The 128209-nt window shown below is 45.7% G+C and overlaps 3 protein-coding genes across 4 annotated transcripts; 2 read left to right on the plus strand and 1 right to left on the minus strand.

Moving 5' to 3' along the window:
• Positions 1–26762: 26762 nt before the first annotated feature.
• On the plus strand, positions 26763–60577 carry HNF4A (hepatocyte nuclear factor 4 alpha). Its single transcript, XM_024206961.1, has 10 exons — positions 26763–26965; positions 35662–35836; positions 38999–39093; positions 42787–42893; positions 47067–47222; positions 51347–51434; positions 52434–52589; positions 54831–55067; positions 56190–56312; positions 58299–60577. The coding sequence occupies exons 1-10, from the start codon at positions 26845–26847 to the stop codon at positions 58439–58441; spliced, it is 1401 nt and encodes a 466-aa protein (XP_024062729.1). The 5' UTR covers positions 26763–26844; the 3' UTR covers positions 58442–60577.
• A 19596-nt stretch (positions 60578–80173) lies between these two features.
• TTPAL (alpha tocopherol transfer protein like) lies at positions 80174–87430 on the plus strand. 2 transcript variants are annotated; one of them, XM_026652856.2, is made up of 5 exons: positions 80174–80637; positions 81864–82317; positions 83022–83215; positions 85927–86037; positions 86981–87430. In XM_026652856.2, exons 2-5 carry the CDS (start codon positions 81879–81881, stop codon positions 87254–87256), a joined length of 1020 nt encoding a protein of 339 aa, XP_026508641.1. In that variant the 5' UTR covers positions 80174–80637; positions 81864–81878; the 3' UTR covers positions 87257–87430. The 2 variants fall into 2 exon arrangements, with proteins under 2 accessions (XP_026508641.1, XP_026508640.1); XM_026652855.2 differs by lacking the exon at positions 80174–80637 and having other exon boundaries at positions 81020–82317.
• Positions 87431–92689: 5259 nt separating this feature from the next.
• Positions 92690–103588, minus strand: SERINC3 (serine incorporator 3). Its single transcript, XM_024215079.2, has 10 exons — positions 103503–103588; positions 101470–101631; positions 100291–100484; positions 99450–99529; positions 98484–98621; positions 97629–97798; positions 96260–96350; positions 95478–95655; positions 94517–94741; positions 92690–93500 (listed from the first exon to the last, which is right to left on the minus strand). The coding sequence occupies exons 1-10, from the start codon at positions 103539–103541 to the stop codon at positions 93362–93364; spliced, it is 1416 nt and encodes a 471-aa protein (XP_024070847.1). The 5' UTR covers positions 103542–103588; the 3' UTR covers positions 92690–93361.
• Between the last annotated feature and the right edge of the window lie 24621 nt (positions 103589–128209).

A 128209-nucleotide genomic window follows, 5' to 3' on the forward strand; every position in this document is an offset into this window, starting at 1 on the left:
ATTCACGTAGCTGAAGTTGCGTACCTTAGATCGAATTGGGGTGTTAGTGTAGACCAGGCCCCAGAGAGACAGGGAGGAGAGGCTCCATTCTGATACACACAATCCCCCCCATCCACAGCAGCCAGACCTCCCAGCAGGACCCACTGTTCTCTCGGGGTGGTTATGAACAGCATCTCCTCCCAGCATCACAACGGGATGGGGATTAGAAATGTCCTTCTCCCCTCCCACCTGAGCACTGTGTAAGTGAGGTTCTCCTGTGGCAGCTGTAAATAATGTTACATAGTGCCTGCTTCAGGTTAATCCATAAATACATACACAAATGGCACAGGAAGGACTTAGACTTTATTGCGCTTGGTAATCCAGTGAGCCTAACACAGTGTCAACAGCAGTGCAAAGGAGAAGGAGGTGACTCTCTTCTAGGGGGGAGGAAAATAACCAAGAGGCCGGTGAGGCCCAAATGTTCAGAATCTTGCACATGCAGGGGCGCACCTGACACGTCTGTGCAAATACCCTGACGGCGTGAGCAGCTACACTAAATCCTCACCCCAAAGGCTAGCTACCCAGCCCATCAGCTTGGGTAGTGTCTACACTGAAGTGCTACAGCAGCGCAGCTGTGCCTCTGTAGCGGTTGAAGTGTAGATATACCATAACTATCAGAGGGTGAGGTTTGCTACGAGTTGTGGGGGCAAACAACTTAATTAGATTTCAGAGACAGCTGGACAAATCTATGAGTGCGATTGCATGACGAGGTTGCTTGGGATGGGAAAGGGACAGGAAAGGGCAGGGCTCAGCGGCCCTGGGGCTCACTTCCAGTTTATGTCTTATGTTCCTAAAAGCTCATGCGTCAGGGTTTCAGCTGGCTACCTACAAGGGTCAGGAATTGATTCCCCTCCCCCCAGTGTATTTTGGGAAGGTGTTTTTTTTTAATCTCCTTCCTCTGGTCCTGGAACAATTTTGATAGTAGGGGGTGCTGAAAGCCATTGAACCAAACTGTAAACCCTGTATATTATGGAAACCACTTTAAGCCAGGGGGTGCTACCCCCAGCACCCCTAGTTCCAGCACCTCTGATCAGGGATGGCCACGGCTGGAGATGGGACATTGGCCAGGTGGGCCAGGGCTCTGAGGTGGCACCAAGCATTTCCTGTCTGCAGTGCTTGGCTGGCTGGTTCGTGCTCACATGCTGAGGGTGAGGTCTAACTGATCACTGTATAAGGGAAGGAATTTTCCCCCAGGTCAGATGGGCAGTGACCTTAGGGGTTTTCACCTTCCTCTGCAGTGTGCGGGTGCAGGTCACTTGCCAGGATTATCTGGGTGGATCTTTTCATTTCCCTGCCATTGTGAGGGCCTTGGACACTGGGGCACCTCAGCCCCACCTATTCTCTGCCTGTGGCACAGAACAGTCGGTTTCCTGAGGGCTGTAATGCTTTGGTCTCATTTCCGTTGTTGGAGTATGTGTGAGGGTGCTGAGTGTTGGTACTGGCTTGTGATATTGAGGAGACTAGACTAGACTAGACAGATCTGCTGGTCCCTTCTAGCCTTAACTCTCTGACACTGCATGCTTGCAGGTGGCCGGTACCTTTCACCTGCCTTCTGCACAGAAAATCTCCTGTGGCTGAAAATGGGCGTGTCACAGATTTTATAGCCTCCAGGCAAGGGGGAGGTGTTGGGAGAGCCATACATTCAGCTTCCTGGCATGGCATTGACACTCTGCTCAGCAGAGCCAGTGTCAACAGAAGGCCTGGAGGAAGAAGGCAAAAACCAAACACATGGGCACTTCTCAGAACAAGAGCTGTAAAACCTGTGCAAACCTGAACAAGTGGCACGACACCCTTTTATATGTTCAGAATCAATAGTCGGGCCCACTAAGAGTGTTTGCCGACACATAAACTACATCCACCGCACAGGGTTTCCCGAGGTTTATGACTCAAGGCCTGGAGTCTTTAATGGAGTTTGCAGAGCCCAGGTACCCACCTCCACATCTTGCTTTACTGCGGCTCTCAAATCACCAGTCTGCAGCCTCTCCACCATATGCTCTTAAAAGCTTTTTTAAAGGGTGTTTGTCCCACTGATAAGCAGCCTGGGCTGCCCCCCACTCCCACCCCCAGTCATGGGAGGTGTGGTCAGAGCATGGCACATGAAATTGGTGTTGTATCCACCAAGCAAGGTATTAACAAACTTCATCAGAACTTTATTTACAGTGGAAATCTCTTTACCAAGCTGTAGCTGCACACTCTGTAACTCTCACCCAGTCTCCTCAACTCCTCCCCACTCCTTCCTGTTTCCTGTCCTTTCAGACTCCCAACAGCCAGTGCTCCCAGTTCTAATAATCACATGCAGCATCTAAACACCACATTCCCTCCTCTCTTAAGAAACTTTCCAAATTAAAATAAACATTGTTGTTCTAACCACAGGAACAAATATGAAACAAGACACTATACTGTTGGCAGGAATATTACACTGAAAACACTGTAGATACTACATAACATAGTCTTTAGTCCAGGCAGGTGGTCGTCTGAGTCTGACAGGCCGTCTCTCAAGCCCTAGTTCCAGTGCAATGTCTTGTTGTGTTGGTTCTACGGTGACGTCATCCAATGCAGACTGGGTGTTGGCATAATCTCCTCTTGGTGCATAGGCAGGTGCAAGATAAGAAGCATTCCATACCCGCCCATCAGAAAGTTGATAGGTGTAAGGTCCCTTCTTCTCTATGATTTTAAGAGGAGCTGTGAATTTATGGTCCCCTTTACGTAAGATTCCAGGTTTTCGTATTCTAACAAAGGAACCACACTCAAACTTTGGTTCCTTAGCTCCCCGCCATTTGTCTGTGAAAGCCTTAGACTTTGCTTGGTTCTGTTCAACTGTCTTTCTCACATCATCCTTGTTTGGGGCATCAGGTCATGCCTTTAACAATCCAGCAATGTTCAGTTTAGTATTCATCTGTTTCCCATGCAGTAACTCTGCGGGTGATCTTTGCGTTGTGGCATGTCGTGTAGCCCGGTATGCTTGCAAGAAATCAGTAGTGAAGGGTATCCACAATCGCCCTTCCAGTTTAGCTGTTTGCAAACTCTCTTTCAAACTTCTGTTAAACCGTTCGATTTCCCCATTGGCTTGAGGGTAAATAGGGATGACCTCCTGTGTAAGATGTTCCTCTGTGCTAGAAAAGTTTCAAACTCCAGGGAAGTAAATTGACTACCATTATCTGAAACCAATTCTTTGGGGTTACCTTCCCAGCTAAAAACTGAAGAGAGGAACTTAATTACTGTAGCAGAAGAAATTTGTGATGTAAACGCTACCTCAGGCCATTTGCTGAAATAGTCTATTAAAGTGATGGCATAACGACAGTCAATTGGAGCAGTATCAGAGGGTCCAACAATGTCAATCGCCACTCTGGTGATACACAGACTTCTGCCCTGCATGAAATCAGTGGGACTAATCACAGTTTGTAAAATGAAGCATGTGTAGAAATCTTTGCAGGATCAAGGCTTTATTTGGGATTCCATGTCCATGGTTAATTAAACAGAATGAATCTATATTTACGAATAAGTGATATGTTTTGGCTGTTACACCATTTTCAGAAGATTTCTTATGGATGAGTGTTAAAGAATATGCTCACAATATTCTGGGAAACTGTTGTATCCACCAGGAAAGGTATTAACAAACTTCAACAGAACTTTATTTACAGTGGAAATCTCTTTACCAAGCTGTAGCTGCACACTCTGTAACTCTCACCTAGGGTGACCAGACGTCCCGATTTTATCGGGACTGTCCCGATATTTCCTTGTTTGTCCCGCGTCCCGACCAATGTTAGGTCGGGACACTGGACAAACAAGCAAATACTCGGGAGCCCGGAAGTGCTCGCGCCCCCTCCCCCCCGCCCCAACTCCGCCTCCTCCTTCCCCCATTGGCTCCCTCCCCGAATCCCCGCCTCTTCCCCAGGCTCGCCATTCCTCCTCCCTCCGGCGCTTGTGGAGGGAGGCCCGGGAGACGCAGGGGAAGCGGTGAGTGAGAGTCCGGCCTGGCCCCGAGCGCAGGCAGGACTCAGTTGGGCAGTACCTGGAAGGAGAGTAGGGGGGCGGCCCGCGGGGCCAGGCGGAGGCTGTTCTCCCCCCCGGGCAGCGGGACTCGGGAGCAGCCGCTGCTGCAGCTCCCACTGCCGCGGGGGGAGGAAGCGGCCGATGGCCAAGCTTGCCGGCTGTGGCTGTGGCGCCCCCGAACCCAGGTCTGTTGCGGGGACCCAGCAGCGCGCATGCTGCGCCCAGCCCCTGGCCAGTCGCATCTGGGCTGCTGCCCAGCTGATGCTATCCCGCGGCGGCCCCGGGGCGGAGGCATCGGCAGCCCAGCCCCGTTCGTTCCCCTGCGGGACCCGAGCGGGACGGGGGGGCTGGGGCCTGCTGCCCCCACTCCGGGGCCGCCGCGGGATAGCACCAGCTGGGCAGCAGCCCAGACGCTGAGTGAGTTCTGCCCCAAATAAGTAACATCCCTGGGGATGCATCCCAGCCACCTCCTGAAATAAACGCCCCAGCCCAGGAAGTGGATTCCATTCAGGTTAACTTCACTTACCCACACTCAGCTGGTGGGGGCAGGGAGTGTTAATACTGGAGATCTGGGTCAGCTGCTGGCAACAGTCACCACTCAGATAGGCTGTGAACACTGAAAAAGCAGTGCTGATGGGGGACAGGAGCAAACCCACCAGCGGGGCCCTGGGTCTCGGGGTTCTATGCAGAAAAGCCACGAGAGCAGTAGAAAGGCCACCCCCAGGAGATGCTCCAAGTCTCTCCGCCACAGGCAAGGGATTGTGGAGGAGGCCTGAGCTGAGCTGTCTGTGATGGTTGGGTAGCAACAACAGGGAGCAGCCTGAGATCAGTGGCATAGTGAGAGCAAGGAGGGGAGCGGTGGGTGCTGGAGACAGAGGCAGTGTCAGGGTAGGAGTGGAAGATGACGCTGGGAGAGGGAGTGACAGCATGAACCCCGGGCACAGATCCTCTGCAACACACACTGAATGATGGGGCTCTAATTCCTCTCTGGATGGTGCCTCAAGCTCCACTCTCGTCGTTTCTGAGGTCACTGTAAGCTCTCGTGGAATTACAGCCCCATAACTCCCAGCTGCCTGCTCTGTGCTGTCTGTGCACCTGGGAGCAGTTCCACTGGCTCGGGACCTGCCTGTGGGTGTGCAGCATTTGAGCCTGTCTGGAGAACTCTCTGTTGATCTAGGTGGCAAGGCACTACATTTCAGTGCAGAACACAAGGGGGAAGTCGCTTTCACAAAGTTAAGTTGAGTTCACATCTGGGCCCCTCCTCCGTGCCGTACAGGAATGCTGATGCATTCGTCCATCCCACCCCACCAGGACAAGGGAGTGTAACAGAGTGCGGTGTGGCATGATCAGTCCCAGAGCCGAGCAGGGCTCCTGCATATCCAGGCCCCCTCAGAGTACACAGCACAGAGCTGGGCTCACAGGCTCGGGTGAAGATAGGGGGGTGCGGGAGAGAACAGTTCTGGGGACTGACCGCAGGGCTGGGCTGGGATGTATCATTGCTCCTTGCTGTTTATCCCAAAGTGCTGCTAGACATTGCAGAACTGGACAAAGCCTGCCCCAAGGAGCTTCCGGTCCCACCAGAGAGACAAGATGAGGGAACACAAAACAGAGGCAGGAGCTAGGGGAGATGGTAGACAAACGCAGGAGCTGGCCTGGGTGCTCCAGGACCGCTCTACCGTCTGCTTCTCCTCTCCTTTGCGCAGGTCATGATCTGGGGCGAGGAGGGGAGTAAAGCAGGAATGCAATGTGCTCCAGGGATCCTAGGGGGCAGACTGGCTCCTAGGGGACTGTTCTAGCTGCTTTAAAGTAGAGAATCTTTACTGCTGCTCTGACGGGCTCCAAGATCCACCTCTGTTCCCCCCCACCCCCCACCCCCAGCTATGCTGAGCTTGAGGACGCAGCACATTCTATAGGCACACGAGCAAAATATTTTGTTCAGCCCCAACTCCCCAGACACATTAGCCCCTATACCATTCCCCTGACATTGCCTCTCTTTCTGGATCACAACATCTGTATTTATCACAGAACCTAGGGAGCTCCTTGGCCTGGCCTAGCCCCATGGGGCCCTCCATCAGGAGATGACCCCCATGTCTTTTACACATCACCCCTGCCAAAGGTCATTGCATTCGCCCTGTGGGAATGAGCAGGGCACTCCTGTGAGGCATTTAAAGACTTGCAAAGGAAGGACCAGCTTATATTGCTGCAGGAGGCAATAGCAATGGGCTGTGCTCCAGGAACAGTGATGCAGGAGCCATAGAAGCCAGCACGTCTCTGCTCAGCTTTAATTAGGCTGAGTCATAGGGGTGAGGTCGCTCCGGGTCCTGTTCTGGTCCTGGTACAGGTGTCAGGAGCAGAGTAGGTCTTTCACTCCCCAGAGGTTGGTGTGACGAGCGTATCCTTTGGCTTCTGTCCCGATGGGTACAATTGGCCCCTCCTTGCCCTGTGTTTCTTGTACCTTCCAGATCTCAAAGCCAAACTCAAAACTGATCTGGTTTCACACTGATACTGTGGATTCTGTCTGATCAGGGCACAGAACTGTCGAACAGCCCCAGGTCTGTGAATCTCAGGGATCCTCTTTGGGAAGCTGCTCTTAGTTTGGTGTTTGTGATGAAATCCAGGGAAGCAGGCGAGATTCCCGTGGGGTGGGGGCTGAGTGGAGAAGGGAGAGGTTTGGAGCTCCTGAGCCTGCAGACTGGGTTTCAGTGGTTTCTAGTAACAGGGAAGCCTGTTTACCTGGGCTCTGAAATCCCCATGCACAAGGACGTGACCTCTCAGATTCAGTGACTGGCCACTAGGAGGAGATTAGCAGGCTCAGCAAGTGTAGAAGCGAGCACCCCTGGAGACCTCCTGAGAAGGAAGCATGGTCTAGGCTTGTCCTGGAGTGGGGCATTTCCAGCAGCCCCAGCCTGAATACAGGGACATTACAACAGCTTTCGGGTATGAGCATTAAATCCATTGCCCTGAAACACCTTCGCCCACCAGGGGTCTGGGTGACTTCACTGAAGAGCTGCCCTGCTGCCTCTCTCTCTTGCATCGTCTCTCCTTCCTCCAGGAGGGGGACAGGATCCCCCCACCACACAAACAGCTTAGGCGGTGACGTGTCAGAACTCAGCATTTTCTGCTCTGTCCCACTGCGCAAGGCCGCCAGCATGGAAAGGTCATAGCAGCACTGCCGCCAGACAGGAATAGAAAGATCAATAGAGGCCACAGCACCCCAGTTCCTGAGATAAGGCCAGCAATGGCTCTCTCAAGGTCTTGTTCTGCTTTGCCAGCCAGAAAATCCCCTTATTTGCTACCAGGCCTGACCATGCCTGTCCCTCCTGCACGCCACACCACAAAGAGCCCCCAGGGCAGGAACAGCCTGTGATCACCCCAGCTGAAAGCTCTTGATCGTGTTGCATGTTGAAGGACCCGAATTTCAGTTCCACCATCACCTCTGATAGATTCACTGGGGAAGGGGCTGGCGGTTAAACCAATGCACGGAACTTGCTGATAAATGTCAACCCGATAAGCGTCCCAGCCCACAATAAATACACCCCGACAGCCAGCAACCTGGGTAAATAAAGGAGCCTTATTCTGTGCACCTGGCAGGTTCTGCTGAAGCAAAGGGCTAATTCCAGAACAAAAGGCGACCTCCCCCCGCCCCCCGAGGATCTCCTCCCACCATGATGTTTGTATGCAGGGATTCTTAGCCTAGGTGCCCCTGCTGATTTTACCTGTTACAATAGTGCAGGTAGCCACAGCCACGTATGGCTTTGTAGGTCAAGATGATGCGCCTTGTATGACACTTGGGAGTGAACAAGAGGAAACCGTTCAGTGAAACTTTCCCCATCTGGCCAGCAGCACTGAGCTGCAGCGTGTGTAGCTTTCAGTAGTAGTCCCATATAGAGAGCACTGCCACTATAAGGAGACCAGGACTGTATAGCCCATAGGAGGTCCCAAAGGTGAGCTTATTCCCGGGGGTACATCTAAAGATGAAAAGCTACATATCAAGCATGCTCTAATGCACTGACAGTAATAGTGCTGCCCATATAAAGAGCACTCTGCAGCCCAATGCATCCGATTATTACATCACTCCCTATCCTTTTGTAATGGGGTCTGTGGAACTTGTGCCCCTCTGTGTAGCACAGGAGACTCAAGCACAGGTTGTTGTATCAAGGTATTTTATTATGGATGTTTGTACAGACACATTTTCTAATAAAGGCCTTTCGCTTCCCCCTTACCTTGCAGAGACAGACTCACACCGAGTCATTTTGCTAAACGCAGTGTGGCATGTTTTCATAAGCAGCCTCTGCATTTGCACACACGGTTGTACACCCCCAGAAGCTGCAGCTGTGTGTGTGCAGATACGTGGGTGCCAGATCAGAGGCCAGGGTTAGGAGACTTTGAAAAGGTGGCCCAGAAGCACAGGGCACACCTAGGGGCATGGTCGCAGAGTGCAGAGCTTGGGCCACCTTATATTCATGTTCGAGCATTTGTCAGAACTCTTTAAAAGCTGTAACTCCATTGCATGAACTCCTGCTTCCAATCAAATCTCATTGTGACCAGCATTAAGAGATTAGCTTATCCCTGCAGCCCACACTCCGGCTGGCCTCCCGGTTACTTGCGCTGAACATGGCTCCTTGTTCACAGCCCTTGTGGTGCTTGCTGGGTAGAAATCCCTGCCTGGGGGTGAGACTGCTCTAGCTTCTTCCTGGGGCCCAACGGATCCTCTGGAAAATGAATGGCAGCAGATATAACTTGCTCCAGGAGACGCCAGGTACTGGTACTAGGTCTTTAACTTTACAGTCAGCCGAGTGGGGAAAGAATGGTATTTTCATAGCAGGTGTTGTGAAAGTTCATCCAGATGAATTCAGCAGAGCTGTGCTAATGACCCTCCCCCCCACCTGCTGTCCACATGCCGGACTGCTCTGAAACCCCCACCAGAGAGAACAGGAGAGCACCGAGAAAACTCCTGGGCAGTGGCTTTGGGAAAACATCCCTCGGGGTCAGCGCAGTAAGGGATCCTTCAGGGCTAGGCAGGGGGGTTCTGCCTCTCAGGTACCTCGTGTGTAACTATCATGGCACTGTTCTGGTTTAAGAATCTCCCAATCCAACATTTCTCCTCAGCCCACATCTGCCCATTATATTTTGCCAGCTGTTTATGGGTGACCAGAACTGCTGCAGCCAGCAGGGCCGGCGCAAACCATTAGGCGACGTAAGCGGTCGCCTAGGGCGCTAACATTTGGGGGGCGGCGACCGCAGCGGCCGGATCTTCGGCCACCCCGGTTGTCGGCGATATTTCAGGGGCGGGACCTTCCGCTGCCTCTGTTGGGGGTGGCATTTTGGGGGCGGGACCTTCTGCCGCCTCTGTCGGCGGCGGCATTTCGGGGGCAGGACTTTCCGCCGCCTGGGGCGGCAAAAAAGCTGGCGGCGCTCCTGGCAGCCAGCACTGAATTCTCTGTTACCCTGAAGTCCCTGGAGCAGGGCCTGAATCTAGTGCCACAGCCCTGTTATCCCAGTCACTAGGCTACTGCTTGGAACCTGTATTGAATTGTCGGTCCCCCTGCCACTGGCCAGAAGTAGCCTGCATTTCCTACTCATCCGGAGTACCTGGGACTAAGGCATTCTCCCTTATGTAAAGTGACTGAAAAATAGGTTTAGGACCTCAAAGGATTCACCCCCATGTTACTGATCCTATTTCAGGCCTGCAAGGGTCTGTCTACACTGCAGCTGGGCGCGAGCCTGCCAGCCCATGTAGACAGACTCATGCTAGCACGGTTCAAGCTAGCATGCTAAGAATAGCCGTGTGGCCGTTACCACTCTGGCAGTGACTCAGGCTACCCACCCGACCCCCTAGGCTAGAGCTCTGGTCTCTAGCCCAAGTCTCTGCCGCACACAGCTATTTTTAGCCTGCTATCTCAAGCCCCACTAGTGCAAGTCTGTCTGGCCAGGCTTGGCGATTCACTGGCAGCTGCAGTGTAGGCAAAGACGTCCCTGATTACTCTGTGATGCATTTTGCCTCTTGAGGGTGAACTGTGCAGTGAGATCATGGCCTACATTGTGGGGTCCGTGATGTCTCTGCTGCTCGGGAACGGAGGGACTGCTAGGAATAGCAATACAAAGGTATCAAACCACCAGGGACCCTGGTCAGCCAAGCAGGGACTTGTTAGGATTCCATTTCTGCATAGCAGAAATCGGGGACTCTACTTGGACATCACAAGTCCTGCCAAGTGGGTCTCCCATTTCAGGTGAACATGTATCGTTTCAAGGTGACATGCCATGATGCGTGTAGTCACAGCATCTCCTCACATAAGGTGGCGTTTTGTTAGGAGAATGTGTTTGAGTAACAAGGGGCCTCTTCTCCCCTGGGTGCACGGAAAAACATCCTCACACCAACCCGAGGGGCACAGAAGTTGTAGGAACACAGTGTAAACTGGAAGCTGCTCGCTTTTCAGCCGACCCAAGGCTGCAGAATTCAACCCCAGCTGACTGTGTGGAAAATGCACCTGCGAGGTGGGACTTTCTCTTTTTCACAGGTGCGGCTGGTCCACAGCATGCCTTGTTGGGCCAGGCCTGGTACTGCAGACTCTCCCTGCCTTACCCCACAAGTTGTGGCTGCCTGCTCGGAGCAGGGCAGCCTGGGCCGTAAATTCAGTGTCAGGCCCTACGCAGTTACAAACACAGAATTTGGCTGCCTGTATGTTCAACAAACAAACATCAAAGGCATATGCTTGGTTGCCGTGCTTGAAAGCAAGGACCTGACCTGGCCCTGGCATTCTGGGTTAGCAGTGAGCGCTCCGCCTCTGTCCCAGTCTTACCCCACGCTTGTCCTGAGAGGCAGCAGGCAAGCCTTCTTAACTGGCCTGCTGGCTCCTGATTGGTCAGCGTCTCCTCCTGGCCCTTCTAGGCCACTAGATGACTAAGTTTTGTTGGTAGCCCAGTCTGAGTCAGTGGGTTCATCTTGAGCAGAGTGTTGTTAGGGTGCGAACATCTCCAGCAGGGGGTGGAGAACGCCTGAGAGACTCCGTCACACTCCCTCTATAATGCCCATGGGCTGGGATGTTTGCTGAAAGGGAAGAGGATGGGAACGTTGTTGAAGCGAAACTCACTTTTGAATTGAGACTTAGCAATCCTCCCGGTTGTTTGCTCAGCTCTCCTCACCTACACACCTCCTCTTGTCGCCAGAGCATTCTTCCTGTCTGCCGACGACTCGGGGTCAGGAACCTTGCCATTCAGGGTCCTGCGCTCAATCTGGGCCAAACCCTACACAGAACTCCAGGCCCAGAAGCTGGTGGGCAGAGGAAGGCAAACAACCCACAGGACTCTGGGGGAGGGTCAAATAAATGCAATCAAAGGGGTTACCTCTAGCCAGTCTCCCATGGTATGTGCACTGGGTGGAGAACCTTGTGCTAGCAGGGCTTGAGCTAGCTCACTAAAAATAGCTGTGTGGCTGTTGTGGCTTGGGCAGGAACGTGGGCTCCCAAGCCTAGGAGGTTGGGGAGGTTGAGAGCCCAAGCTGCAGCTTGAGCTGCAGCATCCACACTGCTAATTTTAGCATGCTGCCTCGAGCCACGCTAGCATGAGTCTGTCTACCCGGGCTGGGAGGCTCACTCCAAGCTACAACGTAGACGTACCCCTATAGGCCCAGGGTGGAAAGCAGAGGGCACCCAGTTCCAGCCAAGACAGAGGAGAACTCTAGAGCTCAGTCCTCATTTAGGGCCCAAACAAACTCCCACTGAAGCTACTGGGAAACTTGTTCTCCTGGCTGATGTACCTTTAATGAAGCCTGGCATCATGTGCTGAGAGACAAAGCTTCAACCCTTCGCCTGCAAGTCACTGGGTGGTGTCTAACTCTCTCTATACCCTGACATCGGTGTAAAGTGCTGCTCCATTCTCAGGGTCTCCCTGCTCTGCTGAGCCGTGCCACTACCACCACATGCACTAAAATCCCCTCTAGCTCTGTCCATATGGAGCAGAGACAGATGTTTTAGGAACCAAGTTGGACGCTCTTAGTCTTGGGAATATCAGACTCTCCAGATGCAAACTTCATAGGCTGAAACTGGCCAAATCCCTTTTGAAGTCAGAGACAAAGTAGGTGATGATGGGATTATTTTTATTAGCCCTTTACGCCCTATGCAAGCTGCACAGGGACAGCCCTACGGTCAGGAAGCCTGGTGAGTGTCACATACGCAAACTCCTAGCTAGCCAAGTCTGAACTAACTAGCTTGGGACTCCTTGTGATTTCACTTATAGCTCACTAGGGAAAAATTAGTTTTCCCCCAGACAGTGCTAGGTAAATCCCAGACCGGGGCTCTGCACTCCTCCCGCCTACAACACTTCCTAGCAACATCCCGGAACTTAATTCTGACATTTTGTAGACCGCAAGGCACATGAATCCAAGACTGACACTACGCCAACCAACGCACATGGTGTAAGTTCTTAGATTAGGATAGATAGATCGATCTCCACAACACCCCATAAAAGATATTGGTTCTGTAGTCACTGCCATCGAACAATTTTTGATGCCTTTTGTGAGATGGGTTGATAGTCTGCAGTGCAATTCCTGGTTTGTTGGCACCCTCAGAAGAGAGGCCAAGGATTGAATGGGGCACGGAGATTGAACTCCCCATTCTCCATAGAGGCAGTCTCTCAGGTCAGGGTTGCCTGCATTGCCCACACTGCAGCTGCAGCTCGTGTTCAGTTTTGTGCCTGTCCTTTGGCTAAAGGGTTCCAGTCTGCAGAGCTAGCAGTTTCCCCCTTTTCACTGGCACTAAAATCCATTTGAATCAAACAAGAGAGAAAGAAATTATGGAGGGATGTGTTTTTGTAAAACATTCCCATCTTGTTTCTTCTTCTGACACATGCCTCTGCTTCTGAGAAGCAGCCAGGTCTCTGCCCTGTCCGCCATCTCTCTAGATAAAGTCATCCTCTGCCAGCATGTTTTGATGAAACCTGCTTTGGGGGCACTTGTACTGGGAGTTATACCCAGTTAATCATTGCATTCTTTATCTGTTGATGATTGATTTAGAAAAGTTCATGGCTTCGGTGTTTGAAACATTTAGTTGACTCAATTTATGCAGTTTATGGTCATAATATATTTTAATGCTTTTATGACAGAAGAGGCCATTAGCCCAGGGTGCTGGGGGAACCAATTGTGATAAATAATAATGTTATTCTGCCTTTGAGTTCCGGGTTCAGCTTAAAGGGGAACTAATGATTTGTGGTGACGTGCGTTATCTTGGAAGTTAGCCAGATGGCGCTACAGCATCCACATCTGTTGTTAATGTGACTGAGTCTGTTTGGATTATAAACCTCTCGTGTTATGGAGTTATTGGTGACTCTTGTGCCCTAACATTACATAGATGACATCTTTCTTCAATGAGAGAATCAGAAATATTAGGAGCAGGAAATATGAGGTCATCCAGTGTATCTGCCTATGTGGAAGAGTGCCTGGGGTGTTGTCTATTTTTTACCAACTCCAGAAACCAGGATTATCCCAGAATCTCACTTTTGAGACTTTTTTTTAATGTCCAGCCTGATTTTCCCTTTTGCTCTAGTTCTGTCAATCTATTCCTCCACTTACACAATTCTGCTCCCTCCTTGATACTTCAAATATTTCTGAACAGTTCTCAGTTCCCATCAGACCCTTTCTTGCTCTTTTTTGGATCCTTTACAATTTCCCCATCATTGTATCTTGTATTGGGATGCCCCAAACTGCACATGAAATCTTCAGGTGTTTTTGGTGTCAAACTAATACAAAGAGGCTTTGAACAGCAAATAGCACAATGTCATTTCTGCTGGGAATGGTTGGAGAAGATGGATGTGGTGTTAAGAGATGAAATACTGTTCAGTATCATGGTGCTAGTGTAACCTAGGCTCACTCAGTGGGGGCTCTGTACACCTGTAGTCGTGGCTGGGCCACAGACAGAGTTTGACGAGCCTTCTACCATCTTGGATAATAGAAAGAGCGGTACAGAACGCCGTAGCACATCTTCTCTTAGGCCTGGGCTACACTAGCGGGGGGGTTCGAACTAAGATATGCAACTTCAGCTGAAGTCGAAGTATCTTAGTTCGACTTACCTGGCCGTCCTCACGGCGGCGAGTCGACTGCCGCGGCTCCCCCATCGACTCCGCTTACTCCTCCTGCCGAGGTGGAGTACGGGCGTTCATTCGGGGATCGATTTATCGCGTCCAGCTGAGACGCGATAAATCGATCCCCGATACATCGAACACTACCCGCCGATCCAGCGGGTAGTATAGACGTACCCATAGACACAGGCTACCATAGCATATGACCCTCCCTGTCCTCTGCTCCTTAAACTGGCTTCCCATAGAATACCACATCAAGTTCCAGGTCTTGGTCCCTATCTTCAAGGCGCTCCATGGCCTGGGCCCAGGATATCTAAAAGATTGTCTCACATAAACAAGTAGCAACATGAAAACAAACACGTGGCAGATGTTACCCAGTATTGGGAGGCCTTCAATAGACTAGAGCTGGGTCTTTTAGCTCAGGCAGAGAAGTTCATACTTATGACCCAGAAGTCACAGGTTTGATCCGCATTGCCAACAACCCACCCAGGGCATGGCATGGCATTACACTAGCAGGATAAATTATGGTACAAGGCAGAAACTGTAGTTAAGAAAGACGTTTGTGGTTGTGGCCCCATGGAGTCATGTGGTGGAATGTGTCAGATCAATCTGTCCTTCTGAGTGGCCCCATCCTTGCAGTACCTGAGTACCCCACACATTTTAAATGAAGTCTTACAGATGGGGAACTGAGGCACAGAGAGATTAAGTGACTTTCCCAAAGTTACACAGGGAGTCCATGTAGTGCCAGGAATTGAACCTAGCTCTCCTGAATCCCTGTCCAGAACGCCCACCACCACCACCATAAGACCAACCTTCCTCTCGCATGAGCAAAGAGGCTCTTCCAGCTGAGACTAGTTCATTACAGCTCCTTATTGGCTCAGACAGGGAGAGGCTGATGTTTAGTTCAACTGGGTGAGCTGCTACTGCGGCCGCTGTCTATGAACCATGGAGGTCTCATTTTTTAGTCTCAGTTGTGTGAAGATGTAGGATGCATCCAAAGCATTTCTGGGCCCCAGCTGAGGGACTCCACTAATGGATTAACTCCATTTGACAGGTCTAGAGTGAACGGCCCAATGCCCAGAAGAGGTCTGCCATGCTATCCTGTGCGGGACATCCATCAGGAAGGCTTTTGTTTCAGGAAGATGCTTTTTGTCCTTTGGGAAATCTACTATCTAAGCAGTGACTTTATCTACTCTTTCCTTGTCCATGCTAGGACTGAGATTCTCAGCAGAACATAGTGGTCAGTGGATCTCCTACTTTCCCACACAGCCCCAGCTCCTAATCCATTTGGGCTTCGGAGCAGTTTACCATCTCTTATGATCCCTTGCAATTAGCCCCATCGGTCCATTTCCCAGTCCTGGCAGTGGATGATGCAAATGGTACCAACAGTGACTCAGGTCCCTTTCCAGCAGGCAGGTCGTTCTGAGGAATTGTTTTGCAAAAAAAATTGCTTTGTAACCTTTGTTGATTTTGGCAATTCTCCTCCTCTGACAGCAGCGATTCTGGGTATCGCTCCACTGGCTGGAATTATCCAGGAGCTTTTTCATGTGTGTATAATGAACATGAAGTATAAGCAAATGAAACCTAAATGAACTGCAAATGGCCTGCAGGGACTAGTGGCAAGGCCCTCGCTGTGTCTGGTGAGCTGTATGCTAAGCAGGGATTCCCTGAGTCAGAATGGGTGGCATTTATCTCCCAACAGGAGTCCCACAGCTCACATAAGTGCTGCTCAGTGAAGGGTATTACTGCTAGGGTCATTTCAGACCTTGGAATCAGAGCTGTGCTCAACCGGGGGATGCTTTTTTGCTGAATTTTGCACATTAAGGACTAGATTTTTGTGCATTCAGCATTCTGTAGCTCCCATGGGGAGGAGAAAAGTGTGGGTTCTCCACTATTTCCTGCTGGGTGCAGAGCTCTTGGAAGAATCTGGCTCCAGACTTACACCACTTCATTCTGGCCCTTTCAACCAAACAAACAAATGGCAGTAACAATAACTACTTCCTGGGGGTGTTTAGAGGCTTTGTCGGCATTAATAAAGCCCTTTGAGATCCTGGGATGAAAGGCACTGTAAGGGTTAATCTTATAGTGGGATAAGTTTAAACGGTCTGTGTGTCTATCTAAGTGTTGACGGTTCTCTTTCCCTATCCGTTTTGCATGGCAGCTGTTTATTATGGTTCCTTTAATTAGCTCAGGCTCTCTGAGAATGTCCTTTGCAGCTTCCAGTTCAAATATGTGGATGGAGATTTAGTGGAATCTTTTCCCTACTCCCAAGCATGTCTTATTCCACATGTTCCAAGTGCTTTGGAATACTCGATACCCTAAACCATTCCCAGTGGATCCTTGGCAGCAGAGCACATTTTATGGGCAAGTCTGACTGATTTTTCCTGGGTTTAGACATTTTCAGAGAACTCCTCTTGTCTGCAGTGGTGAACTAGCACAAGGTTGATTAAAGCACCTTGCAGTGTGTTTAGTTTGTTGTGCCCTGATCAAGCCCCAAATTCCTGTTAGCAGGCAACATGTTACAAAATGCACAAGTAAAGGCATATCTGCCACAATGTGTGGGCCCCCATGGGGCCCAGCAACCAGTCTGACGTGGCTGCCTAAACGTGCAATATGCCATCCCCAGGCAATGCAGGCATGGCATCATCTCCTGTAAACACCAGCCCCCAGAAACAACTGGCCCAGGTGCCAAGACCAGATCTACAGATAATTCCTAGGAATTTAAATACTGGGGCTACTCTAGGAGTCGGAGTCTGTTGTTGTTCTTACTCGTCACTTTCACCACTTCACAGACTATGTAGCTTTCAGATTATGCCTTAGAGGTCAGTTTATCCTCCTCATGATGCCATATATATGTCCTAGTGTGAGTTATGTGTGGAGATCAAGGGGACAATAGACCTCTAATTAATTCTGCTGAACCTTACAGCTCCCTGGAGACTTCTCCCACCTGTCAAGAATATTTCCAGGAAATGTTACTGGGCCAGAGCCTCAGCTGCTGTATGTCAACTGATCTACATAGGGTGACCAGATGTTCCGATTTTATAGGGACGGTCCCGATTTTTGGAGCTTTTTCTTACATAGGCACATATTACCCACCACCCCCGTCCCGATGTTTCAAACTTGCTGTCTGGTCACCCTAGATCTACACCAGCTCTTTACCTGATGCTTGTTTCAATTGGCTAGAGAACTATAGCTCTCTGCGCCCCGGACTGACTCCAGACAAATTCCTCAGAGCTGCTTATTAACACACAGAAAACTCTGCTCTGTAATTGTTTATGGGACAAATTCCGACAAAAGGCAAATGGGATTTGACAATGTGGCCAAAATATCCCTGTTTACAAAAAGTATGACAAAATAGAAGCCCTTGGCTTTATCTTTCCCATTTGGAAACAGCCACAGAGCAAATATACTCAGGGCATGGAAGGGGGGGAAATTTATATTGACTTTAGAAAAACTGTTCTTTAAAAAAATAATCTCTCTAGATGCCCAGATTCAGTGCTGGACCCCAAAGTCTTGCATAAGGGTTTAAAGCCTGCCTGCTAGCTTGCAGGGTTTGTGTGTGAGCAAGTCATGCAGTAAACTATTCTCTGTTAATTTTTTAATGCAGAATAAACAGGCCGAGAAATGATTAGCATGCAAGTAAGTTCAGCCGAATTGGGGAAACGAGAGAGTGAGGAGGCTAGCTGGAGTTATCAGTTAACCACATGAAGTGCCTTTGCTTCCAAGAGCTAATTCTGCCTGTTGCTTTCTGTACCCTTTTAAATAGCCTTTTTTAAAATTTAAGTAATGACCTAAAATGGCTAGTATAAGCACAATGGGAGCCCTTGTTTTCTCTTCTCTTTTTCTGTTCATAATGGCTGCGCACAGGAATTGCAGGTGATAAGGGTCCTACCTGGTTTATTACAGATGATCAGCATCTTCTTCCCCATTCCCAACTTTGAAAGGAAGCTGTTAGATTAAGACGAAAATGTGGAAATCCACTTTGTATGTGCGCAACCGTTCTGGTGAGAGTTTCAGTACGATCCCAGCAGACTCAACGAGTGAACAGAAGAGACTGCGAGGCAGGGAAAAAGCATAACTAGGTAGTTGCTTGGAATGGAGTTTGGTCAGTGGTCGGAGATCTATATTCTCAGATAGACAGGACTTTGTCCACAAACTGGAATTTGAAATTTCAAAGGGAGAAAAGCAGAAGGGACCTTTCCGGGTGTGGAGATGACTATGTGACGTTATTTCCCCAGGACTTTTGTTCTTTAGCTTGTAACTCAGGCGGTTTGCGCTTCTCCCTCAGCTCATTTGGTGAATGAGAGACTGAAAGATCAGACAGAGAGAGAGAGAGATTTGTTGATGACATTCAATGTGGCAATAAACACACGTCCCAGCTTCACAGTACAAAACTTTCACAGTACAGATCCAGTACAGAACTTTTCCAAAATTTGGGGTGGGTTCAGACCCAGCATTTTGGGTTTGAACCCAGCTCTGGTTTACATACACTCATGACAAAGCCACTTTGGTCACAGTGGAGGCCTGGAGAATGTAGGCCGAAATGTTTAGAAATGGCCTCTACATTTGCACCAGCTATGAATTATTCAGGCAAATTGTAGCAACTAGATTTCTAGCTCTAGGCCTGAAGGTGTAATTCAGGATCTTAGATATCCAGTTAATGCCATTTGGGCTTGAAATTGTTGTGGGTACAACATTGTGCATGAAAAACTAGAGGCCAGGGGGAGGCCCAGCTGAAAAACAGATCTTGAAGGTGAAGCCTGGCTGATTACTGGAAACTTGTATGTGTTTGAGATGCAATGTTCCAGGTACTACTCACTCCAAACCATGTGGCTGCAGCCCTACCTGCTGCTTTGGCAAAACTTCACCAGGGATCTTAAGAATGTTTTTTCTAGGTCATCGGTTCCCAGACTGGGGGGTGCGCCCCCCTGAGGGGGCGTGAAGAAATTCCAAAGGGGGCGCGAGGCTGTGAAATTTTCATAAAGAAAATATTTTTTTATCAGCGTAAATTTTTTATTTATTTATTTATTTTACTTATTTATTTAATAGCCCAACAGACAATACATTATACATATTCTGTATACATAATAATAACTATTCATAAAATTGTCCAATTACAGGCCTATATTATTTAACTACAATAAAGTATTAACAATCTTCTCGTTTTTGATTATGAATATAAGTAGACAAGAATAAAGGTATAACATAAAGTACAATAATAATAAAAATACAACTATAAATAAAAGTATATAACTGCAATATTTTCAAATTTCATACCAGAAAATGCAAATATTTTTTATTTTTTTGCCTTTCGACATGTAGGAGTGCCGTTTCGGTTGGTGGGGAGGCCGAAGAATGATGTAGAAAGCAATGGAACTTTTTAAAACTTCTTAGCTTGCTAGCGAGAGTGTTCGAGACTGTTCTATCGTGGGAGTGGTTACCTCCACCACTCACCGTGCAAGACTGGCTACTTGCCGGACTGGTGGTGGGGTATATATAGGGCAGCACGCATCCGTACATAATAGTAGAAGTAAATAAACGTTCACGATAACTCAAATTAACTTGCGTCCGTTATTATTCACAAATCCAAAAAAATATTTTTATAGATTTTTTTTATTAGTATATTATGGCCGCGATTAAGAAAAGGAAGTACAATGAAGACTACATTAAGTACGGTTTCACCGTCATGGAAAAAAATGGGATCCATCATCCTCAATGCATAATATGACATGCAGTTCTCAGCAATGATGCCTTGAGTCCTAGTCGTCTTGAGCGACACTTGACAAAGAACCACAGTGTTTTGAAAGACAAACCAAGAGTTTTTTGCTGCTAAACTTCAAAATTTAAAATGCATGAAGCTGGACACTACTGGCGCTTTTCATCAAGCGTCGGCCAAAGTGGTAGAAGCATCTTAAGAACTGTCATTGCTCATCGCTAAAGCCAAGAAAACGCACATAATAGGAGAAACTCTTGTGAAGCCTTGCTTGTTGAAAGCAGCTGATATTATGCTTGGTGCCAAAAGCAAGAAAAAAATATCGGAAATTTCGCTTTCCGACAATTCCGTGAAACGTCGCATCGATGACATGGCGAAAGATCTAAAACTTCAAGTTGTGGAGGCAGTGAAAGCTTCTCCTTTTTTCGCAATTCAGTGTGATGATACCACTTATGTAGCACAATGCTATCAGTTGCTTGTCTATGTTCGATTCATTAACGATGGAACTGTGAAAGAAGAACTGCTTTTTTCGAAGGAATTGACGACCACATCAAAGGCTTCTGATGTTATGAAAATGGTTTCTGACTTTTTTGAAGAAAATGGACTTTCATGGGAAAAACTGGTTGGTGTATGCACAGACGGTGCACCAGCGATGTTTGGCTCTCGCTCTGGATTTGTGACATTGGAGAAAGAAAAAAAGTCCAGACATAACCACGACTCACTGCATCATACACAGACAAGCATTGGCTACTAAAACCCTTCCAGATGACCTACATGACTCATTGAATTTGGCCATCAAAGTTGTCAATTTTGTGAAGAACAGCGCTTTAAATACGAGACTTTTTGCAGCTCTTTGCGCAGATTTGGGAGCGGATCATAAAATTCTTTTGTTTCAGATGGAGGTACGATGGCTTTCCAAAGGGAACATGCTTTCGAGATTATTCGAACTGAAAGACGAAGTGGAAATTTTCCTCGAGCAACAGAAAAACGTTTCAACTTTCACTGGCATACCTCATGGACATTTTTGAATCTTTGAACAATCTCAGTTTGAAGCTGCAAAAAAACAACACTGCAAACATTATAGTGCGCCACGATGCCATCAAAGCATTTACGGGAAAAATCAAGCTTTGGAAACGTCAAACGCAAGCTCAGACACCTAACTTTTCGTCTTTTCCAACATTTTCATCACTCACTGAAAATGAAGGTTTCCAAGAACTTTGTAAAGAGGATGCGAAGAACAAAATTGTGTTTCATGTGGACTGCCTTGCTGACGAATTCATCCGCTATTTTCCAGACAACTTTTCTGGCAACCTTGTTCATAAATTAGCACGTAATCTGTTCAACATTGATGTTGATTCATTGCCAGAAGTATTGCAAGAACAAGCAGTCGAAATGAAATACGATTCAAGTGCAAAAGATATTTTCGAAAACTTAAGCCTGGAGGAATTTTGGATAAAATATTTCCCAATTTACCCGAAAGTTGGAGAAGAAGCACTACGTATTATTCTTCCGTTTTCGTCAACGTACCTCTGTGAATAAAGCTTTTCAAGTTTAGTCATAATAAAAACGAAACAAAGGAATCGACTGGATGTCGAAAACGATTTGCGTTGCGCACTTTCAACTTTCAAACCTAGAATTTCCCAACTCATGAAGAAAATACAGCATCATCCTTCACATTAAATTTGTTTTGTTTATGCTATATATTATTTTAAATTACATTTTTATTAAATGTTTGTGCCAAGAAAAACTATTTGTGCTTATTTTTCATTTTAAATAAAATATTTATACCAAGTTTTTGTGTTTATTTTTAATTTTAAATTATGAATTGAATTAGTTAAAAGGGGGGTTGGATGATGGTAAAGGAGAGGTGGGGGGCATGAGGGTTCCTCAAAAATTAAAAAGGGGGCATGATGCCAAAAAGTTTGGGAACCAATGTTCTAGGTCTTTCTGATCCAAGGTCTGCTTTAGGTACAAGCAATGCAACTGACCACTTGAGGACACACTTTTCTGTGGGCTCCCTGGTTCTATGCTGAGTGATTTCATGGACTCACCCATCTCCCTCTCCAATTGTGGGACTGGGGATGCAAACACTCATCATGCCATCTCCCACTCCTTCCAGCAGCCCAGAGCTGTAACTCTTGCCTCGGTCCTTTTCTGATGCCTCTTCACCTAGCTCTCCTGCAGCAGCAAAAAGCTTCACTTTTTCTGGTCTGCTAATCCGACTCTGCATGGAAACCTTGCAAATGAACAGGGTGCCTTGGGATTGCCATTGGGGTCTGTAGGGAGTGCAGGACAGAGTGTCTTCGGTTCCTGGGGAATTAAAGATCACCTTTGGAATCCTATTTTCAACAGATTATGGAGCCTCAATGCAGTGCTTTTGAGCCAATATTTCTCACAAAATTATTCTGCCATATCATTTTCTGCTTCCAATGGCTTCTGCTTACTACAGGCCTCAGGCTTCCTGGATGTGAGGAAGGCCGACTCCATGCTGAATGGAAAGAGAGGCCTGAAGAATTGCTTCCCCTGCATCCGTCGCTGTTACTGATAGCGCTTACCGGATAATAAAATGCCTTGCGTGTCTATCAGCTAATACCTTCAATCAGCCAATGGTCTCAAACACTTTACAAACATTAATTATTTCAGCCTTTGTCTGTTTTACAGATGATAAATCAAAGCACAGAGGCGAAGTGATTTGCTCAAAGTCACAGAGTAAGCCAGCAGAACGGGATCTTAACGCCCAGGCTGCTGCTCTCACCACTAGGCACACTGCTTCTCATGCCTCCCATCTGGCTATGGCTTCTGAATGGTGACAGATTGTGTTTTAAGAAGTCACTGGGGTTTTCCTTTCTCCCTAAAGAACAACAATGATTTTTCAATCCACTTTCAATAACTCCATTGACAGGACAAGGTATGGAAGTGCTGCCAAAGGTCATGTCCCTGAATATCTGCACAAAAGAAGTTCCACGTTAGTGATAGGGCAGTGGGGGTTATATGGCCGGGGCCATGTTCTCTGCTGGTATAACTCCATCAAATTCAATGGGGTGCAACTTCCACTGACTGTGAAGATAGTTCTGCATCCCTTTCCCTTCTTCCAAACTTATTCTTCCTTGCAATTTAGAAGGGGGTTGTTACATTTATTTGTACTAGAAGTAACAATCTAAAATTGTCAGTATATGCCTGTTATAGATTTTGGGCTCAGCCACGCCACACATATAAGCAGGCCAAGTGACCCAGTTACAATCTGCAGCGTGGACAAGCATCTGTGTTCAACTCTTGTCGTGTTCACAGTCTAAATTGTAACTGGATCAGAAGACAGCCATGTTATAACTTCAGTGGCTCTGTGCAAGTGGTACAGACAGACCGCTCGTGTGTCTCTCTCTGTCTCTATGCACATAGGATGATTATATCCTTCCCATGCCTGTTTATTAATTGCCCGGTATCATGCTCCTCATTTAATGAGGCGCGTATCTTATTTGCTGGGAATCCCCTTTCCTCTTAGTGAAATTGCCAAGCTTGTCAGTCTGTATATGGGGCAGGATTAGTCTCATGTCACCCTTGTATGAGGAAAAACACAGGAAAATTTACTGCTCTCTGATCAAATTGAATGATTGCCCCATGCGCAGGGTATTCCGGTTCCTGGAATTCTAACAGTTTCCTATTACAGCTGTCTCACATAGTATGAAGTGCTGAGAAGGCAGGTGGGGAGAAAGATTGATGGGGTGGTAGGAGGAAGTTTCCCTAACCAACTGGATTCTGTCTGGGGCTCTGCTCAGTGCATGTGGCGCTGCCATTCACCGGGACTCTCACCACCAGGACAGAACATGGAGAGACCCATTGTCCAGCCCAGATTCCACCCTTAAACCCTCCATAGCTTCTGCCTTCTTTCCTCCAGCTGCTGCTACTTGCTAAAACTGGGCCAAATTCTCCTCTCAGCTGCACTGGTGTCAAGGGGCCTGATCCTGGACCCATTGAAGTTGATGAGAATATTTCCTGTGACTTCAAAGGGCATTGTCTCTGCCCCAGTGTGGGGTTACTCCTCTGAAGTCAGTGGATTTGCTCTGGATTTTTACCAGTGAGATCAGAATTTGTCCCTCCCTCTGACTGGTACTAAAAGGGAAACATCTGCTAAGTGGGGCAGAAAAATTCAAATCAGCCTAAAAAGGAAGAGATTTGTCCATTAAATAATGTTTTAAGGAGTCCCCTCTCAGGCCACCCATTCAGTGGTCCTGGTCTATGTGCTTAGCCCAGGATGGGTCAGTGTGTCATTCAAAGATGCCATCACACAGGCACCAAGTTACCACTGGATTCATCAAGGGAATCTCTCCTAAATTCCCAGTAGAGAAGTTGTCAGTCTCTCAGGGAGAGGAGAATCTTCTCATACTAGATTGGAGCTTGGGTAACTTGACTAATGAGTAGGATGGTCTATTGTTGATGGGAGAAAAATCAAGCATTCCTGGTAGTGTACCCCATCTCTGCTTTGGTGTGACCATCCTCAAGAATGCAGGAAGTGTGTAGTCTCCTTGTCTTTGACCTCTCTGCTGAGATAAGGGTTTTGTGATATGGAAGTTAGGTGTCTTTGAGGATCTGGGCCTTGTACACGAGGAACTGAACTGAAAACACCAGTAATGGTGGATTGCAGTCACCACCAACCTAGAGGTGAAAGGCTCCTATGTCCTGTTGACAGTTCCCAGCCTCCTGTGCCATCTAATTTCCCTCAATCTCCCCCACTCACCTTTCGTATCCATCTCTTCATTTTCTATTCCTAGCATTCTGAATCCTCCCTGACATACGTCCTCCAGACCTAATGGGAGTGAGCAAGTATTTCAGTCTTATTTAGTCAGCAGCCTAGTTGAACAAAGACTTGTTTTGCTGAACTAAGCAAAATGGGCCATGCTTTTATGATATTTTACTAGACACTATGGCAAATCCTGCACATATTTGACTTAGTGTCTGCACCATTTATCTAATCAAAGGGATCACTCTGGCCAAGCCTGGATTGGGACTGAGATCCCAGGAATGAGGCTGTTAAGGGGCTGTATTCCACCCCCCCCCCCCACCTCACACACATTGTTTCAAACAAATGAATTCCTGGCTCAGAATCCTCCTTGCTGAAGGGGAAGTGATATACCAGCCATGTGAGTTCAGAGGGGGATCCTTTGTATCTTTAATGATCCTCCTGCTCCCACCCCAGGGAAGGAACACTAGACATCAATCCCAAGAAAGGAATGTGGGGCTTTCCCATACCTCCAGCAACCAAGTGGAAGCAAGGTAGCCTATGGAGCATACAGCAGTAGCCTCAGGGTATAGGTGGTGTCTGTGCCTTCAAATATAGACTGTCAGTGTCTTGGGGCACAGACTTTGCAAATCACCATGCTGAGGACATCACCATGATTTTCCGTGCATGTGTCGAATGTCACAGCCCAATGGCATGTACAATTTCAGAGTCTGAGACCCCAGGATTTCAGTGTTGAGCTGCCATAGGGAAGCCATTCATATCAGTCAAGTCTTTTTGACTCAACGTGACCCAGTCTGTCCTGTGTGCCTGTGAAGAGTGATCAAAACTAGTTCAGGGCCATTAACTCGCAGTGTGTAGACTAAATCGCCCTGCATTGATTGAGAAATAAACTGGGATGTTTTGATTACACAGAGAGCTGACACTAATCGTTAATTACTGGCCCTTCTATGCAATTCAGCTGATGCTGTTAAGTGATAAATTGATTTCCACTTGTTGATCTTGTGTTATTGTGCAATGGAAATTACAGTGGATTATACAAAATCTTCCCAGTGCAAACCACTGCCACATCCTGGATAAACTGGCATCTCATAAAGCCCTCACGCAGCAGATGAAGCCAGGAGCTCCGAAAAAGAAAAAGAAAAAGCTCTGTTTTCTGACATTTGTAATGTACATTCTTACTGTCCTGTATTATTTGAAGGTCTGATCCAAAGCCCATGGACGTTAATAGAAAATCTCCCATTGATTTCAATGGGCTTTGGATCAGGACTTAACTCTACAGCATGTGTTGCGTGCTATAGTATATAAGAAAGACACCCTGCAGAATAAAGTTCTGTTGCATTGTAAAATGCCTGGGGGGATTTTTAAAATACAAACACACAGGGCAGATTTTTCAGATTGGCCCTTGAAAATCAAATACAGGAAAATGAGCTGCTCTTCCGGGCTGAGATTTTTCAAAAATGTTAGGCACAAAAAAAAATGTCAGTGCAATTTTATGCCTGATCCACCATGCGCTCAAAATGCACCCAGAGTCACACTTGTGTTCACATTTGACATGTACCTTTGCATGCCTGGCTCTTCTGAAAATCTGTCCCTGAAAGTTGTTGGGAAAGGCTGTGGAGTGAGAGGTGTTTATAGTGAGCTCTGGCCCTGTAAAACTCGGTTTATAGGGAAGTAAAATGAAAGTCTCATGTTGTTACCATGTGTAAATGGCAATTCCGGTTAGAGTGACCTTCTGTGAAATGAAAGCGAGAGAGAGAAAAGGGTGTGGGGGACAAGAGGGAGAGAAAGCCGGAGGATATGGAAGGGGAGGGAACAGGGCAAGAACGTCGTTCTCCAGGAAGGGTTTTTCCAAGTTCTTACACTTCAGCTAAAATTAAGACCAATAATAACAATTAAGCATCAAGATCAATAGCCCAGCGAATGTACTTCACTCATGGAGAATGCTCCTCTCTCTGAGTGCTGCCACCCCGGCATGTGCCCAGAAGCTGAAATCAGCAAAGTGCATGTAGATTCAATAATAAACAGTCAACAAAATCACTGCTGCCCCACCAAAAAAAAAAAAACCAACCATCCAGCTTAGCGTTCACCAGTGGGTGAGATGATTAAAGATTAACCCCCCCCGCCTCTTGCCTCCACCCCTCTGGGGAGTATAGGCCTTGAAGCTCAGCAAATCCTTTCAGAGAAATATTTGAAATAAAAGACAACAGATAGGGGACGCAGTGAAGGCAGCCGGAGGCTGAGGGGCCAATAACCTCCGACGAGGGAATCGCTGCAATCTGGCCCGTGTTTGCTGATGATAATGCGTCTCTCCAAAGCCCTGATAGACATGGAGATGGCAGATTATAGCGCAGCTTTGGACCCAGCTTACACCACTTTGGAGTTTGAGAACATGCAGGTGCTGGCCATGGGCAACGGTAAGTCTACCGCTGGGTTTGCTTTTGCCAGTCGAAGGTGGGATCAGTGGTAGAGCCAGCCAGTGCCTTCGGGAGCACAGGTCATCTGGCAACAGGCATGTAGCTGGTGCAGAGGGCACAGGGGGAGCTGAAGCACCAAGTCAGAGGGGGACTTTTCCTGCTCCTGTAGAGAAGTGTTTCTGTTTAACTAACACGCCACTTGTACTGATCGAATGACATTAACTCAGATACCAAGGCAATGGGTGTACTATAAGAACCTGAATAGAACAGAATTTTCCTGCTCAACATCTGGCCCTGGCAGACACTGCAGAGGGACTGGGAGCCCGAGCTGACAGCGACTGTCTCTCACAAGTCCCTAACCCAAAAGAAAGGAGAATGCAGAGTAAAGGGTGGTTCTTTACCTCCCTGCTAGGCAGGGCTTCCGAGTAAGGACCTTTCCATGGCTTGACAGAGATACTGTGAAGTCCAAAGTTGGGACAGTGAACCTGGACAGAGAGCAGCCCCTCTAGCAGTGAAGTAGAATGAAAGCCCCAGAAGGTTTCAGTGCATCACACTCTACAGATTGTAATACCTCCACATAGAGAGAAGCTGTTCATGTGCACAGGTGGCATGACATTTCTCTTTACAACAGGCTGACCGTAGCTAGCTTGAACCCCGTTGCATGGCATAATTGGTGTGAATTGAAACATATGTGGGGCTCTGAGGAGAAGGTTCAGTTCTTTAACTGGAAATAGTATCAGTGTATCTTATAGCTGTGATAAAAGGGCACTTTCACCCACACACCCTGGGGAGAATCACAATTCTATCAGGATTTGCAACATTGTCCCACTGGTTATATTTTGGATCTTGTGAGGATTCCTTTTTATTAGACACTCAGACACACAATCAATGAAAATTCCTCTCCGGGTCCCCCCCAAGTCCTCTCTAAATACTGGGTTAATCGCTAAGCTAAGTATGCTGCAGAAAGCAACTAACTAGCTCTCAGAGCTACCAGAATGACGTCCCCGCACCCTGGTCAGCTCCCTTAACACGAGCCTGCTCTGAAGACACAAACAGTTTTACTTACAGAATCCTGTCACTGATCTAGTCTCACTGTGGCTGCAAGAGAGAACTTCTCCTGCCACAAACCATCTATATAGAGTTGGGCTCCCCCTGTATATTGTCTCTCTGCTCAGCACTCCATGGGGTCAGCATCTCCAGAGCATATGAACCCAGAGGGAGCAGACCTGAGTGGTGGGTGTAATCTGCCTGAAGTAGGGCATAGATTGTAACTACTATTAACTGCATCAAGGCTGTTCAGTGCATCAAGTCCCAGTACGCAGAGCTCCCCTCTCCAGTGCTGTCTCATGCAGCTTGGCTAAGAACGCTGTCAGATTTTCTAGAGGTGGGAAAGACGTATTAAATCCCCCAGCCTCTGCCAAGGGGCTCGTTAGGGGCAGAATGGGTGAGAGAGAGAACATAATGGGTTATGCTATGGAAATTAACTCCACAGCCCTGAAACATCCCTCATCTGCTGTAACTCCTCCAGCCATTGTTTTGGGTCTTGGTCCCACATTTGCACCTTGGCAGGCTGAGCGATTTGGCTTGGAGAGTTCAGGGGACACAGGGTGGTGGGATGCACAGAGAGGCAGCTGCCTTCATGCTCCATCTCCTTGAATTGTGTGGAACCAGTTGACTTGCAGAGATGCCAGTATTTATTCTTACAGGTGGGCCTAGGCTTTACTACTAAGCTTAAAGCCCCTTATGTGGCCCTTGTACCATCCATCTAATGTATTGAACCCTCTCATCTGTGGGGAGTCATCACAACCTCTAAGGCCTAGAAAGCCCATTGAAGCTTTGTAGGGCCAGAGTAGACACTATCTGTACCGAGTTTGTTTAAATATGTTTTTAGCAGAAGTGGCTGACAAATTCTACAGGGATAGTCCTGATTTTATAAGCTGTAGCAAAGGCGATCCCCTTGCAACAGGCCCTGTGGGGAGAAGAGGAGAGTATCAGCTTCATTTCCTACAACTTTTCTCTTCCAAGAAGTTTGTGTGTTCAGGCCCAGTAGGAAAAATGCCCTAGAAACACTCTGCTAGTAACCCAGCCAATTCATCTGAACAGCTTCCCGCTTCTTGATATGTGATACTTTGGGGCCTTTGAGCTATAATGGAGAAGATTTTAGTGAAAGTCTACATCAGTGGCTCTCAATCTTTCCAGACTACTGTACCCCTTCAGGAGTCTGATTTGTGTTGTATAACCCCAAATTTCACCTCATTTAAAAACTACTTGCTTACAAAATCAGACATAAAAATACAAAATACAGCACACTATTACTGAAAAAGTGCTGACTTTCTCATTTTTACCATATAATTATAAAATAAATCAACTGGAATATAAATATTGTACTTACATTTCAGTGTATAGTATATAGAGCAGTATAAACAAGTCATTGTATGAAATTTTAGTTTGCACTGACTTCACTAGAGCTTTTTATGTAGCCTGTTGTAAAACTAGGCAAATATCTAGATGAGTTGATGTACCCCCTGGAAGACCTCTGCGTACCCCCAGGAGTACATATACCCCTGGTTGAGAACCAGTAGTCTACATCTTTAGAAAGGATGGGGACATGAGGGTTAACTCTGATTCTGGCAAAATTCCCACTCAGGCAACCATAATCTGCCTACCTAAATAACCCACCTCTTCTGCTTTTTTTTTTTTTTTTTTTTTAATTGGACACAGTCCTCTACATTTCTGATCCAAAACTGCTGTGAAGTGTTGCTGTGTGCTGTTAAACAGACATTATGTTCCATTCCAGAGGTGGCTGCATTTCAATGGTAGATGCAGTTCATACCTTTTTATAGTTTTGATGCTTCTAGTTTTGGAAAATGCTTTGGGATTGGTCAGGATAAAAATTGCTATACAAGTGTTAGATCATTTTCAGTGTTATTAGTTCCCTGGCTTTAAAGGGGAATTAGCTTTTTCATCTTCTTTGTCCTAACTTCTGACTAATCCCCATTAAACAGGCATTGTTGGGACAGCCAGGGAGAGAGAACAGTCAGTTAAGTTTCTGACACTATACAAATAATAATAGTTTGAAAATTATCCATCAGCAAATAATTCTGTTTCCGTTTCCAGCCAGTGAGAATAGGAGACTGGTAGACTGTAAGCTTTTTGGGGTAGGGACTGTCTTTTTGTTATGTGTGTCTACAGACTCAGCACAAAGGGGCCCTGATCCCTGATTGGGGTCTCTGGGGACTACTGTCATTCATTTAATAAATAATGAGGTGATTGTGTGCAGCGCTCTCTGATGTTTTTCTTCTCTGATTCCATATCTTTGTTTTATGTTATATATGTTTGGAGGAAATTGACATATACTCATTTTTCTGACATGATTTCATCTCTGACTGTCTGAGACCCTGTGAACTGTCACACCAAGAGGAAGCATGTTTGTAGGCAGCAGCCTTCCTGCAAAGCATCACAGAGGCTACTAGCTGAAAGCTAACGAGACGTGACTCACCCGCGCAGGGGGCAGGTGCCAGATGGGGCAGCACAACTATAAAAGCGACCCCTAAAATCCAGAGTATCAACGAGAGGGAGCAAAGCCCAGAAGGGCAGAATGCATGGGGACAGGTAGATAGGAGCTCAGAGAAGGAGCAAGTTCATGGATGATATCGAAAATCAGGAGGGTGATCTAGAATTGGAATCAGAGACGGAAGCCTGTAAAGGGGACAAAGGCTGCAGGGAAGGACAGGAAGGGAGCGTAAAAAAAAAAAAACCTCATTAGCCCACCACAGGAGAGATCAGACCAGCTCCAAATTTCTCATCATTAACATGGCAGTGCAGGCTGATACTACAGCCCCCAGCATATACCTTGATCCAAGGGGCAGGGGACATTGTATGCTCCGGACGGTCACCTTTCCCTACTAGAGGGGGGCTGCAATTTACTCTGTTCTGTGTAAATTCAGTATGGTCCTCTCAATCCTGACAAGATGCAAACACAGCCTGCTGGACTGGACAACAGCCACTTAGAAAGCTTACATCCAGACAGAATCCCCTCTCCCACCCTGCCTCAGCTGCTGCTGCTGCAGAGGATGGATCGAGCAGACCCAAAGCCTTAGGGCTTGTCTGCATGGGAGATTTTGCCCAGTTATATCAGTATAATTATAGCGATCTAACTAAACCACTCGGGTTATACCAGTATAACTCCCCCACGCAGACACTCTTATTCTGAAATAGGCTTCTGCTGAGTTTAAACAGCTTCCAAAGTGACATAAGCCAAACCAGAAAAAGGCCCTCTGGGAGCAGAATAAGAGTGGCCATGTGGGAAGTAGAACTCCAGTGCTTTAAATTCACACCCCAGTTTATACCAGTATAACTTCCCCACACAGACAAGCCCTTACTCAGAGGTAAGTGAAGAGATATTTTGCTGGGAGTTTTGGTGCCTGTATGTATCCCTATGCAGTGGATCAGGGGAACAATTTCCTAGGCTGTAGTAGTCCAGTTCTCTAGCCTCCCTGGAGCCTAGTTAAACAAACAGGCAAACAAAAGAAACTTCCCACAAGCAGGGCTTTAAACAAAGAGCTCCCGAGGCTCCTTCAGCCTGGCCTCTAAATGAACTCTGCAGCAACAGAGCTTTGCCAGCAGCATTGTCCTACCCTCCTCTCTGTCCCAGGATTCTGGCTCCTACTGCCAGCCCCAGCTCTTCCGGGCACAGCCCTCTTATCATGTGCTGGTGACAGGCCTAATTTGCCCAGCCTTGCTTCCAGGTGGATCTCTGCACCAAGGCAGCTGTGGCCTGTACTGAGAGAGTGTTAACCCTCTTCCTGCCAGAGCCTGCATGAGGTCTATACATCCCTTCACAACAGGAAAGGAAATCATGGGTAGGAAGCCTTGATGGTGGGTAGAATATTGGGTTTCTTCCTCTCAGACCAGACAGATTCTTTGTGGGGATTAGGGCAGAGATTCATTCACAGTGCAAGCCCGAGGAAGCCAATGGAGTTACCCTAAGAATGGGTTTGACCCTAAGGCCCCATGAGATCCAGTGTCTGCCGTGTGCAAGGCAGAGGTTCATTAAAACCTTTTTAGGATTCCAGTTCATTTTTAGTTTACGCCCTCTGAGTTTTTGCTTTGAGTTTCACACCTGGGTATGGGACAGAGACCATGTCACCATGGATGGTTGATGATGGCCTTCTAGAGCCCCGATAGAAATTCCAGCAGTCTCCATTAGAATCCTTCAGGTAGCTTTCTAGGGTTTTCTCATGGTCTCTCCTAATTCCTACTGGTCTCTATCAGTGGCAGTGGCAGAACAGCGGTGGGACCAGTAGAAATCAGAAGACCAGCAGACTCATTTCTCTGTTTCTATGACCATCTGGAATCAGTAAATAATTTTCATCTGGAATTTCCATTGAGGAAGACGAAGGTATCTGTGCTGATACATGACACATGGAGGTGTCAGTCACAGTTACAGGGTTAGCAGCATTCGATGCCATCAGCCTTAAGGTTTGGTTGGCTCGCATCCTTCCCAGTCAATGTTTATGCAAAGCCCCTGCGGGAGATGATATCCTAGAAATCATAGAAATGTCAGACTGGAAGGGACCTTGATAGGTCATCTAGTCCAGTCCCTTGCATTGAGGCAGGACTCAGTATTCTTCAGACCAGCCCTGACTAACCTGTTCACAAAAACCTGCAATGAAGGAGATTCCACAACTAGAGCCCTGCGCAGATACAAATTTATATCTGTTATCTGTGGATATAAATGAGTATCTGCGGAACCGCAGGGCTCTCCCGGGAACTCAGTGGCAAAATGTGCAGAATATGGGGCCACCGCTCCCAGGAGCCAGCGCCGGTAGCTCCTCCCATGTGGCTGTACTGCCCCCAGCCCCGCCCCCATCCCTTCCACGCAGCTGTCTGCCTGACTGCATCTCTTTTCTGGGGTCCATACAGCCACGCTGGAGGACAGGGCTGGGGGTGGGGTTAGGGGACGATACAGCTGCACTGGAGGAGCCGCCGGCGCAGGGCGCTGGCTCCTGGGTTCTGCTCCTTTTGCCCCTGCAGTTCCCGGGAGAGCCCTGCGTTTCCACGGACACCCATTTATATCCGTGGATATCTGCATCTGCAGATATAAATTTGTATCCGCGTAGGGCTCTAGCCACAACCTCCCTAGGTAATTTGTTCCAGTGCTTAACTATCCTTACAGCTAGGAAGTTTTTCATAATGTCCAACCTAAATCTCCCTCGCTGCAATTTAAGCCCATTACTTCTTGTCCTGTCCTCAGTGGATAGGGAGAACAATTGGCCACCCTCCTTTTTATAACAATCTTTCATGAACTTGAAGAATGTTATTATGTCCTGCCTCAATCTTCTCTTCTCCAGACTAAATAACCCCAATTTTTTCAATCTTTCCTCATAGGTCATGTTTTCTAGATCTTTAATCATTTTTGTTGCTCTCCTCTGGACTTTCTCCAATTTGTCCACATCTTTCCCAAAGTGTGGTGCCCAGAACTGGACACAGTACTCCAGTTGAGGCCTTATCAGTGCTGAATAGAGTGGTAGAATTACTTCTTTTGTCTTGCTTACAACACTCCTGCTAATACATCCCAGAATGATGTTTGATTTTTTTGTAACAGTATTACATTGTTGACACATATTTAGTACGTGATCCACTATAACGCCCCAGATCCTTTTTCCTAGGCAGTTATTTCCTATTTTGTATATGTGCAATTGATTGTTCCTTCCTAAGTGGATTACTTTGCATTTGTCCTTATTGTATTTCATTCTGTTTATTTCAGACAATTTCCCCAGTTTGTCAAGATCATTTTGAATTCTAATCCTGTCCTCCAAAGCACTTGCAAACCCTCCCAGCTTGGTATCATCTGCAAACTTTATAAGTGTACTCTCTATATTACCATCCAAACCCACTGGGGTCCTGCAGGGATCCAGAACAGTTCCCTGCAGAACCCCAATCAATATGCCCTTCCAGCTTGACTATGAACCAGTGATAGCTACTCTCTGAGTACGGTTTTCCAACCAATTAACCACTGACTTTATAGTAGGTTTGTCTAGGTTATATCTTCCTAGTTTGTTTATGGGAAGGTCATGTAAGATAGTATAAAAATTCCTACTAAAGTTGAGATATATCACATCTACTACTTCCCCCTATACACAAGGCTTGTTACTCTGTCAAAGAAGGATATTAGGTTGGTTTGACAAACCCATGTTGACTGTTACTTATCACCTTATTATCTTCTAGGTGCTTACAAATTGATTGTTTGATGATTTGCTCCATTATCTTTCTGGGTACCGAAGCTAAGGTGACTGGTCTGTAATTCCCTGGGTTGTCCTTCTTCCCAGATGGTGGCTTGGGGTGTAATGTTCTCAGAGACTCAAGGATGCCCAGATCTGTCTCCCAAGTTCTACACTCTCAGCCCTCTCTTTCTGGGCTGGAGTGCGGAACCCTTGCTCAAATGGGGGGAGCACTGACTCACACAAGTCAATGGGGCTCATCATGTGGGAAAGGGCTCCCTCACCTCAGTAAGGACAGCCCAATCTGTGTCTGACTGCGCTAGGGATCATCATGAAAGTGAACCGGCTGCGGCCTATCCTGACAACCCAGGTGTGGTGCCTGTTGAAAGGAAGAAGCATTTAGAGCAGTGGGCTGAGGCTGCATTTAAGGGAGTTTGTCCACACTGTCCACCAAGATGGTTGATGCCCTCAGAGACCTTTTGGATTAATTGCTGCTTCTGGATTGCCAGTTGGAAACAGTGGCCCATAAGGTATTTTTCCATCAACCGCTGGCCACGAGGCTCTCATGCAAACCTCACAATAACTATCCCTACGTTTGTCACCACACTCCTTTAATACATTCTACTTAGGGCTAGTCTGGGCTCTTTGAAGGCTAAAACTAGTGCAGAATGCAGCTGCCTCCCTATTAAATTGGGTGGCCTACACTGAGCACGACACCTCTGCTGCAAGCACTGCCCTGGCTAACTGTCTGCTTCCAGGGGCAATTCAAGGCGTTGTGGTCAGCACCGCAAAACAGCAACTGAAATGTGAAAATCCCCAATGAATATCGGCTCTGTGCAGTGCTAGCTGTGAGCTGTGTTGCCATGAAGTTTGAGGCTGTGTCTGGATTCCAGACTGTTTGAATGCTAATCACACTGTTTGTGTACCGTGATTTTCACCAGAGGCTCTCGATGCACTTTGCAAACATGAAGTATTTACTGTCCCCCTTAAACTGAGCCACTGGGTGGCCTGATTTTAAGGGGTACTGAGCACCCAATGCCCTAACTAAAATCCATGGGAGCTGTAAGTGTCCTGCTCCTTAGGAACTCAGGCCACTTATTTGGGTGCCTAACTTTAGGAATCCAAGTTGGAACATTTTGACCCTAGGGCCGGATTTTCCAAGGAGCTGAGCACCCCCAGCTCGGTACATCTGTAGCAAGATATTGAAGTACGTGCATGTGTGTGTGTGCGTGCATGCACAGGTACTGTAACTAGAAGTGCTGCTGCACCCCAAGGCTTGAAGAGGTTTCCATTAGCTACAGGGTTTACAGTCTGGTTCAATGGCTCTCAGCACCCCCATGATACAAATTGTTCCAGCATCCCTGTGTGTATGTGCATGCCAAAGGGTCCCCCTGGTTACCTCCTGCCTCCTTGGGTAAAGAGCAGCTTCTCTGACTCTTCATTGTCTCCTTCTCTTTGTCCTTCCCGACGTAGACACGTCTCCATCAGACGCAACAAACCTCAACGCCTCCAATAGCATTGGGATGAGCGCATTGTGCGCCATCTGCGGGGACCGTGCCACGGGGAAGCACTATGGGGCCTCCAGCTGTGATGGCTGCAAAGGCTTCTTCAGGAGGAGCGTCAGGAAGAACCACATGTACTCCTGCAGGTATGGACTGAGGGCACCAGGGCATCGTGCTGTGCGAGGCTCCAGCTGGAGCAGGGCATGTGCCATAGACAAGAGTGGGAACGAGTCTACCAGAAACTGCACTGAGAATCCCCCAATACTTGGGGTCACTATTCCCTGTTGTCTCCCTTTACCCCACATCTCACAGTACTGGCCTGTCCCTCCAGCTGAGGAGGGCTGGACACAGCTCCCAGCAGAGCTCCTCACCAGCCTCAAGCCAGGGGTCACCTGAGAGTAGCAGGGAATGATGGCCTCATTCTATGGGGCTAAGCACTTTCTCTGCAACACCCTCCCCCTGCTGGGCTGGGGAGAGAGGCTGAGAGGAGAGGTCATTGCAAAGCAAGATAGAATGTTTCCTACTGCCAGGGGCTGAGCACCTTGCCTCTGACGGGCAGACGTGGTGATGAACTCCCATCCCTCTGTGTGGGGCAGTGCAACAGGCCATTGGGATATTACTCCTGCATCAATCCCAGCAGAGTCTGGTCTGGGGTAAAATTTCCAAAAGCACCGAAATAATTGTAGAAGCCTAAGGCCTATTTTTAAAAGTGACTTAGGCACTCGGGTGGGGGGTGGGGTCCAGATTTTTAAAGGGACGTCGGCCTTGCTCAGCTGAGCAGAGCTACGCTTAACCTCTTGGCAGCCCGTTCCTGGTGGAATTTTCAGCCCGGAGTGAGGTAGCTCCACGCCGCCTAAGCTCCCTATGGAGTGCGTGGGGATAGTCAAGCACCTAAGAAAGCAGAAGTTGGCCAGCTGAGCAGGGAACTGCCTAACCAAGCCAGGAGTGAAATGCTGGAGAGAGGAGAGGGACTTAGGGGCCTCCGTGGTTGAGCTGCTGCACCTGGCTGATGGCCCAGAGATAAACACCTCCTTCTGCCTGGGAATCCCAGCTGTGAACCCTCTCCTGGAGTTATGCACCTAAGCCTAGATAGCCCATGGCCTAGCAGCCAGAACCACCTCTCTCTCTGGCTCCTGTTCACGTTCAATACCTCACTCACTCTCGCCCTACGTATATCTGTGACCCTGGCTGTCTTGTGTGCAGATGCTGAGCTTCCCCCACCATCTGCAGCCAGCCTTCCTGCTTCAGGGGGTATCAGGTATCAGGTCTTAGGCATACTCAGAGCATGTCTATGGGATGGGGCCCTACTGACAAGACAGGCATCCCCCCACCAAGTTTGAGAATCCTGCTTTGGGGCCTCTGGGGTTTCAGTTTGAGCTGGGGCTCTGAGCAGCTTGTTAGCTGTGGGGCAGCAGCAGCACTTAGGCTGTCTTGAAAATGCCAACAAGCAGAAATGTAGGCACCGTGGGGTTTAGGCGGCACCTGAACTGCAGCTTTGAAAATGTCAGTGGTGCCCCCGTGACGACCGTAGCACCTAAAACCCTTTACAAATCTGGCCCGTGGGTGCCTAAGTTTCACTGAAAGTCAATGAGGCCTCAAAGTCCCTTTTGAAAATGAGACTGAGGTGCTTTTGAAAATGGTATCCTAGATCTCGGGGAAGCCGGCTGGGCAGTGTGAATGCAGCACCTGAGGAGCAGAGAGGAGCCCCCGATGTGTGACAGAGGTGTAATTTGAAGTGTAGCTTGGAGCCTAGGGCTAAGCTTTTCAAAAATGGGCACCTAATGTTAGACTCCTGCATCCATACTAAGGGTACGTCTACACTACGAGATTAATTCGAATTTAGATAATTCGAATTTGGGAAACAGATTGTATAAATTCGATTGTGCGCGGCCACACTAAGCACATTAATTCGGTTTTTAACCACATTAATTCGGTGGTGTGCGGCCACACTACCCCATTAATTTTAACCACATTAATTCGGTGGTGTGCGGCCACACTACCCCTAATTCGAATTAACAAAATCGATTTTGGTGCTACTCCGCTCGTCGGGGTGGAGTACAGAAATCGATTTTAAGTGCCCTTTAATTCGAAGTAACTGGCTCCGTTGTGTGGACGGGTTAAGGATTAATTCGGATTAACGCAGCTAAATCCGAATTAAAGTCGTAGTGTAGACCAGGCCTTAGACACCTAAATAAGTGGCCTGATTTTCCAAAGTGCTGAGCATCCAGGAACTGCGACTGACTCCAGTGGTCACAGTGACACACTCAGTAGTTCGGAAAACAAGGCCACTTATTTAGGTGCCTAAACACGGACTTAGAAGGCTACCGCTAGGCACCTATCCTGGAAAATATTGGCTATGGGCTTTAATAGAACACAATGAAACCAGCACTCTCAAAAGCTAAACAACTGACATGCCGGGGGCCCTTTGTCCCTTGGGTCACCCTACACGCCATACTCACAGGTTTAGTAACCTGACGCGATCAGCCAGCTGAAAACTATATAGCGAGCATGAGAAGTGCCAATAAAATCTGTACTGCAAATGGCTATTGACATTGTGCTACACACTAGAGCCATAAACAAGGGAAACAAGGAAGTGTCATGGATCTGGATAGAGCAGTGGGGAAGGAAGAAGTTGCTTCGGTTCCGATCAGTGAAGCTTGGGGGTTATACTGGGAGATGGGTCTGTTTGAGCTTTAGTGCAGTGTTGTGTGGTGATAAAGAGCGGGAACCTGGGGGTCAGGATGCCTGGATTCTAAGCCTAGCTCTGGGAGGGACTGTGTTGTAGCGCAGTGATTCTCAACATATTCCATACCAGACCACCCATCCTCCAGGCTCTCCCTCCTATCTGGCTGTGTTCTACTGGGGACCCCCCACTCATTTAGCAGTATAGGGGGCAGGTTGGTTCTGACCCCCCTGTCACTTGTGTGTGACCCTGCTGGGGGTTGTAACCCCCATCTTGATCAACCCTTGTCTAGTGGTCAGAGAAAAGGGCTAGAAGTCAGGACTCCTGGCTCATATTCCCACCTCTGCCATTACCTTGCTCTGCAACCTGAGGCAAGTTTCTTGGCTCCCACAGAAATTAATGGGAGTTGTGTGTCCGAATTCCTAAATTTCCCTGCGCTGCCTTAGCTGCGATAATTCTTCCTCAGTTCCTGGGGGAATAGTAGGTTAATTGAGAGCCTCATATTAAAGCAGCCCTGTAAGGGCTCTGCTCTGGTTTTGTGTCTCAGAGCACAGGGCTCCTGGGGGTTGCTCTCTCCATAGGCTCTAGGCTGTTGCTGCTGCTCACCCCCCTTTCTCCTCCCCAGGTTTAACAGGCAGTGTGTTGTAGATAAGGACAAAAGAAACCAGTGTCGATACTGCAGGCTAAAGAAGTGCTTTCGAGCAGGGATGAAGAAAGAAGGTAAGTCACCGCGTGCTCTGTCTGTTCTAATGCCAGCCACTGGTTGGGTGTGACACCAATTACACAGCTGGTTTGGTTGCCTCTACCCTGCCAACCACAGACACCTACACACAACTTCACACAAATACATACCAATCCAATTATGTACACTTCCAGAGATTCGCCAAGATCCTAGAGACTCCCACCTGTGCACCAACATCTACTTACACTCACAGACACACAAAATATTTACAGGCAGGCACTCCCTCCCTCCCTCTGACACACACACCTACCTTGCACTTGCACATCCAGTGTAGCTGTATATACATGTATAGGACCCATATCGCTGAACCATTTAGAAAAGCTTCATAATGTTGGCAAAATCACCAAGGTTCAGAGCCCCAGTTAGTTTGGATACCGAGAAGATCGCCACATAATTAAGACCCTGAGTGCATGAATCACATCAGGTCTGATCAGTGTGAAATCAGCTGTCTCTCACTTTGTATCAATTATTTTTGAGGGGGTCGGGGTTGGCTGCAAGTTCTCTCCCCCTGGAGTATCTGATTAATCTGGAGTCCGGTGAGTAGTCACTGGGAATTGAGTAACCACCAGTGTGTCCCACAGGGCCCAGCAGACTTTTTGGCCTTTCCTCATTTGGCCTGTGCCCTAAACTAGAGGATAGGTTACCTAGTTGATTTCCAACTACTTAAGGCCTTCTCTGCAATGGAGAACTGTTTCAGTAGAACACTACAGAGCCTATACTGGCATAGCCACCTAGTGTAGACAGTGTACACCAACAAGAGGAGTTTTGTTGCTTGGGGGTGTGGTTTTTTTCACACCCCTGACTGACATATTTATGCCAATATAAGTTTTAAGTTTAAACCAAGCCTAAGGTGTGACTTTAAATCAATATAGTTATACTGCTCTAAATCCCTGTGTGGACACTCTTATTCCAGTATAAGGGCATCGTCTCTGGTTTAGCTTATGTCACTTGGGAAGCTAAACCAAAAAAGGGTACTTCTGTAGTGGAATAAAAGTATCCACAAAGGGAGTTATACTTGTATAGCTTTATAACCAGTAAAACTTTCCCGTGTAGACAAGACCTCAGTAGTGTTTTGTATCTGCTTCTTTCTGGGATGAGCCACTAGTCCTTGCTCTTTGGCATTGAACTTATTCTGCTGATGAGGGAACATGAGGGTCTCCATTTGGAGGAGACAGATATTTTTGTTTTTGAAAACACTGGCCAATAATTTTTTATGTCGTGGCAAAGTTCGAAAATTCTTGATCCTCCTGCCCCGAATAGGGATTGGTGCAAAGGGCTATTTTCAATAAAGAGCATTTCTGCTATATTTTTTATCCTGAGGAAGTGCTGGTGGCTTTTACATAAGGAACAAATAACCAGGGACATTTTACACACTGAGAGAAGTGCCTTTTCACAAGTTTACCAAAAAGCAAAACTGTATTCATTTTTGCTCAAAATTTTCATTAGTACCCAGAGAATTATCCACAGTGTGGGGCATACTGAGGGAGCCAGCAAAAGGCCCATGTACCACTTAACTCCCACTTAATCCCAAGCGGCGCATAGACCCCAGGCTGGCCTTCTGCACAGAGATCAATGTCGCTCTATACACAGGCAATGGCAACATGTCCACTCCAAAATGGTGCATTTCCACCTTTAAGAAAGACCCTGGTGGAAAGTGCTGATAATTCATCCCCAGTAAAATGTGTGAATGGTCATCAAAATATCCACTGTCAGGTGTGGCTACTCACCACAGCCTCGCTTCGCTCCACATGCTCCCTGCACAGCTATCTTTGGGGCCTCTGCAGTGTTTCCTGATGGGCCAGTCAGTGGTGTCACATCAGAGATGAATTTGGTTCTGCAAATGCACAACTTAAAACCCAAAGTTCTCCTGATTCCAGCCCATTGAATAAAGCGACCTCCCAGGATAACAGACACCTCAAGCTGCTGTAGCCAAAACACGGGCCCTTTGAGAACACCCTAACCCTGCCTTCCATGAGGAACATTTCTCCCCATACTAATAGGAGATAGGCATTGCTAAGGGCTTGCCTTAATTTTGCCTGGAGGACAGAGGAATCCTCTCTCTTTAGAGCCGACTCACCTTGTGCTCGAAGCTCTGCTTGTGTCTGTTAATATTCAATAGAAGTTACATTAGGTCCATGACCAGCTAATACTGAGCAAACATTTAGAAAACATCCTGGTGTGACTGAACCCGGGGCCCGGCCACTGATAATGAGCCGCGTAACCTTGAGAGCTATTTACAGCTGCTGACTGCAGGGCTTTTATTTCAGCCGAGCCTAGTTATTGCTTTTTATCAGACTGAATTATACATTCAGAAAATATAAATCCAGGGAGCCACCAGCGTCGTGCAGAGATTTTGGTGATACAGTGGATCGATAGCCTCTTCTAGCAAATTGCTCGGATGACTGTATCTCTTCCAGCGTGATTTGCCTAACACGGGTCACAATCAGTGCCTTTCAGCAGATACTGGAATTCACCTCTTCAGCATTATTGCTCCAACAGCAGCTGACACCCCTTAGACCTACAGCCTAAGCCCTTCAGAGGAACAAACCAACCAGGGAGATATATGAGAGAGAAACATACCTGTCACTGGGACTCTTCAGTCTCAGATATTCTGTGTCATACCTAACTGAGGGTACGTCTATACTTACCTCCGGGTCCGGCGGTAAGCAATCGATCTTCTGGGATTGATTTATCGCGTCTTGTCTAGACGCGATAAATCGATCCCGGATCGATCCCGGAAGTGCTCGCCATCGACGCCGGTACTCCTGCTCTGCGAGAGGAGTACGCGCAGTCGACGGGGGAGCCTGCCTGCCGCATCTGGACCCGCGGTAAGTTCGAACTAAGGTACTTCGACTTCAGCTACGTTATTCACGTAGCTGAAGTTGCGTATCTTAGTTCGAAGTGGGGGGTTAGTGTGGACCAGCCCTGAGAGCTTAGATACTCTGGCACTAGTTGCTGCAAGATGCACAGTAACTATTTGTAGTAACACCGTCATTGTTTCCTTTATCATTCTAGCATACAGCTGGTTCCCCAAAGCACTATTGTACATCTCTAAGCCGCATGAAGGCAAAGCCATATTGGCCACATTTTCAAAGGCTTCCGAAGTTATGTCCACAAAATACATTTGCACCCAGCTTTTATGTGTACAGAGTGAATAGCTGTGTGCATGACGGCCAGTTGTCACAAGCCAATGGGAGTGGGGGTTGTGAGTGTTAACGAGATATGTGGACATTTTTCATACATGGCTTAAGAGGTTCCTTTAAAAAACTGGCACTATAGCATGGGGCCAAGTGAAGACACCCATTTCTGCACTTGGGAGCAGATCCACTACCCATGAGTCACTGGGGGGCTTTCCATTGACCTCAATGAGCATTGGCTCAAGCACTTACACTCTAAAATAGCTCAGTACCAAGATGTTTTAGGCACCCAGGAGAGCCCAAATGTTGAATTATGCACTACATTTTGGTCACCAATGTTTGAAAATCAGGCTCCCTGTGCTTAAAACTTGATTCAGCCGCATCCTGGCCTGCCTCCCACACTGTGTAGCTGTGAAACCTTGGCTAAAGAAAGCTGAGGATTTAGTGTGTAAAGGTAACACCAATGGAGTGTGAGGGCATTTGGTAAACACATTCCTGACTGAGCTTTGGCTGAGCCAAAATACTTCCTTGCAGCTGTACAAAACGAACGTGATCGAATCAGCACCCGGCGATCCAGTTATGAAGACAGCAGCTTGCCTTCCATCAACGTCTTACTGCAGGCAGAAGTCCTTGCACAACAGGTACGTCTTCTTTCCTGTTAGCCTACTGCTAAAGCATCAGGTGCAAAGTGTTCAGCAGAGCCAGGTGAATAATCCATCACTGATTCTAGGGTTACCACCTGGGGCGGGGTGGGGGGTTGTTACTTATCTGCAGACTGAACACCATTTTTCTCAAATGTGGTTGTTACTTGAAACCATCCGTGGTATAATTGTTGGTCTGGAGCTGCTCTGTGAACAGGTTGCTGCAAGTACTTGACATTTCAGCTATTTTGACTGGACACAAAAGGCCACATCCTCAGCTGATGGAAGGTGGTGAAGCTTCACTGAAGTCAATGGAGCCATGCTGACTCACACTTAATAAGATTAATAGGCAGCAGATTTAAAATAAATAAAAGGAAGCATTTCACCAAGGCACCGTCAACCTGTGGAACTCATTGCCAGGGGATATTGTGCAAGCCAAAAGTATAACTGGGTTCAAAAAAACAATTCAAGAAGTTCATGGAGGATAGGTCCATCAGTGGCTATTAGTCAAGATTGTCAGGGATGCAACCCCATGCTCAAGTGTCCATAAACCTCCAACTGTGAGAAGCTAGAACTGGACAAAAGGGGAAGGATCATTCAAAATTGCCCTATTCTATTCATGCCCTCTGAAGTATCTGGCCACTGTCAGACACAGGATACTGGGTTAGATGGTCTGATGGGTTAGATGATACTGGGTTAGATGGACCCAATATGGCCATTCAAGAAGTTCTTACACCATCTGGCCCATAGGTCATACGGTATGTTTCTATTCCCCGTTTAGACAAGAATAAATCTTGGAATCGGGCTTCCGGTGCAAATACTTGTGATTATGAATTCAAGGTTTGCTTTATGCAAATATTTTCGCCAACGTTTGCTTAAAATTCTCTGTTTCTGTAAACATTCCTGCCAGGACACTCATTTGCTAGAATATTCACAGAAAGGGGCCCAGGAAGAGGAAGCAAATTTGTTTAAGAATTTGAATAAATAGCCATAGGCTTAAAAAATTGACTTTGTCTGGGATGAACTGAGACCCAGAATTCCAAGAAAGGCAAACACTAGGGATGTTCCTATCAGGCCTCCAGGTCAGAAAGCATTTCACACAATCTCCTCGCCATCCGACAACCTGAATCTAAAGCACTGGCAATATCCAACTGTGCAGCCTTAAATCCGGTGACATAATGCAAGGAAGTCATTCAAACCATTACCACTGCAATGCAAGGAAGGTCATCTTACAAGACCATGCATCACCCAGCCCATCTCAGACTTGTTCGCCTTAAACACACTCCCTGCCCTTTCTGCTCTGCCAATGATGCCAACCTCAATCCATCCAGGATCTTTATCTCCTTTGATAGCCATCACCATGTCTTGTGCCATGTTGCTGCTTATTCTTGGAATGATCTTCCCAAATCTCCAAGCCAAACCACCTCCCTCACCTCATTCAAATCTCTCCTAAGAAGGGCCGGAGGGAGAATAGGTAAGAAAAGAGAAAGGGGGAAATTAACAGAAGCATTAAGGCATTTCCAAGCACAACAGGGTGACAATTTTTGTCCAAAATTTTTTTTTGCTGATAAATGCAGATTTGGGTTGACTGAAATATTTCATACATTTGTGTCAAATTTGCCATACGGTTTCAGGCAAACCAACAAACAAAAACAACCCCGCCAAAACAAAACCAAAAAATTGTGAAAAAATTGAAATTGTATTTCAATTTTTTTAATTTGAAATGACTTTTTGTTTTGAAATTTATTTCAATTTCATTTAAAACACATATAAAAACTTTGTAAAAGCTTGAAAATGAACAAAATGTTTAATTTGACCGGAAACTATTTTTTTCCTTACTTTTTGGTTTACCAAAAAATTTGAAAACTTTTCGTTTCAGGTCAGTTTGAAACAATGTTTTGTTTTGTTTCTCGGAACGGCCAGCAAACCGGAAAATCACATTATTTACACAGCTCCATGTCCAAGCTCTAGGGCTTGATCCTGAGAAGTGCTGAGCATTCCTGGCTTCAAAATCCATGAGGGCATTCAGGAGCCCAAAGGAGTGCTCAGCAGCCTACAGGATCAAGGCCCTAGTGAGTAACCACGTGATCTTTTAATTGTCCCCCTTGTCCTTCCTTTCCCCTTCCCCCACCTCCTGTCTGGTGATACTCTCGGTGATGTATTGGGTAGAATGTCTGGCCAAGATTTTCTAAAGTCACTAGTAATTTGGGGTGTCTCTGTCTCAGCTTCCGGGTGCCCAACGGGAGACGATTTTCAGAGTCGGGTGCCATATTGATTTTTCTCAGCATAAATCCAATGCTCCCCAGATTACGAGTCATTTCTGAAAATCTTGGCCCACGTCTTAGCTCATTCTGGGAGGCTCCTAGCACATTTATGGGCGCTGTAAAGATAACATCGCACTCTGCTGCAAGGTGATATAAGGGTCCTCTGGCCACGAGGCTTGCACGGGAAGAGCATTTTACAATTGAGACTGGATGTTCTGAAGCAGCATGATCCTTTGTTGAGTCAGGTCTGCCGATAAAGCCAGCAGCCCCAAAGAAACTCATTGAGACTGCTCCATTCCAGCAGAGCACATACAGACGCATTAAACACTGGGGACTCTAGCATGCTAATCGGTAACTTATATATGCCTGGCTAATTAGAACAAGATACTGCTGAGGAGCCGCTTTCTCTGGGATCTCAGGTCACTCACCCAGAGGTCTGTGTTTATTTGCTAAGCCTTCCGGGCGCCCTGATTAGGGTAATACATGGTGAGATTTTTACAATCTTATTTATTCAATAACAGCTCTAGAGCTGGAGAGGTTCCAAGAAATGCAACCTGGAAAAAACGCTGGTGCCTTTCAAACCAGTGAGGCCGTGAAAGAGGGAGCCAGGTCTGGGTGAAAGTGCTGGGATGCACAGGACAGGAAGCACTGATGCTGTACGGGATTCCAGAGGGCAGAAGGAAGAGAGTGGTGGGTCTGGTTAATCACTCACAAAGTCATAAGGAAAAACTGGTGATTAAAGCCAGATTTTGAATGCAACTGTGCATGCAACATATGCACGCACTTGTGCATCTGATTGGCATGGAAGTTTGCTGCACCTTTGCATGAAAATGGGGTCCCTGCACGTGAAGACGTGCCAGATCAGTCATTTGCAAGTGAAATGGCACCATTTGCCTTTGCAATCATAGTAATTCTGCATGCAAATTGGACGCACAGTGTATTTTCGTGGGCATGTTTGCACATGTACAGCTTGGCAAAATGTTTCTGACTTTAAACTAGGGCTTCAGCATTTCAAATGGGGATTTTAAATTTAAATGTTCTGGTTCTGATCTCACTTAAGCCAGCTTTATGGCTGGGTAACTGACCTCAGTGGAGCGACTCATGATTTATTTCAGCATGAGTGAGAGGAGAATCAGGCACTATATTCAATATATTATGAAAAAAGCCCAGCAAAGGCAGTGATGGCTCCGTTTGATTGGGAGCAGGGTATGGCTGGCATGGCAGGTAGGGTAGTTCTCTGATCCCTCGCTGGTGGGGAGAAGTCTTTTCTCTAGCACCGGCACTAGCCTTGATGAGCCTCCGCTGAAGGGAAACTGGGTTTATATCAGTGCCCGTAGTACAGAAAGAAGGAATGATAGACTTGTCTGTGGGCCACATTGGGCTCTGGTGTAAACCCACTGAAACCTGACTTACTCAATGGGAGGAAGAATTCTTGACACTGGACGTGTTTCTCACATGCTTTACAGACCGCTCAAGTCTGGTCAGGGAACGACACATTGATAATGGGGATATCTAGGCTTTCCCTCTGTTTTTCATTCCCTTCCTCCTGTGATAAAGAAAGAAAGCAAATCTAGATCCAACTCCCAAGTTTCTGGGGGGCATATGTACTGATCCAGGCTCCCCATTCAGGCCTAGCTTAGAGATAGCTCAGTTGCTAGTACGGAGCATCATTCCTGACGTCTCAGCTATACAGAGGAAAAAGCTCCTGACTCCATTGATCTCTGCCTGCCTTTTAATCTGTTCTTTGATTAATCTCTGTAGAGCCACAAACCTACATGGTAGATCAGAGAAGGCAGAAATGCTGCCCCCACCTTTCATGGGTCTTCCCAGCTTCTGGGACTTTCATATCTCTGGCTCTTCCAGCTCTGAAATATGAAGATCCTACATGGGTCCCTTCTCATCCTTGCAGATATCATCGCCAATTTCTGTGATCAACGGAGACATCCGAGGGAAGAAGATTGCGAACATAACAGACGTGTGTGAATCCATGAAGCAGCAGTTGCTGGTGCTGGTGGAGTGGGCCAAGTACATCCCGGCCTTCTGTGAGCTTCCCTTAGATGATCAGGTAAGTGCTGCCGTTTGACCTCCCCTGGCTCTTTCCAGTGGAGGGTAATCTGTGGCCAAGAGGAATGGCCCGATCTGCAAAGAAGTTGCACATTGTTTACTCAATTATCATGACTGCACAAGCAGATCAGATAACTGCACGCATACAATACTAGCACTGGCTCTTTGCATGTGCAGTTAAGCAGACTGTTTGCACAATCGCTGTAACAATGTGCTCAGCTAGACGCATAATCGTGCACACATTTTGCAAGCAAAATTTTGCATGGGCAGATGGTTGGTGAATCATTGGTTAATGCTACTGCAGCACTTTGAAAACCTAAAGCACTATACAAATGCTTAGGATAATTAGACTGATTAGGTACAGCATATTGGCTTAACATTTGAAGGCCTTTCTGTTGCCTAACATTAAAAAAATCTATCATTTAATTCATTCACTGGGCCTGTGGTTTCATGGTGTCAGTGGTAACTGTTATTAATAGTGATTTATAAATTATAATAAAAACGTGTCTAAAATCCCAAACCAACAGCAGCATCTCTGCAGACTGAAAAGTTGCAAATATATTTGTATTTAAAGCAAGATATTAAAGTAATTTACTTACCAAGACCAGCATAGAGTGCTCCGCATTCCCCTTGTAAGAACTGAACCATAAGACCTAAGGGTATGTCTACACTGCCGGCAGAGTGTGATTTCAGACATACCCTCGCCAGCTTTAATCTAGCTAGCTCAGGTCTGTGGCAGCCTGGGCTTCAGCCAGGCTGGCCACCCAAGTAAGAACCCAGGGTCCCAGGCAGGCTTGCATACCGCTACAGTCCCCACACTAGCTAGACTGAAGCTATTTTGGCATGTCTACACAAGCTGCAATCATACTTTAGACATGCCCTAAAGCAGCCTCAGTGGCACAAGGAAATGCTCAGTGTTAAGGGCTACATTTCAAAGTTGCGGGCAACTGATGGAAGTGGTGAAAATGCACAAATATCCATGGATAGGTGGTACTCTTGCTCAAAATACACACACATAAAAGTGGGGGTGTGCAGGGAAAACTAGTGAGAGTCCATTTCTGCGGAGGGCTCACAGTGCCTGTGGTGGGGCAGGAGGATGTTTCCAAGTTAATTGTTTTTTTGTTCACAAACTTTAAAAGGGTCCTTTTCATCCAGGATCAGGGAGCAGTCCAATGACCTCCGGATCAGGGGGTGGTTTTTACCGAATCAAAAGATTAGGATATTTAGAAAGTGAGAGTGCCCAGCTAGTCAAGAAAACCCACAGTCATCTCACAGTGCAGATCACTGGGAAGTCTGCTTATTTTACAGCCTTTAGGAATGCTCCCATTTCTGTGTATATGGGTGGTAGCTTTGAATTATTTACAGTGATAAACAGCATGCTAAATTCCTAAAGCAAATACAATTAGAAATCACAGAATACAAAATGGTGTCCAATGGCAAATTATATTTACCTAGCAAACAAGCTGCAGCATATAGAGGGCTAGATGCAGCTACTGTTCTATCAAGTCTTTCACTGCCACTTGGAATGGATGCTGTAAAACCCAGTTAATGCTTTGTAGGATCTATAGCAGTTTGCACATGGAACGTCCTCACCAAGTGTCTTTGGCTCAGTCATGGGAATATTTTAGAAGGGAAATAACCAAGGAGCAGATTGCCTGACCCCTGTGTTCACACTGAAGAGAGGTTTTTCACATGCCCCCTGCCCCAATGTGACTCCTGGTCTGAGTAACTGCTCGTCAGTGTGAGTAAGGGGCTCACAGTCTGGCCCAATATGTCAGGGAAGAATCCAGGAGGAAAACATTAGATATTCTGTTCTGAAATGCACATTAAAAAAACCCAAACAATTAGACCCACATTTTCAAAGGAAGATGAACCACATGACAGTGTGGGAGCCACAACTAGAAAAACATGGCAGCAAAAATGTGTGCTGAGCTGGCTGCATGGTAGACACTAGAGAAGTTTTCCATCAGAAAATGCAGTTTCATGGAAATCAAAATGTATTGTGGGAATGTCAGTTTCAGTGAAACTTTCCACAGGAAGATGTCAAAACAAATTAACGTTGAAACACTTTATTCTGATAAGGTAAAATACTTCATTTCAGCTTTCTCATTTTGTTTAATTTTGTTTAGACTTTTATATTTGATTAAAATATTAATATTATATTGGTATATGTTATATTTAATATTTTAATCGAATATAAAGTCAAAATGAATCAACATTATGGAAATTCTGGTTTTGACCAGCCCCAGTACACACTGTAGTTACACAACAAACAGGGCGACTGCACACATCTGGCCATCTGCACATGCACTTCACATTGTGTTGCACAAATGAGGGTTTCACAACACCTTGAAGCATTCATCCTTTTTGCAGAAGTCCCTGTTCTATTTATTTGCATAATACCTTTGTCCCCTCAAGTGTCAGCATCTTTTCTAATCAGAGCTTTGTTCTAGCCCATTTGCATTCTCTTGAAACTTATGGTAGAGTGAGGAGAGTGAGGCTTCCCTTGGCTTCATCTGATGCTGAAAGATAACACCCAGGAAAACTGTGATATGTTCCTGCTCCTTGCTTCATTCTCCTTTTCACCCTCTGTTTGTTCAACACATAGAGGCTGGACCATCCCTATCAGGACACGCTTTTCCGAGTCTCTCCATTAATGTTTAATAGTTGTTTTCTTCGGCCAAAATCCCTGGCTGGCTATTAAGAAGCAGCTGGGCCACATTGTCCAATAGTTAACCTTTGTTTCTACAAAAGCTTTGAAATTGTTAACAGAAGTGGGGCAAAAGATCCGGGACATTCTCAGGAACCACTGAGGGGTGCAACATGAAGAACGTCAATTATTAACGTTAGGGCAGAAAAACATCTCTTTGCCTTCATTGGTCTAAACTGTCCATTGCCAATGGGGGAGCAAATGACCAGAAGATGACCCCACCTGCTGGTGGAACATAGCACGTGGCATGGTGACCCCACCCGCTGGTGGGACATAGCACGTGGCATGGTGACCCCATCCACTGGTGGGACATAGCACGTGGCATGGTGACCCCACCCGCTGGTGGGATGTAGTGCGTGACACGGTGACTCCAATCTTGGTGGGATGTAAGGCATGAGATGGTGACCCCACTCCTGGTGGGACAAAGGGGGGACATGGAAATGATCCTACTTATTGTCATGATGTAGAATGTGAAATGGAAACCGCCCTCTCCCCTGGTATGAATGCATTATGCAGGAGTGACCCTGCTCCCCCAGCTCTCCAGCATGGCACGTATCATGCAGAAGTGACTCTGCCCCTCTGGTGTGAGTGTCCAATGCTATTCCAGTCAATGTGATATTATTGGTGTGACAAGTTCTGTGAGGATTGCCAAAGTGTGAGAAAAAGACAGACCGCTCAGGTATCTGTCAGAGGCAGGAAGCCCCCCACCAGGCTGGGTTGCAGAGTCTCTGGGGTTTGATCCCTGCTTGTCACAACTATCCGTTCCTGAGCCAGTGGCTGGCTGCTCTGTGGGGTGATGCCATCTCTGTCTTTTCTCCCAGGGTCAGTCACAGTTTCTCCTAATCACTTTTTGATAAGACGTCTTTTATGGATCCTGAGAACCTTCTTGCCCTTCCTTATACTTGGGACACTGGAGCAGGATGAGTGTCTCTCTGCTGCCATGCTGGGTGCACAGTTGCTTCTCAGACTGGGCTTTGTACCTCCCGATTTCCACTTCTTGTGTGTGGTCAGCAGTTGTGAGTCTGCCTTAGTGTTGCACATGCCAGTGCAGTGAGGTGGGCGAGAATTCTGTGCAGGGATCTGGACCAGTCCAGCTTGCTGCTCGCTTTGATTTGTCCTTCCCAGTGACTCGTCATTGGATGTTTCAGGTGCTGGGCTAGTATCTTGAGCATCTTTTGGTTTAGATTGTTGGCTCCCTGGCCAAAGGGTTGGAGGTGCTGCACCTGAGGAGTGGTGAGATGTAGGAGTACATTGTGTTTGATCTCCCACATATAACCAGAGCGAGGACCCCACTCCTCTGCCCTGACATGCGCAATGCAGGAGTGGGCACTTCCTCTACATTCTACTTATGTGGAATCAAAGCACTTGCCCCCCCTTCTCCCAGTCACCCAGGTAATACATCTCTGTCCTTGCAGGTGGCATTGCTGAGGGCACACGCAGGAGAACACCTGCTCCTGGGAGCTGCCAAGAGGTCCATGGTGTTCAAAGACATCTTGCTATTAGGTAAACCACTTCTCCTCTATGCCAGGATGCTGCTGCTTCCTCTAGTAAAGCAGATACACTCACACGGGAGCATCCTCTTTATGGATTTGAAGGGGATGGGCATTTTATTTTGTCCTGTGTCATTTTTGCTGAATGGCGCGTTGGGTCGGAATTCTCGTGTATCCAGGGAACCCAGCACCGCCCTGGGGTTTGGTTGGTGCTTCAGATCTAAGGGCTTGGTTCACATTTCCACCATAAAGCTCCATTACAGTGCTCCAGCAGGGTAGAGGGGCCTACAGGTCATTGACCCCCCCCCCCCCCCATTAAGACCCCATCACACTGCCAGAGAGGTGAAAAGAGGCCTTAGTGTAAGTGAGAAGCAAAGCCTCCATCTTCATTCAGCTTTTCCTTCTTGCAATGATCTTCCTTTGCCCAGTAATAGAGTGAGAAGAGGCTGCTTGGGTAACATAGGTCAGCATTTATGGCCAGCACATCCCTTCTGCTACAGGAGAGGAAGGCAGTGGATGTATATAGAGATAGGCCCATTTGCTGCTCAGGGATGGGTGGAAGAGGAAATTTCACTTGTCCTAGGTGGGTTTAGTCCTGTTCTGAGATAGAAAAAAGCCCAGTTGCTAAAGCACAGGACTGTTGTGCTCATTAGGAAACCACTAGCATGTTGCAACGTCCTGTCCCAGAGTAATGATACCCGTCCCATGCATGGCCCACCCACGGGGAGCAGCTCTGTGATGTCCTTGAAGTCTACAAAAGATCCTGGGTGCTTGTTGATTCAGGAGGCCAGAGTGATGTGTCCCCACTTACACTCACACCCACATACCACACGTAATTCCAGCTTTGGTCATGTGAGGTGAGGAGTGAATGTGTGAAGCCCTGGTCAGCATTGTAAGTCTTGGTGGATGTAATAAAGTCTGAGGCGCTCAGGTGCCTCCTTGTTGCTGGTTTAATCACGAGCAGCAGAGAAGGCTGGTGATATAGTGATATAGTTCTATTGCGTTCCTAAAGGAAATGACCACATAATCCCACGGAACTGCCCTGAGCTGGTGGAGGTGATTCGTGTGGCCATCCGAATCCTCGATGAGCTGGTCCTGCCATTCCAGGAGCTGCAGATTGATGACAATGAATATGCCTGCTTGAAAGCCATCATCTTTTTTGACCCAGGTAGGCCCAAACCTTCAACAATTAATCATCAAAAAAGATCTCCTCTTACAAAACCCAGACTAGCAACCACACAAAAGCTTCGCCCCGCTTTCATGCTAGCCAGTGCCCCAGCAATTTGGTGGGATGTACCTGGTTTTCTCAAGGTGGTTTCCTCAGTGCTTTCAGAGCCCTTTCAGGTCCCCAAATCCCTTCTGGGACCCTGTGTCTCTTTGCAGGGTGCTGGCATTTGGATACAGCGAGATAGTGCTGGGCCTATTATGACAGAGGAATTTGATCCCCTGGAATAGAGTTAAAAAGGCAGCAGCCCTGGCGGGCAAGACAATGGGATTGTTACTAGCAGAGCTTGGAGTCCTGGGAAGGTGCTGGTTCCACAGTGTTCCTGTGGGATCAATGGCCAGACTTCATGCTCATGTACCACAGCAATCCCAATGGAACTGGGGCAGAGCTAATGTTATCCCCCACCTGGACCCCACGTGTCAGGGTCGGGGAGCGAGGCGGTGGGGGCCTGGGAATGCAGTGGGATTCCTGAGGAATTCTGAAAGGGCAGGACTATGGATCCATGGCAAGGCAATGGCTGAACCATCAGTTTAGGAGACAAATTCTCACAGTCAAGCTGGACGGGTATATCAAGTGGGGTCCCGCAGGGATCAGTTCTGGGTGTGGTTCTGTTCAATATCTTCATCAATGATTTAGATAATGGCATAGAGAGTACACTTATAAAGTTTGCGGATGATACCAAGCTGGGAGGGGTTGCAAAAGCTTTGGAGGATAGGATTATAATTCAAAATGATCTGGACAAACTGGAGAAATGGTCTGAAGTAACTAGGATGAAATTAAATAAGGACAAATGCAAAGTTCTCCATGTAGGAAGGAACAATCAGTTTCACCCATACAAAAGGGGAAATGACTGCTTAGAAAGGAATACTGCAGAAAGTGATCTGGGGATCATAGTGGATCACAAGCTAAATATGAATTAACAGTGTAACTGGAGTATTGTCTCCAATTCTGGGTGCCACATTTCAGGAAAGATGTGGACAGATTGGAGAAAGTTCAGAGAAGAGCAACAAAAATGATTAAAGATCTAGAAAACATGACCTATGAGGGAAGATTGAAAAAATTGGGTTTGTTTAGTCTGGAGAAGAGAAGACTGAGGGGGGATGTGATAATGGTTTTCAAGTACATAAATGGTTGTTACAAGGAGGAGAGAAAAAAATTGTTCTCCTTAATCTCTGAGGATAGGACAAGAAGCAATGGGCTTAAATTGCAGCAAAGGAGGTTTAGGTTGGACATTAGGAAAAACTTCCTAACTGTCAGGGTGGTTAAGCACTGGAATAAATTGCCTAGGGAGGTTGTGGAATCTCCATCATTGGAGATTTTTAAGAGCAGGTTAGACACACCTCTCAGGGATGGTCTAGATAATACTTAGTCCTGCCATGAGTGCAGGGTACTGGACTAGAAGACCTCTCGAGGTCCCTTCCAGTCCTATGATTCTATAATTCTCTAGGGTGGTATGTTTCAGAGTAGCAGCCGTGTTAGTCTGTATCCGCAAAAAGAACAGGAGTACTTGTGGCACCTTAGAGACTAACAAATTTATTAGAGCATAAGCTATTTATTAGCTTATGCTCTAATAAATTTGTTAGTCTCTAAGGTGCCACAAGTACTCCTGTTCTTTTAGGGTGGTATGGTCACTTTGTGCTGCTCAGGTGGCACAAAGGGACTAGATCCTGGCCTTAAATAGTCAGCAGAGAATTCCCCTTGTGGAAGGGACCTCTCTTCTCACCTAAACCTGGAGAATGGGGCTCCTGTGCCAGCCCACCCCCTCCTCATTCATGGCGGGAGCGTGCCAGGTAAGGAAGGGAAGATGTCGAAGCAGGCCTGGAGGTGACAGAGTAGAGCTGTGCTACACTGAACCTCTGCTGGTGAAAGGTGCATTAGGGAGCTTATACCAGTGGTGTTAGTTAGAACAGTCCTCAGGCAGCGCCAATGGATGCTGGGGCAAGGTTGGTGCAGAACAATGGAGGCATAACTGGCTTACTGATGGCTCCCGCCTCTGTGCCAAGCCAAGTTTGGATGCAGGGGAGAACTCAGCCCTAGAAAAAAGAACCACGAATGTCTATAAAACCAGATTGCAGGGAGCCAGAGAGACAGCCCGGGCCAGGCTGAGCCCATGGCTCATGGCACTAGAGAGGGTCTCTCCCTTGGGAAACAGCCCTCCATTTTTTGTTCTGTGGTTTGTTTCAGATGCCAAAGGGCTGAGCGACCCCACCAAGATCAAGCGGATGCGGTACCAGGTGCAGGTCAGCCTGGAGGATTACATCAACGATCGGCAATATGATTCGCGGGGCCGCTTTGGCGAGCTGCTGCTCCTGCTGCCAACCCTGCAGAGCATCACCTGGCAGATGATTGAGCAGATCCAGTTTGTCAAACTCTTTGGCATGGCCAAGATTGACAACCTGTTGCAGGAGATGCTGCTAGGGGGTGAGTATCTGTGCTCAGCCTCTGCAACCCTAATCCTCAGCACAACCCCATCACCCTCTCGTCACAGGGAGGGAAAGAGCCGGGATCAGAATGGGGAGTGTCTGATTCCCAGTCCTGTGCTCAGACCTCCTGATGCAGGGAGCTGAGCACATCAACCCAAGTAAATAATCTATCTTCATTCAGAAGCTGCAGCTTGTGTGAGATGTAATTCCCTCCCCACTGCAGCTTGCATCGTGTTTCATGTACCATGTGCTGAGTAATAACAGGAGACTACGCCGTTCTTATTAAATAAAACTGGCTGTTTATGCCATAGGCGCCGACTCCATGGGTGGAATAGGGTGGGAAGAGGCGGGGTGGGGTGGTGTCAGGGCCTGGGGCAGAGCGGGGATTGATCACCCCCAGGGAAACCAGAAAGTCGGCCCCTCTGGTTTATGCAACTATTTACAGAGCTTCAGGTTAACATTCCTAGCCGTGAGCACACAGACTGACTTCCTTGTGCCTCCTCCAAACCCTTCCCTCCTGCAACCTGTGCTCCGCCTCTTCCCAAGTTCCATGCAGGTTGCTACATGTGGCGAAGGTGCTGCTTCCCAACAGGAGCAGCTGCTGAAGGGATGACAAGCTGCCCCTCTGTCCTTACATCATCCCTGTACATTCAGAAGCTGCATCTCCCAAAAGACAGAGTCAGCTACTTACCCAAGTCCTGTTTCCCCCTAGGAGGGTCATGGGAGCAATACGAGCACTAAAGGGCAATGGAAAGGTTTGGTAAAGCATGGCCCAGCTTTACCACTAGCTGCTGAAAGCTCCGATAACCTCATGCGATGTATGTAGTGGAGCAGCAGTTTGCCCCTGTGCTGCTCCTGCACGTAGATCGTCTCCTGAAGCCCACGATGAGAGGAGAGTGACACTTTAGCCGGTGTTGCTGTGGCAGAGGCAGAGCAGCGCTAAGGTGTAGTCTCAGTGGAAGACAGGGAGGGAGCAGGTCCAGATCATTTGCACAATAGTGCACCTGGAACTACTGGCCTGGCTGTGAACATTTGGCCCTCTGGGTCTATACTCTTTTGGACTGTCTAGTGCTTTCCCCTTCTGTCCTGCTCGCGATTACTGACGCTGAAATGGTTCTAGGCTCGTCAAGTGAAACACCTCATGCTCACCACCCTCTGCACCCGCATCTGATCCAGGAGAATCTGGGGACGAACGTCATAGTAGCGAACACGATGCCTGCGCAGATGCACAATGGGCAGATGTGTAAGTATCCCTAGCAGGACTGACAGCGGCCAAAACAGACCTTGTTTGTTTGGAATAAAGCTACATGAAATGAGTAAGAATGGTAAGAATCAGGCTGGCATTCCAGTGACATCCCTGAGCCTCAAGGGCCGCCCCAGTAGTGGCATATTCTACACTGCAAAGCCACAGTGATGCAAGATGGGTATTATGGTGCTAGAAATTCCTCTGCAGGAAGGACAGACAGACACACAGGGAGGTTAGAGTAGATCAGATTGAATGCTTGATTCAACTGAACACTCCCTAGCAGATAGTTTTTACAGTAGCTCTAATTTGGGGACTAATGCTCCAATACAATGCATGACTCCTGAGCGCTGATTAGATCAGGCCTCAAAAGACTAGCCTGGTATCTCTGGGGGAAAACCAGTAAAACTTTTGTTAATGTTTTCCCTGTCTTGGCCTCCCCATTGTCCTTCTGTCCAAAGAACCCAGCATGAGGGGGTTGAACACTAGGGTATCACGCTTGGCCACAGCACAAAGCTAGATCTAGATGACATTCAAACGCAACCTACCAATAGGGTTGCCAACCGTCGAATGGCACAAACCCAAACACTCTTGCCCCGCCCCCACCCCTTCCCCAAGGCCCCACCCTTGCCATGCCCCTTCTCCGAGGCTCCACCCCCGCTCACTCCAGCCCCTGTCCCTCTGTCGCTCGCTCTACCCCAGCCTCACTCACTTTCACCAGGCTGGGGCAGGGGGTTGAGATGTGGGAGGGGGTGCGGGCTCTGAGCTGGGGGGTGGGGCCAAGGGTTTCGGAGTGTAGGAGGTGGCTCCGGGCTAAGCCTCGGGCAGGGGGTTGGGGTGCAGGAGGGGGTGCGAGCTCAGGGAGGGAGTTTGGGTACGGGAGGGGGCTCCAGGCTGAGCCTGGGGCAGGGGGTTGGGGTGCAGGGGCTCTGGGAGAGAGTTAGGTTGCGGGAGGGGGTGCAGGTCTGGGAGGGAGTTTGGGTGCAGGAGGGGGTGAGGGTTTGGATTCTGGGAGGGAGTTTGGGTGCAGGAGGGGGTGAGGGTTTGGATTCTGGGAGAGAGTTTGGTTGCGGGAGGGGGTGCAGGTCTGGGAGGGAGTTTGGGTGCAGGAGGGGGTGGGGGTTGTGGGCTCTGGGAAGGAGTTTGGGTGCAGGAGGGGGTGAGGGGTCAGGTTCTGGGAGGGAGTTTGGGTGCGGACTCTGGGCTGGGGCAGGGGGTTGGGGTTCAGAAGGGTGCCAGGGGGTCAGCGCTTATCTCGGGCTACTCCCGAAAGCGACCGGCACATCCATCTGACAGCGGCTTCTAGGTGGGGAGGCCAGGGGGTCTCCATGCGCTGCCCCTGCCTGCAGGCACCACCCCCGCAGCTCCCATTGGCTAATGGGAGCTGCAGAGTCAGTGCTCGGGGCGGGGGCAGCATGCAGAGACCCCCTGCCCTCCCCCAGGAGCTACAGGAACAGTGCCAACCACTTCCAGGAGCGGCATAGGGCCAGGGCAGGCAGGGAGTCTGCCTTAGCCCCGCTGCCGCGCCAGACCTTTAACACCTAAAATCTCCCGGTTTGGCTGCAGTAGCCTCCAGGAGATAGAGCGTTATTCCGGGAGACTCCCGGTGAAACTGGGAGGGTTGGTAACCCTACCTACCAGGTGAATCTTCAGTGCAGAGTAAAAGGCGGGCACTGAACCCCTGACCCTGTGCTTCTTGCTGCAGACTCCCCCAGTGGGGCTGTCTGCACTGGAGACTGTAGTGCAGCCTAAGCAGCAGCATGTGCACAGCCCACTGGAAACCATGTTTTCATTGAAGAGCAATTGGCCTCTCTGTAACCGTTGTGCCAGGGCTAGAAGGATCCAGCCATACCCAGATCCTTAGCCCTTCCCCAAACTCTGGAGTATATGGAATTGGGATCCGGATCTGAATGTTGCCTCTTGAGTCCTGGTAGTCCCGTAGCACCTGCTCCTTCTGCCTTTGTAACATAGCGTTTCTTTCTGCAGCCACTCCGGAAACTCCACAGCCTTCCCCCCCTGCAGGCTCAGGATCTGAGCAATACAAGCTACTCCCTGGGGCCATCGCTACTGTAGCAAAACAGCCAGCCTCAATCCCACAACCCACCATCACAAAACAAGAAGTCATCTAGCATCTCCCAGAGGAAAACCAGCCTGTTTTAGAAAGACTGTGCGGGGGAAAACAGACTGACTGTCCCAGTGAAGATGGACGCTATCAGTGGATTCACAGGCACAAACGCATCGGCTTGTTTATTGGAATACAGCAAAAGGCTGTCTTTGTGCAGCTAGAGAGAGCATGTACCATGGTCCAGCTGAGAGTTACATATCTGGGAGTTAAACTGTAGTGAAATCATTAGTCCTAATACAAAGGGCCAGAACTGAAACTCATGCCTGCTGGTGACTCTTTTGAGATTTGCATTGACTGGCTGTGATATTGCGCCTGACCATTTCTTTACTGCCTCGGAGTGGGTTCAAAGCAAACCAGACACTACTGAAAAAAAAGGACTTGTCCAATACAGACGTTGCATTGAAGGAAGGGCGGAGATGTCTGCTGCTGTCTTTAAAGCTTCTCAGAATAGTCCCAAGTTTCAGCTGACGTTAATGGAGATAGAAATTCTCTGGAAAGCATCATTCCAGGTCGGGGGGTATGTCACCTCTTGTGACAATATTTAGGCAAAGTCTGGTCCACATGGTGAGTGATTGGGCTGGGAAATCATAGGCGCTTCTGGATTCCCTGCCATTTCAGATTTTCCATATGTTGGAGTGCTGCTGGAGTTCCTTATCCCAGCACCATTATTCCCTCCCCATGGCAGAAACTGAAGGAGGCAAAGTCAGCAAATTCTTCTATTACGCTACCACGGCATATTTGCTAATAGGAATGGAATTATGGTAGAGTTGTGGGATTCAGCTAATGGGCTTGGGAAGTACGGATACGGGGGGCGGGTGATGATATTTGCTCAGCACCCTGAAATACTGCACAGATCTCGCTAGGATGATTGCTGGGATCCTGTGCGTGTCTGTGCCTCCTAGTGGTACTCACACAGGTTAATTATAAGCAAAAGCTTATCTGCAGCCTGTTCATGGGAGATTATGGTAGGAGGAGACCTGAAGGGGAGTGGGGAGGATTCAGAGGTGGAGAGATGAGAGATGGACCCAAGACACAAAGGTTGGACCAGGATCTCATGTTCCTCAAGGCTTGGGAGTGGCTGGACCCAGCGGCTTGGTCCAGCCCATCTTTAATCCCAAATGATGAGTTATAGCCTGGCTGGTGCCATGTGGACTTCTCCTTCACCACAGTATAGCTGGTCCATCACAGATTTATAGGGTTTTATATCGTGACAGAGATTAGTCTTGACAGTCCGAAAGATACAGACTGTCAAAGCATGAAGACGATTAGAAAACCAGGGAACCTCAAACTCTGCTGCAAAGTTCTCAAGGGGTCAGGGAGAGATGTTTTATTATGTAAATGTCCCACCTAGCCCCTGGCCTGTACCCTCGCCATAGAAGCTCCTGGGTTTCACTTTGCTTGTGTTTTTCTTTTGCTCACTGAAGCCTATTGGTGCTATTCCCTGCAGCTCCCCCCACCACAGGGAAAGAAGGCCATGAAGCTAGCAATTTCTCTCTCCCTAAGAACTGAAATCACCTCCTGGGGAAATACTAGCTTTTCCTGACCACACACTGTATTTCTGCAAGGTCTGGGCCTTGTGGGAACATCAAGAAGTGGTGGAGTCACAACTGCCAAAAGCTCTTGGGACAAATCCCCGGCTGGTGTAAATGAGAGCTCCTCTGATTTACACCTGCTGCAGATGTGGCCCCTGGATTTCAAATGCAAAAGCCAACACCCCGCCCCTGCATGCGGGTTTCAAAGTATTGTATTGTCTGTCAGACCTGATGGCATTGTGCTGAGTAATTTATTGCAATGATGAATCTAATCATTTTCTATACATTATTTTGTAAATCACATTGATTATTTATAATCAGGAAATTAAATGCGAACAACTTAATAACGAGACCATCTTTTTCCAACTGTATGTAGAGATAGTGTGTGGGGAATATGTCTCAGTGCACATTTCATTCGCACCAGACATCCCCAGTACGGTACATTAATTTTTTGGGGGTTACTGCCTTCCAATGGAAATAGAGGAATATTTCTTCACTAGAGTTTGTATTAATAAAAAAAGAAATAAATGCAAAAATATTTTCTAACTTTTCCTGGACAGATGGATTTTTTTTTTCTTCTGGGAGGATAGTTCTAAACCCCCAAGCCCTGGTTAACTCTAGCAAAAGGGAGCGCGCAGACCTTTGTTTTTCCAATTACACCAGGGCTGAATTTGACCCATAAACCAAATGGGCCTTCAGCAGTGTTGCCAGCTCTCATTTTATCACAAGTCTCTCAATATTTGGTATTTTTCTTAAAGCCCCAGCTGCTGGAAGTATATGATTGCATGAGAATTTCATTTAAAAAAGTAACTTTCTAGACATCGTGGTTGTAGAGAAAAGCTTGAACACATGTAGGTTAACAATTACACTGTGAGGGCTCAGACACCAGAGAGTAAAGAAGAAGAAGCCAAAATCTATTTCTCTTAAATCCCAGGATTTTTTAAAGGAAATCACATGATTCTTGGTGGGGTTGACTCATGATTTTTGAACATTTCGAGGTGGCAATGCTGCTTTAGTTCTACATCCCACGTCCACTAGTTCCAGGGGGGTGTAAATGAAGGCAGAATTGGGCCTACAATGCCCAAAAGGACGACAAAGTGAGTTAATTTGTAACATGTCTAGAAAACATGACCTATGAGGGAAGATTGAAAAAACTGGGTTTGTTTAATCTGGAGAAGAGAAGACTGAGAGGGGACATGATAACAGTTTTCAAGTACATAAAAGGTTGTTACAAGGAGGAGGGAGAAAAATTGTTCTTCTTAACCTCTGAGGATAGGACAAGAAGCAATGGGTTTAAATTGCAGCAAGGGAGGTTTAGGTTGGACATTAGGAAAAACTTCCTAACTGTCAGAGTGGTTAAGCACTGGAATAAATTGCCTAGGGGGGTTGTGGAATCTCCATCGTTGAGGATTTTTAAGAGCAGGTTGGACAAACACCTGTCAGGGATGGTCTAGATAATACTTAGCCCTGCCTTGAGTGCAGGGGCCTGGACTAGAAGACCTCTTGAGGTCCCTTCCAGTCCTATGATTCTATGATTATGAAGGTGAAGAAGTACACTGACAATTAGGGAAGGCAGTTAATGACCTGCCCTTCTGATCAGATGAGTTTAATCTAAGCCATAGCGTGCACCATAAGACATACATCCCAACATTTCCGGTGGCTAAAGTAGGATGGGTCCTGCTCCCAGTTTGTGGGATTTGGGGCGGAGGTCAGATGCTGCCCCTTGGAGGTGGGGGGAATTATAGAGTGAGCCCCCTCTGCACTCACCCTGTAGCTGCAGCCCCTGCAGCTCCTGTCCCATGGAGCGGGCGCTGGGCTCAGCTCCCTGGTTCGGGCATTGTGACTTGGACCCACACGGATGGGGTTGCAGCAATGCTCAGGTTTGGCCTGGGCCCTCTGATGGGGTGCAACTGGGCCAAATTTGAGTGAGTGGCACTGCAACCGCATGCGCCAAGTCGCAACATCAGAGGGCCTGAGCCAAACCTGAGTGGTGCTGCAACCCCTTGCTAGGGTGACCAGATGTCCCGATTTTATAGGGACAGTCCTGATTTTTGGTTCTTTTTCTTATATAGGCTCCTATTACCCCCCACCTCGTCCCGATTTTTCACATTTGCTGTCTGGTAACCCTACCCCCTGCTCCTGGGGCCAGGTCACAATGCCTGACGTGGGGAGCTGAGCCCAACCAGCCCCACAGAACAGGAGCCACTCAACCAGACCAGGAGGTTTGGGGGAGCAAAGTGGGGCAGTCCTGTGAAACCCAGGGCTAGTATTGCCATCTGTCTAATCGCACAAACCCAAACACCCTTGCCCCACTCTGAGGCCCCGCCCCTACCCTGCCCCTTCTCCAAGGCCCCACCCCCACTCACTCCATCCCTCCACCCCGTTGCTCGCTCTCCCTGACCCTCACTCACTTTTACCGGTCTGGGGCAGGGGTTTGGAGTGGATGGGGGGGTGGGCTCTGGGAGGGAGTTTGGGTGCGGGGGGTGCTCAGGGCTGTGGAAAGGGGTTGGGATGCAGGAGGCACCGCCCCCGCAGTTCCTGGCCAATGGGAGCTGGGGAGTCGGTGCTTGGGCAGGAGGCAGCGCACAGAGGTGGCCGCCCGTGCCTGCACCTAGGAGCCACAGGGACATGCTGCCACTTCCAGGAGCTGTGCGGGGCCAGGGCAGGTAAGGAGCCTGCCTTAGCCCCGCTGCACTGCCCCCTTCGACCGGACTTTTGGCCTATTAAAATCTTCCAGATTGCTTTCAATAGCAACTGGGAGATTGAGGCCGATTCCAGGAGGTCTGGCAAGCCCTATCCAGGGCTGTTGGGAGGACTGGCAAGATAATAGGGTTTGAGAGATAGAGGCCTAGATTTCTGTAATGACTGAGACTTTGCCGAAGGAAAGACAATCATGCATTGGTGAGGGGTGACTGAGGCTTTCAGTTGTAGGCTCCCACAGGTAGTCGCCACAAACCATTCCCAACAAAGGGCTGCTCGGTGGCCTATGTGAAATGAGTTGGAGGGTTCTCAGTCTATTTCCCAATGGGGACAGGCACTCACCTCACCTCTGGAGCTGCTTTTGTTGTGAGGCCACCTGGAAACCTGATTCTCTTTTAGATGGAAAGTTGACAGCAGGAATGAGCCCGGGACCCAAATTCAGAGCTAGCTTCCCCAGACTTTAGGGTTGTTCATGTCCAGGGCTTCCACTTGAGCCCAGCATAGAGCCAGGGCCTGGCCAAAAGTCCAGGTCCAGTTCAACACATCTTCAAAGCTTGGGAACCCAGCTCTAGCTGGAAAATAGACAGTCCTGGAACCTGAACTCCGCTGTTCAGTTACAGAACAGGTTCAGCAAAGGAAGTAGCAGGGCAAGTTCCCATCTCCCATCTCATAGTCAGCACCTGTGTGATTAGCCTGCTTTGGTACAGCTTCTTGCCTCTAATAATGTGCAGCTAAGCCCAGGCCTCACTCAATCTGGCCCAGCAAAAGTGTAATGCTGCCGTTGTTTTGCCTTGGTATGTGTTCAGTAAATGCATAGACAGCATCAAATCTGTGAAGCAATAAATTCTCCTGGACTGCTGCCCACAAATTGCTCCACTGAGGTTACCCTTCGCCTAGTTAATCTATTTTAAATCAGCGTAGTCCCTACTTTGCTAGCTTCAGTTTGTGCTGGAAAAAAAACACAACCTCTCTCAGAAACAACTCTGACCTCAAGTCAGCTCCACTGTCACAACACTCCCTCCTCTTTCACCCCTGACAAGACACAACCAGGGAACCTTCAGGCTGTCCCGAGCCCGGCAGGACAATGTTTTACTCTTTCTAAGGCTCTTGTCACTAAATGGCTCCCATGACCATGGTTCATTTTGTTCTCTCTAAAATCATTTTCTTACACTATCTCTGACCAGGAGTGTTCTTTGTTCCCCTTTACTGGCCCTCAGATTTTAAGCATTTTCTGGACAGTAGCAGAAATATCTCCAGCAGCGACGGTTTACCCTGACAGCCAAGCCACGATGTGAGAAAGTGGGATTTTTAGGTGTGCTGTAAAATGGGATCTCATTCATTCCTTATGTCAGCCGGCTCTGAAATAGCTAATGGGCTTCGGAACTTTTCCCTTTTCCAAGTGCTTTCATCTCTCAGTGGAACACAGGAATGCTAACTTGAGTTTTACAGCCCATAGATCACGCCTGACAAAAGTAACTATTGCTGCTATTAAACCCTCAAGTACACACACAGCACCGATAGCCATAAAAGCAAGAGCCTGCAGGGACAACGTGGCACTGCTGAGACAGGCATTTCCGTGTGCCAGGCTGTACAGTCCGTTCAAGGCTGATGACAAGAATTGCAGCTCGATTTCGAGCTACTCTGTTCTGCACCATGAAGACCCTTTCCATGCAGAGAGATGGCACTTGTGGCAGGAGGCTAGTGCGAGCACATTCCAAATCCGCCTCCCACTTCCTAATTAAACTGCCTGCAAAGATGTGACCCTGTCAGTAGTAAACTCAGCGAGAGAGCTGCAAATCACCAATAAAACACCACTACTCTGTCAGCCTCGGCAGGTAGAGAATAAACAGACGAGCACAGCGCGGTCAGGCTTCATATTCACTTCCTTTAACTCAGCAAGGCCAGCGCCTCAGCTGAGGTAAAGCACCACAGGCCCATTGAAGTCAGTGGAGCTACACCAGTTGAGGATCTGGCTCTGAAAGAGGCCTCTTCTGAGCTTGGAAATGAAGGCCAGTTGGGAACTGAACTTCCAGGGTTTGCCTGCCCACTCTGTGACTCTTTAGCTCAAGCTGCAGCAGCTCCTACTTTTCCTTCTGGAGCTCCTGGGTTCACTCCCTGGGGTGCTGGCTAAAATGGCTGCCATCACAGATGCATGATCTGAGGCTGTGCCCTAAGGGGACTTCTGCAAGATGGCAGCAGAGTCAGGACACCACGCCCTGCTCTAAGCATTAGACAATGTTCTCCCTCTGGAGAGTGTCAAGAGGCGATAGACAAGACATAAATAGGGGCATTTGAGCCCCTCAGTTCCATACTGTTCTCATCACTCCGCAAAAATCACCCTGAGCTCTCACTTAGGAATTACCCCTGGAGTCAGATGTATGTGAGTCTGATTCTCTCAGTCCCTTGGGGTTGTAGTCCACTGCTTTCCCAGAGGCTCCAGGGCTGGAGGAGGGCCGGGCAGCTGGTTACAGGTTTGCAGGCTCATACCTTTGCATTCGAGTGTGATTATTTCCTGTATGAAATGCGGCTCTTTGCCCCAAAGCTCTCAGTACAGGCAGAGAGCATTCCTCAACCCTGAGGCCATGTGATAGGGGAGATCTTCATTCCAGTGTTGGCTTCTCTCTCCGTGCTGAGAAACATGGACCATTTGCCGAGCAGAGGCAACAGGCCGGGATATTAATTAGCTGAGATGACAAAGAGCCCAGCAAGTTTCTCGCAAGGCTCTGCTGCTCCTTCCTTTCCAGTGAAATTTGGGCTGGTGAAAGCTGCCAGATTGACAGCCTCAAGCCTCTCTTTTTCAAACCAGCGGCTACAGTGTGGGCATCAGCAGGGCAAGCTTCCCCCTACTCTGCCCCTCTTACTGGAACACTCCCCTCTAGGAGTCAAAACAGAGCAGCCTCTGTTTCTATAGTATCCTGGGCCTCTTTGCTGAGGCTGCCATCAAGGTACTGGCAAGAAGCACAGATTCCTGAACAGCCTAGTCACTGCCCCCAAGATGACTAATCTTCCAAGGGATCCACAATACCGTGCAGCTAGCTTTGCTTTCATTCCAGGGTGCTGGAGTATTGGGAAAGACTAAGTCTTAGAGAAGAGTACATTAAGATACCAGAATCCTGTAATATTTAAGGTGTTTTGGATTCTCCCACCCCCACTCCACTTATATTCTATTCTCGACCTAATTCTTGCAAAATGCAGGAATTGTTGCAGATCTAGAAGCTAGAAAAAAAGGGGGATGATGATTCTTTTCATGGAATACACTACCCTTTGCATATATTTGCATGGCTGTGTTGCATTGTGCCTTTGTGCATCATGTTTGCTGCCTTACGTTGCATTTGTGTCTGCTTACATACTTGACTGTGTGCTTGTTCAGGGTTTCCTGTTCGCATGTTGGCACAAGTGGGTGTGTTTGGGCAGGTTTGTGTATGTGTGCATACAGTTGCCTCCTTGTGTAAGTTAGCAGATTTGTGTGTTTGCATAGGTTTGCGTATTATGTGTTGGTATATTTGTTGCTGTTGTGCTGTAAATGAATGGCTGTTGGTGTTGAATTCGCACAATACGGTGTGTAGTTGCTGACCGTAACCGTTTGCATGTTTACCTGTTAGTGAACTGTACTACGCATTTGCATAGGTTTATATGTTTCTGTGTGTTTGTGGGCAGAATGTTTACATGCCCTCTCAGAGTTAAAGTTGTCATCTTTATAAAAGTATCCTACAGGCCAAAAGTATATATGGGGTCATGGATGTAAGGGGTAGGGGGGAAAGATGACTTTAAGTTCCCTCTGTGCTTACTGTATTCTGGGGCAGTGCATGGGTCTGCCTTGCCCTCGCTGTAAGTTAGAGCAGCCTCAGAGCTGCTCTGATTTATGCTGTGATTTCTAGGGCCCCCTACGAACCCTGGTAAGCAGAGAACAGATGCAGTGGAAGGCACTGCAGCCATGCCCTTATCCATCCCCTATGCCATGGGCTCTGAGCAGAGCCAGGTTTACACCAAGAGGAGGCCCTCTGCACTGTGGGAATGTTCAGGATCTGTTTCCACCTACTTTAAGGCCTCTTTACATTGCCAAAGTGGTGTAAATGCACCCAGGAATACCTGAGAATCAGGCCCATGTTGTGCCCAGGGGTTTCCTTCCCAAACTACATTCCAGGCTCTGCTTCTTGCAAGCTGGCTTTGCAGGTTGACAGGCAAAGCCAAGAATTTCAGGATGGGCAACTCCCTACTCTAATGCTGAGCAAATTCATGGTCCTTGTATCATTTGTAGGCCCCCAAGGCTCAGCCTGCATACCCTGGGAACCTTTGGCAGGCCCTCATGTGCTAGACACTGCACGTAGATTATCTTTATTACCGGACTGTTATGTTTGCTCAGTTTAGTGATTAAAAATCAGTTTAAAGCTTTCTCCCCGAGCTCTGCTGTTTGAAGTTGTGCTTTATTTTCGGCTTCATACAAATCACCCATCTCACCAGGACTGTAAAATGTTTATTGCTAATGGTGGCAAACTTAAAGAAGCCAAGATAACTTTCCCAGGCTGGGCATTCAGATTGCTTGGATAAGTCAATAAGTGAAGCTCATTACATGAAACCCATTAAATATAAACCAGCACCAACAGCCATTCAGTTACAACACAACGGCAACAAATATCCTAGAGCTGGGGAGAAGCCAGGGGCTGCAGAACTGAGAAAAGCATGAACTATAAGGTACAGTCATGGCAGAGGACCATGAGATGGGTCAGATACACAAGTGGACACAATGTGTGGCCTCCAGAGTCATAAAATGCAGCCCAGAGCACTCTCTCTGTCACCCCCAGAAGCACAAGGGGGGAACAAAGTGATTTAGCAACAGGATTTAATTGCTTGGGAGCCAGGAGAACAGGCAGTTCTCGTCCGTCTGCACAGGGAGACAATCCCGACTGGGCACACTTCTAGTCAAGAGAAACAGTCATGCAAATTCTATATGAAAATTAGTCACGGTCCTGAGGCTCCACGCAAGTTGCAAAATGTGTTTCTCAGATGGGATGAAGCTTGGGTAGCCCTGTCTCACATGACTCTGGGTGAGCTTCACTTGGGGGCTGTGTCACTTATGCCACTGTCCGTCTGGGCACAGGGCACCTGGCAGTGGATATTCTGCAAGGAGAAGGTGGCCGGAGAAGGCAGCTGCTACCTCTCTCTGCTTAGGGACTTGTAGAGGGCAATGCAGTTGGAAACTGTGTCCATCCCTTCAGCAGATTCTTCAGATGGGGCTCCCCTGGAGACCTCAGTGGGGGGGTGGGGGGGGGTAAGAAAGCTGTCCTTTCTTGGCACAAACCCAGAGGGAGGTTGGGAATAGGAACAATTCCCTCTCCCCCATTAGAATGAAGTTTGCATCTCCCAGCTGGAGTGAATCTAGTCCTCTGAGTCTAGGCTCATCTGTGCCTCGTAGGTTTAGAAATCAGTCTGGAAAGCTCAGGAAAACAGATTTCCTTGGGAGATTTCTGCTACTTACTATTTAAATACAAGCTGGAAATATCATGGGAGCAGGAGAAGTTTTGGCATCCTGGGGTTTCCTAGCACAATGGGACTTCGACCTGCTTGAGATCTCTCTCGGTGCTACTGCAACATAAAGGATAAATAACAACGATGAACCAGGCAGTGCTGAGGTGCAGGGCAATTCATATTTTGAAATTTCCCAAACATTTTCATACATCATGAAACATTTGGGGGCTCAGTGTATGAAATGCAGAGACCATCCAAGCTGGCCCGTTCTCAGCGCTGCCACCTCTCGCAGTATTATCCTGTCTCGTGACATTTCATCTGTTTCTGTGTGAGACGCGCCACTTTCATTTCAAAGAAAAAATAAAATAGCACAGTCTAGGCCTCGCTGTTGCAGAGAAATGCTTGGAAAGGTGACCCGAGTGCCCCCGCGAGGATCAGAAAGCAACGAAATGGGTTCTTCTTCTTCCTCATTTTTAATTTCATGATTTTAAAGCCAATTTCAGGATTATGTGGGCCTGGCCTCATGAATTTTGAATGCTTGGGACTAGCAAGACTGCTTTTCAAACCCTAATTTGCAAATATACTGCCTTGCTATCCACAATCTGTGATGACAAACAGTGAACAGTCACTGCTAGCCCCAAGGTTAGATGTTTTTTCACAGACACAGAAGAATAAAATTAAGTACTGCCGGTATGTATCCAAATTAGGGGGGGAAATTCTGAGCTGAACTGGGGAACAGTATTCAGATCCAGGTGAGGCTTAGCCTGGGGTTTGGGAATCAGGAGAAAGGCAAAACCAGGGCTAGAATTTGCGTTCTTGTTCAACAGCCCCCAGATCTCATGAGCTGCTCTTGTCAGCTGTCTGCCATCTTGGTGTAAATCTCATGCAGCCCTTGTGGTATTTCAGCCCTGGAGGCTGTGCTTGACAGCTTTCAGCCTAGAGGTGGAGAGTACACTCTCTTTCCAGGCTGAGAGGTCACCTAGAACCAGTCACAAGTGTGTGTTCAGATCAAGGGATTTGAAACACTTCTCCCATGACATTCAAAATGTTTTGGATTCAAGGCACCAGCTTTGGAGGGAAGGATAGCTCAGTGGTTTGAGCATTGGCCTGCTAAACTCAGGGTTGTCAGTTCAATCCTTGAGGGGGCCATTTAGGGAATCTGGGGCAAAAATCTGTCTGGAGATTGGTCCTGCTTTGAGCAGGGGGTTGGACTAGATGACCTCCTGAAGTCCCTAACCAACCCTGACATTCTATGATCTCTTTAAAACAAATGATGAGTTTTGCCAGCTGCATTAAACAAGTCTAATCCACAAACTATTTGGGAGGAAATATCCATATCCATTTATTTATTTGATGTTTTATGACCTATTATGCTGTGATATAAGAGAGTAAGACATATAGTACATTAAAAGAGGCCCATTCACTGAAACAACCCATAACAGACAGTGCAGACCATCTCTATTAGCACCCCAGTGCCTCATAAGAAAATCCGGGAGGTCAGCAAATTGGGTCTTCCCTTTATCACTTTACAATGATGTCTTGCAATTGCATTAACTCTGCACGTCTCCAAATGGCAGCACATCCCTCCATTCTATTGCTGAAATGTGTGTTTCCCTGTGCCGGGATTGTATTGTATTTGTTTGTAAGATTTCCTAAAATGACAGCTGTTAAAGTAGTTTTTATTTTCATAAGTAGCAACCTACAAAGGTATCCTGTGCATTCTGTCCGCAATAATAACATGGTTTCAATGTGATGTCATTTTCCAGAAGCCAATCTCAGCAGATTAGACTTTCAGCAAATTTCAGCAAACGGCTCCTGGCCCCAAGTGTTTGGTTTCACATAAAGGATGTTGCAGAGGCTGCAGATCTTTTCTCACAAACCAACTCATCTTTAAACTGTTTGTTGGAACCAGCACTTCCATGGGCTTTGATCCAGGATAGCATCCCTATTCAGGAAAGCATTTAAGCCCGGAAACCATGCTTTCCTGAGTGGGGTCCATAAGGATAGAACGGAAAAGTATCCAGAGATCCAGATGACTTGTAATGAGATCCCTCAAATGGATCCAATGACTTAGATGATGTGATTCCCCACTTTGTATGCCCAGCCTCAGCAGCTGTGCACCTAACTTTTTTCATGATCAGACCTTAACTTTTCACCTTCCTCTGCAGCCTGGGGTGCAGGTCACTTGCTAGGAGCATCTGGGTATGTCTCACCAAATCAATTCCCTGCCATTGGCAGGCGCCTCTGCCATTGGTGCACCTTGCTCCTTCCTATTCTCTGCCAGTGGCACACAGGGCCAGCGCCTCCATTTAGGCGACCTAAGCGGTCGCCTAGAGCACCAGGATTTGGGAGGGCGGCATTTTGCCGCCCTCAGTGGCAATTCGGTGGCGGGGGAGTCATTCTGCGCTCCGGGTCTTCAGCGGCAATTCTGCGGCGGGTCCTTCACTCGGTCCGGGACCCGCCGCCGAAGTGCCCCGAAGACCGGGAGCGCGGAAGGACCCCCCCGCCGCAGAATTGACGACGACGACCGGGAGCGTGGAAGGACCCCCACCTAGGGCGCCAAAAACCCGGCGTCGCTCCTGGTGGCACGCAACAGTTTAGTCTCAAGAAGGCTGTAATACTTCAGTCTAATCCAAGTTATTGGAATCAACAGTGGGGTAAGTGGGTGGTGATTAGCGAACTGTGATGTGCAGGAGGTCAGAGTAGATGATCTGGTGGTTCCTTCTGACTTTGAACTCTATGACTCTAACTACAGATTATATTATTTTAAAGTTGCTTTTCAAAAGAATGATCAGCAAGAACAATGCTGGTGAAAGCTGCTGGTTTGACAGCGCTGGAGACTGAAATCCAGAGCAGCTACAGCACAGGTAGTAGTAGCAGTGCAAGCTTCCTGCACACTCGCCATGTCCTGAATCCAGAGCTCTGCCTTCTAGCTGATAAGTAGGGCCAGATCCTCAGCTTCCATAAATCAGCATAGCTCCCTGGTAGCCTCCCTGCATTCCTTAAAATGTCTCCACTCCCTGCTGGGAAGACACCAAATCCTGAACTCGGGGCTTGGCCGAGGAGAGGAGAAGGAGCTGACATTCAAATTCTTCTTCTTTTAAAAGCATTTTCAGTAATGTTTTCAGCGCCATGGATTCTTTGTTGCTGGTTTGCAATATTTTTTTTTATCGGTTATTATTGCTGGAGCGCAGCATGTGGTCACAGAGCTGTGCAAAAAGCGAAGAGCTTGAATGTGTTTACAAAAGCCTCTTTGGTCCCTTTTAAAAGCTGACTTTGTTCCTGACGTGCTTTCTGGAGGGGGGCAAGGGACAATTTTCTTTCAATCTAAGCGAAAGTCCTAATAATTACATCAACTGTACAAGTGTAAAAAACAACAACAACAACAAAAGGCAGTTCAGGTCTATTTAGGGGGGTTGCTACCAGATCAGATCCTGGATCTTTGCTGGTGTTTTTGATTAACCTTGTGGTCAGTAAATGAGTCAGAACTGCAGTGTGCTGCTGTCATGCTTTGGAAGGATTTGGAGTCCTGTCTGGTTTCCAGGGCCGTGTCATAGCAGTGCAAGGACACCTTGTGTCACCCCAGACTGGGTCGGGCCTCTGACTCAGGAGGTTAGCAAATCAATATGTGACTGGAAAAACACCATGATGTACATTTCTCCCCAGAAACATCAGGAGAACGGGCACAGAGGATCCCCACCCCCAAAACACCAGCGTCCCATATTTTGCTAACTGGTCCCAGTGTGTGTTCACACAGGTGGCTATGGGACTGCAGTGAAGCCCCAACAGAACTCACAATCCACCCTCTTTGCCACACCACCTCCAAGACCCAACACTCGGGAAATGGTCATCATCCAATTCCAAAGGGTTTTAGGGGGGTGTAGCTTAGAGCGAGGGTGCTGTACAAGAAGAGTGCAGAAAGTGCACAAGGATTATAATGGGGGTAACTGTGTGATTAAAAGTACATAAAAATGGATCAAAATACCAAAAAAGCCAAACTTGACTCCAGGCTTAACCTTGTCCCCCATTTTTCCGGTGAGCAATTTGGGGTGTATTTATCTGAGTGGGAAGCTATTACTTCTGGATGCCATTAATCGCCTAAAATCCTCAGTGCAAAATTGGAGGCTGGCTTGAGCCTCTTTAAACCTTCGGTCCTCCTGGGCAGATGCAAGCTGAGCCATGCGCCCAAGAGAAGAAGGAGAGGAAAGGTGCACACAACATCATTCTTGCTTTCAGGAGCATCCCCATTAAGAAACAGCAGTGAGCTGTATAGTTCTTTTATGGTGTAGTCAGTTTAGCAAGCTCTGCTTGGCCCCTTCGCTTCACCCTGGAATTGACACGCCTGTAGACTGAAGTGCTCTATTATTTAGCCCAAGAACAAACACAGCATGGGCAGCAGCAGTGCAAACACCCCCCCAGCTAAGCCGCCAATATACATAAAACCCTGGCCTGGAGGAACTGAGATAGGAGCTCAGTCTCCATGACCCATCCTTGTCCTCTAGGCTGAGAGTGCCATCAAGATTGCTAATCATGGTGGGGAGGACTTTCAGTTCCTGCATCAGAGTCAGACCTTAATGGCCTATAGATTAGAGTTTCCATACCCTCTAAGCCAGCTAGTCCTCCACAAGGCAGATATTTCTTTCTTATTTCCACAAGCCAGACAGCTGGTGACTATTTTTGCTCTTGGAAAAACAAGGGATATTAGTTTTATAGGCCAATGGGGCGTTCTGAAATCTATGCTGACTGCTCATCTCCTCAATATATTTCACTCTATATGCATCCGAAGAAGTGGGTTGTAGCCCACGAAAGCTTATGCTCCAATAAATTTGTTAGTCTCTAAGGTGCCACAAGTACTCCTGTTATTTTTGCTCAAACCAATTGCACTCACTGAGGTAAGAAATGTCTGAGAGGTCTGCTTCCCCTCCCCCCCACCCCCCCCCCCCAGCAGTAAGTGCCAAATATATGGAGAAATTTGTCTTGGGAAAATTTCCCCATTCCCATTAAAGCTAAGTTTTAATCAGCTGTTAATATGATTGACCTAAGGGACTGATCCAGCTCTCACTGAAGATGAGTCTTTCCATTGACAGGAGTTGGTTTAGGCCTTAACAACCAAGGATCCTTATATCAGGGAGACCTTGAGAGCTTGCAAATAATGATGCATGATCGGAGAAGACTGCAAAGAGCCAATGTAGAACCTGGGGGGAAAGAAAGACGATGGAAATCCACACAAAATTAGAACTGTGTGAATAACAGATTTTTTTTGATTCACTGGCAATTTTAAAAAATGGGCTTGTGTTGACCCAGAAAAAAAAAGTTTTGGAATCTTGGGTGAATTGAAAAGTTAAAAAAAAAATTGTTTTGGGTCCAATGATATATTTTGTTTCAATTTTGACCATTTTAAAGGGGTTTTGATTTTATTAAAATAAATTAAAGGACATTTCAAAAAGAAGTTATTTTGAACCAAAAAATATAAAAAGACTGTTTTGAAAATGTCAGAATGAAACATTTTGACTTTTTCTGATTTTTTGGGGGGCTTTTGGGGGGGAGGGCACGAACATTTTGGCAAAATCGACATCAATTTTCAAAAAGCCACTGAAGCTACATCCTTCTCCAAAGAAGTTTCAGATGAAAAATGTTGCCCAGCTCTACACACAACACAAACCCTTCAGAAAAGTCCACAGCACAAAGCCACTTAGCAAACGGAGAGACTGTCAGTCTGGAGAAACAGGCTCTCCGCTTAGTGAACTACGGGATTAGCTGCTCCAACCACACAGGCTTTGGAACTTCTCTTTGCTGGTAAACTTCTGGGAGACTTGAAAGTTGCAGCCAGCCTACCGTGTGTGCATCATTTTGCAGGCATGTGATTTGCAGGGCAGTGTGTCCTTGGGTTGCCAACTCTCCAGGATTGTCCTGGAGTCTCCAGGAATTAAAGATTAATTTTTAATTAAAGATTATATCATGTTATGAAACCTCCAGGAATACATCCAACCAAAATTGGCAACCCTAGTGTGTCATTTAATGGAATAGTAAACAGAGTATTTTGGAATGATAAAATCTTGAACTGAAATAAAATGAAATTGAACCAGAGAAACTGATTCTAAGGGAAACTAACCCCTTCCCTCCATGGAAGGCTTGGAAGGCTTCCTGCTACAGTATTTGTCAAACAGCCTTTGACTCCCTCTGCTGGCTGCAGGTGTGTATTGCCCTGAAGGAATACAGCAAAGCCCAGCAGAAATGATTGGCAGTGGCAGAGACGGTCCCTAGTATTTTAGATAAGTATTCAATTCTTTTGTGCTTTGTCCCTTTTGAGACTTCTCCTTGCCCCCTGTATTGCAATGCAACAGAAGGGCATGTCTTCCCCCAAATGCTCCTATTTGTAGCTTTCGAACTCTGGCAGGTCTGGAGACTGAACATATATTACTTATTATTTATTATTTGTGTTACTATAGCACCCCGGAGCTCCAATCACGAACCAGGACCTGACTGTGCTAGGTGCTGGACAAACGCAAAACAAGACAGTCCCTGCCCCAAAGAGGTCACAGTCTAGGTAACAAGATGAGAAGAAATCAGATGGTCTTAAAGGTGACAGCTCCTGACTGATCCAAAATAATCCTCAGGAGTAAACTAACCCACCCAAATGCCCCAACCCATGTCATGGCACTGTTGGGGGCTCTGAGATGTAGGTCTCTTTCTGGAAAATACTGTAGCCTCTTTATATAAGGAAAGGACGCAGGCTATCTTCCCTCAGGGAAAAAACAATGTTTCCTCCCTCCAAATAAAAGATCATAAAATCATATTTACAGTCCAAACCATAAACGAGTCTGTATGACAAGGAAGTAGCTGACTGTTGCTTATTAAGCACCTGTGCTTGTTTCATTGTAACTGGAGCCTGTGTTCAGTTTTAGCCAGCATCTGTGACTCACATGGTATCAATAATAATCCCTGACGTTTCTATAGAGCCTGTCAGCACAGGTGTCTGTAATTCTCTGGACGAGTCATTGCTCAATGGGAGACCATGCCTAAATGCTGCAGAAATTGGCAATGGTGGCTCACTATGGGGGGCTCTTCTCTCTGAGCCTACACCTATTGTTTGAGCTAACGGTGTGATTCCCAGCTTGTGTTGATATACTTGTGCTAGCGCTCACTGAACTAGCGCGCTAACAGTAGCATCCTAGCTGCAGTAGCACAGGTGACTGTGAGCAGCAGCACAGGCAAGCCATCCAGAGGACGTACCCATGGGGTCCAGGCGGGTTTGTACTCAGGGCAGCTAGCTAGTGCCGCCGCTCTACGCTACCATGGCTACAGTTCTATTTTTAGTGCATGAGCTCATGAGAGCTAGCCCCGGTGTGCCAGTGCAAGATGGGAATCACACCCCAAGCTCCAAGTCTGGCTGAAACAACGCCCCTAGCAGGGTAATAAGGAGCACTGTGCTACTGGAGGTACCACATTTTGAGATGAGCCATGAAAATGACATTCCTGAATACATAAGGTCATGAAAGACCCTATCCATTGTCCAGTAAAACTGAAGGTTTGTTAATCCAGAGGCCTGGCCAAATTCTAGCTCAGATGATCGCAGTCTGCTGACCTATATTCCCCCTAAAACTTCATGCAGGTCCAAGTCTTCTGTCCTAACAATGAACCTAGAACCACACTTCCTCACTCCCTCTCTTGAACTGCTGTGTAGCTGTGCTGCATGTTGTTAAACAGCTACCATGCTCCACCTCACAGGTAGCTACATTACAGTAGTGCATTAAATGAGCTCTACAAATGGGCTGTCCCTTTCCCATCTTGGTGGAGGCCATTCATGAGGCATGAGTAGTTAAGCAATTGAAGTTCCTCACATGAAGAGAGTCAATAGAAAAGGACAAGCTAACTATGTCTCTTGGATTCTACATCTCGCCAGCAAAGGCTAGATAGGCTTCCCTGGAGCGTGCAATAATCCCTTAAGGAATAATTGTGTGGCTCTGAGGCATCCTTTGCCTTTGACTGGATGATTGAGGTGCAGCTCCCAGCTTCAGTGCACTTTAAGGTTAGTTCTTTTAGGAGATGACCAATGTCTCTCAGGCCCTGCAGTGGTGCTGTAACCCCAATTCCCAGTTTCGCACTCCAAATGTCTGTTGATATTGTTTAACCCAGAGTTAATGACCCAAAGATGTGGCCTGGCCTGTTTAGATACCCATGGTTGCACTGGAAGGTGTCATAGCCAAATCACAGTGGTTGTGTAAGGAGCTTCCCCGCCTCAACAGCCCTCCTAAAAGGTGATCTGACTAAAAGTGTTCCCTCCACCCCCAGGTCACAATGTGACTGGCCCCTTTAAGAGAGAGCCGACTCCAGTGCACCTGTGACTGATTATCTGCAGCCCCACTGGGCTTAAGGTAAGGCACCTGTGCCTTATAAAGTGGAGAGTAGAAACTGTTCAGGCTGCAGTGGGTGGTGGTTTCTCTCTCAGGCTTCAGGTGATTAGCTTGTCCTAACTCAGAGACTTTAAATTTGGGAGCTCTGCACAGGGTCCTGAGGTGAGGACCTTATGAACTGATTATTGTAATTACTCCTTTCCTGAAACTTCATTAAAGATCACATGCTATTCTGTGAATATATGTTGGCTTGCTTCTCTTGGCCCAGATCTGTTAAAGCTGAATTTTATTTTCACCCCAATAGAGGGAAATTAAGGTAGGTCACACCTGCTGTGCCACACTAGGCCACAGGGGGGCAAGTGGGGACAGCCCATGCTTTTATACCCCATTTCTGGCATCTGATATCCTACAAGTCCCTGAAGATCAATTCCAGATCAGTTTCTAGCTAAAAATATTGTGTCTCTAGCAACTTTAATGCACAGCTGGAGGAAACACCCTTGTAAAATATAACTACAAAATAGGATAAGAAGCATTCATCCCTGGGACAATGGGATTTAATATTTCAAATTCCCTTAAGTGGCTGAATCAGCGACACTAGAGATGGGAAAGACCTATTCGTTTTCCTGGACATCACCCAGAGAAGGGTTGTAATATATGATATATTTACTAGTGCTTTGTCCAATAAGTTTTAAAAACCCCAAGCATGAGGGCTTCCACTGCTTTCCTTAGAGACTATCCCATACCCTGATACCTCTCCATCTAGATTTTCCTGATACTGAGCTAACATTTTTGTAATGCCATCCCCTTTCTCCTAGGGGAGCCCCTCGCTTTCATATACACCCACTAATAATTCCTTTCCCTCCTTAGGGTTCACACCCTTCAGATGCTGCCAGACTGTTAACATGTTAACATCTCTCAAGCACCCTGATCAATTTTGTTGCTCTTCACCCAACTCACTCCAATTTGTGTCAATACCCTTCTGGAAATAAGGTGCCCAAAACTGAACAAAATATTCCAGGCACAGCCTCATCTGACCCATATAGAGAGCGATAATCATCTCTCTGCTCCAGGACACCTTAGAGGTGTAGCCTCAAAATTCCACTGGCCTTTTTTGTAGCCCTTTCACATTGCAAACGCATTTGATTTGTTGTCAGCTGTGTCCATTAAATGATTGTAAACTTCAGGGACTTTCTCTTCATACTTGCTTGCAGAGTGCACAGCACAAAGAGGGTGCTATATGCATAATAAATCAAATAAAATAAAACAATGCATCTCTTGGCTAGGTCTCTTTCAGCATTTCTGCTTCTTAGGTTTCTTCCTGTCACTGAACTGCCTAAATTATTTTTCCTTGGCTCTTTCAGGTGTGTGTTCCCTAGCTGAATCTCCTTGTTTAAGTGTGATTTGCTTTAACACAAAACTTATTGCCCCCAGCTCAAGGTAAGTCTATTCTGAATCTCATTATGATAGATAAAGATGAATTAATTACTGGACTGGAAGTTGGTTGTTACCTAGGGACCAGTGATCATGACCTGACTACATTCAATATTGGAAAACAACAGGACAGTCATAACTAGTAATATCTTCAAAAGGGCTAATTTCCCAAATCTGAGGAAAACTGTGAGCGAAATTGATTGGGAAGACAAATTTAGACAGAAAAATGTGAATAAAAATTGAGACTTCTTTAAGAATAGTTTATTATGTGGCTAAAAAGCCATCATTCTACTAGCAAAAAAGAGAACAGCTTTGGCTAAAAGCATATCCTGGTTCAGCAGTGAAATGAAGGCAGCAATTAAAAATAAACATTTAATATACATATAATAAATGGAAGAAGGACTAGATAGCAATCTGTATATATTCGAATTTATTAAGTGCAGAAAATTGATGAGGGAAGCTAAAGAAACCCAAAAAAAACCCATAGCTGCCAGGGTTAAGGATAAGAAGTTTTTTCAAATATACTAGGAACAAAAGAAATTCTAGCAATGGAATAGGCTAGAATGAATATGGTCAAATAATTAATAATGATACAGAAAAGGCAGAAGTGTTCAATAAATAGTTATTTTCTGTATATGGAAAAAGTAGGATGAAATACTCATATCATAGGAGAATGACAAAGTGCTGTCCAGTCCACTAATAGCTGAGAAGGATGTTAGACATTTGCATTGAGTGATGAACATTTTTAAATCAGCAGTCCGAGATAACTTGCACCCAAGATCCTAAAAGAGTTGGTTGAGGAGAGCTCTGGTCCACTGATGTTAATTTTTAATAAATCTTGGAATACTAGCAAAATTCCAGAAGACCAGAAAGGTGCTAATGTTGGGCAATATTCAAAAAAGGGCAAGTGGGATGACGCAGGTACCTATGTGCTAGTTTGACTGACATCAGTGTAGGCAAACTAATACAAAAGCTGATATGGGATTCAACTGATTTAAAGGACAGGAATATAATTAATGCCAGTCAACACAGTATTATAGAAAATAGGTCTTGTCAATAAATCCAATTTCATTCTTTGATGAGATTATAAATTTGTTTGATAAGGGTAACCATGTAGATATGTCCTTAGACTTTTATATGCTGTTTGACTCAGTACCACACAACTTTTTTATTTAAAAAAGGCACTATGCAATATCCATAAAGCACACACTATATGTATTAAGAACTAGCTAACAAGCAGATCTCAAAAAATAGTTGTCAATAGGGAAATAATCGTTGAATGTGGATTCTCTGACATGGATGGGTTTGTTGTACCAAGAAGCAGGGCACTGCTGGGACCAGTCATCCTGCAGGCAGCCCCAGTGCAGGCTGGGGACTGTGGTCTCTGAAGGGGGTTGCACTGTGATATGCATACCCAGCTCTGGCAGGACCTGGAGCTGCTTCCCCAGCCCTAGGAGGGTGAAAGGAAGCAGGTACCAAGGTGTGGAGTGCACAAGAACACACGCACCTGGAAGGTACCACACTGTGTGTGTGTGTGGGGGGGGGAAACACATCCTCCCCTTCCCCCAGAAGGTATCACAACATGTGGGTGGCGAGACATGGCACATCTTGACCTCCGCCCGGTACACCGGTGGGGGGCAGCTTCAGCCTCCAGAAGATATACCAGTGTAGGGGGGGTGACAGCCTCACCCCCCTCCGAAAGTACCACAGCGTGTTGGGGGCCCATCCGGCCACCCCCAGAAGGCACTACAACACGGGGGGGGGGGGGGGGAGCACCTCCTCACCCCCTGGAAGGTACCACAACGGCTGTGGGGGGTAACCACAATCCGCGCGGGGGGGCACATCCTCATCCCCCACAGAAGGTACCGCGGAGCGGGGGAATTAATAAGCCCCCCCGCCGGAGCGCAGGTGTTCAGCGCGTGAGCTCTCCCGTCGCCTTTGCGTGACTTCCGGCGGGCCGTGGGCGGTGTGTTTCCGGGGTCACGGTGTCTAATCCCCCCGGAACAGTTCCTTCTGCTCGGAGCCGGCGCTCCGGTAATTTGCATGGGGAAAGCACGGCCCCGGCCCGGGGGATGGGGCGTGGCGGGCCGGCGTGAGGGGCGAGACAGTGGGGGAGGGGTAACCTCTCTTGCCGTGGGACCGAGCGCGTGGTGGGGGGGGGCGGTCTCCCCCCCGGAGTGGAGCGCGCGGGGCGGGGGTGGGGGGCTCGGGGCTCTGTCAGTGGGGGGGGGGGTCTGTGACATTGAGACAGGACCTGGGAGGCTGCCAGTCTTGCCCCTGTCGCAGTGGCCGGGGCCTGGCCCGTGTGTCTGCTGTGCCCGACTGATCAGGATCCCCTGCCCGGTGGCAGGAGCTGACTCCTAGGGAAATCGGCCCCCGCCGAATGCCACATGGGCTCCAGCTGTGGTGCCTAAGGCGCTGACAGCCCCGGCTGGGAACAGATGAGGGTAATGCTTGGCCCTTGCTGCTGGTATCCAGGCGTCCCTGGGGTGTGACGAGAGGAGACACGTCCCAGGAAATAACCCAAATGCCCATCCTGCTCCCTCGCACCAAGTCCCTAGGGTCTGCTATAGAAGATGAAAAGATCAGTTTATGCAATTGTTGCATCAGGGAGTTGATCCTGTGCGATGTTTATAGAGATGATCCCTACTCAACACTCTAGGGGAAGACACAGCCTTCCCCTCGCCCAGCACATCTCTCAGAAGGTCTCTGTGCAGGTGAATGTGAATCACAGTAGCCACAAATGTAATCCTATTTTTTTCCTAGTGCCAGCCCCAAATCAAGCTCCAAGTAATAACTCAAATATAGTATTTCAGCCTTTATTCTCTTCCCCTCTCCCCACCGCTTATCCACTCACCATATGTCCCTAATCCCTGTTTGCCAGAAACTGGGAATGGGCGACAGGGGATGGATCACTTGATGATTACCTGTTCTGTTCATTCCCTCTAGGGTGACCAGATGTCCTGATTTTATAGGGACAGTCTCGATTTTGGGGCCTTTTTCTTATATAGGCTCCTATTACCCCTCACCCCCGTCCTGATTTTTCACATTTGCTGACTGGTCACCCTAATTCCCTGTGGGGTACCTGGCATTGGCCATTGTCGGAAGACAGGATAGTGGGCGATGGACCTTTGGTCTGACCCAGTATGGCCGTTCTTGTGTTTATGCAATAAAGGACATTTACAGTTTGAAGGTATCTGCTGTTTAATCTACTATATATTTGAGGAACTGTTGCAATAAGAATTTGTTTCTGTATCTACTACTCTTCTCCTGTCTGTGCACTGCAGTACTTTCCAGTATAATTAAGACATGTACTTCTGGAATGCTACACATCTGATTGCTCAAATGACATAAATGTCATAAATGCTAATTGGCAGTTACACACAGCTTTGTAGGGGAACTCAATGAAAACTTCTTGCTGCAAGCTGATACTCAGAAGAATTTCTTAGGACAGTGATTGTGACTTGACCAATGCTTTATGCAGAGACTTAGAAAATTTCAGTCAGCTGTAGTGATACAGATCTTTTGGTGTAAGAGACCTAAAAATCCCAGTCAGGACAATTTATATCTAATTAAAAACTGAAAGTAAATGAAGTGCTAATACAAACTTATTTCTCTTTGATTTACTGTTTGCAGTTTATTGGTGGCACAGCTCCATAACTGTCATCATCAACTGACTTATGTGCAAAAGCTTCTTCTAATATTATTATATACTGTTTTGGGGGATAAAATAATGACATGGTCTAGTAATCTGATTCTAGGACAGGGAGACAGGAACTCCTGAATGCTAATTCTGGCTCTAATACCAATTCCCATTGTGCCTGTGATTGAGCCACTTAGCCTCATTGTGCCATAATTTTCCCACCTATTTATTAGAGATAATACATACTATGTAAATACTGATAGTATGGGGATTATTTGTTGTGTGTGTTGTTTTGGACAGACTTCCTGCTAACTAATGTCAGGAGACAGTGATTGTACCCGAACAAGCCCATCCGTGGGGTCTCCATCGGATAATGAGTTCCTGCCAGATCGGCCAAGGTATGTGTGCTCACTGTCTCCTGACCTTATTGCCAAGGCTCGTGAAGAGCTGCAGGAGAAACCTGAATGGAGGCTTCGTGATGTGCAAGCCCTCCGAGACATGGTGTGTAAGGATTACCCTACTCTGGGCACGTGTCTGGACGATGCTTTCTTGCTAAGGTTCCTTAGAGCCAGGAAATTTGATTATGACCGAGCGCTTCAGCTTCTGGTGAACTATCACAGCTGCAGGAGGAGCTGGCCTGAGGTCTTCAATAACTTGAAACCATCTGCAATTAAGGCTGTCCTAGCATCTGGCTTTGTCACTGTGCTGCCTCACTTGGACACTGAGGGACGCCACGTTGTCTGCATTCGTCCAGGTATTGTAATGCCTGAATACCCTGATTGGAACAAGATTCTTTGTGTGTTTGAGGTATCTCTGACTGTGCCAAAGTCTGTTTCTTGCTCCCTTGGGGACACTGGTGACTCTTACAGATTACATGGCATTGCTTCCTTTTGAAATCTGAAAAGTTACTTGTGAAAGGATTAATGTCTGTTGTTTCCCAATTTAGATCACTTTTTTTCCTGTTTTAACAATAGCTGCAGTTGAGTAAAACCAAAAACACAAAGTGGGTTAATGTGGTTGCCTGATGATTTGAGAAAAATATGAATGTGCAGTCAGCCTGAGATAGCAATAGGTCTGCTGTCTTCTAGATGCAAGTTTATAATAAGCCTCTTCGACAACAAGCTGGGGGTTCAAGGTGGGGCAAATCTGCTTTCAGTGCTGCCAGGTTTGCTGTAAACTGTTTTCATACTTTGCTTTCCCATTTACCTGCTTTCTTTCTGAGATGAAATGATTTCTCTTCTAGTAATCTGTGCTGGGGAAAGTAGGGGTTTCTTAAGACCAGGGCCTTTGCTCCTTGAAGTAAATATGGCATCTTGCTTGAGAAATGTTGCTGTGATCTAGGACAGTGGGTATTAAAGAATAACTTAGGAGTTCTGGAAAATAGATACTTTATTGGCATATATATATAGTCATTTTATATTTACTTTCCAAATAACCATACATGTTTTGTAACCTTAGACAGATGGACACCAAGTAATTATCCAATTACTGAGAACATTCGTGCCATATACTTAACGTTAGAAAAACTCATTCAGTCTGAAGAGACCCAAGTGAATGGAATTGTAATCCTTGCAGACTACAAAGGAGTCAGCTTATCTAAAGCATCTCATTTTGGTCCTTTTGTAGCCAAAAAAGTGATTGGAATTCTTCAGGTAAGACCTGACTTGTGCACTGTAAACTACTTCTTCTATGTCCAGAGTTCTGCTCATGCTAACAAAAATATTCATATGTTGGCTTTTCCCTGAATGCTTTTAAAATGTGTTTCTGCCTTCTGCCAGCTCTTAACTGGTTGATGCTGGCTGCTAGTGGGTCTGACTTTATATTCCCAGCCTCCCAAGACTACTGCTACTTTGGGAACTTGAAGTTTGAGTTGTTGAGCCCGCTTGCCATCTGGTAGGGGGAGGATACATGAAGTAAGACTAGGGAGAAGAGATCTTTGAGTGTTGATAATCTGCTCTGCTGTACAAATGGTTTTTGCTAAAGAGCTTCCAATCTAGATGGGACATAGAACCATTCACACACTGAGCCTTGGGTGATTGCGCAAATTTCAAGTGGTGCTGCTGGAATTTGGCAGAGTTGGCTTTTGAAAGGCTTCCCTGAAAGGTGTGTTTTGAGGAAGGATTTCAAAGAGGAAAGAGGTTGAGAAGAGAGAGGCTGCTCCAAGCCTAAGGGGGCAGCATAGAAGGAAGTGCAGAGCAGACACTGGTTACCTTGTCTGAGTGGCAGGAGAGGATGATAATTGTAGTTGTAGCGTTTTCTATAGTCTAGAGGGGAGCGTGATAATGTACTGTGGACAAGCTCCTGTTGAATGACTTTTTCTTCTTCCCATGAGCTTTAGTCTAGTCTGAGCTGTGCATGCTTTTTTGCTGGGTCTCTGCAGGGAGAATTGGGAGAGTTCTGTGGAGACAAGAATAGACACTTAGGCCTGGTCTACACTACCCCCCCACTTCGGACTAAGGTACGCAAATTCAGCTACGTTAATAACGTAGCTGAATTCGAAGTACCTTAGTCCGAACTTACCGCGGATCCAGACGCGGCAGGAAGGCTCCCCCGTCGATGCCGCGTACTCCTCTCGCCGAGCTGAAGTACCGGCGTCGACGGCGAACACTTCCGGGATCGATCCGGGGCACTTCCAGGATCGATCCGGGATCGATTTATCGCGTCTTAACCAGACGCGATAAATCGATCCCAGAACATCGATTGCCTGCCGCCGGACCCTCCGGTAAGTGTAGACGTACCCTGAATTGCACGCTGGCTAATACTTCTCACTGTGCTTATAGAAGTTCCACGATCTGAACATGATTGTTTTGCAAAGTTCTGTCTGAATCCACAATTAACCTACACAAGTAAAATGGGTGATAAATTTCAATTGATAAATACAGATATAATAAAATAATTACACAGAAGTTTGGGTGAGGGACTAATACACTTATTTAACTTGCCATTGAAGACCCCAGTTGAAATATGGTGTAAGTTGCATGTGAGATGCGTGCACTAGTTCTTATCCTATAGCAAATGTTATTTGGCACACTTGAAAGCCTGTGGTGAGGGAAGAAGACCCTAGGGAGTTTTTGCTAGCTAGATTTGGGGTAACTTGGCTGATGCGTGCAGAGAAGCTTGCCCAGACGCTGACCACACTATCTTGTTTTTGCAAGACTTATCAATCGCTCACTGCCAAGAGCCCCCAACTTCATTAAACATTTTACAGAGGGAAAACATTTGTGCAGTGCAAGTGTCCAGTCTTCAGTCCAAGCAATGAATGCGTTCTCTGTACAACCAGAGTTGGTTATTGGAAGAGGGGGAAGCGTCAGTAACTCAATGATGAGACCATAGTCCTTAAAAATACCTTTTTCCGTTAGTGATTCTTCCTACTGAAAGCCTCCCAGGGGAAGCACCATGACTAACCTTATTTTTTAATTTCAACTTATACTGAAGAGCCCTGTGTTCCCTTGGCAGCTGATACAGCATTCTAACCTCCCTCTCCTCCATGTGCTGATGTGCTGTCCACCAGTGCAGGGTCCATTTATCTTTCGCAATCAATTTGACCAACCGGTCAGATTTCCAGTTGAATAGTAGCAATAGGTTTTCTCCTTCTGTGCAAATACATGAATGTTTTTCCGAAGAACATGGGCTCTGATCCTTAATCATTTAAAATGCTTTGTTTAAAACATGGGTTTCTCTCTGGCCAGTCAGTGCTTTTGATTCCCCAGTAGTCTGGGGAATCCGACCCTCAGAATCCAGTGTCATTCATTTTGCTGCCTTTCAAATACTGGGGAATCCTGATCAGGGCAGAGGTTGCTAACTGATCCTTCCAGTGAAGTAATGTGCTATAATTCTTATACTGGGGCTGCTCCTGCCTTAATTAAAAACATTATATTTTTTTCAAAAGAAGGCTGGGGCGAAGGTAGAGACACAGTAACTGAAACGTACTATTGGAAGTACATCTCCTGATCCAAGAGTGCTGTCAGGCTCTATGTGAGTGCCAGACCCTCTTGTTTTTATCTGATTCTTGCACCCATATACTCTACCTCACTGCATCAATTTATACACCTCTACCCCGATATAACGCGACCCAATATGACACGAATTTGGATATAACATGGTAAAGCAGCGCTCCGGGGGGGGGGCGAGGCTGCGCACTCCGGTGGATCAAAGCAAGTTCGATATAACACGGTTTCACCTATAACGCGGTAAGATTTTTTTGGCTCCCGAGGACAGCGTTATATCGGGGTAGAGGTGTATTTGACTTGCAAATAGAATTTTGGGAGCAGTTGGGTTGTGTTGGCAGTCAGTGTCAGGAAAGTTAAATAGAAAAAGCTGTCCAGTGTTTCTAAACTGCTGTAAAAATCTCCTCCTCCCCCAGGATGGTTTTCCCATTAGAATCAAAGCTGTCAATATTATAAATGAGCCTCGCATATTCAAAGGAATTTTTGCCATCATCAAGCCTTTTCTGAAGGAAAAGATAGCAAACCGGGTAAGTGATTGTGCCTTTTAATATTGGACCTAATGACAAGCTCTTTGCTGGACATGAAATGTAAAGAATATTGAAACAGATAATAGTTGGGAATGGCAGTGTTCTTTACTCGATGTGACTATATCATCCTTTGCTTCCTGGCTTTTGTCTGGCTCTGTCATAACTTCATCGCTTGGAATGTGCTGAGGGTTAGGGAGACTGGTCAGTAGGATTTCTCAGAAGAATGACAGAAGTGGTTGACTTTCTTTGATAAATACAACTTGGCATTTTACCTGGTTAAATGCACATTTTTAGGACCTATATTATGTACTCAATATAGTAACTTTCCTCTGGAGTTGGGATTATTGGGTCAACAGCATCCTATGCATTAATGTTATGTTTGTTAGAGGAAGTCTTCTGAGTTGTCATTTCTCTCCAATTTATTCTTCCCCTTCCTTTCTCAAAGGTCCTGTGTTGTTGTAACTTTCTCATCAGCTAAACAGGTTGGATGCCGTTCCCCCTGCAGTTGGTTGATTCTTCTCTTTCACATGCAGAAGAGGATGCCTCTCTCCACAAGGCGGAGTGCTGCCTTCTCTGCACTCCCAGTCCTTGTGAATGAGTTTAGACTCAAACTGAGCTGGAAACCTGGTTATTGTGATTAAGATTTCGTAGGTGGATTGCCTTATAAGGCGAGATTTTCAAAAAGGTATCGAACTGGCTTCTACTCTTGCATGCACAATGTTGTGCACTGTCCTTTGCAAAAAGAAAATGATGTTGCTTGCAATTGTGCATGCAGAGCCAGTGGCCTCATCTTGAAATGTGCCCCTTAGAATTATTTAAAGAGCAAAATAGACTCTCCCTACTTGTCATGTGCTGGTCTCGCTGCAGTTTTAAAATGTTTAATTACAAGCTGAAAAAGTATGTGATACATTTTATTAAAGTATTTTGGGATTTTCTTCCTCAGTTTTTTCTTCATGGCTCTGATTTGAATTCTCTTCATCAAAACCTTCCACAAAGGATCCTTCCTGAAGAATATGGTGGCACGTCAGGAAAACTGGACATCGCTGCCTGGAATGAGTTGCTGCTCGCCTCAGAAGAGGATTTTCTGCATGACTTCTCTCAGCTGGTTCTCCCAGGTGACAGCTCACCATCTGAAGCTCTAGTGAGTGGGGATGCTGAGGAGAAGCAGAGTGAAGAGCCTCTGCGAGGCATGAAACCTCAACTCTACTACTGTTATTAACAAAGCCGTTAAAGGAAGCTTCCTTGCCCAGTCAGTCTAGATGCAATCTCCTGTTCTGAAAGGATTAAGAACAAAGTGGGGTTATGAACTCTTCCTTACTCCTAAACTTCCAGTTCATGAGTAGACTGCTGAGGCACTGTGGAACCAAAGCAAGTTAAAGTGGGTGAGATGGGGGCAAGGCAGAGTTCTCTTTGGAATCTAGGCAGGACACACGATTCCCAAGCCACCTCAAGTGTTAAGGGTTGTTAATCCCAGCGTGAAAGATGCCGTCTAGCAAATTCCTCTTAATAGTAGTGAGAGAAAAAATATCTCATTAGAGTGAATCTCATAAGAATGTCTCTCAGGGTAAAAGTGGCAGAAAAGACTTGCTAGTTTGGCAATCATCAGAAAATAGCATCATCACTGCACCCTACAAAGTGAAGCTCTGTCAGTGGAGATTGTCAGACATGTCCAATTCACAGTCCTGGACCTAATACCTGGTCCTGTCTGTGTACTAGCATGTTCCAGGAGTATCAGAATGCGTACTGGAGTTTCTCCCTGATATTTTGCACACTCTGCATGTGTGGAATTCCTTTGGATTTGAAAGGAGAAAGTTACCATAATTTTGTAAACATTGTGACTAGTTATTTCAAAGCATAGTGTAATCATACACAAATTCCACTTCCAGAAGATTGAGCCTTTCAGATCATGTATTGCGTAGCTTTTTTCCAATAAGATGCAACTTTGAATATTGACAACAATATAGACAACCTGAGAAGGAGTGAGGTCATTCACTCATATTCAGCATGGCTCAGATATAATCAGTTGCTCTTTCCTTCGGTTGGTCGCTTTGATGCCCTGCCTTACTTTTCAACTTCCCTAAGTAACTTAAATAGAACTTATGTGGAAAGATTTTGTAGCAGGTAGCATCTATAGAAGGCAATATTAAGTACGAGAAAACACTTTAGTTCTTGAGCTACATTACTTTGGATAGAATTTTTGAATCGGAGTCTTCGTAAACCAAATGCAGACGGATATTTTTAAGAATGTTCAGATTTGTTGTATTGCAGTTGTTCTCTGTTCATGTCTGTCCTGGTTTAAGTAACAGTTGCTATTTGTCATCCCCTTCTCTTTGGATGGCAGCTTCTTTTGTAAAGTTTAAACTTTGGTCAGTTCTGTAGGGCTTAAGCTTAGGGTGTGTTCCAGTGCTTTAGATTCTTAGTTCTAATGTCAAATGAGGTTAACATGTCCTGCATCTGTGTAGGCTATTCCCCAAATTCATTGTGTCATGGTATTGAACTTTAAATGAACTCTGAGCACATTATCTTTGCACATGTCATGCACTATATAAATAGTGCAAAGGTGAAACCTCATTACAGCCAGGAAAGCACACCCCGTTATTTAAAAGGGTATGTCAGTGGACAAGAACACTGATTGTAATCAAACACCTCATCTTTATAGCACTTTTAAAATGGCTGGAATTTCTTTTGGGGGGGTTGGAGGGAGAGAGGTTGGGAGGGTAAATCTTTTTACTGAGTGCCAAGTGGGAAACAGGGACCGGTTATCTTACTGTAAATATGAAATGCATGGTCTCAAGGAGTTGGACCATCCTTTTTCTGAGTGCCAAACTGTGCTTGTTTGAATGTCTCTTCCTAGATTACACCATAGCATGACTTTGTTGCCAAAAAGAGTTTGGGAAGGACTAGATTAGGGAAATCACAGCTCCCTGGCTTGGTAAAATGCTAGCTCTTTTATTCAAGCAATAGAAGAGTGGGATTGGGTTTTGAAAGGAATAAAGTCTAAAGCTTTTTCCAATTAGCAGTTCATAGCTCCAGTGAGGACAAGAAGTTAATATGCTGTCACTTGAACAGAAAGACTTTAACAGACCACTTATACTGGAGAGCTGGCAGGAATCTATTGAGAGAGAATATAGCTTTCTTCTTTCCTTCCCCTTTTTAGGTATGAAGGATAGTAGGAGAGACTCTCCTGCCTCTAACATCAATGCATGGCAGCCCCTGCCCCTTTCTATACTAGACTTAATTTTCATGGGGGAAAGTATTTTAGGTGAGAAATATCATTCCTGTCATTAACAATCTATCAGGCCCCAACTTTTGTGCAGACCTGGCAGAAATGCAGTGCTGGCTAGTGTCTCTTCATTTGAGCAAAACTTTCCTCTCAGATCTACTGTGCAGTGCTTAACCTTCATGTTGCTTGCCTTTACTGTGGAGATAAATCCAGCTCTTCTTCCACCTAGCAAAATAATCAAAATGTGGCATAGCTTTGCTTAAAACCATAATTGTCAACTTAACTCAATTAACTGCCAAAAATGTGTTGGGGTGTCTTGGATGGTTTGAGTGCATGCCGACTACTAATTTCCCTCTGTCCACCACCAAAATTAAAAAAAAACCCTCCAGGATACAGCATCTGTCTTTGAATTGGGTGCATGGCAGGCTTTATTCTTCCTCTTTCATTGTTGGGTGGTTTCCCCTCTCAGGCTACATCTACACTGCATTTCTCCCTAGCACTAGTATAAAAAGCAGCATAGCTGATGAAGTACTCCTTAGGTGAGTAGAGGAAGGACATGCCTAAAGCTGGTGCATATGTATCCTACTTGCCCACATGGTACCTCCCCACTCACTGCTATTTTTAGCAGCATAGTGTCCTGCTGCTAGTCTTTCCCTAAAGCAGTGAAAGGCTTTGGCACTGAGGAGCTCCCAGAGCCTTTCCTTCACATGTGTAGCTACACACCAGTGTGGATGCAGTCTGCTTTTCACTGTGGCATGTAGCTACCTCTGCCCTGCATGCCACCAGGGTGCAGTGTAGACGTAGCCTAAGTGGAACTGCTCTCAACCAGTTTGGTAACTACTGAAGAGAAAAAGCTCCATGTTAGAAAACTTAGCTTCCTCCTTAAAAAGGATTAGGGGGTCAGAAGTCTCCAGCAACCAGGGCAACATCTGATTTTTTTCAATGCTTTTGCACTGTGGCCTGCCTTGAATTCTAGTTTGGTTATCATATTTTATGTGTAGCCTCAAACCAAGGTCTTCCTTGGAAGACAAATTGCCAGTTTGTTGTACTTTATCCTTAAAATAGCTTTGCTCATCTTACTTGTAGATAGAGACTTAAGTTTTCCTCTCAGCAGAACTTTTGTTTTGGAGTTGTTAAAGACTCTTTGGAACCTAGCTTTTAAATTCATTATAGCTCTGTCATCAGTAATACAGCATAAGTAGACAAAGCCAGTATGTTATCCATTACTGTCAGCTATAACTTTTCCTAATTCCCTCATGGGGGCCGATGCTTTGCTTGTCTTCCTAGAGAAAGTGTAGACTCTCACAAGATGAACTACAGCTTAACATCTGGAAGCTGTTAATATTTTGGTACCTAACGCACTATTTAAAAAAAAAAAAAAACTTTGTAGAAAAGTTGAGCTGTCAAGCCCTTTAATGACGGTCAGCCCTTTTGGCTCAGGCTGATGTCAAATATGCTACCCATTTAGTTTTATAATGCTAACAGGCCCACAGTTCTAGTTACTCATCTTTAAAGTAGGAGGTAAGGAAGAGCAAGGGAGTTAGTTCAAAAAAATCCCTTCAGTATTAGAATTAACATAATCTGGCTGTTTCAACTAAACTTTTCTAAAAATCGGTTCCATGGGAAGCTAGCTGAGTGAGGACAATGTCAGAAGTAACAATTCTGGCTAGGCAGTAACTGAGGAAGGTGCTCAAACTGCCTTGGGCAACTTTGACTGTCTCACAGGAAGTAGGACAAAAGTTAATTGCATACTGTAAATAAAATACTTGAATTTATACTAGGGCAAATAGGTGTTATATATACAGAGGTCTTTTTTCAGGGAATGAGGGTGTTTTGGCACAAGTTCCGTAATATACATGATTGTTCAAATGATTATTTTGCTTTTTGGTTTAAGTGGCCCTAACGTTGTTGGGTTTAATATACATCTTATTTTGATAAAATGTTTATTTTTATATTGCATTTTATAAAATGGAGTGGTCAAAGTATGTACTTTTATTATGCATGATTGGGTATTAAATAATTCTACCATAACAGAATCTAGTTCAGTTTAAGTGTACATGTACAATACCCTTTTCCAAGTTAGGAGTGATTCAGTGACATCTAACCTAAAAGATGCAACTTAAAACTTATTTCACTCTGGCGAATCAGACTTTTTCCCCCTCAAGAGGCTGAAAGCAAAGTGGTCTTGCATTTGTATTTAAGTTGTACTAAACTGAGTGTGAGCTGCTACACACCTACTCAGGCAAATTGGAAATCTTGATTCTTAGATATATAGACATGAGGCCAATGCTTCAAGCAAGATGTCTACTAGGATGGTTGAAGTTTGAATAATCAAACAAAAAGTACGATCAACTTGAATGCTAAAGTCGGCTTAGTTAGCTCAACTGAAATGCCATTTGGCCATTCTAATTAAACAGTGTCTGGGAATCTTCATAGGTGAAAGTAAGATGTGACCTGAATCTGCTGAGATGCAAAAAGACATGTCTATTCCAACTAATTAACTAAGCATATTTAAGAGTACCCTTAATAGGAGATAAAAATCCAACATTAATAGACAGCATTTAGTAACTGAAGTAGGCTAGTGAGTGTGCTGCACACCATGCACCATCCAGGATAGAATATGAAATGAACATCTGTAGCCTAGTATCTACAACTACATTAAATAAAAAGGGAGTCCTAATAGCAGTCAGATAACCTTTTAATGTATTGATAATTGTACTTTAGTAGTGGATGTAGGATAGAAGATAATGGGTAGCCTTTGTCTTGTCTAGCTTTTCCATCCACTCTCCTTCCTTACCAGCCCACACAGTTGTGTGTAGTGTCCTTTGTTATAGCACTTATTGACACCATGACCAGGCCAAATTACAAGAAAAGTGGACATGCTGAGAAACTTAAACACTCTTAGGCCTGAATTGTCACTTTAATATTGTATGTGCACTAGGATGCAGTAAAAAGCTAAAAATAAGACATGAAATAACTAGTGTTAGGGGTCTAATTGTAATAGGCTGCAGTAAAAAAAACTAAGTCCGCTTTGCTATGTGTTTTGTAAGTGTGCTCATCACAAACTCACCATCCAACATGTGCTTCAGCATCAGAGGATTGTATTGAGGGTGTAGTCACCATGTTTGATCAGAGCATAGATTAAGTCATATGACACACCACTTGAGCCATTAATTTCTAGGCACCACATATCCTATCACATGACTTGTAACTTCAGCAGCTGTATTAGCTGCCCTGTAATTCAAAATATCACAGGAGATTATGAACTTGCTGCCCCAATCCCTGAACCTACCTGGAACAGAGTTTGAAAGATGCTTTGAACAGTTAATCTATATTTTAATCAAATGCATTTATCATGAAAATATTGACAATTTCATGGGTATTAACTCATTCAAGCTCAGACAAATTGAGACTTAATAAAAAAACAGGTTTTTCCAGCATAATTTTAATTTGAAATAACAGAAGTATCTGATTAGTTTAGAGTTAAATCAAAGTTAAAATATTTGGCAAATATACTAAATCAAGAAGCATAGTTTCCATAAAATCTAAAAGTATTATTCTGGGAACAGGAATTAGAGTTAACAGCTACACATCTTCAAGATATTGGTCTTGTAGTGAATGTATAAGCTTCTGCCCACAAACAGGAGGGCGTTCTTTTAGACAATGGAATGTAGAAACTTGCACAGTATGGCTTACACTTCCACATACTGAAGCATTTAGTGCATTATGCTGAACACAGCTTGTTCTTTAAAATATATTACTTTGTGTTTAATTGTTCTCTTCAATATTCTGTTGGATCTAATGGATACAACAAGTGTTTTTCTTCTGTGCTGTACACCACCACCACCACATCTGTAGTAGATTTCAAAAATGCACTAATAGCTAACCTCACATATAGGTTAAAATAAAATAGTATCAAAATTATTGTAGTTTAGATACTACATCAAGCATTACATAATCCAGCAGTTTCTATCCACCTGCATGGAACATGAAAAGATGCATTTCCTTTAGTTTCAAGAAATAACTGAAGCAATACATAACATTTTGGCTTTCAGCAGAGGAACTTCAGGCATTTTCATAATCTCAGACAAGCACAGTCATTTAAGTGAAGTCCCGATTGGTAAGGACAAGAGGAGCCACTAAGGTCCAGACATAGAGAAGGAGGCAGACCCAGCTTGAAGTGATCTTCACCCACACGGCTGGCCACTTGCTTGTCATAGTTTTGAAGTCTGCATCAGGGCTGTAACAATGGAAAAATAGTTGTTAATGACAAGCCTCCTCCTGCCACCCTCTCTGCACTTTTACTGAATTGAAGGTGCAACATGTTTGGAACAACTCCATCATCATTTCCAAAAAGGCTCCTTGTCTTATAAGTGAAGACCCTAAACTGCAAAGTCCCTCCTTTCAGAACTTTAGACATGTCCTGCCACCTAGTCTCAGTATGTCCCAGCCTATGTATGTTTGTTTATGCATCACCACTCTTAAAATTGACCCCACAGCCAGTTAACCAACTTCAGTTCTTCATTTCAGGCAGCTGTTCCTCCACTAAATGAGAAAATGCAAGACCACCCCATGTAGTAGGTCAGCTAATCACAAGAAAAAGGCAATAAGTAGGTAGTGGGGGCACAGCCTCAAGATGCATAGTCTCAGTAGCTCTGGGGGAACCCTCACCACATAAGTGGCTTCCATGTCTGTAGCTGCCAACAGTCCTTCTCCTGTTTGTCTTCTCAATCTCAAGCTGGGCAGAACCAAACTTTTCAAAGGACAGAGTCCCTGACTAACTCATTATGCCAACCGGAGGAAAGATGCACAGCCACAGGAATCTGAAGAAAAATCTACTAGTCAGTCTGGTATCTTCCGCTCTTACAAATTTGGACAATCCTTTATGCAGGCTCACCCACCCCACTTCTACTGTCAATGCCTTTAATGCTTTCTACTGTTTCTTTACTATCCTATTTCATCAACACAAAAAGCTAACCACCACAACTTTGATGCAACTAGCATGAAGGGAAGATCTCAAACCACAGGACAGATGTCCCTGATTTAGGAGTAGCCTTCAGATTTCCAATCCCTAAACTACCAGTGAACTCACTGGATATAAAGGGGAATGGGGCATAAGAGTTACTCTCCCAGCAGGAATTAAAGCTGCACAGATAGTCAGATCAGCCACCCAGAGTTGAGGTAGCAGGTGCACCTTTCATCCACCTTCGCAAATATATTTTTATGTTTAAAAAGTTAAAAACATTTTGTTCCTACCTGTACCAGTTGGTGAGTGTCATCATGATGTAGAGAGAGGCAAGGAGCAACATGAAGTGAAAGAAAGCATAGCTGTACTGAACTGCCCCTTTCTCATTGTCCATGACCCGACGAACTTCTCCATCTTCCACGGACGCACCATCGGTTCCCACATCATCCAGCATGGCACTGTCATTCCCAGACAAAGTCAGCTTGTTCACCTGGCTGTTACTGGAAGAGCGGATGCTGCAAAGTGACCCAAAAAGGAAAAGTTAAAAATCCATCCTATAGAACACAGGGGTGGGTTTCACTAGTGACTATAACTACTAGTCAAATCTTTTCCATCCTCAAAATGTGTTGCGATTGACTGAAATTTTTCCAAAGGGGTAAAAAAAAAAAAAAAAAAAAGGAACGCCCCTTAGATCCATTTCCATCCATGTTACATATCAGAGACCCAATCTCTGGAATAGGAACATATTCCTCCCCCCCCGAGGCACCTGACACTGCTGTGGATATCACTGCAGGTGGCAGTACCACACCAGGAAGTTAACTCCTAGCCCCTGCTAGAGCTGGAAACTTAAGACTCAGATTCCAGTTGCTATCAGTGGAAGCAGGGTGCTGCTTCTTAACTTCCAGTCCAGGCAAACACCTTACCCCAATGTGTTTAGTTTTTGTATTGTGATTGGAGGTCAGTTCAGAAACAACTTTCCTACTATTTACCTACTGACTAAGTAACATCCCCCTCCCCACTTCATGCTATTACAGCCTATTTTAGCTTAAGACTTCAACTAATTAAGAACAAGGTTGGTGAAGCCTCTACCCTCCTCACAGTTTTACTAGTCTTTCATATTTTTATTTGCCCACATGAAGCTAGACAGAGCCTTATGTGCAAGCCAGGTAGATTTAATACACAAGCCCACCCAGTGTCCACAAAAGGAAGGTAAGTGCTGCCTGTTTCTGCTTTGAGGGACTCAGATCTTACCTAGAATACAGGAGACAAAGAACAAAGATACCAAGTCCAACAATACTCTGTGCATCCCACCACTGCAAGGACTTTGGTGGAGCCGGAGTAGCAGGTATGACAGTTGCATTAGCTGGAGCTATTGTGGGTGCAGTTATCTGTGTGATGATGTTCAACAAACTTGGGTTGCAGCTTCTATCTGAAAGAGGTTTACAAAAAGAGATAAACAGGCACAAGCTTTTTAGTAAAACTCATCCCTGTCATCTTGTTGGCCAGGTTTGTAGTCTTAAGTTCCTTCTGGACTTCCAATTGCTCTTGGATTCCCCAGTAGCGTCAATGGCAAGAAGTCTTCCCACCTGCACTTGACTAGATTAGTGTACTCCAATCAGGTCCTTTCTCAGATCTTTGCACAGACACCATCCTTCCCACATTCCAATCCCCCCACTGCTTGATTCTCAAAATATTTAGTTCTGTGGTTCACTAGAAAGGAGTTCAGAGAATGCAATATATAAGCCTAGGCTAGAGAATTAACTTCAGTCCAGACCTTGTCCATCAACCAGGTCTTTTGGGACCTCCAGAATAGATTGCTGCAATATGCGCCACACAAAAGAAAGCCATTGAGAAGATGAATATGACCACCTGACTATGTAGCAATTCTACACCTTGAGTATGCACATGTTGCATGGATTCTTAAATGCATCATTTGACCAGCAATCCCAGCACAATGGCTTCTGATAACAGTAAACTCCACTGATATGTTTTAAAAATGGAATACATTACTACCAAGGCAGATAGATGCTTACCAGGCTCATTAGACATAGCTGACCAAGTGAGATACATTGTGTAGAGACTAATAACAGAGGACTGGAGGAGGCCAGAGTGAGGTTGATGTTCCTGTTTAAAGACAAAATGCCCTCCAGAGTCAAAAAAGGCATTTCAGATAGAGCTGGATTTAATCCTAATTGCTGCAGATTTGCCTAACATCTAGTAACTACAATTAAACCCTTTAAAAAGTCTTGCCTATGAGTATTTAGTGACTAAAACATTTGTCATAACTGTTTAGGGCCATGTATTACATATATGGCAGCAAATAATTCAGGGGTGAGAACCACACTGGTAGTCTATCTTTGGAGGTTGAGAACACTGGTAATAAACCAGCCAGGGACACATGTTCATCCCTCTTGACCCAAACGTATGCACTGCACACAACATCTTTGATCAACAGCTCTTGCTTGACTTAATCATGACAAGACTGACTGTAGCAGGTTTGCAAAATACAAGGCTAGCAAATAACTTCTGAGCAATATCTAGTAATCCCTGATGCATATTAGCAGAGGTGGTGACTCAAAATAGATTTGGGGGAAGAGTAGCAGCTTTAGAACCCAAGACCTACAGATATGCCCAGTATTCAAAGGGTGTTTAACCAGCTGAAGCAAGTGTATTCTACCTGATGCAGAACTATTTTTTGTTTAACAGACATCAAAACAGGTCAAAGTATTTGCCTGTTTACAATCACCCAAAATAGAACCATCCAAATTCAACCCTCAATTTACACATGTGGAAACCCACATTAAATGAAAAGGGTTGCACAATTATAATAAAGGGCAACATTGTATCTTACAACAGCAACAAACAATCAGAGCAAAGGAAGACTAATCTATCATCATTCATTGTTTGCTAATGAGGCCAAGGGTTCTTAGAAATTTTCATAGTGCACCATATCTCATGAAGGTATTCAAAAGCATCTTAATGACTTAAGAGCCTAAATCCAATTGATGTCATTTGGGTATGCTGAAAGTTTTACCCAGCATCTCTTGGATGCCTCCCCTCTGATCCATGGTAGCTGTAGCATCTCTGAGGCAACCAGAGCAACTGCTTTCACTAAGTGCACTAAGAAATAGTTTGGTGCATTGTATTTCAGATGTGTCTAATATGATGCCGATTTCTAGCTGTCATTATGTGACATGCCAGCTTTCTGCAGATGGTCAGTAAATGCTTAAATGTCCATAGTTCAGGAACTATTGCATTAGGCTCAGTTTTCTGCTTATAATCACATAATTAGCATGGTCTCATCCTGTGACAATTTTTTTCTGAATGTATACTTCAAAGGAGATTTAAAGATATTGCTGTCTGTGTACAAAAGGATTTAACCAAAAATAGAAAATGTAGTACCTGAACTTTCGGAAGGATAGAAATGATGGAGACAACAATGCACAAGATCATATTAAAGCTGATGAAGAACTTGTTCTCAGTACAACCATCAGGTTTCGTGTAGAATACATAGAAGAGCACAACAGAAATTATCGACAAGATGTAGGTCAAGCTTGTACAAGAAAGTAAAGCTGAAAAAGAAAGACAAGTTAACTCAACACAGGGTGGAAACAAGTACTTCTGCAGGCTCTCCACTGGGGCACTTACCAGCCCTGAATTTTAGAGGCAAGATTTTCTCTCTACCCCACATAGACTGGGTGCTTTTATAGTGCCCTTCTTTCAAGTTATTTAGAATATAAGGAGCCACAGAGGTTAGTGTTCTCAGCTAAAATAGTTAAGTTAAATTGCTAATTGTTATGGTTGTGTCACTGGAGCCATTTACAATCACATCAACAGCCTACAAGCATGAGGTGCAGCCACGTTATCACCATTATACAGACAGGGTGACTAAGGAAAAGAGCTTAGCTGACTTGCCTGAGGACATTAAGGGAGTCAATGGCTGCTAGCCCTGTATTCAGACCATGCCTCTCTATGTAGCTGGGCAAGAAATTTAAATTTTATTTCTTATGACCACCAAAATGGACAGTGACTGACAGGTCTACTTCCCATTTTAATTAATGAGACCAGAACCAGCGTGTACATAGAGCTATAGCGGAGCAACACTGCAGCTTCTAATTCCTCAGGTAACTCTGGAGTTTCAGTTGTAGGATGCAGATCAGAGAACAGCACGTACACAGTGGCAGGGCTGTAAGAGGCTATGTACTCATTGTTTGTTTCTTCTAGTTATGTTTTGCATTCTCTGATTTAGATACCTACCCACATACCAACACCTGGAGTTTCCTTCCTCCATTCGCTCAACCCAGGACTCATTCCAGGAGTGAGCAAAGTCCACAAGCAGCACCAGCTGGATGAGGATAAAGCAAAAGGCTCCAAGAGTGCCAATAATAAACCATGCTAGAAAAGACATTGAAGGGTATTAAGTTACAGTTATTTCTCATAATTTGTATTTTACTAGGTAGAAAAAACTAGCCTCAGATTAACCAATAAACTGGCTTATCAGCTTTTTAAAGGAATAGTGAAAATATAGCCTGGAAATTCAGTCCCTTAATACTCTATGGTATCGATCCTGCAAATACTTACACATGTACTTGGATCTAGAGCATGCAAGTAGTTTCACTTGCTTAATTTGAGTCACACTGAAGTACGTGCTAAGTATTTGCAAGATTGAGCCCAAAGTGTTTTCAGAGAGAAGAATTCAATATTTAATGTAAGACACTATTTTCATGTCCATAAGTGACCACTGAAGTTTATGAAAGGTGATTTAACTCCCCAACAATCCTACAAAATGGATGCAAACAGTACTAGTCATAGGTAAACACTTCCTTAGAATAGCTGACTGAAGAAGATAGGGATCTTCTGCAAAGGCCTTTAGGAAGTTCTTAAATACCTTGGGAAACAAAGTCTTTCCCGACATCTACTAATATGAACAGTGACAGAAGAGAAACGAAGATTTAGTCAGTCATAAAAACACTTAAAATAATTAAGGTATTTAACTATAAATATGGAGCTCCACCCCGTTTATCTGAAACAGCACTGCAGCTATGCCCCATGTACTGCTTACCTCGTAACTTCCCTAATTACCAGAACATTCCAAGGAAATGGGGTTGCACTGTATGTATTCTACAATAACCATAACTTGGAATGCACCAACTATAACCTCTGGTAATTTGTGAAAAAGTTTGTATTTTCAAAAGCGATTCCATGACTATATATTAACTTTACCTCTTGTGAAAGGCCCTTCAGGAATGTAAAAGGCTCCAACCATGATACCAACTATGGCAGCTATTTTGAAGAACCAGAACCTTTTTAAAATAAAAAGACAAACATGTTTGACAGTGTTGGTCCTCTATCTGTACAATGAACCCTGTTTTAAGTGAACAAAATATGGTTGATTAACAGACGTGATTGTCCAAGCATGTACAGGTTTCAAAAGACCACTCTTATTTGGCAGTCTCCTGTGTGAAAAGACCATCTCAGAGCATCCCCAAATAGACTGAATACAATTCTGTTCCATCGTTATTAGACAGGGTACATATACACCCAAATGAGTTCTTGGTGATGAAATAATATCTATAACTATTCAGTGCTTTAGCCTAGAGAGAGAATGTTAAATAAGAAAACGTTTAACAAAGTCTCCGTTATTTTAAAAGGTTTATTTTAATTAAGGTATACTAAAAATATATTTGTCAAGAGTCTCCCTTTCCACTCCATCTTTATCTCCCTTTTTAAAAAAGATGGCAGTTTCAAATGAACGCCAGACTCCAGAGAATTATATGTGTTTGGGAAAATAACAGAACAGGTGAGTTAGCTGATTTCAAGGCATAATGTTTCAGCTTCTAATTATCAGTACTTTAGAAAAGCAGTGCAAGTAGGAGGCTTCCTAGGGATCTTGGTTACCTACACACTTTCAGAAGCAGTGCTCTAAGCAATCAGCAAAGGAACTAAAGGACTCAGTCCAGGCTGTTCATCCACATACATCTAAGGAATCTGTCACTATCTGGGGAAGAAATTAGTAAGAGAGACGAAGCAAGTTAACAGGCAAGTCAATACAATGCCTACATACCCATTGTGCACTGAGGCTCTCGGATCGTTACTCGTTTTCACTTGTATCATAAGAAGAGAGAAAATGAAGAAGAACACTGCCATGGCAAAGCTGATTCGATAGACAGCCCTGTATCCAACCAGCACATCGCAGTTGACAAAGCCATTCATGTGTGGTAGCCGGGTATGAAGCCCCTCATCACAAAATCCAGGCACCTGGATAAAAAGAGACTTGTAACTTGCAGTTCTCTAAGACTGCAGTCACAAATATGTGGAATACACAAATAATCCAAGGGTCTCAGCCAGCTTCCCTCTGGTGGCCATTGTGAGAAAAGGCTTTGCATCTGGTCCACAGGCCGAGATCAGATTTGTTCCTAGTGTCACCTTTTCCTCCCCCTATCACTGCATAACCAAGACATATAGAGAGTAACTAATTTACCCAAAAGGAAAGTATCAGTGTGTAAGGCTTAGAGCAAGGATGTTAATTTGGTATCCTCATTCTCTAGGCTTGAGATGCCCAAGTGTCACAAAAGTGAAATAGATATTTCAGACTAGGAGCCAAACAGAAAACCATTCCATATATATTGTGGCAAGTCTCCATTATATTCCTTTGCCCACTCCTGCGTGGCAGCCTCAATGGCACCTCACTTCTGAACAGACAACTGACTTTTTGGCAGAACTCAGTTAATAGTTCTGGTCAATTAATATTTTTGTTGCCCCAAGTCTTGGAATCCTCTTTTCCAACCACCATCCTAACAGGATCCTATCTCCAGTTGGGACAGGTGTTCTTCCTATTCAAGGATTTAAATCACCACAGCAGGAGCATCTGAATTAATGGTGTAACATAAATCCCTTCCCCAGCAACATAAAATCTGAATGAACTGCTCTACAGAGAGAATTTGCAGGACAGTGACAGGCACTCTGAACAGTGCTGTGCTGAGGACAATGTGAATTTAAAAGAAAAAAAGTAATTTACTTACCGGTAGTTTACATTTCAATTATGCACATGGGTGACACTCGTAAATCTTTGGATTGCTAAACACAGTTAATTTTTCCTCTGTTTGAGAAATTGCCCCCTTTCAACAACTCCAGTTTATTTGGGCATTTGTGTGTGAGATAGTCCATGGCTAATAAGAACTGGGGGCTACTAGCATAGGACATGGCTTTGTTACAAAGGAGATCACAAATGTCTTATTCATACCTTTTTCAGCTGCTCTTCCATTCCCGGTGCTAGCATGATACATGCAACAAGCGTACTGAGAAGAAGGAGGAAGGCATAGATAAGACGGGTCACCGTGGAATTCTTGCTGTTTGGACAACATCGACACAGCAAACATGAGGCACCGCTGCACAGACATGGAATCTGGAGAACCAACATGGGAACAGTAAGGGTATTTCCCTATACAGACCTCACTTTCAAAAGGGCTAATCATCATTAAACAAAGTCCCCTACTCAGCCAAATACCGCTTCCCTGGAAATTAATAGCCCTAGTCACTCACTTCCTGCAGAAGTTACCACAAAAATTAGAGACCAAAGTGATCAATTTACACATCAAGATTCACCTTGATGGCATTTTTTCTACAGTACATTCTTTATTGCTTTATCATCTTCATTTAATGTGTCTCAAGTGATGGCACTCCCATCCTTTTACACGTGTGATTATATTTTTAGTTTTATAACAGTACTCCAAGGCATAAAATCATGCACGTACAATACAGTTTAGTTTACAAAACAGAAGATTATAGAAATATGGTATGGTCACAGGGCCTGTAATTACATCAGAACAAGTAGTTCTGCACTTCTCAGCACGAACACACAAGACTTATTTTGCTTTCTACTTATTACAAATGGCTACCAGGCTGTAGGGACCCACTAATAGGAAGGAAAAACACAGGGGACAGTTATAGTGGGGCAGCAATGAATGATTCTATTCCTCATGAATGGTGCATGCTCAAATTTGAAGTTCTTGATTACAGAGAAGCTTTAGGAGATGTTATTTATGAAAGGTTGACAGTGTTTTCATTTCTCTCTACTGCTATCAGCATTTATCAATTATGGAAACAAGTTGTATTTAAAACCAGTTTCTGAATTTCTTATTTAGAAAGTGGTTTCAAGAGCATCAAGCTTAGAAAAAACCCAACCTAATTGGTTCCAGTGTTTTATAACAGTACATAAAACGTACTAACAGTTTTACAACTATTTAGCTACATGTTAAAAATATTTCAAAGCTCATTGTCAGTAATTTACGCCCACAAATGCAACACCAAAAAAATGAATTAAATCAATAATTTCCAGGAAAACAGTTCTTGTTTAAACTTAGACATACCACTGCAGTATTTGCAATCTTAGCACTGGACTAAGACAAGAGAACTAGAAAGTGAGGGTAGCAAATACATTTTCATTGTTTTAAGGTTAATGAAATGCACGTAGTAACAACAAAGACAACATAAGTGGTGTCACTAGATGTTTAAGATTCTTTATTATAACAGACTGAGTAACCAGCACTTTTAAAAGCTTACCCCCCCCAATGTCTCCCCTAGTTTATGGGCTTTGCCCTACAATAACCCAAATGAGCCTCTGCTATGTCCTCAGAGCAGTGTGTGTTGTTGATAACACAATGATTACTTCCTGTGTTACGCCTCGTGAGATTACAAACACGAGGACGGACTTCCCACAAATAAACAAACAATGTCTATAGTATTCGAAATGAGTCAGGAAACCCCTGAGCTACAGCAAGAAGTCCCCTGGATCCCTCGGGACATTTGCCAAGTACCACTGATCAATGTCACATCCCTCCCCCCCACCGCCTGCCTATCAGCTCCTGAGCCTAGCAGCTCCTGGGGGCTGGGCCTGCCTCTCGCTATGTGACCGTACAGCGCCGTACACAAGGGCTCGAAGTTCGGCCACTGCCTGAAGGCGCCCCCCGAACAGCCGCGATACGTGGCTCAGCGCCAGACACAGCAGAGCCCCGCTAGTAGCCAGCGACACTAGGACGCAGAGCTCGGGGTGGGGGTCTCCGGGCCTGGAGACGAGCGTTAGCGGCGGTAATAACACCCCCCCCTCCCCCGGGCGACCAGGCCTCACAGCCGCATCCCCCCGGTGATGGGGGGGGGCAAGAGGGCGGGGCAGCATTTTCTCTGCACGGATCATACGGGGGCCCACACGATGGGCGGAGCTCGCACCCCCACCGGTCGCCGTCAGCACCCTTCAGGGGAGGCCACCCCGCCACTCACCCAGCTGGCCAGCGAACAGACCCCCAGCACGGCCCCCATGGTAACACAGCAGCTGCTTCAGGCTCCGCTGCCGCTTCCGACTTCTTCCCCCCTGAAGCGACGCCACTTGCGTCGTCACGGTGCCCCCGCCCCGCAGCCCAGCGCTCATTGGTCGCGTCCCGAGCGCGGTGACGTCATGCACGCATGGAACGATCTGTCAGGAGAGGGGAGGGGAGGGGAGGAGGCAGATCAGCCAAAGAGAAGACAGAGAGCCCCTTGGAGGGCGGGGCTGGGGTAGGAGCCCAGCAGGGCCTCCAAAGCGGTGATCGGTGACGTTTCGCGCAGCCAGGCAGTCATTGGTCGAAGGGACCAAGTGGGTGGTGCCAGTGTTAGAGCCAGCCTATGGGGGCACTTAGTCAGCTGGGTAGAACTTGACAGGAAGGGCCCGAGGCTGTTCAACCGTCCCCTGTATCTTTCACCCGGTGGGCGGGGCCATTGGCGGCTCCTCTCCCCCTCCCATCAACTGCCATGGCAACCGCCAACAGCCTCCTGAGGCACCAGGCCTCAGCCTCCCCTCCAGGTAAGCCTGCCAACCCCACCTCGAGGCAACTGTACCCAACCCCCAGCAGCCACGGTGAGTATCTGGAGAGAGAACAGAGAGAACACCGATAACATCATTTTCGTAAACTGCAGAAGTTGGACCGCTGCTGCAGCATCTTTTGCTGGCCACAGACTCTGAACATTAGCTCTCCCAGTGTATAGTGATGATAATGCAAATCCTTACTGGCAAATTCATAAAAACCCCATCCAGGCTGATCGAATACCTGCCAGATGATAAACTTAAGAGGTGAGCCATGCCAGTGTGACGTCACAGTGCTATGATGGCACAGGGGCACGGTCCCATTATAATGTCAACACGCCTTGTCACCGTGGTGTTGCATGAGCATGATGTCACATCCTGGCCAAAGAGCATCGCCTTGCATCCTGTTTTGGCGACGCGTCGCAAGTGGACATAATGTCATGTTCTGCTATAGGGAGGGGGCACCCCAGTGGGCAAGCTCATGAAGGTGTCCTGTGAGGGGGTGCTGCCTGGGACTTATTATGCATAGCTGGAAACACCCATAAATCAAAACCAAATAATGAATGCCGGTCTGTGCAACCAGATGAACCACGTCAGGGGTCGTGTTGTGGCCACCGTTTGTCTTGCCTGTTCTGATGTGGAGAGAGAAGAAAACGACCCCACAAAAACCCAGGCAGCCTCCTAAAATACGTCTATCTGTTCACATTGTGTTTTTCCATGGTAATAATCTAAAATGATTTTTGAATATGGTTATAACATTTAAGTCCCATCAGCATAGGTAAAACCAAACTCTGTTATAGCACAGTTGGGATTACATCACGTTACCCAACAGGGCAGTTGTGATCATGTAGACAGGCCATTGTTGGATGTCTTTCATTGTAAAAGCTTCCAAACTTCCCAAAGCTTTACAAACAACATACATTCATCACTGAAACAGAGTCATCGCTGGTCAGAATCTGGAAAATCTGAATTGGAAAATAAAAGATTGTGGTACTTTTCTAAACTTCACCAACTTGAACTGCCAAAATTAGATGCGGCTACCAGTAGATTGTGCGGATGTTCAGATATGATCATGCATACTGTCTGGTCTTTGCTGGACTCCTTGAACTTGGCTTCTTCATGGGGGTTGCGGGGGAGTAAATGATGATGCTCTCTCACACCCACCTACTCAAGGCACTAAAATGAGCTGTCACTGAGCAGACTGCATGATGCTTCTCTCTCCTTTCTTACATGCTTTGATGAGCAATGAAAATTAACAGCGTTGACCTTTATAGTATCCCTACTGGCATTTGAGTTAACAGCCATTAGAGTGGGGCAATTCATTTCTCTGAGAGCTATTGTTTCCGGCTTTCTTCAAACTCAAGACATTGATGCATCAGTTACACTTTTACAGTCACAAAGAAAAGGGCAAAATAAATTTCAAAGCTCCCTTCCCTTATTCCCATAAATACTCTCTATGCTCCGCCTAACCCAATAGGGGGATGAAAAACAGATACTAACTCTACCTCTGTTTGTTGTGCCTCTACCTCTTCTCATATGAGTAAAACAATGAAAAGTCAATACCCCTCTCTTGTTAACTTGGGAATGAGCTGCGTGCTATCTTTAAATTTAAACATTGTAAGGAAAAAATGCACGCATGTGCTTCCCTGAGCTCCCGTCCCTTCATCAGCAAGCTCCTCTATGCTTGCCTAGCAGGACTGGCTAGACTCCTGAGTTTCAAATAGGTCCTGGCTCTGCATGGTTGGTGTCCCCTGCTGTATCTCCCCCCTCCTCTTTCTCCTTTCTCCCCTCCTTACTATTTATGGTAGGGGTCACTGTCTCAGGCTCCACCTCCACAGTGGTCTGTGGGGTCTCTGCCAAATATGGCCTGCAGCTCGTAAAAGTGGCAGGTCTGCAGGGCAGCATCACATCCACTGTCGCCTTCTCCAGACATGCGGTATCTCTGGCAAAGTTCCTTTGCGTTCACGTGGAACTGTTGCTCATCCCTCCTGTATCCCTTTTCCTGCATCCCCTGTGCAATCTGCTCATAGATGTCCACGTTTTTTATGACTGTTCCACAGCTGTGCTTGCACCACCTCTTCTCTCCCCAGGAGATCCAACACTTCCAGTCTACTGAGGGCAGGAACACATTTACTACCTTGTGTGTACGGAGCCAGCATGGTTGTTTGGGCAGCTACACACAACAAGGATCAGCTGCTAGGTGTGCTTACCAAGGTGGGCAATAAGGAGAAGCATTTCAAAAACACACAAGGCTTTTAAAGGTGGAGGGAAGGGGAGGCAGGAGCAGAGGTTTCTGTCCTCTGAGACCTCTAGGCACTGGAGTTTAAAACTGTGACCAGACCATTGTTGGAAAACTGTTAGGGTTGACACAGGTCATGCAGTGTCCACAATCGCACTGTAGGAACTTAAGTAGGTTGACCACAGCTCTATGCCCTTCAAGGGAGGTGGTTTTACTGTGTCACCATAATGGGTTCTTACATTATCCGGAGACAAAACTCAGTGTAGTCACATGCACAAATAGGTTGATGCAAGGTGACTGATATCAGCTTTACTTTGTAGTGTAGACCAGGCATCAGTTCACATTTCCAAGGTTGACTTCACAGCTGAAACAGCAAGAGACTTACTCCTTTAAAATGAAAGTTGAGACTGGAAAATAAGAAGCAAACTTGAGAGTGTGCCAGCCCAGTTCGTGCCCTGCCTCTAGTATATTGCATCTGGGTAACAGCACACAGCAAAAATACAGAATTTAGCAAAGACAGCAAAGGAGAAGCCCATGTCTGGCTACCTAGATTTCCATATCAAAGCCATCCCCGTAGTATGTGAGCAAATGAAACTGAAAGGGAGTGGAGGAGGGGGCTGTAGTGAGGCAGACTAATTAACATCAGTGGTAAATTAGCTAGGGCACCAGAGTTTATATGCCAACTTTGAGGAAAAGAAACTTGGAATTTTTAACAGATACAAATGGTCAGAACCTTAGTTGTACTCATCTAAAAACTGGCTACCAGATAACCAGACATGCAATAAAGAAGCCATTTTCAGCATGCAGCTTTAATATTTAGCCCTTCTAAACAACTTTACAATTTAAAGGCACAGTGTAACAAAGCAGGGGGAAATCAACAAAGCAAGCTAAAAACCTATGCATTTTGGCCACACATGTAACCAGAGCACACTCAACACATTAGATTAGGCTTTGCGTCCTGAGACCCATCATCTCTGGGCCCCTCCTCCAGCTGGATATGGGAAATTGCATGCTGGGACTGGTCATCTCCATGAGCCACACTCTTTGTAATCAGGTCATCTGTGAAAATTAAATGTGCTCCCTGGGACAGGACTCTCCCAGTAAATCACTGATGTGGTCTCTGCCAGGAAATACCCAGACCTTTACCCTATTAGAAGCCTAATTTTCTTATCCTTTTCACATGCACGAAAAAAATCTCTAGGCAGGAAAGGTCACAGCTGAATCTCAACTGCTTCATTGTGTGTGCATGTGTGTGTGCGCGCGCAGCGTCAGGAATTCTGCATTCTCTTCCCAGTTGCATCACTCACTCACTGTGTGAGCGAGTAAGTCACTAAGCATTCAACTACCCTAGTGATGGATGCTATAAAAAAGTTTTAGCTATAACATGGGGATAAAGATGTCTTCACAGGCCATGTGAGGCTTAGTTAATGTTTGCAAAGTGCTTTAGGCTCCTCAGATGGCATGTGCTCAGGAAAGGCAAAGGATCATTTTTAACATAGAAAGCTTTTCCCTTCAACTTTATTCATCACAAGTGATTTCCAAATGCTTGTTCTATTTCCTAGCATGCATCTGGTTCTGCATAACATCATTTCAAACCACACGTCTAACAAGAGATAAGGATGAAGTCATCCTAGTGCTATCAACTGTGGGAAAAGAAGCAGAATATGCCATGAGGTTATCCTAATCATTTACAAAAATAAACTGCTGTGGTATGTGAATTGGTTGCGCCAGACTGAGCCAATGGTGCATCCCGTGTGTATCTATGTGTTAGTTGAATGAAGGGGCAAGAATTAAGTCCTTGAAATGTAATCTTGCTTGGGCAGTTTCTAAAGCAAAATGTAGCGTATCTGGCCAAGCCTTCTTGGAGACAATTTACTGCAGTTCTTGGTGCAACACGACTGGCAAGAAGCTATCAGGCTTGTGGATTAGTGCTGTCCATATTAATCGCAAGGGTCTCCTTACATGATAGTGAAGATGTGGAACTTTCCTCTGTGTTCACTGTAGTAGATGATGATTCGTTCTGCTTGTTTATGTTTTTTCACAAGTGACAGATAGATCCTGAGTAGAATTGAAGAATTTAGAATTTGTTACTTTTTAGCCAGATATTTAACATATTGGAATTTCAGAATAGGAAAGTATGGGTTGTTGACAAGTCAAGCTTATAATTATAAAATTACAGGTAACGTATGTGTTCCTTTGATCACAGCTCCTTTAACCTGTATACATGGCTGGGCACTGGCCTGTCTTGTGGATTGTATGTGTTTCAGAAACACTGAGATGCTGTAGTTTGCTCTTTAATAAACTCAATTAATCATTTCTCTGCCTGCTAATAATAATCATTGGACTCCTGTTTTGTAAAATGTTTAGTCTTCCCCATTATTAATGATTGCCATGTCAATTGGATCTACTGGGCATAATTATAGTGGAGTTTTCATTTAAGAGAATTGTTTTCCCAATAGTTTAGTTCAGTTCCTGTAGGTATTTTCTTTTAGGCTGAACTGTATTCAGTTATCCAATCCTTACAACCTGCTTTGAAAACATCACTTAAAGTCATTCATCCCTAAGAAACATTAATCATTACGTATTGGGCCAAGTTCTGCCTTCAGTTACTCATACATGGCTGTCACTACTATTGACTTCAGTTATTCTTTAATTGCACACTCAAATAGTTTCCACAAAATCTAGATGTTTTGTCAAGGCTGGAGAACTCTCCAAATACAAACACCATATCTGCTACAGAGTTCCCAAATTAGTTTCACTGGAACATGGTCTACTAGCATACAGTAAATACTGGTATTCTTTCACTATTAATGTCTGGGTGTTAACACATATGGTTTGTCCATAATTCCCCAGTGAAGCACCAGTCAGTCTTTTCAGCTGGGTCTCTTTCCTGCTTACCATCTTTTTCTAGTACCTCAAGAAAGCAGTGTTTGGTGGGGAGCGGAAATCTACAAGGTCCAACTTTTACGTGCTTGCATTGGTCCCACAATGTCAAGATCTTTCTTTTCTTTTTATTTCTCCTTCTTCTCTGAAGCACTTGCTCACTATTGAATAATTTCCATCTTTTCTAACTGTATGTACCATTACTGCATTGTTAGCATCCTTGCCCTTCTGAGACTCTCCACCCTTCTGTCATGTCATGTGGATAAATGACTCATTCTATTTGTGATCTGCTGAGCTGATTGACAGCTAGTCAAGGTAGAGTTTTGCACTCCGTGGCTGTTACTAATGCTGCTAAAAGTTTTTTAATATATTTTTTCTCTGTCTAAATCCTTAACAGGTTGAGTCACTGTTTTCATTCCCATCCCCTGAATGAGTGTGCAAGCGTGAGTCACTGTTTTTGATAAAGGGGTTATAATCTCTGTGTCTTTCTAGTTTTGTTTGACCAGTTGGTTCTTTCAGAATTTGTTAATTTAGGGTCTCATCTAAACTCCTAGAAATGGGAATCTTTCCACTGACTGCCATGGACTTTGGATCAGGCCCATTGTTTCCTGAAGCTGCCAGAATACAGGTTATTGGTAAAACAGTTGGAGAGACATATTAGTATATATCTAACATTCAGGAATTCTATTATTGAGCTATTTCTTCTCATTGTTTACGGAGGCAATAGTAAAATGCAAACATATCGAAGAGTACCAAAAATAACAGAAAAAAGAAACTTTTGAAAAAACTTTAAAGACAGACATGCTGGTAGGAATATTGTACAGAACTGCAGTGACATCTGTGAATCAACCTCCTAAGGGACCAGCAAAACTATGTTGCCAAGCAGAGGCGGGTCTTTAATTAAAACGTGGACATTTCACTGGAAATCACATGAGGATCTTAAACTCTGACTTTTGGGTCCAGCTGAGCTGCACTGGGTATAGGACCTGAGAAGGAAGAGCCAGCATGTCTCTCCCAACCCCTGGGGTTGCTAGTGCCTGTTAGAGCCTCAAAGCTGTTCTAACTTGCACTGGTAGTAACAGTCCATAAGGACTGTTATATTAGCCTGGGGTTATTGGAACCCAGGACACACCAGCCAGCCCTCCTCACATCCCAGCACATTCCCAATGTTTCAAATGTTTTTCATCTTTTTTTCTGGACTTCTTTATTTTGGTTCAAACGGGGTTTTGCTGCCTCTCAGCCAATGCTCTCCCATTGGAGCCTGCACTGAAGTCATGCTGTTAAATCTATGACATCAATTATTCCTACAGCAATAGGAGAGGCAGCATGACCCTAGTGGAGTGATATTGGGACTGGGAGACAGGAACTCCCAAGTTAATCCTGCCTCTGCCAGCGACCTCTACCGGCAAGTTAAAGAAGTATGGGCTGGATGAATGGACTATAAGGTGGATAGAAAGCTGGCTAGATCGTCTGGCTCAACGGGTAGTGATCAGTGGCTCCATGTCTAGTTGGCAGCTGGTATCAAGTGGAGTCCCCCAAGGGTCGGTCCTAGGGCCAGTTTTGTTCAATATCTTCATTAATGATCTGGAGGATGGTGTGGACTGCACCCTCAGCAAGTTTGCAGATGACACTAAACTGGGAGGAGTGATAGATACACTGGAGGGTAGGGATAGGATACAGAGGGACCTAGACAAATTAAAGGATTGGGCCAAAAGAAATCTGATGAGGTTCAACAAGGACAAGTGCAGAGTCCTGCACTTAGGACGGAAGAATCCCATGCATTGCTACAGACTAGGTACCGAATGGCTAGGCAGCAGTTCTGCAGAAAAGGACCTAGGGGTTACAGTGGACGAGAAGCTGGATATGAGTCGACAGTGTGCCCTTGTTGCCAAGAAGGCTAATGGCATTTTGGGCTGTATAAATAGGGCTGGTTTGTTTACCTGCCGTGTCTGCAGGTTCGGCCGATCGCGGCTCCCACTGGCCAATGGGGGCTGCAGGAAGCGGCGTGGGCCGAGGGATGTGCTGGCCGCCCTTCCCGCAGCCCCCATTGGCCTGGAGCAGTGAACCGCGGCCAGTGAGAGCCGCGATCAGCCGAACCTGCGGACGCGGCAGGTAAACAAACCGGCCCGGCCCGCCAGGGGCTTTCCCTGAACAACCGGCAGACCGGCTTTGAGAACCACTGTATTAATTGATTCTGCTGTTATAAACTCACAATTATGAATGACTTTGCTCCAGGATTGGGAAGAAGTAGCAGCAAGTCGGGGGGGGGGGGAGGGGGCTCATAGGTCTTTATGTAAAACATAAACATACCAGAGCCTCAGCTGGTATCAACTGGTATAGCTGTGAGAGCGCTGCTGATTTATACTAGCTGGGGCCCTGGTCCAAATATCTTCAGTGATAGCATATATAGCAATATAGAAAACTACAGAGCACGGCCATTTTTCTTTGTTCTTGATGTCCTCTCTCTTTCTTTCCATTGTGCTCTAGTCGCAGACTTCCGCTTTCCAAAAGGATGCTCTGAAGGCAGTGAAGGAGTTAATACTTCTCATAAGTCATGTTAATCATGTAAATCCTCCTGGCCTCATCGCTGACATTTTAGATGTCAGATTTTTGTTGCACTGCCAGGAAGTGTTTAACATGTTACAGTTGCTCATGTTGTTTTTGCACTGGTTTAAAAAAAGCGGAAAACAGTCCCCTTGTGTCTCCAGTTAGGAGATTGAATTCATTCCTAAAGGAAAAACACATGATCACACAGATGCCTGAAATAAATCCCTGCCCACATTTTATATTTAAGTTGAATGATTATTTTGCCCAAAACTAATCGCTAGAACTGTTGCCTGGCTTGACATTTCCAAATCTCTTTCTCTTTCTGTTCAGAAACTTTAAGGGAAGAAAAGCGAAAAATGAATTCCTTCAGCTTCTTAAAAAGATTTACTTTCTTGACCACATTATCAACACAAACATTTCTCCCTGCAGTTTGTTTGTTTATTCAAAGCTGGCTTGGGACCCAGGCTGTAAGTTCCAGAAATAGTTTCAAGATGACAAAAGTAGGCAGCAACCCGCAAAGGGGTTTCAAAGAGACTCAAATCGGTATTTAAACTCAAAAATGCCATTTACCGGGGTTTGTAGAAGTTTGAGATTATCCAAGTCTCAGTTGATCCTGGTGCACAGTAAAGGTGCTATGGCCAAGATCTTAACAAATGGGTGCCAGAATTAGGCTCCTAAATTCATATTCAGGCATCTAAGTAACTATATGTGCTGAGGAGCTGGCACCTTCCACTGACTTCAATAGTCAATCACTGTATCTGTCTATCTACTTCAATTATGCTAGCCGTGGCACAAAAACAAAAGAAAACAACCCCTCTCTCCCACAAACCTCCAAACCAAAGCATATATATATATTCAAACTAGCTGGTCTAGCTTTAATCTTCTAGGAGTGTTTTACAACCAGACTTTTGCAAATTGTCCTTGTAATTGTATTGTGTGCAACCCACTAATTAACATAACCATGGTATTCCTGGTATAAACATGCATTTCAGAGTCTTTGACAGAGAACAGGATTGCAATGTTTACAGTTTTCCTTTCTGTTTACTGGGAGGTTTGATCCCAAGTGAAGAGGGTTTGACCTTTGGGACATTCTTCTTCGTGTGATGAGGATTTAGGAAACATTGCTTTTCTGCCTCTCATTTCACAACTACAGTTGCATTCTTTTTAGCACAGAAAACTCATAATGTTGAGATCAGGCACTTAAGGGATACAGGATACTTCATAAATTACTATTAATAATTTGGTCTCTCTCTTCCAAGTCTTGTCGCTCAGGGTGTGTCACTGCATTCCAGCATGTGTGAGTGTTTTTTCCATCCTAGACTTTTCTATTTTAATGCCCCCCCGGGAGTCTAATAATAAGATATCCAGCTCCAGGCCCCATCATCACCATCAGTGGCGTCACTGCTTGGGAGATGCTGAATCAACTGTTCTCCCCTGAGTAATGTTGGGCAAGTTAAACACATATGTTTAGTGCTCATGAAATCAGTACATACTTTATGCAGAAACTGACCACAGTTTGCACTGTCTCAGTAGTGGGAAAGTGGGGGCGTTGTTACAGGCAGCTATAAAGAATAGCTGCTGCAGATCATGCCTGAGACCACTGGGCCTGTCCAGGAAATTCACACGTTAAGACTTAAAGAATAACTTTTTTGCAGTCACTTTTTTGCAGAGTTGAAAGAGCTCACAGAACACAAAAGCAACACACCCTGCCAGATTTTGCCTCCCCTAACATTTCAGTATCTGAAGCGAAGTATTTTTTCACTCTTATAAATAGCTCTATTATCAGCTTGCTGTTCTTGTGAAATACAGTCACACTTTGTTTTTCAGATTCCAGGGAAGAGTTTACAGTTTTAATTAAAAGTGACCAAAATTTGCCCTGGTGTAACTATATTTGCTACTTCTTTTAGGACACTTCATTGGGCTTTGGATCAGGCTGTAGTGGATGAACAATAGGCACCATAAATGCTTCTAGTGGGTATTCCTCTCCAAAGATGATTCTACTTCTTCTTACAAACACACCTTTCTGGGTTTTCTCGTTTCTTGTGTAATCATATGTATCGCATACCAATGGAAGTCAGAATAGGGCCTGATGGTACATGCATGGATTTCAGAAGTTTCCCAGTGTGTCACCAATGAAGAACAGGTTTATAGGCTGAGAAATACTAAGACTTTGCAAAAATACAGGATCCTTAGCTAGATGCAATGGTATCAAATAGACACTTCCTCTCCTTGTACTCCCATGTACTCACTATGTTTTTAAAATCAAAATCTTGCTGGATGTAGCAGGGATCTCTAGGATTCTCATCTAAACGGAAAAAAAAATAGTGACCAAAATATGAAACCTCCTTGTCACAAATGGTAACTGGCAGTGTAACCTGTGCTCAGTTATCTGTCAGCAGGTGGTGAAATTTGGTTGCCATTTTGTGCAAGGCACCTGACACTTTTAACATGAAGCTGAACAGGGGAGGATTATTGACTCAGGATATGCCCTGAAGCATGAGGATTAAAGTTCTGGGACTCAATGACAGCTTAGAAAACATGAGTCGGATGCTAAGGCCTGATTCCGATCTTTCACCAGTATACATCAGGAATATTGCCATTAAAGTTTGCGGCATTACATTGTTGTGAAACCTGTCTAACTGGGAGCAGAAATCAGGACCTAAATCTCTACAGGGCTTCTTCAGATCCGCAGTGAGACTCATTATTTTATCCGTTAATAGGGAGGGGGGAGGGATCACAGCCTGTAGCCTTTAGCACCTGCTACACGGAGAGTGAAGGACCCCATTTACTTCTGTTTTATTAGCGCTTCATTCCACTCTCCAAAAGTGAGAAGCTCAAGTGACAATCTGTCCTGCTATCTGCTTTCCTGTAACTAGCTCAACTGGCTTTTAGGAAGGAAAGGGAAAATCAGAGCATAGCACATTGAGGAACTCCTGAAAGTCTCTCTGTTGTAAACAACTCAGAGCAACTCACTTACCAGATCTTCCTTGATACTACATTATGCAGGCTCTCATTTTCCGCTCTTGGTGTGTGCTTGGCCCCGGTTGGTAAACAGAAGCCTCCAGTAGCCAATCCAACCTAACATTTGATACATGCACCATATATTTTTTTCCCCATTCTGAATTACGCTGAGAGCTACCCACAGCAGATGCTGATACTCATGTCTGTGTCACACAAACAAGACAGCTTTTGCAAGTAGGATGGTTTTCTGATGAATAGGTAGCTGGGTGCGTGACCTTTGTGGACTTACATTGAAGAAACCTCTGGATCCCTTTGGACAAACAAACAAGAAGGATTTGTGCTTGGTCTCTCTGCTCTGCGCTGTTAAACGGTTGCTGCATTTCATCCCATAGGCAGCGGGTAAAGTGATTCCTCTATCATATATAGTATGTAAGTTAGTTTGTAACGTGCTTTGGGATCCGTCTGGATGAAAGGTGCTATATAGATGTATATCAGGGTTCAAATTAATACAAGATTAAAGGCTAGGAATAAAATTAATGCCACTCAATGTGGGCTTATGGAAAATAGGTCGTGTCAAATAAACCTGACTTCATTCTTTGATGAGATTACAAGTTTGGTTGATAAAAATAACTGAATAGATGTAATATACTTAGCCTTTCATAAGGCATTTGACTTTGTACTGCATGACATTCTGATTAAAAAAATAGCACTATACACTATCAATACAGCACACATTAATTGAATTGGGTAACTGACAGATTTGAAAAAGTAGTTGTCAATGGGGAATCATCATTGAATGGGGGTTTTCTAGGAGGGTTCCATGGGGGTCAGTACTAGACTTGATGCTATTCAATATTTTAATCATGATCTGGAAGAATCACTGCTGATAAAATTTATGGATGACACAAATATTGGTGGAGTGGTAAATAACAATGAGGACAGGGCAGTCATACAAAGCGATCTGGATCACTTGGTAAACTAGGCCCATTCAAAACATGTGTTTTAATGCAACCAAATGCAAAGTTCTACATCTAGGAACAAGCAATGCAAGGCATACCTACAGAATGGGGAACTGTGTCCCAGAAAGCGGTAACTCAAAAAGGATCTAGGGGTCATTGTGGACAAACAACTTAACATGAGATCCCAGTGAAATGCTAGGGCAGGAAGGACGAATGTGATCCTTGGATGTATAAACAGGGGAGTAGTAAGCAGAGCATGGGGTGATTTTACCTCTGTATAAGGGCATTGGTGAGACTAATACTGGAAATCCGAATCTAGTTCTGGCGTCTGTATTTTAAAAAGAATATTGAAAAACTGGAGGGAAAGTTTAGATTACCAAAAGGAAGACTGAGATGTTTCATGATAACAGTGTATAAGTATCTTCATGGGGAGAAAATAGTGTGGCACTAAAGGGCTCTTTCATCTAGCAGAGAAAGAAAGGCATAACAAGAACCAGTGACTGGAAGCTGAAGCCAGACAAATTCAAATTGGAAATAAGGAACAATGTTTTAACAGTGAGGGTGACTAACCTCTGCAACAAAATCCCCAGGGAAGTGGTGGATTCTCCATCTTTTGATGCCTTCAGATCAAGAGTGGATGCCTTTCTGGGTGTGACAAGTTACTGGGCTCAATACAGGGGTTATTGGGTGAAATGTAATGCCTATGTTACACAGGAGGCCAGGCTAGATGATCTAATGCAGTGGTTCTCAACCAGGGGTTCGGTGCCCCATGGGGGGCCAGGAGCAGGTTTCAGGGGGGCTGCCAAGCAGGGCCAGCATTAGACTCGCTGGGGCCCATGAAAGAAAGCTGAAGCCTCACCACGCAGGGCTGAAGCCCAGGTCCCTGAGCCCTGCCACTCGGGGCTAAAGCTGAAGTCTGAACAACTTAGCTTCACGGGGGGGCCCTGTGGTGTGAGGCCCCGGGCAATAGCCCTGCTTGCTACCCCCTAATGCCAGCCCTGGGTTTTATATGCAGAAAATCAGTTGTTGTGGCACAGGTGGGTCGTGGAGTTTTTATAGCATGTTGGGGGGGCCTCAGAAAGAAAATGGTTGAGAACCCCTGATCTAATGGATCCTTCTGCCCTTAAACTCTATGAATCATCATCATCATCATCATCAAGTGGTAGCATAGCTCACTATTAGATCTAAATCTGAGATCTGTTCACATATGCTGCCTCTCTCTATATACATGTAACTGGCAGTGAATTGTTTTGCAAGACCATTCACATGGAAGATGCTATACAAAAAATGAATAATTGGAGCATATTTTTCCATGGGCAGTGATTTATTTTCATAAAGAAAAAGCAAAGCCTTTTTTATTTAATAGAAAAATACATATTCTCTGGAAAGAGTTTGGGATAAGACTCAAGCAACTAAATAGCTGAGCCAAACATTTAAAGAAGTGTTTGGTTAAACAGCAGAGGAGATAAGATGCCCTGGGACCAGTAGCAGGGCAGGGGAACAGTATAAACTTGTGGAGTGAAATTGTCCAGAAGCAAAGCCCCACCGCTCACTTTGCAACAAAAAGCTTTCCTGTCTCCATGCAGATTATTGGCACTATAAATAGTTTCTGCTCAAAGTAAACATGTTTTGAGAGTACTCTGCCCTGCTAGCATGAGATCCCCAGGCTGAGCAGCTCAGCAGCAGCTTCCCAAGTGTCTCTCTCTCTCTGCACGTCCACACATTCCCAGTGACACAAAGCTGCTAAAGCCTCTTCCCCCACAAACAGTCATCAGACCCCAACCATTAATACAGACAATCCTGATGTGGCTTGTTAGTGGATTAGGCGCTTTACAGATTCCTCGATTTTTGTATATTTCACAGCCTGCTGCTGAATATATCTGGTTTTATAGCTTTGAAATTGGCCTGGGAGCCCCAGGATGATTTGTATGGGGACATGTTGATGCTCCTGCATTATCTTAGGACACTGACAAACAGAGCCCACTCTTTTAGATTTGGGGCAGAAAGAGGGTAATTTGTCACTAAAACTGCTTTCAGCCAATAGTCTTTTTCTCATCCCAACATTGCCAGCTTTCAATGTTTTATTGGAAGGTTGCAGACTTCCCCACTTTCTTTAACGAGCCCAGCAGCTTGTTGAAATGAGCTCTGCAGTTTATGACCCACAGTTTGTTTAAAGAGTGTGTGTGTGTGTGTGTGTGTGTGGCAGTAGGAAGTCTGGCAAAAATCAGAGCCTGCCACATTTTTTCCAGGCCTATATTGTGCAACTCCTTATTTCTTTGTCACGTCTGTCTCATCAAGTAACATTAATGGAGACCTTAAGTACAGCTTAATGCTAGTGGAAAACATAATTTATGCAAGGAACATAGATAATCCCATGTTTATTTTAAGCCTGCTGTAAAAATGTCAGAGTTACCTTTGTGGAGAACTAGATTCAGACTGCACTTAAGTCAAGTCAGAAGCAGGTCAGGTCTGTCTGAAAGGAGAGATTATTTCCTTGCTGAGCAGGAGTTCCTAACAGTCCTTTCTGCTGTTTGTTTTTCTTACTGGAACATTTAGTGGGTGCACAGTTAAGCAGCACTCAGCTGTTTTGGCGATTGTGTCCCAATGTTATCAGCCTTGAGGATCGGTTCACGCAGCCCCCTGAGAATGCCACTTCCCCAGTTCCCTTTGATCACAAGCTAAAGACCAACAATCGGCCCCAGGACACCTTGGGGCTCCTCACTGTCACATGCTTTGTTATCCTTTGCTGCACCAGAGTCCAGTGAAGTCCATGGCTGCAAAATCACAGTCCCAGCTGCAAAGCATGATAGTTCAGTTAATTCCTTGCAGGGCGGCTCTGAAGACTGTTCCCTGCCACATAATACGTGAGTCTCAAGAAACAAATATTGCGATTCCTTGCAGGCCAGCTCTGGTGGCTCCATAGGAAACAACAGACATCAGCAGCATGATACAGCAAAGCCAACATTCCTCTTGTCCAAAGTGGCCATGTCACTTCCCACCTGGCCTGGGCCACATAGATCAGACAGCTAGAAGGCAAGAAACAGCAAAATGAACACTTTAGAAAGACGCAGTAGCGAACTGGAGTAAAAGTGATATGGGAGGCTTCATGCACTGAGCCTTAAGGCTAGTTGTATCTTTTGCTGAACCAGTTTGCCCAACTTTGTGTTAATCTAGTCTATCAATTTCTTCCTATCTCTCTAGGCATATTGATACATGTTCAGCATTGTGGCCGGGAAGGTTTTTTTATTTTTTAACCCACTACTTCAGAAAGTCTGTGAAACAGAAAGTCTCTGCCCCAAAGATCTTACACTCAAATCCAATAGAACAATGGTTTTCAACCTGTGGTCCCTGAACCCCTGGAGGTCCGCAGACTATGTCTAAGGGGTCCACAAAAGGTTGCTGTTATCATAGAACCGTGGTTTTCAACCTGGGTCTGTGGACCCATATCTAAGATTTCCAAAGGGGCCTGGGCCTCCATATTGACATTTTTTAGGGGTCTGCAAATGAAAAAAGGTTGAAAACCACTGAAATAGAAAAAGGCAGTTCAAGGGGAGGTGGAGATGAGAACTATTAAGAAAATGATGGAGGGAGGGAAGTTTCCGCAGACATTTTTTTTACTTCCATCAAAATATCAAAAACTACAATTTTTTGGCCAAACCCCCAAAATTTTCAGTTTTTGGCCACAAAGATTTGGGTTTCCAGTTTTCAATGAAAAGTCAACGTTTTGTTGAATTGAAAACCCATTGAAGAAGAGCTTTGATGGAGAATTTTTGACCAGCCCTAGTGGAGGCAGCATCGGTGAGGAGATGCCCTAGGTGTCCTCAGGGAACACGTGGGTTAGTGGGAGGAAAGGAAGAGGTTTGGGTACAGGAGGCTGTTCTAAACATTGGAGGCTGGGAGAAAGAAGGACCAAAGCAGAGAATAGGAGGAGACAAAGGGAGCAGTTAGGAGGCAGGACTGGAGATCCCTAAGGAGCAAACATAGTGTGCCCATGCTCCCGCATCTCTATCATGCTTTATTATAATTAATTATTATTATTATTGAATATTGGCTCTGTGATGGTAGATCTTAGGAGCCCCAGACAAGGAATCTAAAAGCCAGTCTCTACCCAAAAGGTCTTACAGTCTAAGCATTTGTGTGAGACCCCCTAGTTTTGTGGGTTTATTTAACATCTGAGTTGGAGCGAGCGCAGGAACTCCAGCCCTCGCTGGATCAGCAGAGCAATCTGTTGGTGCTGTTGCTGGATAATGGGTCTCTCAGCAGTCACGCTGCAAAGCCTCCCTCTGCCAATTATGTGTCTCTAATACAGGCATCGCTTTGTGTTCAGAATTTCTTACAGTTATTTTGGGTAAGTAATAATGCGTGACTCAAAAGTACCATAGAGAGATAGGCTGATGTCAACTGATATGTTTTTGGAAATAAAACTCACTTCCTGAAGTTGGCCTCAGAACAGAAGAAAATTGAGTCAAGATGCTCAGAGATTCTAGGCACTCCAGGTTGGTTTGGGCTCAGAGATCACAAAGAGAGAGGGCGCACCCGGCTTTGCTGACTGGCTTTTTCCTTCTTCAGTGACTTACTGGAATCACCATGGCAATTCTCTTGCTGTCTACTTTTTCTTCTGGGTACTGTTCTCTCTTCCGGCACATGTGGCAGGAGCTAATGCGGGTCTATATCAGACTGACTGGTTTGTTCTTTTCTAATTAACATAAAAGAGAGTCTCTCTGGAGGAGACAGAGTAAGACAGATTCGCAGCAGACCCAGCTAAGCTGCCTTTTCTTGGTATGAGGGGATTTTCCCAGCTGGTGTGAAGGCAGCTAGTGAGGTTGAGGCCGGATGGCACCAATGTCCATCTGGTACCTTATGGAGGAAGCACAGGGTGGGAACATCTCCCAGCTACTAGTCTGATTTGGTTTCTATCATGTGTATCGCAAGATTGAAGCTGGAGAAACTAAGTTCACTCCTCTCTTGTTATTCTCGCCAAATTGCTCACCTTGGACCCAATCCAAATCTATTAAAGTCAGTGGGAAAGCTCTCATTGTCTCTAGTGGGAATTGGATCAGACCCTGTGAGTATGTAGCATATTTTCCAATTATGCCACACCCACCGATTATATTTTATCTTAAACCAGATTGTAAACTCTTTGGGGAGGGACTATGGCTTCCTAATTTGTCTGTACAGAGCCTAGCACAATGGGGCCCTGATCCTGATTGCACTAATGTAATACAAATAAATAATAATAATAGTATCTATCTATCATATCTGGATTTTCACACTGCTTGCCACTATGCTGTCTCTGAGCTTTCTGTCCTTAATTATTGTATAGTGCTCTTAATAGTTGCTGCTTTTCATCCCAGAGTTGACTACATTTCAGTGGTGGTTGAAGTAAAGTGTGCATGGACTTCAGATCATTTTTTAAAGTATTGTATGCACTTTGGGATCCTTTGGAGCAAAAAGTGCTCTATAAAATGTAAGGTTGTTACTCTATTGGGTTTTTCCTTTTGCTGTCTCCAATAAAGTTGTTCTCATTGTATTGGTTGTTACGGCACATCACACCAAAACACTTAGGAAAAAGGAAAAACACCAAGGTGCAGCTGAGAAGTGAATCTGAACAATATGCAAAGGGAACCTAGAACAGCTGTCCACACAAGGCACTAAACAGGTGGGAGGTCTTTAGTTGTGGTTACAGTAAGTAGGAGACCTCTGTGACAAAGGCAACGGTGCTCAAAATTGAAGGAAGGATGTTAAGCCACATGCAGCTGCTGGGAGATGAGGTTACAATGCAAATCTAAACAAAGCTTTTGCTAAAAGGAAATAGATCCTCCTATGTGCAGGGAGGTTGAAACTGAGCAAGTAGCTGCTTGACATCATCAAGCTGAGCATTGGATTACAACAAACAGGGACTTGGAAAGAGAGGTAGGACACGCCCCCCAAACCCTTGAAGTGCAACTTCATTTAGCAGCTATTAGTACCAGGAAACTGTAAGTCTGAAACTGACTGTGATAAGCTGGCCTGCTTGGCTGCTTGCCATACCAGGCAGGTATGCTTGGGGGTTAACTGAGCCCGGATTTGTTCGTTAGCGGCTTGATTTCTTAACTTGGAGAGCAGTGGGAGCTGTGTTCCGTAAGTACAGTTTTACATGCTGCTAAGAGAATGAGCTGCAGTGAATACAAACGTTAGCAATTTACAGTGCATCAGATATAGGAGTAGTTATTTTTACACAGTGATACGTATGCGATTACAAGGAAGTGCTGATCCGGTCCAAAGCTCTCAGCGTTGTTGTGTGGGAGCCAGAACTGTGACTCTGATGGATTATTTGTCTAAAGATATATTAAACTTTTTGCCTAAACTACTGGGAATGGCAGAATCAAGCTGCCCACAAACCATAGACTAAATAGAATCCCATTTTTCTACGTAGTGTTTGTAGGTTGGTTGGTAGGGATGTGGCTACCATTCCACTTGAAAGGAATGCCATTCAGTACTTGCTCCAAAGGGCAAGTGGAGAGAGTGTATTCAGTATTTAGAAATCAAAACGCAACTTGTCTCTGTGACACCAATGGGAACCTCTAGCCTGATTTCTGTAGTCTGTCTGTTTATTTCTAGAAAGTGACCAGGCACAGAATATCCTACAGCATTGGTTTAGCCTTTGGCTTACGAATGAAAAAATAATACAAATCCACAAGCTGTCCTGAGGGACTCTGTGTATGGAGCATATACTATACCAGGCACATCGTGCTGTGATAAGGGCGATCATGTTATAACATGAAATATCATTAAGGACTGCGAGGAATGGCATGTGTACTAAAGGTTCAGTCTGCACCATTGATGTGAATGGGAATTTTTGTCACTAGCTTCAATGGAAGCAGAATCAGAGATGCTGTAGGGTCCAGCCTCATAAGCAAATGCAAAAAACTTAGTGTTTTAAAATGAAGAGCCTTAAATAAAGCCACAGTGAGGTGGGATCAGCAAAACACTTTATAAACTGGATTGAAAAATCCTCCCTTGTGGATCAGGGCTTTGTCTGATTTGGCTTATGGGGGTGCAGATCGTATGAATCTCACAACAGGTGAAAAGGGGTGGAGGAAGGGAAATGTTTCCATTTGCTCAGGTCCACAAAATGTGAACCAAATCCAGCTTGCCTTACTTACAGGAGCAGTCTCACTGGTGCCTAGATTCTCCTGGGATGGATGGATGGATGAGTTCACAAGAGCACATCAAATAAGAGGTAGACCTAGAAAGTATGTTGCACCAATGAAATAGCATTAAGGTGAGTCCTTTAGAGAGGGGAAAACTCCAAGCTCAGCCTGCAAGCCAGATGCAGCCCATGGAGTTCTGCACTAAGAATTGCCAGAACCCTCCTGTTTAATAAAGAGATGCTGCATGTAATGCAGTAAGCAGTCCATTCCATGACTGCTGAATCCAGGCCAAGACAGACCTTATGTGGTAACTGTGAAGCACAAGCTGCATTTCCCAATCTGTGAGCTAGAAAGAGCTACAGAATTATGAGTAACCATTATCCTGAAGACTCCTCAAGCCTCTTCTCTCTAGTGAGGGACACTACATTGGTGGCAAGGACATATGGGTTGAGGCTCAACACCTGGTCTCATTCATGCTGCAAATGCAGTTTCACTGAAGGTCTCTAGAGCAGTGGTTCCCAAACTTGTTCCGCCGCTTGTGCAGGGAAAGCCCCTGGCGGGCTGGGCTGGTTTGTTTACCTTCCGCGTCCGCAGGTTCGGCCGATCGCGGCTCCCAGTGGCTGCGGTTTGCTGCTCCAGGCCAATGGGAGCTGGAAGCAGCGTGGGCCGAGAGACGTACTGGCCGCAGCTTCCAGCAGCTCCCATTGGCCTGGAACAGCGAACCGCGGCCACTGAAAGCCGCGATCGGCCGAACATGCGGACGTGGCAGGTAAACAAACCGGCCCGGCCCGCCAGGGGCTTTCCCTGCAGAAGCGGCGGAACAAGTTTGGGAACTACTGCTCTAGGGTCGCCCAGAGGGGGGGGGCAAGTGGGGCAATTTGCCCCAGGCCCCACAGGGGCCCCCACGAGAATATAGTATTCTATAGTATTGCAACTTTTTTTTATGGAAGGGGGCCCTGAAATTGCTTTACCCCAGGCCCCCTGAATCATCTGGGCGGCCCTGCACTGCTCTAGAGACACCAGTCATCTATCTCAGTGATACCCAGCCATCTCAACTACAACAGGAAATGCCAAGTCCCCCAGGCAAAGCTCCACACTGGCACTAATGTGCCAGGCACCCAGTTCTTAATGTTCATTGAGAGATCCCATTTCACATGTGAAAGAGTAGAGTGAAAGCTCAAGTACCTATGGAAATGGGTATCATGGGTAAGGTAGATGGACTCCAACCATGGATATCTCTGATAATGAAGGCACCAAAACCCAATAACCCAGATCAAATCAGAATATGAATCTCCCCAAAACTGTGCTCCTCTGGGAATGGCATGACTCACCCAACATTGATGCCACCATTGGTGATTTTGAGGAAACCACAACTTTCTCCTTGTCGATGTCAGTGCTAGATGTCATCAGCTTGAACTTACACTAGAATTGAGCTCTCTCATCATCGGAACAGCTTAGAGTCTTTCAGCTTCAGTGAAATCTGGCTTTTTTAAAAAAAAAAAAACAAGCAGCCTTTTACACAAAGACTTTCTGGTTTTAATTTTTTTATGGTTTTGGAAATTTTCCAAAAAAAATTTCAACAGAAATTTTAAACAAAAAAATTAAGCTTTTGTTTATTCTGAAAAAATGCTTTCTTTTCTGTTTCCATATTGACACATTCCATCTGAAATTTTTTGATTGGTCATTTTAGTCACATGGTTCAATTTTCAAAATGCGCGTATTTCAAATCAGAAAAATTCTGTCTGAATATAATTCTGTAGAACATTCAGAACATTAAAACTGGACCATCGTAAAACATAAAATGAAAAATGCTTTCAAATTTCTTGAAATTTCCTATGTATCTATAGTACTTAGATAGTCCTGGTTCCAGTCTGAGCACTTAACTGTCTTTAGTGTATTTATCCTCAAAACTCTCTTGTGAGTTAGGGCAAAGATATTCTCCCCATTTTGCAGGTGGGGAACTGAGGCACAGAGAGACTACGTGACTTGCCCAAGTCATGCAGGAAATATGTGGAAGAAAGAGAAAATTGAGCCTGAGTCCCAGACTTTTCCTAACCACTGGACCATCCTTCCAATTTCTGTGGAGCTGTGCCTCCCACCTTTTTCACCCAGATCTGATACAATCTCAGCACCTCTTAGTCTTCAGCGGTTCACAAGACTCAAACCCCCAACCCAGCAGTTTCTACAAGACTGCCTTAGCACCAAAAAATTCAGCAATTAGATCTGATTCATGGGACTCATGGCAAATCAGTCAAAGCAGTTTGGGTATTTGAAAGACTCCAAGAGCGGAACCTCACTCTCAATTGAGCTAAGTGGGAATTCCACAAATCCCCAGGAGAATATTTTGTCTGTCATTTCTGCGACTGGACTAGTCCCAGATCCTAACAAGGTAGCAGTTATCAGAAGCTTGTCGGTTCCACAGCATGCCAGTGAGGTACACTACCTCCTAGGAATGCTTAAGAATTGTGTATACAGCTACTCAGGATCATTTCTATACCTGGGTAGTAACATCATTCCAGAAATCAACCAGTCTAGGGCCAGTGGTTTAAGTGTAGGGGAACTTTCCTCCCCCACCTTAAACTATTTATTCCTTGGCTGCAAACATTTCACTGTCTCTCATCCTAGGGGGGGGTGTATTTTTCTGCTTCTCCCCCATAGAGTTCCATGGCTTGTGCTATGATTTGCTAAATTCCTTATATCGCAACCCAGCATTTACATTGGGATGAGCTTTGAGACCTTTGTGTCGCTTCTCTGTACCCACTCTCGACTAGAAATGTTACAAATCATAAGTCACTGTGTGGGGGCATTCCCATAAGAGCTCTGTAATACTTGGATTTGTTGGTGATGGCAGTGTAGGCACAACTTATCCCTGGTGTAGCTCCATTGACTTTGGCAAAGTTGCTTTTTATCCGGAGCATAACTAACCTGTGGAACTCGCTGCCACAAGATATCACTGAGACTAAGAGTTTAGTAGATTTTAAAAACAGATCAGGCATATATATGGAGATGAATATCCACAGTTATAATGAATAGCATATACTTTTTGCTTCAGGACAATGACTAGCTGTGGGAGGCGGGGATATTCCACAACTGTCCATTGCAAGATTTCTTGCACTTTTATCTGAAGCAGCTGGTGCTGACTATTATTGGAGGCAGGATATAGGACTAGCTGGGTCACTGGTCTGAGCTGATAAGGCAATTACTATGTACATCAGGCTGAATTCAGTCCATTGTTTGCCCATGAATCAAGAGGTGTGAGGCTGACCTTTTCCAAGCTGCTGTCACATGGACTTAACCAAAAGGGATTTCCTTTCTGGATCAGAAGTGATACCAAAGCATCTGTTGTGCAAAATAATGCTGAATTATGGCAGAATAGTTCCAGGAATTTTGGAACATCTGTTCATTTTGAAACCGTGCTGAGATCACTGCATTAATTCCACACGTTCAGCTACCACCCAGTCACGTCAGAGAATGGAGCACAAAAAAGATGTGTATTTGGCTGAAGGCAATGCTAGTGTAATTCATTCACAATCAGATACACTGGGGATGCTCCTGCAGGTGTCCTGAAATAGCTGCCCATTAAATTCACTAGATAAAGGTACACCTCTACCCCGATATAACACAACCAGATATAACACGAATTCGGATATAACGCGGTAAAGCAGCACTCTGGGGGGGCGGGGCTGCCCGCTCCAGCGGATCAAAGCAAGTTCGATATAACGCGGTTTCACCTATAACGGGGTAAGATGCAGCAAATCTGAAGCACTGGGCTCTGGCTCTTTGGGCTGCACAGCCAATGATCCACAGAAGAGCAGAAGGACAAAGAAGCAAAATAAAAGAGCAGGGACTTTCTAGGTGGGCATCCTTCCTTCCTAGATTCATGTGCCTGGCTGGTGCCCTAGTGGGGGCAATGTATTTTGCCAGACATATGGGAATGCTGCTTCGTTTCCAGCCTGACATGTCAATGGAGCTCCTGATTGTCAAAGAAGGAAACGATGCAGTAAATGTGTGTGGTCAAATTTTCCCTTCTTTATCTGGACACTAATAATAATAATAATTAGTATTTTGCATTTAAAAAGCCCCTGTCATCTGACCATCTCAAAGTGCTTCCCAAACATTAAATAAGCAAGTCTCCCCCCTACCTCTGTGAGAGAAGCAAGTATTAATAATAGTGCCATTCTATTGATGAGGAAACTGAGGCACAAAGAAACAAAGTGACTTGCCCAAGGTCGCACATGAATCAGTGGCAAAGCCAGTGATGGCCCTCATGAGTTTTGCCTCATGCTCCAATCACTCAATAATTCAGTGGAAAGCCAACAAAAAAAAAAGAAAGGGCCCAGATCTGCACCATGGTTGCAGCTGGGGAGGGATTATGCCTGTCGTAGCAGTACAGTGGGCTAATGAATTAAACCAGTTAAAGTTGCTGCACCAGCTAGTTCTTGCTTTCCATTCTGCTAATATTTGCTCCTGGGACAAAGGGAAAAAACAGTCCATGATGTTCCAGTTGGTCTGAAAGCTCAAACAGCTGCTAAAATAAGTGCCTTGGCTGAATTTTGCAGGTCAGAAGATTGGAATCTACCAGCAGTTGTTAGGACCATAGAGGAAATTTATTTGACTGGGGTTCAGGGGCATAGGGATAACATTCAGCTGCAGGCAATGGTGAGTAAACCTAAGAAACACAAGATAAACTAAACAAATCATCTAAAAATACAGTACCAAATTTCCCCTCTGGTCTTAAAGCATCTAATAGGGAAGTTTCACTGATTTAAACTCCAGTTTGGCTGGTAACTGAAATGTATTTACATTCTTGAGGGAACCAGTGAATCCTCTGAGCCTGCTGGGTTCAAGCTGTCAAAAGTGGGGTCGTTGCACTTCTCCACAGCATGTGCAAATCGGTTAAAAAAAAAAAAGAGAGAGAGAAACCACTTTGGGAAGCAGGGCCTCTTCCTAGGCCTTGTCTGCATTGGGACTATAGCCAGTGGGGTTGCTGCATTGGTGCAAACCCCTGATGTAGACATCATGGTTCACACGAGTGGTTAAATCCCAACGTAAATAAGTTTACTGCCTTCGTGTCCATCAAGCCAGGCTCTGGAAAGCCAGGTCCCCAGCCCGCCAGGTAAGGCCCTTTCAGCATGTGCTTTTCCTTGGCAGCTGTGGTCACAGGTAGATTTAAAGCGGGGTCGGCACAGTGAATGTACTAATTAAAGCATAGCCAATTTTCATTATATGTATTTTTCCTTTCTCCTGTTCCTCAGAAACATTTGCTCTGATGTGTACGCAGCTGACCATCTGAAGACATGGATAGTAGGAAGGTCAACTAAATAAGGTAAGATTTTACATTCTAATTGGTTATCTGGAAAGGCAGCTGGGGGGGACTTGATTTTTCATTCACAGGGTGACTTAAAATCACACAAACTGGAAGGATT

The sequence above is a fragment of the Terrapene carolina genome, unplaced genomic scaffold, assembly GCF_002925995.2.
Source record: "Terrapene carolina triunguis isolate 2854851 unplaced genomic scaffold, T_m_triunguis-2.0 Scaffold130, whole genome shotgun sequence".
NCBI lineage: Eukaryota > Metazoa > Chordata > Testudines > Emydidae > Terrapene > Terrapene triunguis.

Excerpts from the sequence above, each read along its gene's own strand:
- HNF4A (XM_024206961.1), top strand. The coding sequence starts at position 26,845 with ATGATAATGCGTCTCTCCAAAGCCCTGATAGACATGGAGATGGCAGAT. Across the intron at positions 47,223-51,346 it reads AGCTTCCCTTAGATGATCAG|GTGGCATTGCTGAGGGCACA; the intron begins GTAAGTGCTGCC and ends CTGTCCTTGCAG. Across the intron at positions 56,313-58,298 it reads GATGCACAATGGGCAGATGT|CCACTCCGGAAACTCCACAG; the intron begins GTAAGTATCCCT and ends TTCTTTCTGCAG.
- TTPAL (XM_026652856.2), top strand. The coding sequence starts at position 81,879 with ATGTCAGGAGACAGTGATTGTACCCGAACAAGCCCATCCGTGGGGTCT. Across the intron at positions 82,318-83,021 it reads CGTTGTCTGCATTCGTCCAG|ACAGATGGACACCAAGTAAT; the intron begins GTATTGTAATGC and ends TTGTAACCTTAG. Across the intron at positions 83,216-85,926 it reads AAGTGATTGGAATTCTTCAG|GATGGTTTTCCCATTAGAAT; the intron begins GTAAGACCTGAC and ends CTCCTCCCCCAG.
- SERINC3 (XM_024215079.2), bottom strand. The coding sequence starts at position 103,541 with ATGGGGGCCGTGCTGGGGGTCTGTTCGCTGGCCAGCTGG. Across the intron at positions 101,632-103,502 it reads TCTGTTCGCTGGCCAGCTGG|ATTCCATGTCTGTGCAGCGG; the intron begins GTGAGTGGCGGG and ends TTGGTTCTCCAG. Across the intron at positions 97,799-98,483 it reads CTCCAGGTGTTGGTATGTGG|CTTTACTTTCTTGTACAAGC; the intron begins GTAGGTATCTAA and ends TTTCTTTTTCAG.